General features: G+C 42.8%; 6 protein-coding genes and 1 long non-coding RNA gene across 8 annotated transcripts; 5 read left to right on the top strand and 2 right to left on the bottom strand.

Moving 5' to 3' along the window:
• Positions 1-42,276: 42,276 nt before the first annotated feature.
• LOC120902936 lies at positions 42,277-44,431 on the top strand. Its single transcript, XM_040312033.1, has 3 exons — positions 42,277-42,476; positions 42,545-43,543; positions 43,613-44,431. Exons 1-3 carry the CDS (start codon positions 42,357-42,359, stop codon positions 44,336-44,338), a joined length of 1,845 nt encoding a protein of 614 aa, XP_040167967.1. The 5' UTR covers positions 42,277-42,356; the 3' UTR covers positions 44,339-44,431.
• An 81-nt stretch (positions 44,432-44,512) lies between these two features.
• On the bottom strand, positions 44,513-48,278 carry LOC120902937 (nischarin). Its single transcript, XM_040312034.1, has 4 exons — positions 47,220-48,278; positions 46,968-47,092; positions 46,477-46,879; positions 44,513-45,110 (listed from the first exon to the last, which is right to left on the bottom strand). The coding sequence occupies exons 1-4, from the start codon at positions 47,968-47,970 to the stop codon at positions 44,860-44,862; spliced, it is 1,530 nt and encodes a 509-aa protein (XP_040167968.1). The 5' UTR covers positions 47,971-48,278; the 3' UTR covers positions 44,513-44,859.
• A 1,747-nt stretch (positions 48,279-50,025) lies between these two features.
• On the top strand, positions 50,026-53,164 carry LOC120903093 (integrator complex subunit 7). The gene has a single exon (XM_040312311.1). It carries the CDS (start codon positions 50,113-50,115, stop codon positions 53,077-53,079), a length of 2,967 nt encoding a protein of 988 aa, XP_040168245.1. The 5' UTR covers positions 50,026-50,112; the 3' UTR covers positions 53,080-53,164.
• A 12-nt stretch (positions 53,165-53,176) lies between these two features.
• On the bottom strand, positions 53,177-53,998 carry LOC120903094. Its single transcript, XR_005739534.1, has 2 exons — positions 53,929-53,998; positions 53,177-53,849 (listed from the first exon to the last, which is right to left on the bottom strand). It is a non-coding gene; the product is annotated as an uncharacterized LOC120903094 (long non-coding RNA).
• A 339-nt stretch (positions 53,999-54,337) lies between these two features.
• On the top strand, positions 54,338-104,253 carry LOC120899869 (oxidative stress-induced growth inhibitor 2-like). 2 transcript variants are annotated; one of them, XM_040306157.1, is made up of 6 exons: positions 54,338-54,853; positions 90,312-92,546; positions 96,187-96,392; positions 96,499-96,582; positions 99,971-100,623; positions 100,704-104,253. In XM_040306157.1, exons 2-6 carry the CDS (start codon positions 92,474-92,476, stop codon positions 101,791-101,793), a joined length of 2,106 nt encoding a protein of 701 aa, XP_040162091.1. In that variant the 5' UTR covers positions 54,338-54,853; positions 90,312-92,473; the 3' UTR covers positions 101,794-104,253. The 2 variants fall into 2 exon arrangements, with proteins under 2 accessions (XP_040162091.1, XP_040162092.1); XM_040306158.1 differs by lacking the exon at positions 54,338-54,853 and adding an exon at positions 79,270-79,550.
• Positions 104,254-107,099: 2,846 nt separating this feature from the next.
• Positions 107,100-114,586, top strand: LOC120901199. Its single transcript, XM_040308907.1, has 2 exons — positions 107,100-107,665; positions 107,762-114,586. The coding sequence occupies exon 2, from the start codon at positions 107,771-107,773 to the stop codon at positions 114,584-114,586; it is 6,816 nt and encodes a 2,271-aa protein (XP_040164841.1). The 5' UTR covers positions 107,100-107,665; positions 107,762-107,770.
• Positions 114,587-124,649: 10,063 nt separating this feature from the next.
• Positions 124,650-129,598, top strand: LOC120901198 (oxidative stress-induced growth inhibitor 2-like). The gene is made up of 3 exons (XM_040308906.1): positions 124,650-125,181; positions 126,788-126,857; positions 126,938-129,598. Exons 1-3 carry the CDS (start codon positions 124,650-124,652, stop codon positions 127,998-128,000), a joined length of 1,665 nt encoding a protein of 554 aa, XP_040164840.1. The 3' UTR covers positions 128,001-129,598.
• Positions 129,599-144,179: the final 14,581 nt, after the last annotated feature.

The following is a 144,179-nucleotide window of genomic DNA, read 5'->3' as shown; positions in this document are numbered from 1 at the left end:
ATGATACAGTTGCACTATAAGAATTCCATTCTCTTTCTAACCCTAGCCAAATGTATTCAACTAAAAGCAGCAATCGCCATTCAAGGGTTGAATGTGAACCTTAATAAACACACCACACACGAAACCCTGAAACTTTCGACCAGGTAAGACCGGTAGCTAATGTTGTTTTTTTTGGTGGACGGCAAACGAAAACCGGTAAGTCGAGTGGCTTGGTTTGCAGGACATTAGCACATTCATTACGCAGGGAGTCCGGAGCCCACATGCACGAACGGCAACAACGGATAAAAAAAAACGAGTCAGGGGCAACAGGAGATATAAAAAAATAACAACACATGACCAACCTCCCAGTGCAGCTGATTGCCCGCTGCAACGGCAAACTCCGGTAGCAGTAGACGAAAGAAGACCGAACAGAAGAAAAAAAACCCACCATCACCAACCAGGCAAAACCCTAAGCAAACACCAGCAGCTCCAAGCTATTTCCAGTGGAGTGTTGTTGTTGTTTTTGTTTTCGGTTCGCTTCCCCTGTTCCCCACAACCCCCACCCTGGAAGGATGTTCGTTTTACGAGTGTTTATTTTATTGCACCTGCGGCCACCGGTGAAGGGCCGCACCTAAAGTACCCTTCTGGTTCGTTCTCTGGCTACTGGTTCGTTCGTTGGCGGGCACAATAAATTCATTCCCGCGCTACATTTCGGTCTGGTCTGCAGGTGAGCAGGGTGTTGTAGTTGCGTGCGTGTGTGTGTGTGTGTGTGTGGCAAATAAGGCACACACCACCTAAGAGCACGATCTATAAACTTGCATCTGACATCAGCAGGAATACTAATTTGCGTAGTTGCGGTGTTGAGATGCAGTACCGTTTTTTTTTTTCTTTCGCCTTCACCCAGACCCGGTGCCACATGCAAGTGCAATATAAAAACCACACAAGCAGAGAGCGGTGGGTTGAACGGCGAACGAAAGCGAAAATTGCACTCACTAACGATAATCTGACGGTTATTGATTTGCGGCGAGAGTGAAGCGAAAATTTACGACCCAATCAGTGCACTATCGGGCGAGATAAGATTAGTGTCGGACGTGACGGATATTGAAACACCTGAGTTTTCTAACACCACTGGGTCGGTGCCGCATGCGCACGGTGGTCTTGCTGGGCAACCTTAATGGTTTAACACATAAAACTATGGATATCAGTAAATCAAACGCTTAATAGGAGCACGGGTTAATATGTGAAAGGAGTTGCTAGTATTTGTTTTGGAATTCGTATTTCGAGCGTCTTTGCTTGGTTACAAAAGGCACTTTTATTACAAATTGAGCAGCTTCCTTTACGATACAGACATTGTAGCTAAAATGTAACTTAAAGCTTCAACCGTTTGGCACAGTGCAAATTTGACAAAAGGCATAAAATACTACAATATCTCTTAACAAGATTGGAAATGAACCGCAATCAGAAAAGACGTTAATGATCTTTACATAAGTTAAGGTTCGGTTGGATGACATACCAAAGTATTCTAAGTAAGAGTAAATTTTAAGAATAATATAGTAAAGACCACAATTATCGCTAGATTAGGTTTGGTTTCAGAAAAACCACTTAAAATCTATCATATACTATTATGAATTATTACTAACTTTCTTATCAAGATCTGACGTCAAGATGATTAAAAGGAGCTAGTAGGTGATTTTTAGACGAATAAATGGAGCTAAAGAAATCGAAATACACATTGGATAGGTTGAAACTTAGAGACATGGATAACAGAGGTTTAATAGAGCTATACTATCACCTCCTAAAGTCAAATAATACTATGCTAGTAATCATCCTACTGATATCGCTTGGATTGTCTATCATAATGCTTGTCTTCATTGGCTATTAAAACTTCTTCATCAATTGGAACCTTACCAAATCTCCAGATGCATCTCCAGATAAAGCTCAATAACTAATTTCTGTGCCATGAAAACAAAGCTCTTCAGATGATCTCAGTTGCGGATCAAAAGTAGAAGTCCCCTGATGCATTGGAGACTTCTACATGTTTTAGGAACAATGAAAACAATAGACAAATTGAATACATTGTAGAAAGTTATACATAAAATGTCTGATATAATTATCTATACTAGACAGTCTCACACTTTTTTGTGAATGAGGATCAGTGCCAACATTTCTTTACTGTTAAATGATCATCTATTCTTCTTGCACTAACCCCAAACCAGACGATGAAAGCAATTTGAGTATAAAACATAAAATGTAAATTATGTTCTAATAGTTTGTTAGCATACATACTCGCCAAACCCGAGCCATACCGAAAGCTTAATCCCCTCAAAACCCCATTACCATAAATTGCACCCGCTAAAAAGGCTCGTGAGCGAGGGTAATAAAAACGCAAACCATCACCACGATTCCTCCCGGCACCCTCCCGCCCTGCAAAGCGGCGTCCCGCACTGACACCGTAGCCACACGAAGCATAATAAACTTGTCATCTCGGTACTGTCGGCTTGCGCTTGCCTGTTGGGTCTGTTTTACGCCGGCGCAGCGCTTACTTACGACTGGCATCGCAATCGAACCGGAAAGCAGCAAACGAGCGTACAAGCGCGAAGAAGGAAAGGATGTCGCATCGCCCTACCGCGTCCTGCGTCGCATACCGATACCGATGTATGTTTGCGCTTCCTACGCCACACCATGACCGTGTTTGACTCGTTGACAATCCCCGCGCGAAGCCTTCGAAGCCACAGGACGGGAAGCTTAAAGCGAGCGCTGACAGGGCCGAATGCCTACCGGATTTACGCCGCGACGCTTGCTACCGCGCGCCGGGATTAACTTGCGATATTATGATTGTTTTTGTTTCAAGTGTTTTCCTTTTAGCTTTGCTTCATTAAAAAAAAACTCCCTTCCTTCTGTTGCATGCATCGGGCGGTGACGCCCGTACTTCATCAGCCAGTCCAGTTTCAGCGGATGTTTATGTAAGCGCTTACTTTTTGTTTGGATTTCGGGACCTTTCGGTAGCTTGGGGCCGGTCCAGTACACACAGACCAGTGGAGGAGCGCAACCACCTGGGGAGGATGGGGACCCCACACAAGCATACACACGCACACACCGACTTGTCCACTTTATCCTACTATCTCGACCTTTTGCAAGCTTCTCCAACTACTGAAACGGAGCGAAAGAGCGAGAGAGTGCACGACAAGGCCGATGACTTGGAGTGATCCCGAAGGAGAAAAGACTCAGAAGGTCTACCCGCCGTGCCCACCGGGGAACCCAGACAATAATAATCCCTTTATTTATCGTTTAGATACGCAATTAATTAGTTTACGTTAATTAATATGCACAATTTGCCCACGGACTGACCGGTGGCACGAACCGGTCGACGGAAGGCTACAGTCCGGCCGATTTGCCAAAGTGCTGACAGCGGCTAATAAAGACCGGCGCAGGTTTGCGTTGATCTCGGAAGTTCGTCTCACTTCTGGGACCGCTTCGGGGGGAGTTAGAGACAATCTAAACCATGAGTTCGGTCGTCCCATCCCCCGAATTTTCGCCCAGCCCCATTTGACTTCCGACGAAGAGCTCGGCTCTCCGGCAAAGATCGATCGAGCTGTCATTCCCCTGTTTGCCACTGGGATCGGTAGGAGTTCTTCCAATGCCCGCTGGATGAGATCCTCTAGACGGAAAGGTCCTCTCTCACGGTACGGTTCGTACCGCACTCACATATGTAGGTTATAATTCACCATTCGCCGGGGGGAGCCTTCAACCCGCGGGTAAAAGGGTAAATTGAAGACATCCTGGGGGGGGAGCGCAGGATGATAAAGTAATGCATGCGAACAGATCGCACAAACAGCACCCAATGCGCCATCATCATCGTTGTCCGTATGCGCGCAAAGCTGCACTGCGGTAGGTCGACATGCGCACATCCATTAGGCGTGTTGGGGAGACGCACCAGCCGCGTCTAGACGTGAGGGAGAGCAGCGCAGGGTTGCTTCTTGCCCGAGCAAACAGCGCCCCGGCAGAATCAAACAGGGCAGGAAATTATGATGGCATGCAGATGAGGTTGGCCTGCCCTGGCTGACTGGCTGGCTGGATGAGGCAAATAAATAGACGACGGTAGACGTCGAAGGTCGCCCTTCAGGAAAGCGATCCACGCGGGATTTCACTCCGGGAAGGTCATCCGGGTAGGTTGGTGTGTGGTGGGAGAGACTTCTCCTCTCCGAAGTGATTGATTTTCGCTCGCGGTATGTTTTGGTTTTCATGAAATGCGTTAAGAAACTCGACTTCTACTCGGCTGCGGAAAGATCTCTTTACACCGCTTGGTGCCTAGTTTTAGCTACTCAAACCTTCCCCGAGCCGCCACGGCTTCGAGTGACATTGTAGCGTTCATAAGCCACCGAAACGTCAATCTGTTAAGCGTTTCAGCCTGTCAGGACTGTCTTTCAATCGGCCTAGCCGTTCAACACTTCAGCGCACTTACTTTTCTCGTGCAAATATTTGCCACCACTTTGCCAAACAAACTCGTGGCAGCAACGAATTACCCGACAAGTGGCTGGAGGGAAAAGTTTGTTTGAACGTTTATTTTATTATCTTTCTTTCTCCTGTTTGCCTGTCGTCTACTGTTTGCGTCGTGCAAACGGAGCAGGAACTTTATGAAGTGTGTGTGTGCCGGTAGAGATGATGTGGGAACATATTTCTGGCTATAGATATACTGTTTCCCATTTGGACTAATATTGTAATTCCGTTCCCATCTCGCTTCTTCACCACTATCCACCGCCTGTTCATGTTCGCCCGAATCTTAGCATAATCTAGACGAATGCTCTTAGCTCGATATGCAAATCATCCACTCGCTTGGAAATTGGTCATAAATATCCAGCCGTTCGCATTCCATCAAAAGTGTTCCATCAGCAGCGCGTTCGTTTGCGTAATCTCTCATCGGTGTGGCGATGCGTTTCGCAGCCCACCACCGCAAGGCTTATGGGTTCGACCTTTAAAAAAAAAACATGCGCATTTTATGTCGATACCACCACCAAACCCATGTATCACGATAGTGGACCTTTTTATGGCGTATTATTTTATTTTACCTCACTCTTGTTTCACTTTTTCCTTTTACGGAGTTCTTCCAAAAGCAAGAGTTTAGAGCGTTGGAGTCGGCTTGAGAGACAGTCGGTCAAAAAAGTCGGTGGTCTGATGCACTTAAGCGTCGATTGTGATGACCATTTTATTAGGCCCCAGCACATATCGATGTCTCACGCCGAGTCGTGTTTCATTACTGGTTGGCCAATTAAATGGTGTTTCTTTGAAATGCATTCGCCAGTGATTACCAGTTAGAAGATACAGTTTGAAGAATTAGTGGGGAATAGAAGCAGGCTCACAAAGCAACACCTTGCATCCGGTTCGAAGGACCAAATGTTCATATGTTTAAAAGCGTGGTCGATGTGTATGATTTATATTCTTTTAGAGATATATTACTGTATGGGCCTTACAGAGCATTAAACTGTCTACTTTAACACATAACTCACATAAAAAAATTATCTACTCCATGTTTAGCCAAATTTTCCGAATTGCTAACTAGAGATATGCACACTGAGTTAGAATAAAACAGTGAGTTGAACTCTGGAAGTGAATGTATCGATTCACGAAGAGTTTATGTGAATCACTTAACCATTTATTTACTAGAGACAGATCTAGATTCTAGAATCTGAATTGATCTTCAAAATGAATCAAGGTTTATAAATATTTCTGAATCTCAGCTTATATGTATCGTGAAGCTTCCAATATTCATGGATCTCAAGATATTCAAGGAAAACGCTAAAGATCTTTAGAGAGTTATAACTCTGGATATGACTTTATAAAAATCTTATTTGTCGGTAATTTATCTATCAACGCTTAATGTGTTAAACGTTAAAAATCATGAAGAGTGGACTACAAATAATTTGAACTCGGATGCACGAATTACGTTAGAATGATGTCAGCAATCTTTGATGTAGTTAAAATAGAATTATTTTCCTGTACCACGAGGGCCACGAGGATTTTTTTCTTGACTCTTTCTGTTTTGGAGATTCATACATCTCCCAAGATTCATGTCACATAAGAGATTGATTCGAAAGAGATTCGAAAGAGAAAATAGGAGAAAATTCAAGATTTTAAATCAATTTTCATCTCTGATGACTTTTTGGAATGGTTTTTTATGACTCTATATTATGGATTTTATTGAAACTGATTCAGAGCTTTATTCACAGAGAAAAAAAAAGGAGTTCGGTCACTAGTAGGCCCAGAGAGTTAGTGAGTTGAGTTGGAGATGAGTGGTAGACAGCATAAGTTGAACCCATTTTTTTACGAATCTTAAAAAAGCGAGTTAAATTTTCAAATCCCTATAGCCACTCTGATTCAAACTGAAAAGAGTGAGTGTTCTCCCTCCTCCTAATGCTTACCCCAAACATCCCAAATATCCCAAAAACATAGGATGAATCTTGCGATCGTATTGCCCAATTTTTTGCACCAATTAAATAATTCCCCGCTTCATAAATCATCAGCGTTCCATCCACACATCCATCCCGGCCATAATTATGCCGCCAAACATCGCACTTTCAAATTGAAACATGCCACACACCATCAATGGTTTGCGATTGTGCTGAAAGCGATTAAAATGATCGCCCTTCGACTTTGCAATTCGCCGGCCCAAAACGAATGGATCGATCCATTCCTGTCATGCGCCCCCCCCCCTCCCCCACCATCGATCTATCCGCATGAAACACAACCTTCTCCTTCCACACAAAACCCTTCCGGTTTCCGGCCACAAACCGGGCGTCATTGGCGTGCCAATGCGTGTGGCGCTTTTACGCCATCGCCAAGCGCCTCTAGTAAAACAAAAAAAAACGAACGAAAACCCACCCAGGCCGGCGTCCCGCGGGTGTCCGCGGCGGCAAAGATCAAAGCGTTATCATTACAAAATGGCCGTGTTACCGTGGCACAACCGTGGTTACGACTGGAACGCGTGGACACGGGCGTACTCTCGTGCGTCCGCAGCCTTCAAAGTCCATCTATCAAACCGCGACAATCGCGGCACATCAGCATCATCATCATCGCCCTGATCACCATCTTTGGCTGCGTGTAGATGGACCCCCCGGTCACGGTGTTGCGGTGTGTTGAATGTATGTTTTTATCCCCCAAATACACACACACCTCAGCCTTCCTGCCGACCCTTGCGTGTGTCAGGTGAACGCCATCTTGCCCGCTCCGGCCCGGCACAGTCAGAAGCTGTGCCGCTCAATTGCGATTGCCAATCATTTTCCATTTTTGGACGAAAAGGCCTCCTCCCGGGTGGTTTCGGAATGGGGCTGGGGAGTGTTTTTTTTTTCTTTCACAGAGGTGAGATCGCGCCGGTCTTGCGCTGCTTGGGTAGAACTTAAAAGTGTGAAACACAGCGTTCCGCCACCGCCGAGAAGCATGTAATCAGGCACGATAATAAAAGTCCATCAGTGTTCCACGGGTCGGTGGGGTGTGGGCTTGAGCTGAACAATCAAACCACCACTTTGGGTAAACGTTACTTGGCTGTTGTTTTTTCCCCTCTTTTTTCCACCGTCTTACTGTATTGCCCATTAGCTTCAGCTACCGGTGTTGAGCTTGCTGGTGAAGAGAATGGTAAAGTTTTAACACCAACATGTTAGGTTAATTATTTAATTTTCGTGGCGAAGGTGGCTTGAGGAAGTGTTTTTTTGTTTTGTTTCGATTATAATACCCTTCAAATGCTGAGTCATTTTTAACCGATTCCATTCAAACTGTCTAATGATAAATCATTAAAATAATAAAGCAATTGCTAGCAATCATTCAAAACAACCAGTGATTAATTTCGCATATTATTTGTCCATTTAAAAACAACAACAAAAAAAAACTAAAAATTGCATTTCTTTGAATCTTAAGACTCCATCGTATAAATTTATTCTCTGCCGAACAACGTCAAAAAAAACCGATCACCATCACTGATTAAAATAAAAGGAAATAAAATAAACAACACATCGCTGTCATGTCCAAACCGTACCGAATGTAGCAGACCATCAGACCACCAACGTCGGGCGGCGAACGCGATCGAAGGATTAGAGCGAATCATCATGCATCATCATACCAGCACCAAACAGCACCTAGTGAAGCAAAAAATAAACCCCAACAAAACTCAAAAACATGCATAAAAACTTATTTTCACACAGCGTTTTCGATGTTGGCTTTGGGTGGTTTTATTTGTTGTGTGCCAAACACAAACACACACACACACACACACACACACACACACACACTCGGAACAGCCCACGAACGGCGCGTTATCGACGGACACCCATTCGAAAATGCACCACTCGTCAATCGTTTCGACTTCACTGCAGCATTCGATGCGTTCCATATGCGGCCAGAAGTGTGAAAAGTAATCTGCTAAGAGATGGTCAGAATCTGGTGCGTCTCGAAGGAACGAGAAGAAGAAGAAGAAAAACACACATGGAGTTGATCGAGAAAAAGGGACCGCTGGTCAGGCGGGAAGTGCTGAAGATTGCAATCAGCTTTTCGCTCTGCCCGTAAAACCATCGCAAAAGGGACGTGCTGGGTTTTACATTTGATGGTCGCCATGGTATGCTGGCGATTTCCTTTGGCATTTTTTTCTCTCTCTCTCTGTGTGTGTACTTTTGTAGCCGTTTTCCTTCCACTGACCCGGCATCGCCGTGATCGTGTTTTGCATGAGTGAGCGCAATGATGCAGTGATGCGATAGCTGCTGGAAGGATCTTGGAAGGAATGATTCGGTCGAATGAAGTACTGGCCATCCGGAATGATGATGACGAATGGTGACTAAGCGAGTTCTGTGTGTTCCCACCGGCGAGGAGGCTGTGCCAACACAAAGGACGATACGATGGTGGCAAGGGATTGGAAAAAAGTGACCCAAAGAAAGCTTTTGCAATTGCTGTAGTATCTGATTAAAGAAGGATATTTGGCAACATTAAATAAATCGGCACATTCAGTCAAGAGCTTCATTTGACCACTGAACAGCGGACACTATTACGTCTTCAGTGTGACCGATAATGTAATAAAATATTGTGAAGTTGAGTATTAACCACTTTAAATCCTCAGGAAATTCGGACGCAATACTTTGACGTCTTTTTTTCATTTTGAAGTATTGTTAAATCGCAAATGCCCATTAGATTGAGTACATATGATACAATTTCCTCTGTTTCATATTCAAAGAAAACTTAGTCGTCAATTAGACTGATGGGTTACGCTGATGATCATTGCAGAAGAGTTCTTAATCACAACAATCGATCAAGCTTATAGAAAAGAACAAATCCCATGAAATTATACAATAATGGCGTGTATGATATCCCAGTCTTGGCAGTCTGTTTGAAACTGACACGTCTATGGTTGTCATACAATATTTGATGTGATGCAGTACTTGTGATGATAACTAATGAAATAAATGTGCAGATAGTCCTCTTCAGGCAGATGTACAGTTTGTATGGATTTCGTATTTATTAACTCGCATTCCGTGAGCTTTTAAGCGTTCGTCAATTTCAGAAAAATAAATGATTCATGTTTGTCATACTTATAAGCATTAAATCTATAAAGACAACAGCTATGTCCAATTAATAGACTTAATAAACATTCTAAATGAAGATATTTTACATCATATTTACGAGCAATGTTCTGTGCATAAGATTTTTCCAATCTATTGAGAAGTGACACAAACGAGAACCATCCGTGATTGCTACCTCATATATACCTGGAAGACTGGAAAATATTATTGATAAACGCTGGAGTTAGATATCAGCCTTGGTCATCAGCCCACCTAAATACTAGACTACAACTGACATTTTACCTTGCTTTTGGATTTAAGGATGCAAATTGAAGCTTAACTAACAGCAGGATACTCGCTGACACCGTAAATTAGTTTGAAGATGCTCTCTGAGGAGCATTATCGCAAATACATCAACACATCACACAGGAGGACAGCTATTCGTCATTGAGCGTTTTTAGGATGGGTTTAGAACTTGACTGAATGAAGACCTTAGTCAATTGTCGAATAACTTCACACGTGTTTCAAAGTACTTTAAAAATCCAAATAACTAAAACTACATTCAGCAGGGTTTCTCTAATCAGCTCATCGTCGAAAACTTCCAATTCGTAAAATCCTCTTTTTGTCAATTGTCGACATAGAATATCATTGTGAATGGTCGTAATCACATGTTGGACTTTTTGTTGATACTGGATACTGTATCAGATGTATTTCACGTGTTGGAAGAGTTTTCTTATCGTTTTGAACAACCTATCTGCCTGCCAGATATCTTTCGCTGTAGTTCTGTAGAACGAACTAATTTAGTAATAAAAAAAGATTTATTTTTAATTCAAAATGATCTCCGTTCGTAACATCCGAAAACATCTTCACAGACAATTTCATCGCATCGAATGGGTTAAAGTTGAGCCCCAAAGCTGTGCTGCCTGATTGATACGTCGTAAAGGCAAAACATGTTAAACACATTTACTTGATTTCATCGATTAAAAAAAAAACACACACACACAGACATAGGGAAAGAAACGTTCGATTCTCCATCCGGTGGCACGAATCGCTTGATCGTTAATGTGCGTATCGACTAATGAATGCGTCTGTTCGTCTGTTTTGTACCGGGCGGGATCTTCTATCCCCGTGGTTCCACGGTCCCGCCCGACCGCGCATCCCCAACATCCAGCACATAATGATTCCGTCCGGGTGGTCCACGCGGTTTGAAATGTAACCGTCGGTCGCCGTCGTTTTACGTGTCCATCAACCATCCCGCGGGCCGGCTAGATCGGGCCGCGAGTGCACGAAGCTCGGAGGTCGGTCTGGATCGAACACGTAACGTAATCTTACCCAGCCCCGGTCGTTCGTGTGCGTTCTTCACGTGGCGTTTTAATTTCTCTCCTTTTATTACGCTCTAGGACTAATGACCACTCGGTTCGCTCGAAAAAGGGCTACGGAGGAGAGGCCACCCTATCTCTTTAAAAATGGAGGGTGGTCCCGCGATATCGACACCGATTAAGATACCCGAACCTGGACAACGACCAAGAGGACGACGACGACATTCAACATGGTCGTGTTTTATGTCTTCTTTACCTTTACGACAAAACAACGAACAGATTTACAGCTAATCGAGCGGATGGATGGAGATGGTGTTCTCTGATTTCTCAATTTCCTCCCTCGCTCCCCCCTCCCACCGACCGTTCAACCGAAGATGATGTTGTAAATGACAATCCGAATGTCGTTGAATTATATTTTATTACAGCTCGCCGTGTGGTTTTGTGCGTCTCGAGCCTGGCCCGCTGTGGATGGACAATAAAAGCCCAAACCTAATCCCAAATGGAAAGTGTGTCGCCGCACTGGGACGATTTGCAGTGTTTGGCCAAAACTTATGGTCAAATTAGATGATGAACCCACCCGGCTGTGGCCGTTTCGCACAGGATGTTGCGTAATGGATGGACCGTCCACCACTGTGCGCTCCATCATTTTCACCAATCATTAGAAAGCCGTTAAATGATTCGTCTTTTGCTGCATCCGTTTAGACGCGGGCCAGTGCCGTACCGGTGGGGTTTTATGAATGATAACTTTCGAAAGTCGTCATCATTAAGTGCTTCCTTTTTTCACAAAATATGCAACCGCTGGAACAAGCTTTCGCTAATTTTGCATAGGGATGTTTGATTGAATTGCTTGCCTAAACGTTTGAGAAAATGATGAGTAAAAGCTAATAGAAAAAACATCAGTAGTCCCATTTTTAACAACAAAATATCAATTTTTTTTCCAATAGAACTAAAAACTATCATGAATATTCAAAGCAGAAACATCCAATGAATCCAATCTGTCCAATGACAGAAAGAAAGCTTTAAAAATCCGTTTAAACTGATATGATACCAATTTGATTCGATTATCTTTCTTGGTCGATCATGAAGCTGTTAAGTTGACAACAACTACCGTGGTATTTGAAAAGATACCTACAAGACTTGCAATATAGCCATCATTGTAGTCAGCAATTCGCACAGGAAACCAAACTGAAATGAAGTGAAACTGCAATCGATAGAAAGTCGCTGAATTATATGGAATAGTTAAATCATATGGATCATATGAAAGTGGCCTGAATCCTAATGAAGACTGGATCGCGGATAATCCTAAGGGGAAATAAGAGCAGAATTACCTGGTTGGAGACTTCAGATCTCTAGATTTGTTCAAAGGAAAGACTAAAGTGAACACAATCACAGAAACTATTACTTGGATGAATACTCTGGATGAAGGCCGTGAACTTATGCAAAGAATTGAATTTTACAAATACGACAGATCCCGATAGCGGGATAGGAATTCCAATTCGAGAGATATCGAAATTAGGGCCAAGAACCAAATCTATTGAAGTACAAAGATAAATTACACACAACATTGAACCATGAGTATACTTTCTAGGTGCGGTTGGAAGCATCCTAGCTTACAACGGGCATGTTATTAAGTCGTACAAGTTGATGACTGTACCACGGGACCGCCCCGTGACTCAGACCACTAACATGTGATTTAAACTATTGTAGCAGTATGTCTGCTTCTTAATTTCTTGCAATAATAACAATACTTACTATGCATTAATCTGGCAGTGGAAACGCCCCAAATAACGTTCGTGGAAGGTTGCAAAAAAGAGAACACATCGTCCGCTCATCGCAACAGAAAGATTGCCGCAAATACACAGCCCACACCGGCACACTTAAATAGACTTGTCAGAAACAATCACTGGAATAAATTACCGAACATCAATCGAGAACAATAATTATCACCAGGTACGACTCCAACCGCTTCCGACTGATTTACGGCCGAGGGTTCGAGCTGACTTTACTGACGACCTAAGTAAAAGACATTGGTTTCCGATCGTCTCAAAAGAGCCCGTGCGTGTGTGTTCCATCCTTTGTCGGAACTGGATCAAAGCCCGATCAAATACCGTCCATTCGAGCTGAGCTGATTGAAATGTATCTTTTCTTCTGTCGAAGAAAAAAAGGACACTATGCCGCAAAAAGGGAAGAAAGTTTGCGTAAAGCCAAAAAGGGAGAGTAACGCACAGGGAGGGTGGTGTAGAGAAATCCTATCACAACATTGGTAACTTTTTACGCACATCTTCACCGGATCGCTCGGTGACGGGTAATTAGGTTGTTGAAGTGAAAGACCCGAACCTTCCCATCGATTATCGGCTTGGGAAAAATTGGTCATTGTGGTGTTCCTTTTTTTCGGGATGCTGCGCAATGGCTCTATTAGTTGGTGCGGTTGGCACATTCGTTCTCTTTGCAGAAAATTCTAGACACAGTTTTACGAAGCGATGACGACCATTTGCAACAAAGATGTCACATCAGGTGGGCTCTGACAGTGCGTGAAATGATCTACTTCAAAGCAACATGTCTTTGAACCTTTGCGATGCGTTACGCTTGTCCAATTTTATGTTGGGAATCCTAAAAGCAAGAAATAAAAGGAATCCACATTCTTTCTTTTTTTGTTATCCACCGAGTGAACGAGACAGTTGGCCAATTTGGTGTACAGAGAGCACGACAGCGTATTGCAGCGTACCAAAAATGGAATTCATGACTTCTTGGGTGATGACCCACTGCTGGTTGTCCGACGCTGTGAGATACGGAAAGTGGCTGGAGTTGAATATAGCACGTTACCAGTGATGTTGTTAACGGCAAACAGGAAACAATAATCAATTACAATCGCAGGAAATGTACTCGAGCTCAATTTACGGGCGGACAAGTTTCACCACCCGGTTCGTATTGTTTTGTAATAAATCGAGTAAACGTGCGTCACGTTACTTAATGTTCAATTTAATAAAAAAAGAATGAATAAATACTAATAGCAGTGTCAGCATTAGACAGCTGCTATCTATACAAATTGACTTAAATTTGAATGAATTGAAATAAATTTCAAAGCTAAATTTACAGAAGACTTCAATGCTGGTAAAGCTAGAAACCCCATACAAAGCTACAAAAGACTTAAGCGACGAACCCGGCTTTGATGAGAATAACATTTTATGTATTTCAAACGTACTTATTGTTTAAGCATTGGTTTAGAAATATGAGCCTAACTATTCATATTGCACAAATACAAACTCATTTCAACGTCTAAATGTCTGAAAGATTAACATTTGCCCACTCCTTAAAAAAATGCGCTCGTCTTTACAAACCGCTTCTAGCAAAGTTTAACCTTTCCCGTCTGTCGTCACAATTGGCAAATTGGGAACAGCGCTTGAAACCCCAAACCTTCTTCCCTCTCCGTACGGAAAGTCGTGGGCAGCTTTTGCCAAACCTTCGGTATATTCCGCTGTGTGTGTGTGATCCGGTTGCCCTGATATGATGGTCAATTGCCAATTTGTGCCACCGGAAAGTCCACCTCAGGCTGGACGCGTACGGCTCGGGTAGCAGAAGAAAGGTAAAAATTGAACTGAAAACAGGGGCGCAAACTGCAGAGCAAGTCAAATTTGCATAAATCACCGTTCAAGCGAATGGCATCACGTACGTTTCAGATCGCTTTCGTCAACTGTTGGTTTTGTATTTACTTTTGTTTGTTTTTTTTTTCTTTTATTATTTCCTCCAAATTGGCCTGGTTTCTCCCTGGAGGATTGTGGCGGACAAGTCGAGTCGAGCTGGGAGGTTTACCCTTTTTCGGAGAACTGAAAGTATCCGTCCGAGACCAACGATCCACGTACATTGAATAAAAAATCGATCATATACAGCACTTGAGACTGTTAGCGTTAAATACATACCGTGTCAATCTGAATTAGTTTATATAAAAGCATTTAAAGACATTTAAACAAGCATTTTGAGGAAGTTATAAAACTATAAATTATGGCACCCGCCTTTTTATAGTTAAAATACCACTAAATCAACAAAAAAATCCCCACTGCATCCAAAATCAATCATGCACCGTCTGCCATAGTGGAACGTTTTGACACCGTTTAACCTTCTCTCCGCCACATTTGGCGGTGGTGTGAAGTGGTAAAATTTCAGCACGGTGCATTTCACGATTTCGCACTGCCAATGCTGAATGAAATAAAACAGGGGGAAAAAACACATCGTTCTGCCGAAAAAAGGACAGCCTGGTACTGGTTTTAATTAGCTCGCATACGTCAATCGCCGTATTGAGCAGCCGACAACCGGGTTGGGACCGTTTCAGCGTGAATTCGGTGCAGGGTAATTAATTTGCGGAAATTGCTTTTAAGGTGAAAAATTACGACACGCCACTTCGGAGAATTTTGGCCGTACCGGACTGGGTACGAAGTCTTTTTTTTGCCATCCAGCACCAGCATCATGCGAAATGCGTTTGTGGCGGAAATGTGAAAGATGCTCGTACAGTTCGCAGTAGGCATTTAAATCGAAACGCGTGTTGACGGGAGAAGGAAACTGTAAGAAAATTCTAATTAAAAATGACATTTAGCATTCCTTCTGTTTTGCATAAAACGCAATCGTTTCATAAAATAGGCAATGAAATAATATCAACAAACTTAAAATGATACGGTTGCTAATTACAACTATTTTTATAATTGTTAAAATGATTCAATCAATATGCAAACGGACAGAGAAGCGATAAATATTAATAATTTGCATAAAAAAAAACAAATAAAGTAGACTTAAAATTAACCAACGGAAGAACAAACAAGTAAAATGGCAAGAGAACGTGACTATTTATTTATTAAATAAATAAATCTTTTTTATTTTTTTAACGCGTTTTCAGTTATTTTTGCCTCATTGAAATTTTTCTAAAAGTGTTTTCTTAACAACAGTGTTCATTCATTTTATCAATTTTCACTCGTCTACAGCGACTACCATAGCTATATGAACAGTAGTTTTTCGCATTTTCGGAAAATTCGGAGGAGATAGATAAAACCAGTTATTCTATAAATTGTGCAAAAAACTATGTCACATCTTTGTACATTTTTTTTTCAAATTTTAGGAACATTATTACAAGACTTATTACAAACAAATTTAGATCGTACCATAACTATAAAGACACTTAAAAAATAGGTTTTTTGTACTAACTAATGCATTTAACAATCGCTCAAAAATACAAATGGAAGACCATGTAGTAATAAACATTTCATGACACTATTTAGTGCGGCAATATTTTTAATAGTTGAAAATAAAGATACATTTTTTTTATTTTAGTGCATTAAAACTTGTTTTTAATAATTTTGTTTGTTTATTTCGCTGATTTCGTATTATATTTCGTTAATTGGATTCATACTACTACACATGTCACCAGACATTCTACTATGACATTCCATAACTTCAATAACAAATAAAATTCTAAAAATAATTTAAGAATAATGCTCTGTAACTTTCTTCAAGAAAGCTTAATTAATTTGCTAAATACGATCAGATCACTCTCGTGTTCGAATGATGTACGCTATTTATACTTCACAATTCACCAAAAATAAATTAAATTTAAATCATTCGTAATTCCTTCCCCAAAAAAGCTACATTTCCTCTTGATAATAGCTTTATGATTGAAATCAACATTTTTTGTCCTGCTCCTTCTTATCTCGCATACACATACACACGCACCACCCGAACGAAATGGGTAAACAACGATAACAATCTTGTAGTCGCCAAAATAATCGACCACCACCACCACCACGAAGGAAAACAAAAGAACGAAATCAAACAAACATTGTACAATTATTGCCGCAATTATGTCAATTTCGTTGATTTGATCATGTCTCGCGAACAGTGCGTACATATTTTCATCCCATTACCCATAGTCCCGTTCTTACAGGGACTGCTCCCCATTGCACCCCTGCATCGTTCGTGCGTTCGCGGAGCCGAGTGCAGTTCTTTTCAATAAAGTACAAAACACCAAATGAGCGCCAGCCCCGGCCACCACCTGTGCTAGCGATCAGCACTCCGCACCATCTCCGAAGGACGCACTGGTGGTGGCTGTAAGGACTTGGAAGGAGTAGAAGAAAGAGCAAACATAACAAACAAAAAAAAACTGTAACAAATTATTCGTTTCATGGCCGGCGGGTGAATGTGGCTGGAGCCTGATCTCTTGTCAGAAGGAAAGCAAATTAAGCAACAAGAACAACAACCAAACAACACACACACACCAAACCAAACTGCGAGAGTACAGACGATCGAGAAAAATCCCGAAAGCACGAGAGCTCGCGAAAACTCCACATCCCGCTAATGGACAGGCACAGGCACGGGGAAGGAAGCAAAGCTTCTTGGCTCTCTTGGCCCTGCTTCAAAAGCTCACGATTTGGGCCAGTATGTCTTTCCTGCTCGGGTTGTGTTATGTTTCTCCTCCCCGCGCACACGAACCATTCTTAATTTGCTGACCTGGCTGGGAGATTTTATTCTTAAACATTTTGTACCGTTTTTTTTGCTTTATTTTCCTTTTTTCAATTTTGAAGGATTTTTGGATTGTCTTTGCTTATGGGTGTGCTTTTGTGCTGCTGGAGTGCCTACCGTGTGCACTTTGAATTCTGTGTTCAACGCTCTGCACATCGGTTCCGCTGCCGGGCACGCAGAAAGGGTTGGGCTCGGCTCGGTCCGTTACAGCTTGCACAACTAATTGCTGAGACGCCACGGTTCCGCCGCGTTTCAGCTCTTGCACCAGTGAAACATTGTATCCTGCGAGCTGGTGGTTTGTATTTTGGTTCGTTCTTTAATTGTAATATTTATTGCCCGTGCAATGAAAGCGAAAAAGCTGCGTAATTTGTTTCACAATTATCCTTTTAAACCATCATAAACGTGTAGAGACGAATTAATTGTTATGTTAAAATGAAGCTAAATCGGCATTTGAAAGCTACTGTTTAGCTTTTGTTGAATTGACTTTTTCTTTAAAATATTCTTTTCAAATGTTAAGCTCTCGTTTTGAAATTAAAGTGATTAGTGATGGTCGCACAGTGAAACAGTCGCTTGCTTACAACCGTTCCCGGGTCTGCCGGCAGGAGCAGGCACAGCAAACTTGACAACAGATGACGGCAAGAGGCTGGCCACGGGCGATGGGACGGAAACGTCCTCACCGCACAGGCACACAAACACACCCAGCATTGCCCTGGGATAATAATATGCAGCATAATGCCGTGCGCTTTTATAATAAAAGTCAAAAAATCATCCTGGGTGGTCTCCGATGGATGCGAAGGAAATAAACAACAACAACAATAAAATAACAACATAGCAACGAACAAAAAAAACAACCATACGTACATATTCGAAGGCCACAGCGTGCGACAGAGTGGGAAAGGAGGAGAGAAGGGCCCCGGAATCGTGGAACGGAGCAATCGGCGGTTGCCATGCATCTCACACCGATTGACTCAACGTGTCCGGAGGGAAGCTGCCTGCTTTGTTTTGGTTTTTTTTTTATATTTTTGGTCCGTCTCGCTGTCGCTGTGGCAGCAGCATCGGCAGCAGCACTACCGATAAGCTGCCATGTCGAAAGGGGGGAAAAATCATTAAAAACCTCTGGCAGACACGTGCAGATCACGCTAGAAAAGGCTGCCCCGCACCTACAAATCCAACCAAGAAACGCTTCAGCTGGATACGCGCACTGGGGCAATTGTTTATCATGCGCCCGGGCTGATAAAGCCCGTCGATAGAGAGACGACAAGCGCGACATGCTTAATTCAGTCCGGTCTTAAAAGCGGGGTGGGGATTGTTTTTATTGCACAGTGTTGGTGAAAACATTTTTATTAGGCCATATAGGAGAAGCTGCTCCGCAACGAAGTGCGTATAAATTTGGGCCCGTAGCTTCTTCCCGTAGCACTGTTGGTACTGCCGCGCCTGGCCGATGTGTTTGTGACAAGGTGTGCACGTTAAGCGAACAGATTTATGAAAAAACGGAGAAGAGCTTTTTGTCGCTTTTTGGTATTTTTTTTTTCATTTGAATTTGAAATGAACTAGTTAAAACGGCCCGGTTACAGGGCTACGCAACGTTCATCGGAGGGCATATAAGAATTGCACTTCAATTATCCATTTTGTTTTTGGATCCTTTGCGAAAGATTTTTTCTGTGTGCTTATATTATTTATAATATGTATTGCAATATGTTTATTTATTTCTTAATTTTCTTTTATTTAATCAGATGTTAATATAAAGTCCCGTGGCATCTTGGCATATGCCTTACCAAACCCCGGAAATGTCTTATGCCGTATGTCGTATAACTCTCGCCGATGCTGAAAAGAAATTCTACGAACTCTTTCCGTTCTGCAGCATATCGAACAGTCTAGGCTGTCTTCACACGCATGTTTTCCCGCAAATGCAATACCCTAAATTTGCCACAAATCATTATCCGCCGAATACACTGCTACAGACCTTTACTGTACACGGATATTATAGGAACTGTGAGCGTCCAGGATGAGCGATAGCTTGAATGTAGAGTGTAGCGTGCTTTCCATGGTCAGCAGCAGAGTAGCAATTCCACTCCAAGCCACTGCGATTGTAATTTTCGATAAAATGCAAGAATAGTTTCGAGCATTAACGGATTTCCGATGCCACCAGGTCAATCAAGGAAAAAACCTGTCCATTGTGTGTCTCCTCTCCGCTGGATTGTTCTGTCAAATCGTAGCTGTCCACTGCTGCGGTAATTTCATCGCACACCGTTCATTGTTCGTTGTTGAATTGGTTCACGTTTACTAATATGTTGTCCAGCTCACCGATAGCATAAGAGTGTTGCGCATCCACCAGGAAAAATATTGCGGATAAGGCGCATTGTAGAAAGTCTGGCAGTATCTGCACAAAGTCGTCTAAATGCAGCATGGTCAGAAATATCGTTAGCGCCTTCCGCGGCGTCATTTCGCACGGATACTAATTAATGATTCGCAGCGCTTTGAGGTTCTCGAAAGCTCGCAGTATCTGATTCTGTTCGGAGTCTTCGACGGTGTAATGATTTTGATTTTGCGAGTGTAAATCTTCACAAAAGTGGTTCACGTTTGCGTTCTGCAATAAGAGAGGATAATGCGACATTTCCTCCACCAATATAAGGGCAAATAGGTGACGCAGATGATTGAACAATTGAAATGAGACTGCTGCAGCAATCCAGACATCAACAGTACACCATGCGGCCAATAACGATCAGTCAACCAGTCTGGCGATGGCCCGCGATCCACTGGTTACCCGTACCAACATACCATGGAAGCTGCTGCAATTAATTTTAAGCTTAACTGTACTTTTTGAATCTTTATGCTGTTTAGATCGCTTCATAAATATTACACAATTTCACATACGTTAGGGCGATATTCGTCTGTTCGTTTGACGAAAACATCCTTGTTGTCTTTCGTCCAACGCCTACATCGATGAATCGCTATGTCTGTGCAAAGTATGCAAGAAAACCAACACGGTACAAAAATCATCCAAGCTATCCGCACCTAACATCAACTCACTAACCAATTTCGTCTCACTATAGAGTGAAAAAGTAACGCTCTATAGTGAGAGATTGAAAATGAGAACCTTTTTGTAAAATTTGTTATAGGAAATTTGAATTTAAAAGATATACTTTGTTTCATTTTTTCTAAAATTTTACTACGATTTTTACATGAATTAGGGACACAAAACATAAACTTGTACTACTTTTTATATTAGTTAATATTATAGCTTTCCATTTCATTTGTAATTGTTTTGCCAAATACCACTTTTATTATGTGTTATTTTACACTTTTATGGTGTTGTGTGCAATTAGCTTTATTTTTCTAGTTTTTTATTCTTGATTTATTCTCTTTTTTTTACTTAATGTATTAAGCTTTCTGAATGTGCTCGTTTTATAGTTTAATTTATTACATTCCAAGTGTTTTATTTTTTTAACATGTTTAGTTTCATTATTAATTGTTTTTATTTTTTTCAAGTTTTTATATTACTTCAGATTTGATCCTAAGAAAACTAAACATATTTCGGTGTTTTTTGTAAATAGCATCAGCATAAATAAGAACCAAGATGACACCTGCTGCTGCATTTATCCGGTTTTATCTGTTTGCTACTTCATGATTTTTTTAGTTTTCTCTCATTTGCTTTTGTGGAGTTTTCAGTTACTGTTTCGTTATGCTTTTCTTGATAGTTTATTTAGCTTTAAGGCTATCTTTTTATATTTTTTTGTTTAACTTTATCATTTATTAATTTCTTTTTATTTAAAAATCTTACATGTATGAAATAAATTGTTCACTTCCTTCATTAAATTATTCCAGCATGAGCTGATTTTATTCTGTTTTACAAACATACACCAGTATCCTTTCCCATAAGTCAGGGCATACCTTGAAGATCAGGCGTCTTCAATCTTTACCATTGCGAGAGTCTCTGCTTGCTTCGCTTCAAAGACTACTGCAAACTCGTCCTTATCCTTTCACCTTTGGCCATCTAAATGGAAATGGCGAAACTCCTTTGGCTCACTGATACATCTGATACATCCACGCAACAAGCAGCACGCAACAAACGAAAACAAAAACTTCTCTTCCAGCCCCCAACTCACCCTCCTCAACCGTGCCTCTGCAGACAGACGGTACAGAAATTCGTAGACGGATTAAGCGGCGGCAGATGAACTCATCCATAATATTTAGGCAATTTGCTGTGCTGTGTGGTCTTTAGCGATTATTTACCATTTCGGTACGATCGGTCGACGATCGACGATTCGTTCCACCGTCTTTGCACCGCCCGGGCGGCACTTTGTTCCTCCCCCCCCCCCCCCCTTCGACAAAAGCAGCTAAGGATCGCCGGCAAAAAAAAGTGGTTTTAGTTATTATCAACATCGATTTTGGGTATTCGTACGCATTCAGCGAACGTTTTAAGCGCAGTGTGCTGTTTGTGTGCGTTGGTCGTTTTCGGGGTTTTCTTTTTCCACCAGCCACCATATCCAAGCGGAACCGAACCGAGCGCGTTCGATGCTTTTGCTTGGGAAGGATTAGGGTAAATCGGCTAATTAATTAGCATTAGATTAGCAATACAGGTTTATTAGACGCCAGTTCTGCCGCTACCGTCCTGGCCTTCCCGTGCACTACCGCCACACTGAGACATTCCAGCTAAAGAGGAAAATAACCAAAACCACAAAAAAAACGGGGGGAACCACACATATAGCTCCAAAAAAGTCCGATTTATTGGTTTCATAAATTAGCAACTCTTCGCGCATCGACTGCCACGGCAACAGCGGCCCAAGAAGCGCTCAATGCGAACATGAAGAAATCTCCAAAAACGTCTACCTTCCCGAACCGAAATACAGACATCCGCTGTCGGGCAACAGACAACATGCAAGAGCGGTAAAAAATTGTGCAATTTATGGGTGGATTATTATTGCTGCTTACCGATGAAATCTCACCCACTGCACTTTATATTCTTCCCGCTTCCTTAATTGCCAGCTTCACCCTTCCATCCAACGCCCTGCTCGGCCCGTTGAGCAATCAATATTCTCTAAATGGTGTACCGTGGAGCGCGCGCTTTTTGCTTGCGGTTGTTGCTGTTGCCGTGGTCAGTCTATACAGACATTTGCCCATATGCCACCTACGTCGAATAATTGATCAGCCCCCGATATTCGTTGGCAACGAAGAGAATCAACCCGTATGCAAAATACATTTCCTCCGTAAGTGGCGTCCGTTGCCGATCGATCAACGGGGGCCCATTCACTGTCGGATGGGTAAAGGTAGGCTGGCTGGTGGGCGACGGGACGACCGTTCAGTTCCAGTAGCCGATTGGATGCGACAACGTCTAATGACATACCATTTGTCACATTTCGGACGCCCAGGTGAGGAGCGGGGTAAAAGTGGACGCAGTTGGAAACACACTCGTACACCGAACGTTGATGTTTCGTCGTGTGGATAACGATCGCTTGGGTGAGGGTTTTTCGGGGGAAATATGCTGATGACGTAGTAGTTTTGTGGATTGTTTTCGAAAAACTGCTTACTAAACAGGCATATTATATTCTTGCAACTTCGCTGATAGGGTTACTAATTTTTGACGTAAATTTCCTTTTGGAGTTCATTTTCTTGAACTCCAATAAATGAAAATTAGCATAGAATGTTCTACCTGACATCTATGTTTACGGTTTCGATTGATTTTTATACCCCTTTTTCGTAGTCCAAATTTCGGAGAATATCCTTCTAGTATCATGTCGTAAGCCTGCCATATTGCTCTTAATAACAAGAATACTCTAAGGTCTCGTCTGGTATCTTTTTAGGTCCTCGCAAATGTCCCAATTTGTACTCAGGATTTTGAAACTTGTATTTCGTTCTAGCCTCAGTCCTGTACTGTATCGCTTCAGTATCTCAGTTCTTGTCTATGAGTTTATATCTGCATCGGCTCTACATGAAATTATTACAAATATTGTATTCTTTGGAATAACTTGAAAACCAAACTCAGCTCAAAATAGCACAATAATGTTTTGACCACAGCAACAAAGACATATTTAAATATTTAAGAACAACATGCAAGGTTTTGTAATTCCCAACAGAGGGCTAAACCGCAAGAGTTCAGATTAGACAACGTCCAACACTGTGTTAGTTTGGGGATAGGAAAGAGAGAGAGAGAGAGAGGAAAGAGGTTCTCCTGTTTCACGTAAGTCTGAGATAAAATATTTGGGTTCAATAGCTTATAGTTAAAGTTTGAGAAACTCGAATGAAAAAAGGAACTACTTGTTTAAGAATGACAACTTCTTGATCACCAAAATAGATAGATATGCGTACTATAAGTAAGTATGAATGAACGTTTTGAATCCTGCAAGATGGTGTCTTTTATGTCAGTTAGTCGCTAACTTTCACGACTCTCAAATGAGTTCAGGATCTACAATGCTGCGCAGGATTTGTAGAGTTCAGTTTTACTGAAGAATATTAAACGCGAGTGTTACAAATTACCGAGTCTGAAGACACACACCCTGAAGACAAAAATGCTTGCATTTTTCATAAAAAAGCCATCTGCCAAACATAACAGAAACTATTACAATATGAGTCTCACAAGAAGCCGCATAAAACGAACGATTTGTTAAATTTCAAAACATTCAAACACTTCAAGCGGCGTATTCTCATGAAGCAATAAGAGAGAACAATGTATGGGAAACATCTGTCAATTAATCAGTACATACTAATACCTAAGTATCCAAAACATTGAATTGAATATTTCCAACCACCGGTATCGATCACAAACTGAATGAAAGAATTTGATCTTTTCCCATGCTCAAATGTTTGCTCCTTTTCATTGAGTTGAGCTTTAAAGTAAATAATGAACAAAACTCAAAACCCAAAACTCAAAACCAAAAAACCTGATATCTCATCACTCTTCATCAATTGTATCATGTCGATGTCTGTTATGAAAAACTGTCACGTTTTGACAAATATACGCGCAACGATCGTACGATCTTACACCGAACCCGCCGTGTGGAGTATTACACACAAATATTGCCTTTGAAAAGCGACTTATCCTTCTCGTTCCGTACGAGACTTTGCTGGATATGATCGTTCAAAAGACAGTGGCAGCGCAAACAGCTTCGTCCTCTTTGCCAAGCCAAAAAGGTAAAAAAGGTGCCAAAAGCCAACACATTCTATGCTGCGCTCGTACGGCTTCAATTCTCGTTCACTTCGACACTCACACGTAGATGTACACATTCTTCTTCCCTCGTTTTATGACTCGTCCAGAGCATCCTACTGCGAAGAAGTCCTCTTTTCGCCGAAGAAAAAACGACTGGTACCTCAGCTCCTCAGCAGGGTTTTTGTTGTCGAGCGGGCTTTGTTGTTTTGGCACAAACACAAATATTTACTCGCTTCTCGCTTTTGTGCGTGTCTAGCCGTGTTTTCCCTGCGGGCAGCCCACAGGGATAACGATTGTGTGTTCGGCTGCAAGAAGGACTGTGTAGAAAAATTGCGCTTTCGAAGGAGTCTCTGGAAATCTGCGTACCGTGTGCACATGTTGACGTTGCTCGGCATGAACGCAGAACCGGGATAAGGATAAGAGGCTTGCAGCAGCTTGGAAGTTGGTAGTTCTTGTTTTGTTTTGCTCAACAATCGTGCCCTTGACGTACCTCGGGAGGATTAAGTACAGGACAGAGAAAAAAAAAACTGCATACACCCGGTAGGGTGCAGTGTTTATTGCGGTTTTGACATTACTGGAGCATTCGCACAAGGACCTTCCAAGGACTTTTCAGGGTTGCTTGCGAAACTGTGCCACGTAGCATGTGTGTGGTCTGGAGTTCCGTTCATTTAAGCTATGCCTGTCGTAACTCACTGCGCAACTGGCTGCCACATGTTGATCGTATGTTTTTTTATGGTATTAGACCATACGTTTAACAAATGTTTTTGAATTGGGTTAAACATTTTACAGTCTCTATTTCCTGTTCCATAAAATAACCAAAGGTATGTCCGGCAAAACTACCCGCATTTTTCCCATGCTCAACAAAATTTCAAATGAACTGCCTCAAGTCGTTAAGCCGCTCAAATTCAACCTCCTCCCACACAATAATAATCATAATAAAAAGGCAGTCTAATCCCTACACCATCACTGTACGCGTTCAACACTCAATAAATATAGCCATCAATCGTCCACCGGTTGAAGCATTTTTTTATGTGTCTACCACAACCGAACACGGTCGATTAACATAAGAGCACATTTCTCGGAATGAAAGGTTCGTTCGGGGACCGCGACCGATTCCAATGCCCATGCCAACCCAGGCCCATATATCCTTCGGAGCATATGCGTGATCAAAACCGAAACACGCCGAGCGCTTCCTTTTCCCGCGCGGCACAGTGAGATCACCACCACCGATTGGCGACCACGAATTGGCAGTCAAAACTCATCAGTAAACGACGATAACTGTCAATCACCGATAAATAAAACCACACCCTGCCTCTCCGGCAACCCACTACTACTCCTTGCGGCACTATTTGATCCGAGGCCGAGGCCGCGGAATGGATGAAAATTATGGAGAAAAGGAAATTGCTAATTTTAAACATCGTAAAATTGCGTCCGATAACCGGAGTTGGACCCACGGGGGGACACAGGGTGTAGACAGTATTAAATTCGCATTCATGTTTACCATTAATGCTAAAGTCTCATTTATTTAGGTGGGTTTTTATCTTTTTTTTACACGCAGGGGATTTGCGGTGCGAAGAGGCGGCAGGGGGAGTGCTATAAATCATCCGATGGGAAGCTTTTCTGCTGCGGGCTCATAAATTGTCTATCTTGCTAATGTTCACCTATTATCGGTTTATATCATTATTATAATGATTTTACCTAAATTCGGGAGAATGATTTCGAAAAGCAGTAGTATTTTTGTTCTGAGAAAGGATAATCTTCTTCAAAAATTGTGCCTTAATAATTAAAATGAAAGTTTATAAGATGTCTTTAAGAAATTCCGGGATAGACACCATGCATTAACGGTTAAGTTGGGTATATTCAACGCAATAATGATAACAGTAATAATGATTATTTCCTCAAAAATATTATTCAAAACAAATAAAATGAAAGGAAGTTATTTATATGTAATTCAATTGAATTCAGAATTCAATTACATTGAATTTATGCTTCTTCTTCGTATTATATGCATCAACCTTAGATGGTCTAGGCCTGCCTTAGACCTTTCAAGATATCTTCTTCTGCTTCTTTGGCTCAACAACCGCTGTCGGTCAAGATCTTGCCTGTACCACTGGTGGGCTTGGCTTTCAGTGAGTTATTGATTTCCCCCCATAGCAGGATAGTCAGTCCTATGTATGGTGGCACAGTCCATTCGGGGCTTGAACCCAAGACGGGCATGTTGTTAAGTCGTACAAGTTGACGGCTGTACCACGAGACCGCCTTAAGACCGGCGGCCTCCAAAGATATGCGGTCGTGGCCTGCCTCAGGATTGTCCGATAACGCTCACGGTCTCGCGCCTTCGTCTGCCAGTCCGTTATCCCGGCCTTAATGGCGGACGCCTCCACGCCATCTTACCACCTCAATTTGGGCCTACCACGCCTCCTCTGTCCTTGTGGACGGCCTAAAACGAATTTAGACTCAGAGGCGTATGTGAGTACTGGTACTATATAAGTACTATATAGTCCCAGCTTCGTCCGTCGCGACAGGTTCTTTGATGTGAACTGCTTTTTCAGGCTGTAGAATGACCGGTTGGCAGCCAGCATCCTTGCGCGCAACTCAGCTTCCATGCTATTGTCGTGGCTGACCTTTGACCCCAGATAGGTGAATTCTGGGACGACTTCAAACGTGCGTTAACCTATCTGTACATCACGCCTACGTAGATTCTGATTATTTATTGGTAGGCCCGCTGATGTTGCCACCATCAGTTTGATCTTTGCCTCGTTTATCTGCAATCCGAGGTTCTCTGCCGCCTGCTCGATCCCTTGGTAGGCTTCTGCTACATAGGAGAGCCGCAGACCAATGATGTCTATATCATCAGTGTATGCCAGGATCTGGGTTGACTTATAGAAGATAGTTCCCGTAGTCTCCACCGTCGAGTCGCGGTTGGCTCTCTCTAGTGCCAGGTTAAATAGGAGACAGGCAAGCCCGTTCCCCTGGCGCAGACCTTTGGTGGTAGCAAAAGGTCCTGAGAGTTTTCCATCCACCCTCAACTGGCATGTGACGTTGGTCATAGTCATTCTAACTAGCCTTATCAGTTTGGCCGGGATTCTAAATGAGCTCATAGCGTCGTACAGTTTTACCCTGGCTATGCTATCATATGCGGCTTTGAAGTCAATGAAGAGATGGTATGAATCTAAAGATGTAGCCTGTGAAAAATTGAAGTTCCCCTATCAAGATAATTGTAGTCCTGCATGTGGTAAACTCAGGCCACAGCGTACAAAAACCCACAACGGGATTGTTTTAAGGTTGCAAAACTCCAGCATAGCCGCCGTAGAAAACTGAATAACTGATTTTTGTTTGTTTGATAAACGGTAATCTTCATTCAAATCCAGCAATTGAATTGTAACGTTCAAATTCCTATCGTTATTGAAATAGAATTTGGAATACCAATTCCCATATTATACCTTATGTCTTGAATAAACTCTTCAATGTCCATCTTTTATGCTGCTCATAGTTTACCGTGATCAGTGGGATCAAATTTTACTGCTGCTAGGTGTATTGCACGTTTTCCTCAATATCAGAATACATTCCAGACAAATAAAACATTTATTCAGTTGTGCAAAAGTGTATATTTGAGACATATTTCATGGGCCTATTGGACTATTGGAACCTATTGGACTGCAATACTCCAATTTTTGACTTCACATTTCCCAAAAGATCTGTTTTAGAAGCACAAAAGTCACACAACAGAATCGTTTCCTTTTTCCGTTGAGCATCTATTGTTGGCTATTTTTTGTATACTGCTTTAATCAAAAAATTATAAATATCATGTATGTAGCTAAATAAAGAAAGAGAATGGAGTACTTCAAGGTTAAACAAAAAGGAGAGGAAAAGAAAGTTATCGAGCGAATTGTTACAATATGTTTATACATGTTCCAGCCATGCTGCTGGTCTCAAAAAATAAAAACAGTAAGATAAATAAAAAATATGATGTTTTAACTAGTTCTTGACCATACTTTATCCTGAAACAACTTCTGCGCTATTTTTTATACCTAATCGCATCTATTCATCACTTCCCCGATTGTGCTTATAAATTATCATTATTAATTTTCTATTAATGATCAATACACACGCCCTCAAACAATACAGCGCGTCCGCTGCCCTCTTTCAATAAACGCCACACTTTATCAAACGATTTATGGTGGCTCACTGCCCTTAAACAGCAAACACGATTAAAGTGCAAGCGATCGACGGCCACAATATTGCCGACGACCAACCAACCGCTCCCGGGACTCGAAAATGAATCACAATCGTTACCGTTCTACAACGTTCGCAAAAGATGCACGTGACGTGAGTCGCGTCGTTTGCCTTTCTTTTGCACTTTTACCCGTCGGTCCCGGTCCCGATAGCCGCCCGGCTGCTGTATAGGAATCGCGCGTAAAGATCGCGAGTAGCCCACGGTAGCCCGGGCGCCGGGGCCTGTGTGCGCCGTTGTTTTTCTTTCTGTTGTGCCCTGTCCGTTCTTCCGCGCATTTGGCTAATTACCCTTCATTTGTTACGGGAAACTTCGACTCCACCTTCCGCGCGCGCACCCAGCGAACCGCGCCGCGCACGATCCTCACCACCGTGCACCGGGTGCTGCTTTCTTGGGCCACCCAAGCGCGTTCGATACCCACCACCACCGCCGCTCCCAAGAAACGTTCGCTCGCTCTCGCAGTCGGGCGAACGGCTGGCCCGGTGGCGCTACGAACTCGACCGCGGTCGAGTGGGATTGGTTTTCGGCCGCAGGGTTTTGTCGGGCAATTATTTGCGATTATGAAAAGCCGGCCCCACCCTGCTCGAAACTCCCGAATCGATCACGGATTCGCGCTGGAATGGGTGGTGGCTTCCTCCCTTCCATTCTCCCATTTTGTGTCCGGCGGTGGTGGTGGTCGCTCGGTTTGTTTGACCACCGGCGTAGAGTTGGGCCGGCCGTGTACGTGATCGGGAAGCTCTGTTGATCTATTTCATTTCGCGTGGTTGGATTTAATCTGTTGTTTACCTTCTTTTTGGGATCTGAAGGTTTGCTGATTTGACTTTAATTTGTTGTTGGTTTACAGTTCAACAGATTGCTTTCAAGCACATGTGTAAACATAGTTTGCTTAATATTTGTTTTAACGTTTTCTTCGTTCATTAGATATTGAATTAATTATTGAATCAGCTAAAACATGAACTTTGCAATTATTACCTTTGGTATTTAAAACAATTTTAAACATATCTTTTTTTGCATTAAAAACACAAAAAAAACTTTGTTCTTTTCCAAGCATTATGCAATCAGAAAACAAACGTTTAAAAAATAATAACAAAGAAAAAAGACGAAATTTAAAAGAGTACAAATTGCTCATAATAAAAAAGGGATAAAATGCTGCATTTCAAAAATAAATATTCTGCTTGTGATGCGTTTCAAGCACCAAAAAACAGTCGTTGTATTTTTTTTTTAATTTAAAGTCAATTAATTTTTTAAAAATTTAACCTAATTTCTGGAGCCAAAATGTATATTATGAAATTATTGAAGGATTTGAAACATTACAATTGTTATGATAATTTTGGAAGTTTTAATGAAGTGAAAAAGTTGATGTTGGCATGTATTATTTTCAGGTGTGAACAATGTATTGGGATTTTATTAACTTAAATAAATGTTTTCACAAAAAAAATAATGGCTTTCGTAGTGTTTTGTAATGTTAAATCAAAGTTGTCTTACATCTGCCAAAATTATTTGTAAAATTATCATGAATTCTTGAAGAGTGAAAAGTTACTGGCTTATAGACAAAACATAGATGCCTTAGAGGCAAAATATGGCGGCAACGACTGTAAGACGTAACAAATAAATAAAAAAAGAAACATGAAACCGCCGAATATCTCAATCAAAACGTAATGAAAAGGGTTAATAAAAGAGTTAAAGATAATTTTCAAATAAACGTATACAAAACATACATTAAATAAAAGAAATTATTGAAACATGTACATACATAAACATTCAAAGACATAAAAAGATCACAAGTGAAAAAAGTGAAAGAAAAATCTCGAATCAAAGAACAGTGAAATACAATGTAATGCGTATTTACCAAGCGGACCAAAGAAACCCAAGCAAGATTGTAAGTGACATGAAAGCTAACATGCCAACATAAAGTATCGAATCAAATGGCAATAAAATATCGAACGGAAAGCAGCTTCAAACATACGAAATCACAAAAACCGTTTAAACTCTCATCCAAAAGGGTGAACGAAAGCTGTTAATCCCGACCGGATCGCCCCATCCAAAAGCGGAAGTAACATTTCCGGTTACTTTCCATTAAACCCAGCCCAATCCCCCGCCATGTGCCCCATGAGCGGGTTGAAGTGGGATTTTCTTAATCCAATGGGACATAAGCAAGATTAGCATATGGTGTGAGCGATCGCGGACGCGCGCCCGCCTGTGTGTCAACCTCCTTCACGCACTCAGCCCGCGCAACCATTTTCTCCGCTGCGGAAAACGTAACCGGCCGACAGTTGGTACAAATTTATGTCCACCCGGCCGGCAGAACGGTCGGACTGCCGACCCAAAACCGGCCCACAAACGCATGGGATTGGAAGAACGCCAACCGGACGAGAGCGCGGGAAACGGTTTGTGTCGCAATCGGGGCACTCGGGGCGCAGTGAAAGAACTGTCCCTTCCCACCCTCCAAAAAAGTGGCCAAGCTGTCCACAAAGAAATACGGAGCACTCACCGAATCACCCGTTGCTTTGGGTGGGAGATCAAGAAGCGAGTTTTCGACACCACAACTCATTCCGACTTCGACTCGTGCGATGGTCGGAAAACGGAAATGTCGAAGTCAAAAGCTTTTTTCTATACACATTTTCTGCTTTGCACTCTTACCGGGGACTTCGCTTCGATCTGTGGACACCCAGAATTCGCTTTAGTTCCGGAAAAGGCACCGAAAAACAAATAAACCCACAAGAGACGACTGCGCAAAAGGGGTATATGTGTCTACCAGCCGTGGTCCAAAACATCAGAAGGGCGCATGCATTACAAGCGACGTTCATTAGGCACGAACTGGTGGTGGAACGACACGGCAGCAACGCCGTGGAAGTAGGTGGAAAGCAGAAGAAACAAAAAAAGGAGTCGTGCAGGAATCGAAAGCGCGAGACCACCAACGACGTTCGGATGGGTTTGAAATTGAAATTAAATTTGTCATGTTTGAAACGGTTTAGATATTAATATTATTATTCTTGGCGACGACTGACCTGGCAGTGGAGTGGTGTGTGGTGGGCGTACAGCCACACACAGACACACACACGAGACAAAGCAACGAAAAGTGACCAAAGGGTTAAGAATGGGGCCCAAGCACCGGAAAGGAAAAACGGGTTGAGAGCCGGCCCAGGGCTTGCGTTCGCTCTTGACGCGCAGGGGGAAAATCTTAAGAAAAAAAGCAAACGAAACACGCTCGAGAGAACGAACAGCGCGACCTCCGGCGATGAGGAAAAATGATGAATGAATGAAAGTCTCGTGCTACAGGGGGGCGCGATTTGGGGGTGGTAGTGGAGAGGAGTTTGAAGGGTTGTAGTGCGCCCGGTTTCGCGCGGTTTCGTTCTGGCCTCCGATTATGTGAGTTGAATTGATTATTTTGCCGCTTTTGGAGCGCCTGGTTTGGTTGCGTCCCATCAACATACTTTGTTTATCTCACACGGATACAATGTTTGCGTAATAATTGCGCAAATGAGTTGCACTATCAAATAGACACGGTTAAGAAGTACTCATTGGGAGTGTGAACATACAATTTGACGTCGTTTAAATTGCCAGATCAATAAAAGTCCCACTTTTGACGTGGTTTTATAACTTAAATTAATTGATTTCTAGAATTTGTGTACTTTCTCCATAATATGTGACGAGATGTACGTGATGACCTCTGCGTTTTCAATTGCTTTGGATCATTGGAGCTCGAACAAGTATACTAACGACTTCAAATATACGGTTTCGCTTACCAACAAAAATTAAAAAAAAAATGGTCTCCGGATTACCCTGACAAGGGGCCATCCATGAATCACGTAACACGCGTAGTATCACCACCGATTATCACCATTGATTATCACAATTGAGTACGTAGCGCTGACATGGAATTTGTTGCAGTCAGATTTTTTATGACATTTACAGTGACATTTTGCAGCCCTGATTATTACTATCAAAAAAGGGAAAAAATTATCGATATTCGTTAAAAACAAAAAACATAGAATGATTTGACCACTATGGAAGTGTTTACGAAGAGCAAAGGTTAAAATCAATTTTCATTATAAAATATTATCGAAGTAAAACGAATGTGGAGGGGCAGGGTGTTTACAATACTAGCAGGCCTTTTTATACGGATTTTTAAAGTTGGCGGCTGAAATAATTTAATCATTTAATATAAAACCTCATGCACAACAAAATTATTATTATTTCAGTTTGAAAAAAAACTGACGCATACATATTTTGTTGTGAAAGATTATAAACTTTCATAACATTTACATTTTAAAGTTTCATAAATCTATTAAAGCGCATTAAAAAAAAACTAAACAATTTTAAATTGCATATTTTTTTTAACAAAAATGGTGCAATCCAATATGGCGGAACGTAATTGTTAAATGCATACAACTCGGATGCTGACCATTGTTCCACTGACAGGCTGAAAATGTGAGCCCATTGGCTACAGACAGAAAAAGCCCGATTTTTGGCGTGTCGTGATTTTTGGATGACCCTAAAGTTACTATTTAATATTTTAAAAGCTCATTTCAATGCCAATAAATTTTAATACCATGTTAATATTACATATTTATACTGCTGCTGCTACTACTATGATAAAAGAAAGAACAACATCATACAAATTTATTACAGATTGTCTCAATGTCAACAATAATGTATCAATTTAATTAAAAACTGCAAAAGGGTAGTATTCATTCAATGGAAATTCAAAAGTATGATATTCAAAACTGTTTTTTATTCAAAAAAGTCTTGTCAAGCATGTGATAAATTTTTGACCTTTTTCGTAGCTGGAAAATGACAGCTTTTTAACACGAAACTTATATATAATGCATTATGTAGTAAACGTATTCGCCCATCTTAATTACAACCACTCCACAACTACATTCTTTACAATCTGATCCGAACACAAAACCTTCCACCAAGATGTTTGAAAAATGACATCTCATTTTAAATTTAACATTTCATTCCTGGTGGTATAAACCATCGAACCGTGTAGCTACTGCAATACGCAATGACTAACGCTACGCAACGGATCTCTCCTACCGTAGGCGTAGGATTATCTAATGCCCAATTCAAAGAATGCTACCCCGGGCACAGAACAAAAACGATTTAAAATACAATTAAATTAAACCACACAATTCGAACCACGGGTTTCCCATCCTCGCCGGCCGGTTCGTGTCTAGCCACCCACACAGAACACCAAACTAGGAGTCCTCCCTCCGCAAACAGATTAATGTCTTAAACGAAACCACCAAAATCCCCTCTTTCGATATGATCGCACAAAAAGCCTCCCGGGCTGGGTTCGCTGCTAGGGTTTAGCGGCTTGTCCTTCCCCGGTCCGATCACCGGTTGAACTGTCTCGCTCGTGCCCGCGTCAGCCCGAAATGGGGTTGCCGAAAATTATTGGACCACACACGCTGCCAGAGCAGCGCACAGGCCGCACAGGAAGGCCGGCCGCACACAACGGGCCGCAGCTAATCATACGGTAGCGCGTGTTCGTGTGCGGTGTGGCCTTAATAAAGTAAAGGGGGAATGGTACAACAGAAACAGAAGAAAAAAAACGCAGCCCCTTCTACGATTCGCTGCCTCTCCGGTACTAGTAGCTAGATCAAAATGTGTGTCTCAAGCGAAGAGGACAAGAGCAGCAAGAGACAGGAGTACAAAACCAAAAAAAAAACACACACAGGGAAAAGGGAAAGATAGCAACGACCGCAACAAAAACAACAAAAAATGTAGGCGTACGGGGGCCACAGCGCGGCTGATGAAAAGGGCAAGGCATTGGGGGTTTTAGAAATTTGAAGAATAAGATGCAATGCTTTGCAGTCCCGTGTCCTGCTGCTGTTTTGCTGCTACTGCTGCTTTGGTGGGCTCTAATGAAGTGGTTGATAAATTGACCCGATAGTGCCCGCGGTGCGGCTAGCAATGGGTACGGAATGTCACGAGGTAACACGGAAGCCACAGGACTACCTATTAATGTGGAGGTCTTTTTTGTTTGTTTCTCCTGATTTTTTAAACCTTTTTTTCATTTAATCGGATTATCTATGGAAGAGAATTCAGTGAATTCTAGGCTATCTTATCTTTGCGTAGATAAAATAAAGGATTTTTTAAATCTTACAATCCTAGCCATTGACAAGAAATCACTATAAATTAAGAATTTTATTACTCAATTTTCAGTTTATTGACTCGTTTTTGTGATCAAAATCCTGAAATTTGTTATTTTTGGCCAGCAACAAAGGTTCAAGATACTGTCCATTGAATTTATTGTATTTAATTTCATTACCTTTTTTGTCATCTATTTTGGGCATTGATGCGTTGATCGTTTTTTTTACTTATTTTTCAAATTTTACTACTTTCTACCCGAGAAGTTAGTTCTTTTCTTTGGTGGTTTGCAATCTTACTAGTTTTTCCTTCATTTTAATTTCCTTGCTATGAAACACAAAACGCTTAATCTTTTTCTTCCAAGATTTTATGCTAATCCTTTAAACGTTTAACCAGCTTTTATCCCCTTGCTAGCTCCATTTTTTCCCTTATTATCTTTTCAATTATTTGGTTTTGACTAAATTATTGTATTCGTACTTATCGCATTCCTATCGTAATACACAGGAAATATATTTTTCAATCGATTATCACTATTTGTTGCTTTGTTTCTCATATTTCTGCTTTAACACTATCTACTATGATTTTGTTCATTAGCTTGAAATGTCAAGTCCAACATTTATGATTATATTTACTTCTTTCACTAAAATTTCACAGTAGATTTAAATATTAAATTAAGTTACTATAAAATCCTAAATGTTTTAAAATCTTTGAACATATTTTTCATTCCATTTCAACATTTGTCAACTTTAAAAGCTAATTCATCGAAAAATTTGAATTTTATTTACATTCTAAATTATTTGCCATGATATTTTAATGCACTTTTTTGGTGCAGAACATGAAAATGTTGACCTCTTTGTCTCTATTTTGTCATTATAAATCCATTTTATCTATTTTCCTTCAAGAAGCAGCAACTTTCCGCCAATACGCACACAGCAGTACGCAAGTCATAAACTAACCAAACAAATAGCGTTCATTATTTCCAAGAAATAAAGAAATGTAATAGCATTTCTTTAAAAAAAAACGACAACAACAAACGCACCATTACCCCGATCGTTTGCCATTTCCATTACCGAAGCGGGCGGGCGCGCGCGCGCGCGAGCATTACCACGCGCGCAGTGCGATAATTTTCAATAAACCATCTCCAGAGACGTCTAATTAGCTGATTTGTGCCTTGCAGCGGGAATAGATGCAACCGGTTTGCCGGTTTGCCCATACCCCGGTACGGTACGGGTCCCTAGCTAGGTGCTCTTTGCCGTCGTCGTCGTCGTCGTCGTCGTCGTCGACGTCTTCAGTCAACAGGTTTCTCAGACGCTTCTTCAGACGCCACACCAAACCACCTGTCGTCGCACTGCAAAACGTGGCTGTTTGTCGGGCGTTAGCAGGGGAGCGGGGAGAACAGTTTGGAGTTTGATGTCCTTCGATCGGCGATAACGATCCACGGTCATGATTATACCGATGTGTGGTGTGTGTGTGTGTGTGTGTGTGGCTAATCTTATAATTATCAACCATCAACAGGATCGTAACCAGGGTCGTAGCTTTTACACATTAGCGTTGAAAACGATTCGAGCTCGAGGTTAGGTGCTCGCCAATACAACTGTGCAAGATCATGTGTGGTCAACCGTGGAGATTATGTTTGGTTGGAGTTGATTTTATACCCCGATGTTTGGTTGGACTCGAAAAACATATACCCCGTATACGCAACAGTGTAGAGAGCAGATTTCCCAGTTGAACAGACTTCAGACTATTAATTAAATGTTTCCCATTTGCAGAGAGTTATAGCTAAAATCTCGTTTGTCGCATACCTCACGTAACGCCACGCTCTTGCAATAGAGCAACGAATGTCAACGAACCTAAACCCGGGCCCCGTACCTAAACCATCAAAATAGACCTCAGTACCAGTTCCTTCGTTTGGGCTAATACGTTCTTGCGTCCTGCACAAAACAGCTGAAGCTGACTTGCCGAAAACGTACGATGGCATTGGAATATCTTCATTTTCCGCCCGTGTCCTAGGTCGTCCCTTGATGCCCATGCTCTCACCATCCCCTCACCCGAATGGACGAAAAAAAAATCCCAATTCCCGTAAAAAGAGAGCAATCGTTGGTAGTTGGTCCAACGGAGAGTGCGAGGAGCGAAGGAGAGCCGCGAGCCCTCGGAATCAGCAGGGCATCACCGAAAGGAAACGGAGAATAACTGAGAGAGAGAGAGAGAGAGAAAAAGAGCACAAAAAAAGGACCACACACAATGCACACCACTGACAGCGTGCCGGAGCAGCCGAAGCAGCAGTGTGGCCGCCGGGGCCTGGAGAGAAGAGACCGAACAACGGCCCAAGCAGAAACAGCCAAGCCGAACCGATCCGCTTCGTCGGACCACCCAGCGCGGTCGCTCCGGGGACCACACAAGACGAAAAACGCACATTTTGATCGCAACACTTACCCGGCGATGCTTCCCGGGGGCCCTTCCCCTCAGGGCCTTTCCACATCCCGATCATCCCGACCTTCTACTGCCATCGTGTCGTGTCATCATCGGCGAGATGAGGCGCGTTCGCGCAACCGAAGACGACGACGACGACGATGGTTCCGCCTGGCACGACGGGTGAACGATGGATGGATGGACAGCTTCGGCACAATCAGAAAACTGATCTACTGAACCCAACCCTCTTCTTTGCTTCTAGCTGCCAGGACGGGCAACCCCCTCCCAACCGTTCCCGCAAACAAGGGAGTACGGTGTGTATGTGTGTTCAACTTTTTGGGTTTTGGCATCGATGCGTGAAGTGTGCAACTCACTGTTGCAAATTTCCACTCAACTCTACCGTGCCAGCGCAGGCGTGGATGGGTAAGGGTTGGTTTTGCAGTTGGTCTTGGCGGCGAACGGTGCATGGCGGCGACTAATGTCACCTGTGCGTACGGTAAGCACGGTACGGTTTAGGGAACTGGATGCTTCCACCGAGGGATTTTAAGTGGTTGTGGTGTTGTTGGTGGTGGTGGTGGTTTTGTGCTTGCAGACAAATGAAGCATCACCGCGGATCGAGCGGGGAAGCACTGTCACGCGCCTAGTAAGGAAGGGTGCAATCTGCTCTAAAAATCTTTAGCTTCAATTTTTTTGAAGTTGGAGGATTCTATCTGCTAGCAGTAAATTAACAAATGTCATGAGAGATACTGACATTTTTTAAGAGTTTAAACAATGTAAAGTCTTTCCTCGAGTTACGCAAAATTTCATTTTTGACAGTTCATATGTCAAATCAGTACAATTATCTCCATCAGTTGCCAAATGAAAAATAATTGGCAAATTTTCAAAAAAAATATATCCCCAAACAGACAGAAATAACCTCATTTTCTACAGGGATATTGCATTAAGTAAGTAATAAATTACATAAATAAATTAATACTATAACAACTCATTATTGTTTAAGCATATTTTGGCTGTAAAACGTGATATTCCACTTAAGCGAATGTCTCCGGAACGCATTATTCGCGTAACTCGGGGAAAGACTTACACAGTGCGCTCTTCTTCTTCTTCTTTTTGGCTCAACAACCGTTGTCGGTCAAGGCCTGCCTGTACCACTTGTGGGCTTGGCTTTCAGTGACTTATGGATTACCCCCCATAGCAGGATAGTTAGTCCTACGTATGGTGGCACAGTCCATTCGGGTGGCTACAACCCATGACGGGCATGTAGTTAAGTCGTAGTTGACGACTGTATCACGAGACCGGCCTATGCGGTGCGCTCTACTCATCCATAAATTACGTAACACTTCTGCAGAGAATGATATTATAGGAAGACAAACATTTTTGATACGTAATATATAGATAGCCCCTTTAGAAAAAGAAAAGTATCGCACTTGCGACTAAGCGATCTTTTTTGTTTTTTTTTTGTTTTTTTGTTTTTTGTTGACTGGGAGTTTGACTACCTTACTTCGACCTGATCCTGATGTAATGTGTTCTGAAACATTTAATAAAATTCACCTTCATGAAAATGATTAATAAGTAATACAGTTGTCAACAACTTGATAAACTTTATCTTGAAATGTTCGTCTCAGAGCTGTTGTAGGAGAATAAAAGGTAGTTCGTTTTACGATACTCAATCTTCTTGTTTGGCGCAACGCCTAACGTCCTACTACTAACGGACTTGGCTCTCAATGACTTATTGACTACCCACAGCAGAATAGGCAATCCTACGTATGAGGAGTAAGCTCCATACTGCAATAAAACCCAAAACGGTCATTTCATTGGTTAAGTATTGCGAGTTGACAACTGTATCACGGGGTTCGATATTCAATGCGTGGCTCAAAATTGAATTCAAACACGCATGGAGAAATTGAAACAAAACATTTTAAAAAAATATATAATCTCGAATCGAAGTTTAACTAGCTACCTGAAACTGTGATCTGATTTTTCATGATGATCTTAAAAAATGGGAATATAGAAGATTGTAAAGAGTCTAATAAGGTATAATTCAATATGGTATAACAAGGTATTTTCAATAATTTCCTAAACAAAACACAAAATAACAGTAGAACACTCCCTAGCACTTGGATCGTTAGCGTTACAGAGCCATATATTTCACCCTTTGGCTCTGATTTGCGACATTCGTCGGTTCAACAGTGCCGACGAGCGGAGGGGCAAAGATCGCACAAGAATCCTAATTACCGCATGTCTGCACCAGAACACCCCAGAACGCCGATCTAGGAAATTAGCCGGCGCGTACGGCGATAGATGCAATAGATGAAATGAGGTCCAAAGGCCGAGTGTCATAAAACGTTAGTGTTTGGATACCGTGCCGTCACACGGGCCCCCGCGACCCTTCTCCGCGTATCTGACGGTCCCAGCTACCCACTGACATCTTCTTCAGGCACTCTAGCGGCGGGTGGTGTTAGCACAAGAGGTAGAAACCCTTAACACCACCCTCCTCTTATCGTTCGCCTGGTCACAATCCTTCCCTTACGACTGTCTCTTGATTCCTCTCCATTTCATCTTGCGTTCGCTGCCATCCGCGACCCTCACATCCATGCGCCATCGGTCTAATTCTCCTCCAACGTGCCATGGTACCGGGATATCGGACGCGACGATCGTCCCAGCGAGCTGGGGAGGTCCGCGGTGAAACGGGATAGTAGTGCAAGATTTATGGCCGTGCTTAGAGGGTGGTCTCGTTGTAAAGACGATTACGAATCCCGATAGGGGCACGCAAGATCCGGGCGGGTGAAGATTAATTGTTACCGTCCGCCCCACACGCCCCACTGATCGCGCACGGTGGAGAGAATATCCCGTCGCTTGCCGATGTCAATCATAAACTGTCAACGGGAAGCTAATGAAATTGTTGTCCCTTGGGTGGCTTTCCGAGGTTCCTCTAAGCTAGGCCCGTGGGTATGACACGTCTGCAGCCGGGATAAAGTTTCCAGAGCATCTGTTACATGCACGGTGAGACGGGTGAAAAGCAATACAATTTTGTTACAAAGATACTATTATTTTGCTCTTTTCTCGGAAATACAGCGGATACAGCGACTAATCAAGTGATCATTAAGGGCCACAAAATTGACAAATCCCTAGATGTATTACGCCACAGACTGTGAGATTGATCGTCACCTAGAACAGGCCGAGGATAGGAAGGAGCGATCATACGATGCGTATAAAATTTGAACATTGCGTAAATATACGATGCGTACGAGAACTAAATATGTCTATAAGCTTCTTCTTCTTCTCCTTTTTGGCGTAACCCGAGGTCATGACAACCTATACAAACCTACGAGTGATATTCAGCGTCAGAGTTAGAGAGATTAGTCAGTCCGTCGTTACTGGAGACGATCCGAACGAGGCTTAAATCCACGACGGACACGTTGTTAAGCCGTGCGAGTTGACGACTAAGTCAATAAGTACTAGCGTTTGGTTTCATGAATCTTTCGTTGAGATTCATTCATATGAATTTTCAGCGATTAGTGATTCGAATCTCGAATCAAATCTCCAAAGACTCACTAATCTCGGAAGATTCATGAATCCATAAAAAGTCATAAATCTTCAGAGAGTCTTGAATCATTGAACACATATTATTTCCAAGATAGTCTTATCAGTCTTATCGAAGATCAGTCTTAAGATCTTGGGCCGGTCTGGTGGTAGGGTCGTCAACTCATACAACGCAACAACATGCCCGTCATGGGTTCAAGTCCCGAATAGACCGTGCCCCCATACGTAGGACTGACTATTCTGCTATGGTAACAATAAGTCACTGAAAGCCAAGCTCACTTCACTAGTGGGTACAAGCAGGCCTTGACCGACAGCGGTTGTTGTACCAAAGAAGAAGAAGAAGAAGTCTTATTAACATGCCCGTCGAGGGTTCAAGCATTGCATGGACCGTCTCTCCATAGCAAGGGCAGACAATATCCAGTTGTGTGGCAATTGCGAAGAAGTCTCAAAAGCCTTTATAGGCTGTCATTTCCAGTAAGGTTCTTACGCCAAAAAGAAGAATAATAAGAAGCTTAAGCTCTATGAATCTTTGGAAATGTATAGACCTTAAACTTCATGAATCCCTAAAGATTCGTTAATGTTTCGAGATATAAGAATCTTTTGAAGTTAGTAATTCTTTTGAGATATGAAAATCTTTTGAGAAACCAGTCATTTCAAGATTCATTAATATTTGAGATTCTTGAATCTGCTGCCCAATGGGGATTAGGATTCATTTCAAAGATTCATTCAAATTATTAGTGCTATGCTATGGTAATCAATAAGTCACTGAAAGCCGAGCCCACTAGTGGTACAGGCAGGCCTTGACCGACAATGGTTGTTGTGCCATAGAAGAAGAAGAAGAAGAAGAAGAAGAAGAAGAAGAAGAAGAAGAAGAAGAAGAAATCATAATACATATTTTTCTTAGGTCCTTGCTGTTTAGCGTTGTTACAACATTCCAAGATTTTTAGGAAAGATGTGTTTCTTGCCTGTGTATTAATGCTAAACTAAAAGGTGTCAATTTTGCCCCGCATGCCCATTTTGTCCCTGTCCCTACAAGAAAACTAAAGTCTCTTCTTCAAAGTAAGGTTTGATTTTTAAGCTTTACTATAACTATTGTCAACTAAACATTCCCATACTTTGGAAAAATAAACTCTTTTTCCGTTTTAAATTGAAAATAGTTGGAATAAAGCTTCGAACTAAAATGTAAAATCAAATAACGAAAACATGGATAAAATTCAAACCAAACACTGTTTTCCCGCCACACGCACAACTGTCTATGTAACGCTTTGTAACGCTTCGATGTAACAGGACAGTGGGCGAGATAGTACCATTAATTTTCCCCTGAATGTCGTGTAAACTGTCTGAAATATTGTAAATATACACATAATTTAAATAGAAATAAGTTAATAATAATAAGTTAATAAGACCTATCCCATAACCAATCATGTAACGTGCGAAATAATTATTTTTTTGTCCTATTTTATCCCAACCCTGTTCTTTCCACAACTGTCAAGCTGCTTTACCGTCCACGAACCATAGTCTTTTGTTTACTGTGTGTGTTGTTTTGGTTAGCATCGAACCGGCAGAAGCAATAGCGTCGAACACAATCTCACAAAATGGAACAAAATACAGCTGATTGTAGTGAACCATCAAGCAAAAAGCGTAGAAAAGATGATTCGGATACGCTCAACCAGACAGAGTGCGGAATCGATCACATAAACCGTTTGCCATACGAGGTAAACAAATGCAAGGTGCAAAAGGATCCTCAAGCCACCGACAGGTTAATATTTTCCGCCCATTTTAGATATTTTGTAAAATCTTTCAACACCTCTACCTGGAAGACCAGCTCCCGTGTGCGCTGGTCTGCAAACGCTGGTATGCGATTTTGCGCTCCGAACCGTTCCAGGAGCGCATGAGCTTCAACTTTAGCCACTGCTTCGGGCTGCCGATCGCGAGCCATCACCTACAGTACATGGCCAGTGCGTTCCACTGCGTGTTCGACGACTGTGGCTCCGACCCGGTCCCTGCCAATCAGGCAAAGGTGCTCGAAATGGTACGGAAGGCAACCGCTGCCAACGATGAGCCGGGCCCATCGACCAGACCGACGCCGGCGAGCGCTGCCGGTTTACTCACACCCGAGCAGCTACTGTTCTCCGGCGAGCTGCCACTGAAGAGCCTCCACATCAAAGCATCGTTCGATCGGATGCGCCGCTTTCTAGCCGATCGGTTAAAGAACATGCAAAACCTGCAGCACCTCACGCTTACCGTCTTGGCCGAGGTGGCGGGAGACGAGCTGCCGGAAAAGGCACCGCGCTGGGTAATCGAGCACGGTACGCTCCCGAGCCTCACCTGGCAGCTGTTCGCCAACACGAACGGGTACGAGCTAAAGCTGCCGGCGCTCGAGCGCTACACGGTGGACGTTGCGAACGATTTCGACCTGCACTATCTGATGGAGTACAGCGAGCAGCTGGTCGAGCTGACCGTGTGGTTTTACTTCGAGCGCGCGATGGAGCAAACACTTACCCGGCCGTTCCCGCGCCTAAGGAAGCTGCTGATGAAGCGGTTCGACAAGGGTCCCCTCTCGCCCGAACCAAACACGCGCGGGGACGATCTGGCCGCGGACCGGTTCGCGCAAAGTGCACCGCTGCTCGAGGACCTTACCATCGATTCGTCCACGGTTGCGTACCGGATCTTTCGTGCGGTGTGTCTCCACAATGCCGGCACGCTGACACGGCTCACGCTAAGCGATGTCATCTTTCCGCGCGCCCTGTTTGTGCTCATCCTCGAGCTGAAGAATCTGGAGGTGAGTGTTTTCGTGAAAGACAAGGAATTTAATTGTATAAATAATGATTTACCTTTTTTGCGCCCACAGTTCCTGCGCCTCGATGAGTGCATCCTTGAGGAAGGAAGTCGGCTACGGCACGTCGACCTGCCGAAGCTCCAGCAGCTCGAGCTCATCAACAGCGGCACCTGCTTCCGGCTCGATGGTGGCTTTGCGCACGTGCGCCGGCTACAGTACAGCATGGATTCGCAGCTGTCGCGCCTCTGCCGCCACCTGACCATGCTGGAGGAGTTGGAGATAGTGCTGCGTACCGGGGCGCCCGTTGCGGAAGCGATACGCGAACACTTCCGTTCCCTCGCACTGCTGCCGTGCCTGCGCACGTTAACCATCAACGGGATGAAAACGAACACCCGCCCCTGGGACCACTGCCAACCGATGCCAAACGTGGAGCAGCTAACACTGCGCCGGTGCTATCTGTTGCGCGGTAACTTTGCCCTGCTGCCGAAACTGTTTCCCGGGCTGAAAGTGCTTATGCTAGAAGGCACGATGATTGCGTACCGGCGGCTGCCGGACGGTGTGCAGCCGGTCGCTTTCTTGCAGCGCCGATTAAAAGGCTACCTGCCGCGCTGCTCCGTGACGTTGCGTCACTGTGACGCCGAACCGGTCAGCACGGTGCTCAAGATGGAGGACGAGGTACGGTGGCGGATGCAGCTGTTCGAGCAGGGCCACATGAAGCAAATACCCTACGGGCAGACGGAGGGGAAGAAAGAAAAGAAACGGCGTAAGAAGATCTGGAATGAATCGATGTGTGGTTGAACGGACCTTACCGAAGCTTTGTTACCTTTGTTATCACGATCCTATCAGTTCCCTCGGATGTTTAATAATTGAGAATGAATTATTTTTAAATAAGCTTTCTGCAGCTGCCAATTTTCAGTGATATATCACGATCCGGAACATGATGAAAAAGCGCCCAGTAGGTACGTGGAGAGCTTCTGTTACAGATACATATATATATATATATATTGCATCAGACCCTTTTCGCCCTACCAAGAGCATGTCACGAAGGGGGCGGTTTTGGCTTATAAAGATTTCAGTATAAAATAATAGTAATAATAATAATAATTTTCCCGAACGTTTCTATCCGTTCCGGTCAACTGTGTTGGGTGTTAAAATATCTCTTCCATTCTCCCCACACGCTCTCTCCCTGGTATGCTTGGCCTCGTCCAGCTTTGCTGTACTAGTTACGTTCAATAAAAACCCGCTCCATGCAAACACCCTTCATCGTTTCTCGCAGGCTGCCAATGGTCCGCTCGGCCTGCTTGGAATGTAGCATCGTTTCAACTGCCCGCTCCTCCACTCGGTCCGGCACGTTCGGTATCGTTCTTCTGCTTCTCCTGCTGCTCTTCGGCGGGCGTACTACCGCCCGGTTCGAGCAGGCTGTGCAGCTTGCGGTGCGATTTCTGGGCCGATATGCGCAGCGCAGATAGCACCAGCGCCATATCGTACTCCGTCTGGTTGCCCTTCTCATTGTCCAGATAGATCTCCTGCAACCGTTCGCCGAATCGCGAAAGCACCCGGGCACGGTAGTCTAAAAGTGGTGAAGGTGACGGTCATTAGTGTATGAAAATGAAAGAAGCAACGTGTGCTGCAGTGGTGCAAAATGTCATGAGCATCACGAGATGTTTACCAACGAAAACAATGAACATATTCGTGGTAGGTTGATGCTCATTGCTGATACTCAATGAAAGTGCGCCATGACATGCTGAACGCGATATGCGAGTGATTGAGTCAAATGCGAAACTCTAACTGACATGCTGAGCTTAATGTTGGCGCAAGCATAATCATGTTTTTTTCTGACTGTGGACAGTGCTGATAATACTCATGACTGAAACGAAGCTCAAATCAGCTCACATAAAGCACTGAGATAATCAGAAGTGAAACTCAAACAGTTGGTTGACCAATCACATACTTAATGACATTTTGTTTAGCACCCAACACTTGGTCATTCACTTGGTCATGACATTTTCTGTTGGTGATTATCACTTCTTTCTTGGAATATACTTGGCGTGACGTCCCAAGCAACAAAATGAGCATTCTTTCTCACACTCTCTGCTTTAATTGTCTTTCGGGACACAGAGCGAAAAATCACGCTCATTTTGTTTGTTGGGACCTCTCGCAAGCACCGCATATCTTCCATGACAATCGTGATGATCACTGACACAAAATGTCGCGATCAAATGACTGACCAAGAGTTGGTCGTACAAAATGTCACCAAGCATGTGATGGTCGCAGCAACTGTTTGAGTCTCACCTCTGATCATCACAGTACTGCTCTTGACGCTGACATGGATTTTGTTTCGGCTGGAATTTGTCATGACTATGCCGGTGACATTTTGCAGAACTGATCACAGTAAAAAAAAGTCATGACATAGTGACTCATGACCAAGCTTTGGTCGCAAAAACGTCACGAAGCATTAATTAGTCATACCAATAGTTTTGAGTATCACCTATGACCATCAATATGGCGTCATCCATGAATGATGCAACGATGATAGGGGTTGTGGGGGGGGGGATTGTCAAACGTTACGATTTGTTAGATAGGGGAGAGGGGGAGTTAACTTTTGTTACGTCACGCAAAATAAAATGTAATAAAATATACCAGCATAAAGTAACTCTGCATAAGCATAAAAAATCTGATTTTGTTCAATAAATTAAGCTATTTGAGGAGGGTGGGGTCTATCTGTTACGTAATTTGTGGAAGGGAGGGTTTTTTCCATCGTTACAGTTTGTTACACTACGGGGGAAGGGCGTCGAAAATTTGCATTTTTTGCGTTACGTTTTTGATGGATGACGCGTATTGAGTACGTGACAATGACATTTTTGTTTCAAGTCAGATTTTTTTTTTATGACAATCACAATGACATTTTGCGGCACCGCATACCGACCACAACTTACCGACACCACCGGCGACCGGATTCCCCATGAGGCGCAGATTCTCCAGCAGCGGTAAATTACCGATGTAATCAATTTCATTAATATCGTCAATTAAATTGCAGCTCAAATCCAAGTTCACCAGCGAGTACAGCTTGCCCAGCCCTTCGAGCAGGCGTATCCGGTTCTGGGACAGGTTCAGCGTGACCAGATTGCCGAGCTGGACGTGCCAGTTCGCGCACTGCGCTATCCGGTTGCAGCGCAGGCTGAGTATCTGCAGGTTGTTCAGGTGGCTAAGATGGGCGATGCTTTCCAGCTTGTTCTTGTCCAGCACCAGATCCTTGACGGTGGGAAACAGCCGGATCGTTCGATCGATCACCGTCAGCTGGTTTTCCTTAAACACCGCGTGGCGAAGGTTTTTCCACTGCTGCAAAGAAGGGAAAAGTGAGGTAAATTAATTAAAATTGGAATTTTAAAAATGTCTTTTGGATTTGCTTTTCTTCACTTCAACTTACCTTCGACTTGTCCAGCTCGTCCTCGGCCGCATCCTTGTGGACATTATCACACAGCGCAATTTGGCAGATTTGCTTCGTTTCGCTCTTGTACACCTCTATCCTTGAGAGCGTTTCACGCAAGGCACCTAAAACACGTGGCACCGAAACAAGTGAAGCAAGGGTAAGTACAATCTCCACCACCACCACCCATACAAAACATAACACCATCAACCCTCCCCCCCCCTCTCCTATCAGCGCGAAAACGGTACTGACCTACATTTTGAATGTTTTCCGTCGGCACGCCGTAAATGATGAGATTACGCAACACTTTGAACACGCTCAGCTCGTACCGCAGCTGCACCGGGATGAGATTGCTACTACCGATCGGTTTGTGGAGCGCGTGCGGGATGTACTTATCCGTATCGTCGTCGTACAGGATCGTGGGCAGACTGTTCTTGGTCGGCAGCACGATGATCGTCTCGAGCTGGGCGCAAAAGTCCAGTATGTGGGAGAAGTTGTAGTTGCTGCAGGCCGCCTCGGTCGGCGGGCAAGGGATCTGCATCCGCTCGCTGATCGCGTGCAGCTCCAGCACCGAGAAGCCGTACTTTTTCGACTTGGCCAGAAAGGCGTCCCCGCGCAGAAACAGCGAGCTGGCCAGGTGCTGCACCAGAAAGATGATATCGTACCGGTGGAAGTCGAGAAACTCGACAAACTCCCGCGGCATCGTTACCTTCAGAAAGATTAGCATCTCCCTCAGGTACTGCTCGAGTGCTTCCTGGCGTTTCTTCAGGAAGGTGGGGCTCTTGTTGCCGAGCACCTTCTTCGGCGGCAGCTTGTCCTTCGAGACGCCCCGTTCCGACACGAGCTGGTCGTGCAGCTCGGCAAAGTCGCGATACCGATGGTTGACCGTCCACATGACCTGGCCACATTTCACCAGTATCTCGTAGTAGTTCACACTGTCCACCGTGATGATGCGCGGGATCGAGATGGTCGTTTCGTTGGCGTGCAGTTGATAGTTAGACATGGTGCCTGGTCGTTTCTGTCGCTCTAGCTCCCCGGATTAGTTCACCATCAACGCTCTTATCAACGGGTGGCCCACACCCCTCGGACTACGGACTGCGATGCACCAGCACGTGTTAGGCGCACTCTGGGCGAGGCGTTTCTTGGGCGGGAGCACGGTCACGTTTTCATAGCCGTATCTGCGCGACTCATTTATCAATTGAAGCGAATAAAAGCCACTTTATCATCGAACAAACAGGGGAAAAAACATACAGCGCGCGGTGCACAAACAAAATAAAAACATTTATTACTCATTCGGGAGAAATTTTCTACCCCCAGTGACAGCTCCGGCCCAGCGCCCAAGTAGCAAATTCAAAAGGCCTTTTCAGGGTCGGTGCTATCATGAGCTGCTACAGTGCTTGCTGGATGTGTAAGTGTATGGTTTGTTGGATCAATTTAATGGTCAATTTAAAAAAAAAGTTAAAAAGTTTATTTTTTTAACAAATAACACTTAATTAAACTTCAAATTCATATAAAATTCGTGGGAAACTTTTATACCCAAAATATGTTATTTGTCGGTTTATGCGGTTTTACAAATATCAAAGTTTATGGTCAATTGGTACTATTATCTCCAGGAATCATTAACAAAACGCTATTATGCTCATAATTTAAAATTGCTTAAAAACCAGAAAAAATTGATTTTCTGAATAAGTGCTAAACTCAACCAAAATTTCCTTTAATTGAATGAATTTTGGCTAAAAAATGCGATTTTCAAATTACACGGATATTCTATCTACGCGATTGCCTTGGGAACCCATACATCGCGTATCTCGGGAGCAGACTGTAGCTAAACCCGGTCCAAGCGCCTTAGATTATGTTTAAACGATCGCAAAAATCAAATATCCATATGAAAAAAACGAAAGCTCCACAGCTTCACTGGTTTACTGGTTTGTGTTTCGTCTAACTTCATTTAATCATGGCTTTTATGCCCTTCAAACATTTCGAGCAAAAATCTATTAAAATGGTCGAGTGGTTAGATGCGTGGGTATCAACACTATCGACCATTATTCAAATCTCACTTCTTCATTCAATTCTTATAGATCAAGTTAGAGTTTAGTATTTAAGCAATCGTATCGCCATTCTAGTTCTAGCAATGCATAACTTTAATGCAAAACCATACAACACTACAGACGAAAACATGTTGCGGAAATATTTGTGGTCAAATCGTATGGTCGTACTGTCATAATCATGTTGCGGGAACATTTTTGTTGTAACATAAACAAATCGATTTGTTTCACGTTTATTTGTTGCAGGAACAGTTTTCAACCATAGCAAAACGGAAACAAAATCATTTTAACTTAGAAATAGGTGAAAAATAGGAGGAGAAAATAGGTGTACAATGTCTGGAATAAATTGAAAAATCCTTAAATATTTCCATTGAACCAATTTTTCCGCAACATGTCCAGAGACCTAAATCTTACAAAATTTTAAACTGCAATGAATGTAAACGCCATTTCAAATTTGGATAACAGCGGTGGTTGCAAACGTAATCCACTGTTTTTGGTCATTTTAATCATTTTGATTTTTGTGTTGCCAGCATCCCTTGTGACTTTTCATACAAATTAGCTTTTGAAATGGAACAAACCAAATAACGGTCACATTTGAATTTCCGCATGCTTTTCAAACTGCTACAGGCAGTCCCCGAGATACACGGTACCTCTTATACGCGGATTCGGAGATACACGGTTTTCTAAATTTGACAGTTCTTTGAGCAAATTGTACTGATTTGACACATCAATTCTAAATTGCCAAATAATTTCCCGTTCGATCGAATGTTAAAATCTATTTCAAAAGGTTTTGAACTGTTATATTCAGTAGAAACATATCAAATAATGAATTTGGTGGTTAAAATCATCCTCTACTTGCAAAATTGCACGAAAATTAGAGATATTTTAGCGAGATTCGACTTACGCGGAAATCCGAGATACGCGGTATTTTGCGGCCGTTTTCGGTCCCCATAAACCGTGTATCTCGGGGACCGCCTGTACTTGAGAACGGTCCCGCACACGATGACACTTTAACCATTTGTTTACAAAATCACCAAACACCGCCCCAACGCCGGACGGCAACTGCGTGCGTGCGAGAAAAGAATACAGCAAAACTCACAATGATCAGCGTGCGAGTGAACAATTTCAACGAAAACTTCCTCAACGAAACCGATGGCGACTCGAACTCGGTCCTCATCGAGCTGGACAAGGGCCTGCGGTCGAGCAAGATCGGCGACCAGTGCGAGGCAATCATCCGCTTCCCCAAGCTGTTCGAACGCTATCCCTTCCCCATCCTGATCAACTCGTCCTTCCTGAAGCTGGCCGAGTTCTTTCGCATCGGCTCGAACCTGTCCCGGCTGTGGATACTGCGCGTTTGCCAGCAGAGCGAAAAGCACCTGGAAAAGATCATCAACATCGACGAGTTTCTGAAGCGCATCTTTATGGTGATCCACTCGAACGATCCGGTGGCGCGGGCCCTCACGCTCCGCACGCTCGGCGCAGTGGCGTTCGTCATTCCGGAGAAGCAGCACGTCCACCATGCGATTCGCATGGCGCTGGACAGTCACGATACGGTCGAGGTGGAGGCGGCCATCTTCGCCAGCGTACAGTTCGCGGCCCAGTCGAAAACGTTCGCTGTCGGCATGTGCTCCAAGGTAGCGTCGATGATCGAGAGCCTGCAGACGCCGGTCAACATGAAGCTGCACCTGATACCGGTGCTGCGGCACATGCACCACGACGCCAGTACGGCCGCACTGGTGCGCGCGCTCTGCCGTGATCTGCTGCCGAAGTATCCGTCCGAGCAGTTTGTGGTGGAAATCATACGCTCCCTGTCGCAGCTGTCCTGTGCCACGCTGGTGGACATACCGGATCAGGTCGATTTGCTGCTGGTGTACCTGCAGGACCCGCGCAAGCGGGTACAGTCTACGGTGCTGCTGTCGCTGAAGAAGCTGGCGGAGAAGGGCGCGTATCTGTGGCCCAAGACGGCGATCAGCCGGCTGCTGCAGCTTACCGTGCAGTGCAGCAACCAGAACATGGCGCTGGACGTGATACTGACGCTCACCAAGTGTCCCCACACCTGCCACACGATGCTGAACGAGGAGCAGCAGCAGATACTGGACGTGTGCAAGAACTGCCTGCTGATGGAGAACGACAGCGGTGGCCGCGCGATGACGATCCTCACCAGCCTGATCACGTACTGCCACACGGAGAACATCCCTCCGCCGGTGCACGTGCTCGAGTATCTGGACATGCATCTGGAGTTTCTCATTCAGGCATCGCTGCAGAACAGGGCCTCGCTGAAGGACTTCCGCCTGTATCTGAAGTGTGGCGTGCAGCTGTCCAAGACGAGCCGTGAGTTTGGGGAAAGCTTCGCGGAAATGATTGCGGAGCTGCTGAGCGAGGAGCACTCCACGTCTACCGCCGGCCACTCGAAGCTGATCTGCGAGGCGCTCGGTGCGATCTGCTCGAACGTGATCGTGTCGTGCGAGTTTTACGAAACTCAACTACCCGGCACGAGCCCCTTCAGTGGCGTGATGCAGCATTTGCTGCGCAAGCTGGAAGCGCTGGCCCGGTCGAGCGGCGGGTCGGAGTCGCTGGACAAGGAGAGGACGAACATCGTGGAGCTGCTCGCCGCGATTTGCATGCAGGCCATGCTGGGATCCTTCATGCCGGACAACGTGATCGGCATCTTTGTGCAGCTGCTGCAGACGACGAACCCGTGGACGCAGTACCGGATCGCCCGCTCGGCCTCCCGCTACGGGCAGCACTTTCTTGCCGCGCTCATCTACGAGAAGCTGTCGCGGAACATTTCGCTGGAAAACTTGCACTTCTATCTGGTGGCACTGGGCCAGATCTCAAAGGCGGAGTGCATCCTTAACCACGGCCAGGAGTATGAGGCGCTTGCCCAGAGGCACGTCAAGCGGGAACCGGGTGCGGCGGTGCCGGGTGCGACCGGTTCCCTCTCGCTCATCGATCGGCTCGAGAAGGCAATTAATCTGTACTGCATCGCGCTGTCCACGCTGAAGGCCAGCTCGTCGCCCCAGCACCCGCTGGCGTTCCAGTCGGAGCTGATCCGCCTGCGGTGCACGTTTCTCGAGGTGCTGCACAGTGTGGTGATCACGCGGAACACGCTCTGCATCACGCCGCCGTCGGAAATTTCGCAAACGCTGGCGCAAAACTGCCGCGATCCGCTGCAAAAGTACGGCCACATCACGAACCAGCTGCGCAAGCACGTGAAGCTGCTGAAAAACTGCGAAGATGCGTACGGCCGGCTGTACAAAAGCTCGTTCGATGCCGATCCCGGCACGCTGGAGCACCTGGAAGCGGTACAGCACCTCTGTGCCACGCTGCAGCTTTCCATCGAGACGATTTCGTTCATCAACCCGTCGGAAACGCCGAAGGTGGCACCGCAATCGAGCCATCCCGAGACGCGCTACCTGCTTTCCGTGTGCCGGACGGTGCTGAAACATCTGCAGCTGATACCGGCCGAGGTTCCCGGCGGCACCAAAACGCTCACCCACGAGCACACGGACATGATGATGAAGCAGATTGAAACGGTGGTCCGTTCGTCCCACTGTACGCCGCGCTTCTTCTTCCAGGTGCTGCAGAACACGTCCGTGAAGCTAGCGCTCACACCGCAGCCCCGCGCCACCGGTGAACCGGTGTTCGTGCAGCCGAACAGCCATCTGGTGGTGAAGGTGGAAGGTGTCATCCAGCACTACGGCCGTACGCCGTCGCTGTTCCGGGCGATCAACAGCATCCAGCTGACGCTAAACTCCACCCTGATGACGTCCCGGCCGAACGATGTGAAGCTGCTGTCGGACAGTCTCACACTGACGCAGGTGGTGAAACCGCACCGGGACTTTCTGAGCGGCAGCTTCCTGATTGCGCTGAACAACACGGCGCACACGTTCAACGGTGGGCCGGTCAGCTTGGGTGGCCAGTGGCAGCTGAATCTGGAGACGTGCATCATCGACGACAATGGGGTGATGTGGCAGACCGGGCCGAAGAGTACGCTGCTCGTGCGCATACCGGAGGATAATCACAAACAGTCGCTTGGAATGCAGTCGACCGTGAGGAGGTTTTAAAGTGCAAAGTAATTGGAAGGGCTTTATATTTTGTACGATTTTTTTCTAACAATAAAGTGTATTATGAAACATTTTCGAATTGGAACAACGCTTCAGGTCTAGTTTTGTATATTGAACTTTTTTTTTATTTCCAAACACAATAATTCCACTCTACATTGATCGGACAATTCAGGTTATTTCAACCATTTCTTCATTTCAGCAAATTTCTCGAGTGTTTACGTAATACGCTGGTGCGAGGCCTTGAGCCTTACAAATCTCCGAATTAAATAGAGCTTTGCGTGTCTCGCCGTAAGATCGGTTATTGTCAATCTTCCGGATATTGTGCGTGTCCTTGCAGCAAGGATCAGCAATGTACTGTTTATACCACGGCTTACAGTGTAGCTGGATGTGGCCTGTGGTAGTGAGCTTCTAACGATAGCGATCGTTAGATAAGTATTGGTGCTGTGTCATCGAACACAGCATCCGAGAGTGCGATGAGCACAGAATAAAGAGAGCACTTGATAGTTATCAACCGAGCAAACCACACGTGTTATTATTGAGTACCACATGGCCAAAACAGCCACACTTGTACCATTGGACGAAACGTCCAGCAGGAAGTTAGCTCAAGACGTGTGTCGTCGAATTAACGTTGCTCTCTATTTTCCGACCGAATTGAATATGGCCACTTCCAACAGCATCCTTGTTAGAGGGATTTCCTACTAAAACGACGTCTAAAGCGGCTCCAGGATACGTTCGTAGCAACGGATCGAGCTTGTTTTAGCACCTGATTGCTGTAAACACATGAGACGTGAATTTCATTATTTTATTTTCGGTAAAATATGTTCCGAAGACTCACAATAAATTACTCACTTGATGTCCTAGAAGAAAAAATGAACGACCAATTGCTTCGTTCGCATAACATTTTTTTTCTTTTTTTTTTTTGCTCTAATTCAGTTTTGTTTACAAACAAACTCCCGGTGACATGTTGGCGCGCTTTGACAGGATATCCAAATAAACGCGTTATTCGGGGATCGCGTGGATGACAAAACAACAGTAATTCCCTCTAAACAATAAAATAACTTCTATACTTATTCCCTTTGATAAATCTTAATATATTAATTTAAATAACATAGTTTTTTCGCTTTAGGTTACCTTTTTTACCAGAATTACGGCAAAAAATTCAAAATTCCACCATTCCCCCTACGTTGGCAGTTGACGTTCAAACTTTGACGGTGCATTGTTGTGGTTTTCTTTTCTTTTTTTGGGAAAAACAACACCGAGCCCGATTTGTGTGCGTGCCACTGCGTTTTCCCATCGCATGCTCGCTAAATGTGTTGTGAATTTTGTGCTTTTTCGTGTGTGAAGTTTTGTACTTGACTGAACTGAAGCGTACAGTTGAACAATTAAGCGTAAGGAGTTGCAGGGGAACAGTAGAATGAGTGTGTAATTCATAATGATCGGTGTAACACAGCGATGCAAAGTGTCCATCGTCGGTGCATACGCGATGCAACGCGGTCTGATCGGAATCGAAGGCATCCGGCTACTGCATCCGGCTGCCGCATGTTTCGGACAAACTGTGTATGGAAAGAAGCGTCACTAAAGTGTGCCCAGTGGGTCGTCGGTGTTTGAAAAGCTTGCCCGTACAATTTGCCTCATTAGGGATCATGAAAATGCAGCGGCAGAGCTGGGAAAACTGCTAGAAGCGAGCGTCTATCCGGTACCCCGAATCGAAACATTGACGACGTGAGGGAAGCAAACAATTGCTTCTCGATTCTACGATAACGCTACGTAAATGGTAAGATTTTCCGGAACATAACACATTCTTCCTGCTTCGGTTTTCCCCCATCTTTCTATCATCTATTTCCAGTTAATGTCATATAATGGATTAAAATTATTTCCCATGCTGCAATACGCTCGCCATGTTACGCTTACAAGTAGACAGCGTTAGCTTATTTTTAGCATACCCCATTACACTATCCTCAAAAAAAAAAAACCTAAATAAAACAACACTTCCGGCATCGTCCCTGGGCACACCGTCACCCATCGACGGATTGAAATAATAATCTCATTAGACTTGCTTGTCAGTGCGGAGAAAGTATTTGGCGAAGTAGCTGTGCGACCAATTACACAATACCGGCCGTGCGACCTTTCTAGATTTTTGGACCATAACGACCGCCAGCGTCCTCCTCTGGCTGGCCCATTACCCCTGCTTTTACACCCAAGGCAGCACACCAAATCTTCCAAAACGAGCGGAAGAAACCACGGCTTACAAACAGTACCGAAACAAAACACGCTATACCGGCTGGCCATGCGCAGTTGCGCCCGGTTGTACGATTCAGAACCACCGCCCCAACGCGGTCCAACCCACCCACCCACACACACACACACACACACCTCTGTCCGTAATGGACCGTGAACCGCTCCGGTCCCTGGTGGCGGCACGCGTACGCCCACGTCCCGGACCGATTTTCCGAGCTTTCCTTTGAAGCTCTCGCGCAATGTTTGCCAACCCAACCCATGCCATGCCTGAATTCACGTGCTTTTCCCTTTACCTACCGAGCCGAGACCACCGGGAATGTTGCGCAAAAGTGCGAAATAACCCTCCCGCCTCACACACACATGCACACACTCAATCCTTGGAAAGCTTTACGTCGTGTGTGTATGTGTGGGGAAATGAAGGGGAGTTGGTTTTAAGGGTAGATCCTTTGCGTTTTTCTTTTCTCCCTCTGTCCCCACGCGGGGATTTGATGTTTACCTTGCGTATTTCTAGATTCATGTTACCCGAGGGAGTTAAATACCTTACCAGATAGGCGTCGGGTTTCCGTTTGCCCCGAAAAAAATATTGCGTTGCGTGTCCCATGCCGGGAGGTGTTGCTTTTAATTAAAAGTTGATTTCACTTAACGGGCGTGAATATTTGATGCGAATTGTCTGAGGTTTGGACTGGAAGTTTTTTGGACAGCACAATCGAAGCAAGCATTGCACAGCTCACTCTTCCTCACTCCGTGGCAACCTGTTGCTGGTGGGACTTGCGTGGAAAAGAAGAATGACCCTGATGAAATTGTCCTTCGCACACCGGCTGGCTGGTTAATCTGGAATGCTTGGTCGGGACAGTAGGTAAGCCACAAGGACGCACTTTTATCGATTACAAGAGCCACCCATCGGGCATCGACGAATAAACGACAAGCGCTTTGCCGACATGCTTTCCATGCTTTGTCCCCGGTTGATAAGCACCGTTGCCTTTCGTCTGGCTTATCCATTTAAATCAATGACCAGCGCATAACAGTGGACGTCGATAGTCCTTGCGGCTACCTATACCGTGGGGAGCCTCACCCACAAGCTGGTCCGCTGGGTTCGTATGAAAATCAATAAAACTCCCTCGGCTGCAATTGAAACGAAAGTGGACGAGCGCTCAAGTGTCCGGGAAAATGGTGGTGGGGTACAGGAGAGGCCAGGCTCGGACGCCCAGGTTGACATTTGCCAATTCCTTGGCGTAGGGATTTGTTTTTCAGTTTATTTTCTATTATTTCTTTTAGGAGAAGCTGGTTTTTTTTTGTTTTTATTTCTGGCCACCTGAATAATGCATCTCTCCGAATCGAGTAGTGAACGGGTGAAGCTCGATGCGATGTGAATGGAATGAATTTTTACCCCCCGAAACGGAACGACTTTGCTTATGTTCAGGCGAAGGCAAGGTTTTGCTCCTGCTACTGGACTTGCTGTGCTATTTTCCATCCAACCTTTGACCTACTGGAGCGGCCGGGTTGGAGCTGACCGGCCTGTTCCACTTTGCCTGTGACGATGCGGATGATGATGATCTTGCTGCTGGACGGGATTGTCCAAATTCTTAGTGATGAATATTAAAATGTTTCGGGCGAGGGTGGGTAAAAGTTGTCATGACGTTGTTGAAGATTGGGGTTTAATCTAGATGTGCTTGTTGGGATGTAATCATAAAAAAATAGCACATAGAAAGAGAACGCCTAGTAATTGTGATTCAAGCGAAACTACAAGATTATTGGATTGTTGAATTTGCTTCAGAAGAACTTGTTTCCTGTGGCTTTTCCTATTTTGGCAAGATAAAATGGGTCACTTAATTTACAACGTCTCGTAATCATTTTGTGCTCGTTAGTGGAAGGTTCAGAATCGCTTTTAACTAACGTCCTGTGGTGCTCTCGGGTTGTGATTTAGGACGTAGCCACAGTCCCTTGCGATGTGTTTTGATGTATTTAACCTTCAAAAGTTTAAAAAATATTGAGTTTTTTAAGGCTCATTTCCAATGTAAAACCGCATGTAAATGGGGCTCATCGTTCCATAAAATACGATGCTGATCCATAAAATACGTAACGTACCATGTCATGTTTGAAATTTTACCTCCTCTTTTGAAATAGGTCACGAAGGCTTGTATATACAGGATTGCATGTATACACGCCTTATACAAGTACTTTGAAATAATTAAACACAATATATCACTAATGTAATGGTTCGAAAACATACAAATTTGGTTTGAAATTAACTTTTTTTGTGAACTTGCTGGACATGCGGTTCACGTTCGTATTTGTATTAGAGGAAATAAACGACCTGGCTTACAAGAACGTTCCTTATTTCGATCCGTCGTTCGAAATCTGACGTTCGTTTTATAAGCAACTTAGTTCATTATGATTTATAAAGAACAGATGAATGTTGATTAGATGAGGATCGAAGGTCGTTATTTTCTTTTAATTTAATAAATGAACCGAGAAGTTATTCTGGATCTTTTCGCAAAGTTTTTTACATTGCTTTTTAGTGGTCTCATACCTTTGGAGCCTGACAAATTTTATCGCTGGTCTAGAAACGCTTCAAGCACAGCTTGGCCGTCCATCGAGTTTTCGAGACATGTTATTTGAAGCTAATGCATTAAATATATCGTTAGCAATTAGATTTGTTTTTTTACCTGCTAATATCGAACATACTGTCGTTCCGCATAAGTTTTCAAATAATAAAATAAACGTTATTCAGCTTGTAAAGAATAAATTATCATTTAATCGTTTTATAATTAGTAATATAATAGGGAGTGACTTCTCCACTCTATGACCGCTGTCAGACACACCTAAAAACCACCGCTACGAAATTGACAGATGAAAAGTAACGCATTGTAACGCTCCTTTTTTGGTACACCGATTTCGTTGGCGAGCGAAATCCTAACGAAAAATGCTGTTAGCATGCTCCTGCAGTGCCAAATATCAATTTAATACAAATTAAACTTTAATATTCCTGTTATTCTCGTTAAAATTGAGGAAAACAAAACTCACTTTTTGTTTGTTTACAGTAACAAGTAACTACAGTAACTTTTCGGTTGTTAAGCATTCTCGTTACGGTGGTTTTTCGGTATGTCTTGCAGCGCCCTATAACGCACAAATCTTATTGCTTGAGGCCGCTTCCAGACACTCCGAAAAAAAAAAAACTACAGTAACTAAAAAAAAAATGGTACATGAAAAGTAACGCATTGTAACGCTTCTGTTTTTGGTAAACCGATTTCGTTCGACCACCTGTCGGCAGGCGAAGTACTAACGAAATTGCTGTTAGTATCGGCAGTGCAAACTACCAACAAAGTTGAGGGATACAAACCTCCGTTCTTATTGTTTACAATAACATGCGTTATTGTTCGGTTGACAAAATTCATCGTTACGGTGGTGTTTTTCTTTTTTTGCCTGGAAGCGGCCTGAAAGTATACGCAACCGTAACGTAACTTATGGATGGACCCTTATCCTTATACGCCAGTGTAAAGGCCGATTTTTACATTCGTATCGAATGGCACATGGTCAGCATGGCGGCTCAGAATACTTATATCACGGAAAAGAAAAACAAACAGAATTTTGTTTTCCAAGCAAACATAAAAAAAATTAAGTAAACATATTATTGTCTTCTATTCGTTTTCAATGAAATAATCTGCCTCAAATATTTATTTTCGTATTTTAAAGCTATTTTTAAACATGGGTGCAACGTTTATCTTGTAGTTGTCGTTCAATAATTCCGCTCACTCGATCATTTGGAGTCCTCAATTCAAGAACTTTACCAAGCTTTAACCTAGTTTTGCTGCTAGTTTTCACCTCCATTCGTTTGGTTTGGCGTGCAATAAAAATCAGCTTAAGTTTAAGCGTACGCAATCAGCTCATCCCTTACAACTGCAAACATGGGTAAAGCCGTGCGCTTCCGTCACGGCACATCACACGTATTGCACAATCGGCGACAATCATCGCCATCATCCCCATCATCTGCAGCAGATTGAAGAAGGCTCGTCAGCTCCTCGGCTCGCTTTTTAGCTTATTTTGTTCTCTCTATTGGCCGTAAATTTCCTCCTTTCTCCGTTCCATTGCGCCGGTGTGGCGATCATCGGGTGATAATAATACTCGTCTCGTGCGGAACCGTTTCACCCTCGGGCGGGCGTGAGTGTCTTCCGAGGTGGGAAGATGATTCTTTCCTTCAACGCGCGCCCTGCCCTGCGTTACTGAAAACACGCGACACGAGACATTCCAAGCGCGGGCGCGCGCTACCACAAGCCGCGTATATTCAATTTAATCCCTCCCGCTTCGCGCGAGGGTGAATCGAAAAGGGTTGTTGTGTACCGCCGGTCGGTGTGGTAAAATGTCAAAGCTACGTAAATAGTTTGCTTTCACGCTCGTTAACTGATTGTTTTATCTAACTCAAACATACAGAAGCTCAAAAAGACTGAGGGAAAGAGAGTGAGTTGGATAATTAATGGCAAGTATACGCCTTTTGGCAACGAAATGACAGGCGCACGTGATTGAGAGTTTGTAAACTGCTGCCTGCCTGCTTGGCTTTTTGCACTGTGATAAGAACAAGCTTATCTATTTCTTGTTTTCATAAATCGCCTCCAGCACCCACCGGTTGCGTAGGGAAGGCGAGGAAGTATCATAAAACTTGCAGAAAAGGTTGTTCGTCGGAAGCGCAAAATAAAAAACGGCTCGTTATGCCTTATTATGTTTTATCCTTGCTCCATAGATTGGGCCACTTTGCAGTTTTTTTTTTCTAGCCTGTTTCTTATCTCCACCACACCCGAGGGGCAGCATTTCGTGTGTCTGTGTGTGTGTGCGTGCCTGTGTCACTGTTGCTAAATGTGAAGGTTTTGCTTTTCCGTTTTCGTCTAAAAATACTACGCCATCTCTCTCACATTGGCTGATTTTCTTTTCCCCGTGTTTTTACTCAGCAACAGAGGGGTTTTTTTCCCTTCTTTCGTGTGATATATTTTCACCCGATTTTTACTTTTTTTGCCGCTAGTAAATAACCGTGCCTCTCTAAGGTTGGCATTTGTCGGAAGAGGAAAAAGATGGAAGAAGGCATTTCTCCCGAGGGACGACACAGAGCGGTCCGCACGGTGACACAGGCTCACGGTATTGTGCACGGGTTTGTGCCCGTTCCTCCCCTTGCACTGTGATAAACAACTCGAGTCTCGAGATCTTTCCGCGATCATCGGGCGCAACGTTTGGAGTGACAAGCGTGACGGTGAATCGTGACGCTTATCAGCTTATCATCGTCCCGTTTTGTGGGTAAACACTTTCAGCAACGCATGTTTTATGATAATGGTATTAGTTTTGTAAATGAAAGAAAAACAGAAGCTTGTAATGGAATTTGCTTTCACTTTTTTTTTTTACTTCCCAAAGGACAGTTTGTTGATTGCGGTTTATTCAAATTTGATTTCAAACCCAAAGAAAAGGAACATTTGTATGCATTCATTACAGCAGTTTTAGCATCGTTCACTGGTGACATTTTACAAATTGTATTTGTAGCTTCAAACACACCTGTCCAGTGCTGCAAAATGTCATGAGCATCGCGAGATTTTCACCAACGAAAACAATGAACATATCCATGGTAGCATAATGCTCATTGCTGATAATCAATGAAAGTGAGTCATGACATGCGCAAAACGACAAGTGAGTGCTTGAGTCAAACGGAAACTCTGACTGACAAGCTTAGCTGTGAACAGTGCTGCCAAATGCCACTGTTTCAATCACCAACACTTTGAATTCTGACTGAAACGAAGCCCAAATCAGCTCACGTACACAACTGAGATGATCAGTGACGATACTCAAACAGTTGGCGAATCAATCACATGCTTGGTGACATTTAGTTTAGCACCCAACTTTTGGTCACTCACTTGGTCATGACATTTTCTGTCGGTAATAATCACGTCATTATTGGAATATACTTGGCGCGTGGGCTCTAGCAACAAAATGAGCATGCTTTCTCCCTCTGTTCTCGATTATCTGTCGGGTCAAATAGAGCGAGAAAATATGCTCATTTTGTTTCTTGGAACCACTCCGCATGTCTCCGCATATCACCCATGACCATCGCGATGATCACCGATTGAAAATGTCGCGACCAAGTGATTGACCAAGAGTTGGTTGCACACAATGTCACCAAGCATGTGATGGTCGCACCAACTGTTTGAGGCTCACCTCTGATCATCACAGTAGAGCTAGTGACGCTGACATTGTTTTGTTTCAGCCGGAATTTGTTATGACTATGTCAGTGACATTTTGCAAAACTGATCACAGCAAAAAAAAAAAGTCGTGACATAGTCACTGACCAAGCGATGGTCGCAAACATGCCATGAGCATGTATTAGTCACACCAACCGTTCTGAGTATCACCTCTGATTATCACAATTGAGTACGTGACGCTGATATGGATTTTGTTTCAGTCAGATTTTTTTTTATGACATCGACAGTGACATTTTGCAGCACTGCTCCTGTCCTTCTGCACATTGCAACAAACCATCATCAGATTAAAAGTGTGGCTTGTAATCAAATCCTGGTGTCTCCTGGTGCACCTGCATTCGCATCGGCTGCAGCACATACGTGTATCGCTTTTGCGCTTCCAAACTTAATTAAGCCCCCCACTCTAGCGCAAGCTTAATTCAGTTAACAACGCTACGTTTGCCGCTTCCTCCCGCCGTAACTGTAGTTTAAATACTCCGCAGAAGCAAACAGCGAGTGACAGCAATTTCCCAAACAGGCGTCGGTATGTGCAATATTCACTGTACCAGAGAGGAGGGCAATTATTTCAATTTAAAGCCCACTTGCGGGTGGATTATTCGGCATTCGGCAGTAGTGTGTGGGGAGCATATTAAGTGTAATAATTTGTGTGCGCGTTTTCCTTGCAGCCAAAGCCAAAAAATGCTACTCTCATCCTTCTCCTGTAGCAGCGCATTTTTTTGTTTGTGCCTTAAGGTATGCCGCATAGACAAATAGACAAAACGTCTTCATGCCCTGGCCTTTGCAAGGTTGGTACAATATTTCACTCTGCGTTGTGGATTGTGCATTAGGCGCTCGGACAGCACTACAGTTTGTGTTTCTGTAGCACGTTCATTAAAGGGGTGTTTTGGTTTGCGAACCGTGGAGCTCCCGCTGGCTGGCAGATCGTGTGCAGCCCCTGGTTGATGGTCATTTGCATAATGCAGCCGGTAAATCATGCAGCCGAAAGGGTGAGGAAGGGGTGGCGGAGAAATTAAATGCTACAACTAGAGCGTACAGGTGAAACGCTCGCTGAAATGCTCGCGGTGCTGCGTCGGGTATTGTTTTTGAATAATCTATCATGGCCGGTCGGTTTATTTAGATGAAAGCGTTTTTGTAGCAAATTATCTGCCTGCGGGGCATGGTCTGGCCCGGCTGTGATTGTATGAAAATTGTTGCCTGGTTGTTCAAAACGGCGTGCGTTAGGTAACAAGCTTGGAATGCGAATGTGAGAGGCTATTAATTTTCTTAGATAAAGTGTAAAATCCTACTTAACTTCACCATTACACGATAACACGTGTAAATAATTTAAGAACAGGATTTTGCTCCTACAGTGCGTAACGTAAATATGTAAATGTTTCATTAATTATTCTCAAAACACCATGTTCCATTGCAATAATGGGTTTCCGGGTCAATTTCCAATGTCAACAGCATTTTTCATTGATTGTGAGATGTTTTTCAACAGCTTTCAAATGTGTTATTTGTATCACAATTTTTTTTATCAATTCATCCACATGATTTTCAGCACGCCTTGAGCTTAATTGATGTGTTGAAAATCAAGCGAAAAGGCTGAAATTGTATTGTGAAGTCAATACAATATGTGATAGCTGTTGAAGAGCATCGTGCAGGCAATAAATACATGGTTTTCCAAGTCGAATTCCAATTTGCACATAGTTATTCACCGCATCCAAGATGTTTTTCAACAGATGTCAAATGGTTTATTTGTTTCAAAATGAAACTTCAGTATCATCACATGATTTTCAGCACACCACAAAGAACTGTCAAACTTAATCCAGCTTGAAACGTGTTGAAAATCATGTGGAAGAACTGAAATAGTAATTTGACCCAAATGCAACATTTAACAGTCGTTGAAAAACATCTCACAACAGTTAATTAACAATTTTAACTCATTAACTCTGCAAATCCAGTTTTCGCCACCTTCGAGATGATTTTCAACAGCTGTCGAATGGTATATTTGATTCATAATAAATATTCAATACTTACACATGATTTTCAACAAATCACAAAGAATTGTCAAACTCAATTCAGCTTGAGTCATGTTGAAAATCATGCTGAAGAATTTACAAATGATTGTGTTGGAAATAAAATGTCAGATTGGTGTGTATTAACATCTTGCAGATCAGATGATATCCAATAATATTTTGACCAGTAATATCACTGCGCCGCATAGAAAAAGAATTGAGAAATTTCTCCTTCAAGGCGATTTTATAAACCTTTGTTCCATTTAATCACCTGGATGATGTTGGAATTTAGCATACGTGGGTCTTGCAGGGTTTTACAAGTCACTTTCGAATGTCCGCATCCCACATTCATCTCCTCCTAGATGTTTTTCAACACCTATCAAAATGGTGTATTTGCATGAAAATAAAATTTCCGTTCTTACACTTGATTTTCAACACATCATAAAGATCGGTCAAGTTCAATCCGGCTTGCAAAATGTTGAAAATCATGTAGAAGAACTGAAACATTATTTTGATGCAATTACAACATTTGACAGCTATTGAAAAACATCTCACAGTCAATAAAACTTGTTGTACACATTGGAAATTGACTAGGAAAACCCTGTAATGTGTACATAAACAATCTGTAGCTGCTAACCACTCAAATCTGTACGCTAATTATTCTTTCGATTTTGAAAGGCTTTCAGTTTTCCCAAAACATCTTCATAGCGGAAAAGCTCTCTAAAAAACATCCAAACCCAAACAGATGGTCTTTGAACGAATCCTCCACACATTAATACCTTAATCATAACGAAAGATACATTTAAAAAAATATACATTCCACTGTAATAGCACTTCATTTTTTCTCGCCCATGTACATGTGTACCTCAAAAACCTACTGTGTCGAGCGGGTTATTGCGCGCGCGTGTAAAACCGGGCACGTGTACCGTGTGCCGAACGCGTGCTGTTTTGATTAATCTCGCTGCATCATCGTCGCTGCTGGTGCGCCAGCTTCAGAAGATTTGGCACATACGCAATTACTTCGCTGTATTCCAGTATTTTCACACCCAGGTCGGGGGTCGGGCATCGCAACTGAACAGAGTATATTAAATTCATATCGGAATGTTCATTTGTGGCGCACTACTACCACCAATAAAAGAAAGGTGCGAACCAACGATGACACATTGAGGGAAGGTAGGCGTGAATATAGTAGGTCGTGGTGGGTTTGTTCGCTGGCTGGAATGAAGATGCCGGTGTAGTTTTTGGCGAACCGCAAACTTAAAATGATTAATTGGCGGCTCGTCGATCAGCTTCGTGTGGTCGTAAATTTGTGTTTTTATTTTAGCCGTCCCCCCCGGTACCGAGCTGCTGCCCCGGGCGGGTATAGAATGCCGGGTGTAGAAGCTGTGGCGAAGACACGCTGCCAAATGATGCGCGTTGAGTGTGCAGGGTCGTCATGCTTTCATGCCGGTCCGTCCCACTGCCGGCTATTAAACCACCTGATTTATGGTGCCCGACAAACGGTGCGCGATTGTGGAGAATAAGAAGCAGCAATAAAAGCCGGAATTGAAAAAACATTCCCCCGGCCCGGACCGGAATGCGCAATGGAGGCGCAAGGTACTTTACGCCACCGGCCAATATTGGGAAGAAGAAGGTGTAAAAATCTCGTAAAACAGTTGGATTGGCATTTTTTTTCCCTCTGGAATCGTTTGTTTTAGTTATGTTTTTGTTTTTTCTCCTTTTTATTTATAACAAATGGAAGCGATATGGTGGCGGTGGAGTAAAAATTCCATTTTATTTTCGTTGTAAAAAAAAAATACTCTATTTCGTTTGATGTTGGGTTGGTGGTGGTGTGATGCTTGCTGATAATCATCTAACCGGTGGGGGAATGTAAAGTGAAAACCTTTTTCAAGTTCAAATTTCCGACTGGACATTATATTAGCTATAAAGACGGTCTCGTAAATGTTACGTGTTCGCCTTTGGATTTTGCCTACAATTAAGAGAAAGAAAAGAGAAGAAAAAAGAAACACACACACAAACGTTTCGCAAATGCATTTTGCCTCGCTGCTTTGCGGCATTCACAAATTAATAATAAATTTCAACAGCCCGGGGCCCTACCCCGAAGGTCAGCATTAGCACCTGTTAATATTTCATCAGGGGGGGGTGGCGGTATCTTGCGCAACGGACGGGGGATGCACGGGAACGTCGCCGTACGCTCAATAATAGAGTCAGCAGCAATGATTGTTCTTGTGACACGTCGCCAAGACCTGCACTACTGTTCCCCGTTCCTCTCCATCCACCATCCGGCCATCACTATGGTATGGTGTGGTGGTGCACGTTTTGCGTCACGTCGTTTGCGATGCAATGCGCTCGAAACTATCGGTATCGCTGGCCGCGCATGGACAATGGGTGAGAAAGGGTGCATTTTCTTGCAACTATCAACGAATGGGATCAAGGTTTAAGTGTTGAATTAGTAGGCTCGGTGCCAGTTTTTTTTTCTTTTTTTTTTCGTAGTAGAGATAGGATTGTGTTGATCTTGAGGTTATTTTTTCAGTTCTTTTGCGCATAAAAAGAAAGAAGACTTTCGGCATGTTTATTCTTTTCGCTTGAAATATTTTGCCAACATTTTGCAATCTTTGTTCCACGTAAACATGTGTTTTGCAAAATTATAATTTATTTTAACGTTTATATTAGTATACAGTAGCATTTCACGTGCTACGACATTAAAGAGCAATATCCTGGTCACGGCACCATACTGCAATGCTACTAGCTAACGTTTACTTCTAAGGTTTTCATAAAAAATGACCAAAAATTTTCGATTTTTAATGTGTTTATCTTCATCCACACTAACGAAACGTTAATTGCACTTTCAATAATAGTATCTCATGAGCATGTAGACAAAATTTAACACCTCCATTTGACGAACTATAAGCGTGATGGCTCCAAAAAGTGAAGCAACTTCGATTATAAGTGGGCGTGCTCAAAGAACGACACCTTGTAGTGTTTAAAACAGACTTGGTGCGGTAGTTTGTGGTCGTCGTATAAGCCTGTTCCGTCATCTACAATATGCTGCCACTGTTAGACAACAATCTGAGCACTGAAAAACAGCCCAGTTCCGAATGGTCGACGTTTCTGAGCGACTTGAGGCTCCAAAGAAAGCTGAAGGTGAAGAAGTCGCTACATCCCTGCGTTCGCTTGACCGGGAGGTCGATGCAACCGGCCAAACAGTGAAATAGTATCTATAAATCATTAAAAAAACATATCAGAAAGCAGAAATTGCGTGCACTCCCTAGTATGACTCCCTAGTAAGCGATCCTCTCCCACATCTCCCAGCTGTCGACATTTTCTGGACAAACATGATCCAAAAGCTTTTGATTTTGTCACGAACATTTCAAAGGAAATGATAAAAATCGAAGGTAAACCTTTAAACATGCCTGCACTGGCCTTGTCTTCGTCCGCATTGGCAAACATTTCTGATATCTTCCGGAAGGCTGCTCGTAAGGTGTTAGATTTAGTTGTGCAAGTGAGTTTAAATAATTACCTTTCCAAGCATATTCATGGAAAAAAACATTATCTTGCTTAGTTTTTTTTGTACAGCCAACCGAAAAGAATCCATTTTTAAATGCAAACGTTAAAAATAAGGTGCTTTTCGTTCTTTGTTAGCCATTTTCTTGCCTATTGTTATTGTGATCCTTCTGTCCTTCTGTATTGTGAATCCTTCTGTCATAACCGCAACCCTATTCATTTCGAATTTTCGCTATCCAATTCTGTGCTGTCTCGAACCTCCCTTATACGTGATCTCGGCGTCCTTTGGGATGATAAATTATCACTTAACGAACATTTAGAGTTGGTTGTCGCAAGTGCTTCTAGAACGCTGAGGCTTATATATAGACTCACAGAGATTTTCGTGATTCACTTTGCCTCAAGTCACTTTATTGTTGTTTAGTTAGATCAACATTGGCATACGCTTCTGTGGTCGTTGGTCCAGTCCGTTCTGGATGGATCTTAAGATTTGAAAAGGTCCAAAAGCGTTTCATTAGGAACGCTTTTCGACGAATGGCTGGCCCCAATGCCGCTATGCCCAGCTACGAATCTCGCTGCAATTTTCTAGGTCTGGAATCCCTGTAAGTAAGACGCTCCCAAGCGCGCGTCCTATTCATCGGACGCATGCATTTAAGGGCACGTAGCGCACTAAACAAGGTTTCTCGTCACACATTTGGTTCCAACTAGCCTCTTCTCCTGTGTGTTCGCGCTTTTAATACTAGCTCAGATCCTCCCCAACCCCGTTTATAATCCTTTATAATCCTTTTCCCTGATACTCTTCCCTATCCTCTTTATTTTCTCATCCTTTTTTTCCGACTATCATATCTAATCTTATTTACTCTTCTGTTCTTATGTTTGTATTTTAATCTAATATCTGTTTTCATGTGCTCAAAAGTTCGCTTTAGTATTAGAAATTAAGATAGGTTAAGTTAGGAATTAGTTAGATTTAGGAATTGTTAAACCATCAGGCTGACAATTTGAATATACTTGAAAATGAAATGAAATGAAAAATGAAATAAAATGAAATGATTCTTTCAGCTGCTTTGTCAGACCTTTTTCCCATTCACTTAAAAAAATCCTTTTTATTACAGTTATTCGATCAATAGATAGTTGAGTTTTTTCTTAGCTTTGTAAGAAGATTATCTCGAACTTGATTTTTAAATGATTATTCACAATTCTGTAAACTTGCAATGCAAACGTCGTACGAGAAACCAAGATAACCAAGATGGTAAAACAAATGCTCTAAATGATTCTTACGATTTTCGAAATAATTATATCCATTACATTGAAATTTCACAGTTTAATTGCCGAACGGCTACCGTAACGTAGCTAAAATTAGTATTGTTGGCAAGTTAGTCTTACTTAAATCCTAAATCTAACAAATTTTATATAGCTGCAACCTGTCTGTGTTATATTTATATTGTTTTTTCTGGATTATAAAATGAACTACAACGTTTTATCTTCAGTGTGAGTCGGTTTCGAACTAATGGAATAATTGACACAAAATTTTAACTTTTATTTATTTTTGCGCTTCACCAATCCAGGAGCTCCGAGCGAGCTCACTGTGCGCCGACATTTCGTTGGCCTATTGCACATCATCGACTTTGGCCCCCGGGGCGTTTGAACGGTTGCCAAAAAAGTGGATCAGCAGGAACAGTTGCACCCGCATGTTATAAGCTCTCTACGGGGTATCGTTGAGAACCTGCTTGGGATAGACTATTTTTTATCGCTCACTCCCCCCCCCCCATCGGCTGCTGCATACTGCAGTTGCACTGCAAACGCAATCGGTAGGAAGATGTGAGGATCCCTTCCAACTGCAGGCAATCTCCGTTCTCCTGTCCCTTCGGCTGTGAGTTTCGGTTGCTGTTGAAATTTGTCCGTCTTTTGTTTTTAAATATTGTTCTTGTGCTATCATTGTCAACCGAACCGGTCGAATTGCATCTGTTTGCTGTTGTTTTGCGGGGTGTGTTAGAACATTTTTTGAAGGTGCAGATGGATTGCAAAAAAGCACCATTTGCGCCATTTCGTTCCCTTTGCTTGCTATACCCAAGTCTTGTGACATTGGCCGTGCACACTTGGGTTGTTGTGTAGTGTAGTTTTCGGTCGGCAGAACCTAATAATAGTAAAAAAACGATGGCTGCATTGTTTATTCAAATCACGGTCAAGCGGCCAGTAGTGTGCTGCAACGGGCACATAAATCAACCCATCGTGCGTAGTTGGTTTGCCATCTTCCATCTGTGTCAACCATCAACCCGCGCACACACACACACACTACTCCGCGCCTACACCCGGAAGCGGTTGGTTTCTGGGAAATCGTTTGCACAGGAGGACGATGGTGAAAAATGAGAACAGTGGTAGTTCTGTGGACCGTAGCCGCTGGCACTGGTTCGTAGCGAAATGTTGAGCCAGCTAACATACGCTTACGCTGGTGGCTGCATTGTGTGTGTGTGTCTGTTTTTTTTTAATCCTATCCCTTCTGCATTCTGCTCAGCAGCCGCCCAAGCTTTACCGTTTGACGCAATTCGTTTGCGTTCGCTTTGCAGAAAATGACTGGTGACAGCAATGGATGCAATTTTGACTTTGATTAACACTGACGGAGTGACGGGCGCGAGGCGCAAGCAAATTTGTTCTAGTGCACTCAGAATTGTACCTCCCTTCCCTTTCTGCTCTCTCCCCCCGCCCTCGGAGAGCTTCATGCCGCACGCAAACGGAACGAGGAGAACGTATTTTAATAGTTTGGATTTTAGCTGTTGTGACATTTTTGGTGGCATTTTGCGGATGATTTGTGGAATGTGTTTCATCGCGCAGACATTTCGTACATTCTGCGGTGCGGACGGGCACGCCTATTGTTTTTGTCTTTCGGTGACAAATAATAGTTGTTTGTCGGGGTAGGAAAATATCAGTAGCATTTTGGTGTTCGCTATCTATTTCTCCGTTGTTGTAAAGCTTTTATTTTAGCTTTAGGAAGAGCAATGTAAGTAGTTGAACCAATGACGGGCATATTATTGAGTCCAAGTTTACTAATATGGGATGGATAGCCTTTTAAAAATCCTTAATACTTGACATCATGTAAAAAACATTTTATATCTAATATTTAATATCTAATATCTAATTCGATATCTTTTTGAAGTTTCTTCTAATTTCATGTTTTTAAAATTGTTGTATTCTCTATAACAGATTTTAGTTTTCATGTTACCGTTTTTGCGAAGCTAGAACAAGGATTTTTGATCGACTATAGGACTATTATCGTATTGTGTGTAAGTTCGGGAACTTGTCATGACTAATGGGGCGCCTCCATCTTCAAACGTAACGGAACGATATGAATGGAAAAAAAATGAGCTCAAGAATTTTGAAGCGATTTTGTACATCTGAAACATTGTTTTGTACTTCTTTTTCTTCTTCTCGGTCTCAAAAACTGTTGACTTACAAGGCCTGCTTGTACTACTAGTAGAGTGTTGGGTAAATTTGTTTCAGATTCATGAATCAGAATGAGTCTTTGAATTTATTCAATGAATCTGAATTTCGGTTACAAAAATTAATGAATCTCAAAAAATCATGAAAATCGAAAGATTCATATATCTCGAAGGATTCAAAAATCTCTAGGGATTCATAAATCTCCAAAGAATCATAGATCATGAGCTTCTTATTATACTACTTCTTGGCGCAACAACCTACGTGGTCATGCTTTCGAGACTTCTTGGCATCTACAACCTATCCAAGTTCATGAATCGTAAGAGATTCGTGCATTTTTGGAGAATCGATTCGATATTCGAAGATTCATCGGTGAAGATTCATATGAATGAATCACAGCGAGAGATTCATTAAAACTAACACTGGGGTCCTTTCCGTTTTATGATCGTAGGCTGAAATTTCAGGCTGTTAGCTGTTTGCATTGTATAGCAGTTTTCGTGCAGCTATCTAAGTGAGTATAATATACAGGTGGGCTTATCCTAAGGTGTATGAATGTAGAAGGCTGATTTTTATCACTTCTGTTTTTGAATGAAGATTTTAAGAGTGTTTTGAGTATTCGTCAAGCCTCCAGAAAGCTCGTTGGAGCAAAAGTTTTCACTCGTTCTGTCAAAAAGTGATGCTCAAAATTGGTTATGAAAAAATGCTATGAGACCACCTGGACTACATACACTTTGATTCTGGATTCACCAGATCTCTTTACAGGGTTTACCTAGCCAATCTGGCATCGTCAAAGCGTTATCGGTCGCCGTAAATACTTTTTCGGGCGACGTAAACCCTCAATTGGGCACTGTCATTTCTATTCGGGCCTTGTGAAGTATGAATCGGGCATAGTACAGAATGAAAGCGTCCTACTCTTGAAGGTGTCAAATCGGTAGCATCGGTGTGTTTGATCAATCAAGTTGTTTAAAAATAAGTATTTTGCATGTTGTTTAACTTATTATGTATTATTTTAAAATGTTCACTTAATTAAATCACCAAACATATTATTTTTTTTTTAAATATAAAACCTAATTGCATTGTACGGGTTTGAATTAAATTTTTTTAAAAAGGAATTTGAATAATTTTTTATGTGATTAAACTTATAAATAGTGAATATTCTTACATATCAGTTCAACTACTATCAAAAAAGTATTGTTTTGCAGCTAGAAAGCAACAAAATATAAAGTAGGCCCAATTCATTCTGTACTTTGCCCGATTCATACTTCACAAGCCCCGAATAGAAATGACAGTGCCCAATTGAGGGTTTACGACGCCCGAAAAAGTATGTACGGCGACCGATAACGTTTTAACGACGCCCGATTGGCTAGGTAAACCCTGTAATGCACCTTGGGATAAATGTAAACACCATCTTGTTTTGCCATTTTTTCGATCAGGTACTCGAATCTAGTTCATGCTTTGAGGCTAAAATAATCTAGACTGAAAATTGCAGCTTAGTTTTGTGTGTGGTTTTGTATGGAGTGTTTACATGATTTCAGCCTCCAACTGTCAAACTTCATACAAAAAGCTGACTAGAATCGTGAAGGGCCCCACTAGTGGACTTGGCTTTCATAGACTTTTTTATTTCCCGTAGCAGGCATATTGTTAAGTCGTACGAGGTGGGATTCTGACTAGCAGGCATATTGTTAAGCCGCACGAGGTGGAATTCTGACTACTACTACATAGACTACTAATGATTATGAAGCTTATCCAAGCGACAAAATCGACATGCTTTCTCGCTCTCTCACGTTTACTGATCTATTGGGTAGAATGAGAAAGCATGTCGATTTTGTTAGTTGGGTAGCTTAATGCTTTGTAAGCAATTAAAAAAGTTTGTTTTTAAATTGAATTGGTTAGTTGGTCGATACACGCAACGCTTTTCTTTGATGTCCTTTAAATCTAAGGGGCTTATAAAGAGAAACTAATTCTGATCCATTACAGGAATTGGAATACTGAACTCATACTGATTCTGAAACTGAATCCTTTACTCATACTGGTCCTAGAGCGGATACAGTATTCATAACTTTTCATAAACATGAACTGAGTCCTGTGTAGGTTCAATACTGGTATGAGTTCATACCAAGAGTTGAACTAAAACAGGACTCATACCACTCTTGGAACTCATAACTCTTACATTAGCTGCTGGTTCCCTACCGATTCAGGAAATTTGCCGAATCCATATTGGTTCTGAACCTTATCTTAAACCCATACCGGTCCTGAAATTGGTCCTGTTGCATGTGCCTATCCGGTACATGATTCTGTTACCATACTGTTCGCTGATCTATCCCCGACAATAAATGAGCAGTGCAGAAATTAGAATTTCAGTTGTAGAAATCATATAATGTAAATTATTAATTATTATTTTTTAGTTAAAAGGAACTAAAATTGAGACGTATTAAAGAGTGTTATAGAACATTGAAATATACCAATAATTTCATTAAAATCAATTGACAACATTGTATTTCGCTATTGTTATCTGTGACTACCTGAGTCGGATTTAGAGACCTAGTAGCAAAGCCCTTGTTCAGTCTAGACTCAAAATAATCTCCAATAATTTAAAGCAAAAGACATTTTAACATGATTCATTCCCCTGCGCTGACAGCTAAGCCACTTGCCGTGTGCCGTCGTCCATTAAGAGCCTTACCGTATTTTTCTCACCGTCAACACACCTGCCACGGTGCTGTAATTTATGCCTGCATAGCTTCCCGTGCGCGATAGCATAAATACTAACCTAACCTTGACAATCACGGCACCAACCGCTTCGTGTTGATGGTTGGAGCATGTTTTGGCTCTCGCCTAGCACAGGAGCTCCATTAAAATGATTTACACGACCGTATTCAATCGGTACGTAATTGATTGTGTTTGGAGTTTCTGGCTCTTTTTGTCTGCGGTTCCGCGATCCTGATCACCTTTGATTCGACGCAAATCACACTCTCTCGGCTGGACCTTTGATCCTCGGCTAGAAAAAAAAAAATCTAACACACACGCGACTGTTCTAATTTTTGCCCAACTCAAGCGTTATTAATCATGCGCCCTGTTTGTGTGCGAATAAACGGCACACCCTGAGCGCAAAGGGACGCGAGTTTTATTTTTTTTGGTTTGTTTTGACGATGAAAAGCAGCACTCATGTGTGTGTCTTGGAAAAGTGGGAGGAAACTGATCCTGTTTGTTCGGTTTTTATTAATATATTCCACATTTGCTAGCAGCAAACCGGGAGCAAAGCGATCCTTTTTTTTATTAATATACTTCCCGTCGCTGTACTTTGTTGTCCAAAAATAAACACTCTCCATGAAACGTGCAGCTGGTTCGTATTTTAGTCATTAGTTTTTTCCTCATCTTGTTTGCCAGATTGGGTGTGCGAAAAAGCAAAACAATCGTCACTTGGGGGAAAAAAAATAAAAGGTAAACCGACAAGGTACAACAAACATATTTTTGGACGATATTAGCATAAGCTTCCCCCGGCAATGGGAAACAGATGCACAGAACATTTTCCAGTGACAAGGTAGGGTATGTCATGAGGGTGGTCTCCCGCCCTTGATCTCGAAACCCTCGCGTCCAATTCGCGCGTTTGATCCCTCAAAAGATGGCATATGAATTATGTACTGATGTTTCTCGCTCGCACGTCACATCGGCCGGGTATTAATTCATGTCGACCCACTCTGTCCGAATGATGATGATGATACTGAATCGCATCTTCGCTTTCCTACGACACTTTCATTCTGCCTACTGTCACGACTGAAGATCCAACTCTCCCCACATCGTAGTTTATTTTCGGTGCCCGAAACGCACTTCCAAAGCTGCGAAACACCTTTAGTCGCTGGCTTTGTTTGTTGGGCCACCCCCCTGCCCCGGCTCTGTGTGCTCGCCACTAAACTCGCCCACACGCGCCAGCCGCGCTCAACCGTTGGCGGCTCTCCAAGGAGCGTGGCCCGGATGTGTCCTTTCCCATTTGGGAGGGGTTCCCTTTTTGCTCTGCCCAGCAGGAGGCAGGTTTGGCGTGGCGGTGCCATAAATCAGGTGTTGACTAAATTTTTCCGACGGCACGGCGACAACTTGCAAGCTGATCAACGCTGCCTGCAAACCCCACGTTTTGTGCCCCGATGGATGTTTTACTTTTCGGGGCAATTCCTCCCTATTGGCTTCGATTGTAAGTTGCTGAGCATCATAGTGCCGATTCAGCTAAGACCTACCGGAAGCTTATCAATACGCTTCGCGCAGTTGGGGGTATACCGATTCGAAGACGACTGTAGACAGTTTGGCCATCTTCCAACTGCAACTGTCATGTGGAAAAATTAGCCCATCAAACGTTTCGAAAAAAAGAGTGTATTTGTGTGTGTGTTTTATGGCACAGTTTTTGGACAGCATTGGACAAGTGGGCCTGTTCTACGTCAATGAGATTTAATGGGTCTTTGAAGATGGTACGGGACATCGTTCGGTTTCAAGGTTTTCTCTCTACGAAATAGTACCATTAGTCATCGGTCGTGATTTTGTCAATGAATTTGTTTACTTTTTTTTCGCCAGCAATGTTTATACACTGGCTAGAACATCCACTGTTTGTGACGTACGAGGTTCAGTTCGTTCAACTGCACCTAAGCTGCGTGTTGGGTAAAAGTGACCGATTCAACTAAGACTGCATCTCTCTGAGTGTGTAAAATATAAAGCTGCTGGATAGGAATTGATGGTCTTTGGATTTAGCTCGCACTATTGAAGAAGTTTGGGCTAAGCTAAAGTATACACTCGAAAAGAGCTATCTTAGTAAGCAAAAATATTGAATCCAGAACATTGCTAGAACAAAATGAATATTTTTGGTATTAATTTGAAAACGTTAGAAATTAAATATTTCATCAAAGCTTTCGTGTTTGTGACAGAATATACTATTAATTTATTAATTCGGTATTTTAATTACCAATTTCTACAGTTTTTGTGACAAATATTTTTAAAATACATCTTTTTTGGTAATGGTTCTCATTATCAATTCTATATAAAAAAATGATTTAAATAATATTTTGAAGAACGCACATTGTGTAGCTTGTTATATAAGATTTTGCTGGTTATGATTTTTTTTCTGAAGTATGATCATTTACTAGTTTTTGGTAGTTGTTAGCTCAACATCGTTCTTTAGTGAATTTCTTTGATCTTTAAAATTAATTATTCTGCTTCCTTGACTCTAATGTTGACGCCTTCAGTACTGCGTTTTTTGAATGTTCTGGAAACATAATACAACGTATACAGTAAAATGTTTTTGAGGATAAATGATGTTTCGGACATTGATTTTTAGCCATACTTTTACTGCCTACTGCCTCTGATCATGAAGCTTGATTCTCGGTACTACTCCTCATTCACCTCTATGATATGAAGTCAACTCTGTCTAGAGTAGTGATGTGCTGTATGGAGCGCACCCACGACTCCGATCCGACTCCGACTATTGTTAGTTCGATTCCGACTCCGGTAAAATGGAACCACTAGATCCGTCCGGAGTCGGAGTCGTCCGGAGTCGTTCGGAGTCGTTCGGAGTCGGAGCTGTTCGGAGTCATTCCGAGTCGTTCAGAGTCGTTCTACTCCGGACGACTCCGGACAACTCCGGATGACTCTGAACGACTCTGATGACTCCGAACGACTCTGACGACTCCAAACGACTCCGACTTCGGGCGACTCCGGGCGATTCTGGACGATTCCGGACGATTCCGAACGACTCCGGATATTGCAGCGCGGACTTACCTTGCGGAGTCGATTCCGGATGTATCAGAGTCGGATCGTAGTCGACTCTGGATTTTTGCCAACTTTACCCATCATTTGTCTAGAGGTTGCAGAATTGTTTGAAGAAATTATAGATTTTTCAATTCTTTTATAGTAGCTTTGTTTTGTGTTTGATACGGACATGATGAGACTTAATCATGTGTAACTGTAAAATGTAGAGCCTTTTGTAGCTTACTATGGACTGAGTTTATTTGATTTTATATGCTCTAAAGCCACTACAAGTGATCCATTGATACTTTTTGCAAAAATGATTATGTCTCGCAGTTCCTTTCATCACCGTCGCATTAGTTCGTGCTCTAAGTTTAGTTACAATAGCAGATTCTATCTAGCCTTCTCAGATTACTATTATAAAAACTAGATTGGATGCTCTCGAATCTAAACAAATAAAAATAAAACCTAATCTGATTCTTTACTTTAAGAGATCCTTGTGTTATTCTACAAGCTTGTAAATTCTTCAGTTTCTTCAGTAATTTCTTCAGTTCAAAATCTTCAGTTTTCTTGTGAAATCACCATGAATTATGATCCTTATACGACTAACTCCGACGACCGTAACACCGATCATCCGTTCGAATGCGATTATGGGAAACCGCCAAATGACTCTGTTCGGAAGTGCCTCTTCTTAGCGGTGGTAGCACACGCTCTCGGGGGAATATATGCATAAAACATCTATAATCTCTGCGACAAAGCACCACACACGTGGGGTGCTCCCCGCGTTACATAACGCCAAGCTGAGCAATTTGCAACCGGAGCGTAATGGTATAAATGCGCCCTAAATGCGCCGCTAGAACAACACGAACGGTACGAAATGCGCTCAACCTTAGGTTCCCCTTAACCAGCTTACACCTTTGCAGCCATTTAACCGTGTCCGGGCTTATGGAAGGGCTTCACTCATGGTGGGAGTTTACTGGAGAGCAACACAGTGTGCTTGACACACGCTTCCTGAACACGGTTAACATAATGCTGTCAATTTCTTATGCTGAAAATCCGCTACGCAATCACCACCATCACCGTGGTGAGGGAGGGTGGATGACTCCCGGAGGAAGTCGGCTTGCCGAAATATTCCAGCACAAACTGTGTTGCGTTCGGTTTGCTCGAAGGTCATCCAGGCCAACCCAAACCGGGAAGAGCGGTTTGTTGAGTCGCCGGTGCTTTACGTGTTTACCAGCACGCGCCCAAACTATCGATCACAGACTGTGTCCCCTCCACCCCGTGTTTTTGTGGATTTATTTGACTCTGGTCTGGTTGGGCGTTTAGGTGCCGAAACTATAGGCTATGAGGCAGTGCGGGAGGCTACTGATAACACACTACAAACATGCCACACTAACGCTACCGGGCAGTTATTATACTGGTGCGATGTGGTAACGCGGGACGGAAGCGTTCCCTTTTTGAAGGTCACGATGCGAATGTACCGTAAACATTCGTGCCATCTTCCGCATCTCTATCCGAAAAGGGTAGAGTTTTTTTCTTGTGCTTACGGTTTGTATGAGAAGAACACACACACTGGTCACAACTGGTTTGTTGCCGTCTGATCTTTTACCAGTAACGAAACGCAAACCGTGCCAGGAAGTGTGTGGATGAGTTTACGAGGTTCAGGGAAAAACAATACCCTAATAGAGCTGTTGTACTTTTTGGTACAGCATCGTTCGCTCTTGTGCAGCAAAATTGTTTAAGGAAGCGGTGGACGAAACCAATACTTCGCCCATCCCTGAACTTTATGCCGTACATTCCACCAGAATAGTCACGTTCTGGCTTCGTGTTGCGTGGAAATTTTACAATCAATAACGAGAAGCTACGCACATAACGACCAGAAAGGACACAACAGCCGGTGTACGTTCTACAGGGGGCAATCTTTCATCACTACCCCGGGTACGACCCTCCCTGGATAGCTCCCCCGCACCGCTAACTCTCTGTTTGTGTTTACGCGGTACAATTTGTTGAACGAAGTGAGTCAAAATTCGATCCGTTAACCACCCCCCGGTGGGTAAACAGCTCTCATGCGTAACCTTTGCAAAGATTCATGCGCTTCCCATTGGTTGGTCCCAGCTGGAGGAGTGGTGACCTTTTGCTTCGCATGTTGTGGCGTAGCGCACCAGAATCGATGGTTTATTGGCGCACGCGGGTCAAGAGCATTCTGCCGCACCGGGGATAGGAAATCCTTACGAAATTTCCCATTGACCCAGTTACGGGAGTGCGCGCGGATCGACAATGTTGCCTAACTGCTGCACCTTCATCCCGAACCGTAAGCAGAATCTCGGAGCTACTGCGCTACAGCACACTGCTAGAGCAGACACAGCTTTTGCCGATAGTTGGCTAATGTTGATGCAATAAATTTCATACCACGTACGCGCTTTCGCAAGAGAAGGTGCTCCAGTTTGGCAGTTGCCTGTGCCACAGTATGGCGTGACATTGTGCGGTTCTGGAGTTTAGTGGTCACGTTTGAAGTACGCTTTGGAGAGATATTGGAGTGCGCATTAGTCGCTAATGGATGGCGGGGATTTAGCGGGAAAACTGTTTGCTGACCTGCTTAAGTGTCCCAGTGACACAGAATCATTGGTACCAGTTTGTTTCCTATCAGCTTCTAATACGATGGCGCTTCAGCTATATCGAGATATTCCGTTTGGATCTCAATTTCCCCTCACTTCCTTATATTGAGCAATGTTTTCGATCACATCGTTGTTTACATTTACTCTGCAATACATTCTCACACCCCATCCAAACCGGTACGAATGGTCCGTGGTCGGACCACAACATCGACGAAGAGGAGTGCTGTTAATTTACAAATGTCTTTTTGTGAACGATGATGACACGAAACGGACCGCCTTTTTCTGCCACCGTAAGCGCTCCCATGGTTGAGGAGCAACAACAACAAAAAAAAACCTGGGAAAACATGAAAAACTTGGACACCCTTGGACGGTGTTCGGCCAACGGTACCGCTGAACCCCGGTTACGGTAGTCATTTGTCGAACGTCGTCTTCGGCAGACGTTTGGCTGTAGTAAGTGCAGTGTGTCAGCAGAACGGTAGTCGCGCTCGGAAGCGAAAATTGTATTTCATTTTGTTTGTTTTGAGCCAGTGGAACGCAGAGAAGAGTGATAGCTGGTGTTGTGTTTTGCTTCAGACAATTAATGTATCGATAATTTCAACACGTGAGTCGTGACCACTTCCGTTCAGGAAGTTGGAGGTGTTAAAGACATTAAGTATTAATATAAGATCAGTGCCATGCAGTGTGTATCATTAATTCTTCGCAGTTCGAAGAAACTCTAATACAAGCTGACACCCAATGTGAGTAACTGGTGTGCATTAAAAAAAAAACACACACATACACAATCCATGAAACAGCCGACTCTGCACCGTTTAAGAAACAACCTACACGCTCCATCCACGAAAAGGTCGCCCCGAAAGGTTGTCCACAAAGAGTGCTGAGGTCTGCACAGTGTTTTTGAAAATATTTTTAAATAGCAACAGCCATAAAGGAAGGCGGTGAACAGGCGCGGCAGTTTTTGCTTTCCCCTCGGCGCACTTTTCCCCCCGGCGGACGGGTATGTTTTCTCACTTTCCCCTAGAGGGGCAGCGCTAGAGTGAATACGTGCCATACGTCGGCTACTAGTGTGTCCGACACGATGTTCTGTTCTGCGTTCTTCGCTTGCGGTGAGGGTGACTTACCTTAAGACCCCCAAGAGTAAACCGCTTTACCTTGCGAGACAAACCGGCGTTGGGGACCTGTTTATCAACACACGACACGGGACACGGGTGGTCAACGTTATGAACCATCTTCCCTAGTATTCGAAGTAATGTGACAGTATCCCCCGCACGCGCTCTCTCTCTCTCTCTCTCTCTCTCTCTCTCTCTCTCTCTCTCTTTTCTGCACCATAACCGCACACAGATATCTTCATCATGCGCATCTAGCGGGAACACGCAGCAATCCCAATCACGTACCCCCAGTATCATCCTTTCCCGAGCCGTTGATAGGTGTTGTAGAAGCCGGTTCGCTTGTTGTCCTCGGGGGCGAAAGTATTTCTGGAAATTCAACAAGTGTGAACGGCACGAGACTACGCTCCGCGCTTGTGTGTTCAGTTTTTTCGTCATGTTGAGTTTATTTTTGAACGCGTATGGTGGTGGACAAGTAGGGGCAAGAAGAGCTGCAATGACTCACGTACCATCACTTTTAGCGCCACCACACTCGTCCGCATGGTGGGACAAGGTTTTAGGATGTGTTCTGAACATTCTGTAGAGGTGATTTTTGTCGGTCACAAGGAAATTAGATCGCTCTTTATTGTTGGCTTGGGTTATCATTATTGCGACAACTCTTAGAGGTCATTGAGTAGTCATTTTGAATGAGATCTGAAGTAGGCGATGGTACTATTGCGAGATAAACTGTGTTGAAGGACAAACAATATTTGTCCTCATGGGTTATTGTACCCAACCTTGGTAGACAGACAATGAGTATTATTAGAGATATTGTCTTTATAATCTTGAAGACATTGGAGGTACATTAGAAAATTGGTACAAATAACCTTGTTGTTATTTATTAAATTGCCAAATGATTTGAAGAATAATTAATACTTCGTTTCCTATTATTGCTTCAATTGCGCTATTATCCTAAGTTCTTCTTCTACTTGGCGTAACATCCTATGTGGACATACCGGCCTATTCAGGCTTTCGAGACTTATTCAGGAACAAGCAGTCGGATAGTTATTCCCTGCTACGAGAGACGGTCTATTCTAGACTTGAACACAACACGGGCACGTTTTTAAGTCGCACGAGTTGATGACTATAGGACCTGTCCCTTGGTTATTCTTTGAAAAGATGTAGAATACCTTGAGAGAGAGAGATCGCAGGTCATTGATTCGACCAGCGTTTCTAATGTCAGCTAATAAAACTTATCGATAGGAAACGTACCGACATAACTTACCTCGCTCGGTATCATTCATCAAACCCACGGTGGTAATATATAACAACCATCATGTCCATATTGAATCGATTATTATTGATCGTCTGGAAGAGGAATAAGAAGAAACGTCTTCCTCGAAACGTGTTCACCCCACTCCAGCCACGACCTGGACCACCTCCTGAACAAATCGGTCATTGGAGATCGATAAAAAGAAGAAGTACAGATGAATAATAATCATATGCCTGTGCACCGGCATAAACTACCTTGAGAGGAGATATGCAAAAATAAAAGTCTCACTCACTCATCAAAAACCGGTCCCGGCGTTTTTTTTTCCTTCACCTGGTAATTCCGTACCTGGTTATTCTCAGCCGGCAAAAGCCTCCATCAAAACCCTCCATGATTTCAACCGGTTCACCTTCACGTCTACCCCAGCGGCCCCACCACTTGACCAATTCCATCGTCGGTTAGCGGCAACAAAACGATGAGAAGGCATATTCCTTTGACCGCGTGGATGGGGATCTCCCGCCTGGGGTGGGCGACGTTCGGTCAGGTTTGGGTACTTACTTGCTCCCTCGCCAAAGCCGGGGCCGACCAAGGTCTGTTTCACTTGCTGCAAAAACTTCACTCCACAAGTATTCGCGGTCATGCTAGCGCTACCATGACTCGGCGGAATCTATGCCCCAATCTCTGAAGAGTTCCGTCGGATGTCTTTGGGCGGGGTCCCCAAGAGGAAGGGGAAGCACACTGGAATGGAGCGAAAACCCGTTTCCCGGTCCCTTCTTGCACCAGAAGATCCGAAAGCAGGTTTTAAGGGTTTGTGTTTCTCCAACTTTCTGCTCACGGCGAATCTGCCCTCACCGACCCGGGTAAGTTTAATTTGAATAATTCGATCGGCGAAAGTTTTTTGTTGTTGTCCCCCTTCACGAAATATCCTCCGATATCTCCTCGTTTGGACATAATCCATTCCGCCCGGCTTTATCTCCGGCACAGACATATCCGATAATCTAACTTCAAATCTCGCTCGGTCTTGGGCTTCCTCTGCAGAAGCTTTGGTTCCGATTGGGTCACACCGTGGGTCTTATTTTTTGTGTTTTATGTGTGGTTTTAATGTAGTAAAATTGTATTTCTACCACCTTCTTACCATGGCATCATAAACCGGTTGCATAGAATGAACGGGAAGGTTTTTTTTCTCCGCTAACTTATCATCCCGAAAGGGGCCGGAGAGGGGAACAGACAGGCTTTGAGCCCTGGCAGTACGGGACGAGAATGGAGAAAAACGTGATTTGGCAAGCACGTGGTCGGTGAATGCACGATGATGGCGATGATGATAATGATGATGATGCCAATGTGCTTAAAGTCGGGCCCCAATATGGAGATTGGACGCTGTGCGGCTGATTTGCATGCAAATCGAACCCGTTTCGCAGCTTACGGTGGGAATCATGTAAATGTGTTTTGGGTCGGAACTTTGTTTATCCAAATTTAAAGACGGCGTTTCGTAAGCATTGACTCATCATATTTGATGGTGATAGTTTTGGTCGCTCAATGAGCATTTGGTGACGTATTGGTGACGGTACAGAAGGATATAGTAAATCGTGGGGATAGTTCAATTTCAGCTAAATGTCTTAACTAATAATTCCGTTGCAGCCAGCAAAGAAGTAGATCCCTTGTTGTAGCCTACCAAGTAAAGTCGTTCCCGGTCTCTAAATGTAAATTCTTGAAGATGAAGGTTTTTTTTGGGAATAGGCAATTGATATTCAAGCTTATAAGAGATATAAATTTAATCTCCACTCTACACCTGTTTTTGTCTTAAATCATTGTGTTTTGTTGCTACCGACATCTTCCATTTTCTGCGGACTAAACCGGCAAGTGTGAACCATCTTTCCCTACCACCAAATAAAAGATCCAAACTAATGTTCGCTATTATTGGCCGGCACCACACGGGCCCCATAGTGTTGCGTTTATTTGCCTGTCATCATCCACAGACCTGTATCATCATCCAAACCAAACGCGAGCTGAACGAACCATGGTCCCCGGTCTATGCTCTTCTGTGTCCTTGCCGTCTGCCGGTTGAATCATCTTCACCCATCCACACGTCTAGCAACAACCCGGCGCTCCGCAAAACATGTGCGAAATACTTGAGCGAAGTGCTAGACATTTGAGGTCGAGCCCAGTGCGCGTATGACGTAAAGCGGGTGCACAAGTGCTCTTGATACGTGCGATGATGATGCGATGCAAGATGGCAGGATACAGCAGCGTGCGCTTCTGTTTGGTGTAGTGTATTGGATATGATCGCAAGGGGCCGCGGACAGGGCGTCGGCTTCAAACGATGGATGTGCCAGCAGCGAGCAAGAGTGCTCCTTTGTCCGCCTGACGATTAGATCGACTGTGTTTATGTGCGAGGCGAAAGGATGATCGGTGGGCCAGGGCTGCAGTAGGCTTTCCAATTAAAATCGTAAAACAGTTGCTCTTATGCTAAAATCGTAAACAGCTCCGGAACACCGTGGAAACGAGGAAACTAATTAAATACACAACTGCAACACAGTTATCGGCTTCTCGCGCCTATATTTGCTGCTTGCCATTTCGAGTACAGAAGGACAGAGAGAGTGAGAGAGAGGGGAGTAAGGTTTAGAAGTGAATGCTGACATTAGACGGTCTCGTCCTTGAGGTCAGTTGTCTCGAGACATAATAAGCAGCATTGTTCATTTCCTTGTAGGAATTCTTGAATACATTGCTTTCGATTATTTCTTATGTTTTCTTTGTGTGACGGGCATATTTGTAAGCTTGGGCACAATCAAAGTTAGTAATGTGTTTTTAAATATGTTAGAAAACACGTCATGTTTTTTTTAATTGACAACATGCTTTGTTGCATTACGACCTTTTTGTTCTTTTTTGTATAATGTCATTTGATCGATTAAATTGTGAATGTGTTCAAAAATTAATAATAACAATCAAAATCAATCATAAATACATTTCCCCATTACTAAAATACCGAATGTGCTGCTTATTATTTGTTAAAGAATGCATTCTACGTCATCAGCACCGCGTTTATAGTGTGAAGTCGGTAGCTCTTGTGCGACTCTACAGCACTGTTTATTATTCGAAGGACATTTTATTAACCCCGAAAAAAAAATTGGATAAAGAACTATCCGGGAGGTTAGGTTAGTTATTACCAAACTCTTCTCTCTCACTCAACATCTCGCGAACATCTGCAACAGTTTTTGTTTCGAATTTTTACACCAAATATGAGTAGCGGTCCCGTGGTACATTCGTCAACTCAAACGACTCAATAACACGCCCGTAATGGGTTCAAGCCCGGATTGGACCGTCCCCCCGTAGTAAGGACTTGACTATCCGGCTACGTGGTATTAATAAAGTTTTGAAAGCCTGTATAGGGCCGGCATGTCCTCGTAGGATCAGGTCCCAGTATCACGATGCAACGTGTAGCTACAGTAGATTTGCTAAGGTCAAGAGAAGAGTATAGTGTATTGTTGATACAATAACAAGACCATGTTAAATTGATTGATATCGGTGTGTTAGGAAACTAGAAAAAGATGTTTAAGCGTGATCTGAAGTTGTTAAGCTGCGCTTGCGCTTAAAGTTAAGAACTCATCATCTTTCAATCTGACATTAGGATTAAACTGAAACTTATTAGGATTAAGCTAAATTAGGTTTAACCTCATATTGTATAGGCCTGTGTAGGTAAATTAAAATTTAAATTTACTGATTAAAAACTGCACACATATTAAGCATGTGGAAGCTGATAAGTGATAGTTTTGTGTACAAGAAAGCGACGAATAAAAACAAAGAGTATTTATTGTATAACCCAAACAGACGTCCGTACTTCAACTAGTGCACACAAAAATCTAGCACATTGTTCAAATCACCCTTGAAAACCATCTGAGCCTGAGTGTGTTTGTGTTTTCTTCATACCTCGCCCTTGCCACGTTCTAAGGGCCAAGGGCACAAGCAGCTGTCATTTTGTTTAGTGAAACAATTTTAATCACATTCTGATTTTTCCTGCTACCACCTCCTCCCCTAACCTACCCGTCGCTCGCTACGTACAATTGTACGGGCATTTCCATCTGGGACGCCCATTAGTCACGCCATTGAAGAATGGAGGGGAGCTGGTTGGGACGTGTTTAGTCACGTTCTAGCCATTATTAGTGCATTGACTATTGCACTGTTGCACCATCAAAAGGGGCCGGAAGGGGGATGGTGGAGAGGGGGGAGGACTGCAACCTTCTCCACAGCGGCCAAGCGATCAATTGTCATTTTGCTGATTCTGGCGCTCCCGCCATGTGCCCGCCACGTTGATAAACAGTCGCTAGTTTGCGATATCGGCTATTAAATCTTTCGTGTTTCCGCATGGTTGTGCGCGCGTGGATGGGCTGGGACCGGGTGGGAGAACAACTAGAGGAACACATTAGAGCTGCAACGTGCGCTACGTGGAGCGGATATTTTTGCACCGTTCGATTGTTTCGCTCTTCTCCTTGCGGTTGTTTGATAAATTGCCCTGTTTGCAAACGAAGATTTATGGCAGTGCTAAACAAGCTGATGGAGTAAGAAGGGGAACTAGCAAGCGGCTAGCAAAGAAGAATTGATTTCAAGGGCGAAATAGAAACAAAAAAAAGCCGAGTCGTACAGGGCACTGCACCGTTGCTGATGCTGCCAAGAAGTACGACCGCGCGGGCATGTACGGTGTGCCCCATAGGCTTTTTTCTGTTTCTCTCCCTGCAGATAAAAGCAGAATAAACGTTTTTAATGTGCAATGATGCGCGATGCAAGTGTGAGGGCGGTCGCCCCCATACGCCTGGGGAAAGAGGGGCAAGTTGCGTGCACTCAGAACACGATAGTGGTTGGCTTGTGTTGTAGCAGTTGTGGCTGCCACGAAATTGGCCACTAATGTGTGTAGGTCAAGCACGAATAATGCACCCCGAACGCAGCGGCGGATGCAATTTGGGTCGCTTTGCAGGCGAGAGTCTAGCCCCTCCCCCCCTCCCCCACGGTATCGGAGGCATTTGAAGACGAGTTCAACGTGCAAAATCGAAACACCTTTATCGTGGTGGTGTTGTGTATTGCAACACACAGTGCACGAACGAAGCGCACGGATGTGTTTTGATAGTCAAACATTTTTGTTCCTGTTTGGCGTTACGAAATCACTCAAGTGTGCCCCGGGCGGGATGAGCAATGGTACTTTCCAGAATATGAGCATCCTCGCGCGCCCGCCCTACACTGATAAGGATGACGGGAGGGAGCAGTCAATATTGTTCTTGGCAAGATCAACCGGGAATTTCGCTGAACGGTGAAACATTAGCTCCAATTTTCGTCATACGCTGGTGGAATTGTTTTGTGTTTTTCCATGGCACCGTGCGTTTGGCAGCGAACAACTTGAAGTTTGAGAAATTTTGCAGCGTGATTGCAAATTCTCAACATTCATTCGACCATTATTGATTGTTGTACCATTGCTTTTGCTGTTGTATGTTAAGCCAACAGGAAAGCTATGTTTCAATGGAAAGAATCACTTCAAAATAGGCATAAATTTCCTGCGAGCATTCTAGGAACGTATCTGGATGTAGGAGGTAGTTACTGAATTTGGGGATTTTGTGACCTTGTAGCGTATCAATGAGAACGTTTGCGATTTTTTACCCGTCAAATTTATTCCTGATAACATAACAGTGAACCGTTAACCAACAGAATGGTAAACAACTTTAATTGCACGATCATGCTGCTTATCATCTTTGTAGGGGGTAAACCTGGGATGTGTAGAAGACATTAAGAACCGTAGAAAATTGTTAGTGATTACTGAATTGTTCTGCTTACAATCAAGTTGATGATAGTACAATGGCAGATTTTTATTTGTAAAACCTTACGAGACCTCGACAGCGTTTAATATCAACTATTAGAAAGCGCAAGATCTCAAGTTGACTCCTAATGATTTTGAGAATAATTTCGTTGTTTTGAACCCCCGTTTACGCTTACTATTAAACCCCAATCCAAACCCAATAAAGAGAACGATCAAATATTTCGATACTACCACTCATATTATGAAAATTTTCAAGTGCCTTGAATAAATTAATATCTGTGAAAGATATAAAGAGTGGTGTAATCATAGTGATGGCTTGGTGAAAATAATATTTTCAATGGAAAGGCAGATTATAGATAACAGAAGGATATTGCGTATCACTAAATCTGTTCCAGTTTATTTCACCAATAAAAAAAGCTAGCATTGTCTTCCCAATTAATAAGAAACACAGCGAATATCTAATCTTGACACCCTAAATTTTATGAAGAAACGGCTCAGATAAGATAAAACAAGCTTGCTAGGAATTGGAACTAAACCAAAAAAAGAAAACAAAACTCCAAAATCTAGAAGAACCTGGGAATAGGAAATGTACTCCAAATCTTTGTGCATTCGTTTGTTGCTAACTCACTGTTGATTTGATAGTGGGCATTAAAAAAAAGACATACAAACACATCCAACTTCATCGTCTAACCAAGTCTACAACAATCCCCCCCCCCCCCCCCCCTGGAACTGGAAAGATTAGGAAGTGCCCGCGTCTGGGAGATTAATTGAAGGTACACCCAAAAACCAGTTGCCCGGTACTGGCCGCAAAGCTTTGACCACTCTATGGGGGGGCCTCCCGCTTTGCAGTGCGATAACCACAATCTGCTATTGGCAACACCAAACCACGGGTTTTTGGCACATAACGACGACCACGCTTTTGCAAGAATTCTTTTCAAAGGTCGACCAATTTTTGGGAGGAGATTGCAGAGGCAGAGACGGGGAAGAATGACCTCGACCTAGAGATTGTTTCGTTGGCGGATTCTAACCGTGCACTGGAACAAAAATAAAAGCATGAAAAAAACATTTCAATGGATCGGAATAATTACACTAGATGGTGTGCTTGACTCAGAATACTTCCATAAAAGAAAGTCAGTAAACAGTGGTGAAGTGTTGAAGGCGTTTGTATTGTCCTATACTTTACGGCATTTTATGTTCCATGTTAAGAGCAAAGTGGAGGGTAAATTGAAGGAAAATAACAAAGTACACACCAAATTACTAAACATTGAGGTTATGCCAGGTTATCAAACTGACTGACTGGCATTACTACAGATGTGGACGTCGATAAATTGGGTCTTTCCGCTTGGTATCTCACACCAAGAATGTCTATCATGCATTAGTGCTGATGAGTTCCAATGGATGCTTTATTTTAGTCATCATACTATTAAACCACCCGTAATCGGTATTGGTCGACGTCGACGGTAGTACAATGTTACGATTACTTTCACTGACCGTCACCGGGGTGCCTTCGTCGTTACTGGCTCGTTTACTTTCGTTTTGACGCTTCCACCGGCTATTACTAATCGTCCACGTCCGTCGATACTTGATTGATGTTTGCTTTGTCTTGGCGTCCACTGTAAATGATTAATTTGTGCTACACCCTCAATAAACATCGATCGAGTAGACTAGTTTCGGAACAGTGAGGACAAATACGAAAATGTAGTGTAACCGCCATTTTTACCAGGGATCTTTTTAGATAATATAGACGATCAAGAACGTGTGTGTGTGTGTGCCAGCGAATCTCAGCTGCAATGAGTTGCAGTTTAGCGAGTGCCGTCATCTGCCGCCCATTAGAAATGCAAACGGTATCTGCCATCCATTTATAGCGCTCTCACGACCCACCCACCCTGCCCTAGAACTGGCACAAACGTAACACAGCATCGGTAGTAACGGTCGCACACAAACCCGTTGCATCGCACAAACACACACACACACAACACGTACACATGGCAAGCGATCACTAGAAGGCAATGAACTGGTATTGGCATCGTTCGATGCAACCATCGAAAGCAAAAGAAAAAAGAGGACGATCATCTTGACGTGACTGCGGATCTTATGATTTTAGTGAGTTTCTTTTCGTTTTTTTTCTCTTCCACCCTGCCAAAGGAGGTGATGGTGAGCTCGATACACAACATCGTGTTAATTGATTGGATCGTGCCACGGGGTTAAAACAAAACTGAATCATGTTTAGTAGCAGGGCAGTTACCATGCATTTCGCCCTGTGGGGTTTCATTGGGAGATGTTAATTTACAAATGTATTAGCTTGTGTAAGAGGAGGCAACGTTTTCGGAGCGTAAATAAACAATTTAATATTGAGACTTGACTTGAACAATTTGTATCAAGGTTTGTCAAGCGTCGGTTTAAAGAAGTTGTTATTGAAAAGTGGGATTTATGATAATTCTTTCGTTCTGGATGTCTCTTGAAGTTTGTCAAGAACTCAAATTTATTTGTGAATCTGAACGAGGTCTTCCTGTTACTATTTTTTCTAGTTTAATTGTCAATCGCCAATTTTGGAATAATTGCAATTCTGCAGACATTATGGTAGCTTATAATCATCTTTCGCAATTGATAAAATATCATACAAATTAAGAATATTGCTAGGACACCGCCGCTATCATACGTTTGATCAATATTGGTAGGAGATTCTTATCGTTCGTAGAAGAGAATGCCTTTGAAACGAGATATTGTGGAAGTCCTGTTAGAAGTGTTACTAACATTCTTGAGTTACGCTCGATTCTCCATGCAATTGCAAGTAGATATGGTGCACGTATCTAACTGCTGTTTGATGTTGCCCGAGCCCTCTAGAGTTACCCTCGATTCTCCGATTATCTTTCACTGCAAATTGATATTCAGGAATTTCCAATGGATGATACCTTTGGGACGTAAATAAGTGAAATTGGGACGAACCTCACTCTTCCATTGTGTAACATGATAAATTGTCCGCCCGAGATGTAAAATACCCTTGCGCTAAGAGCTGTTCAGAGTTTTGCGCTTGTATACCTTAAATTTCAATGTCGTTGTTTGTTTTAATGTTATTGCTTCCAAGAAATAAGCCTCTCTTTTATCTACAGCTGTAAGCTGTGAATCATAAATTGTATATCTAAAAAGTTTACAGATCTGTAAGTATCTGCTTGCCGTATATTGCAATAAATGAACAAATCAATCAAAAGCAAATGAGTGTTGAAAGGCAAGATGTAATGAGCAAAACTCTGATTATCTTTTATTTTCCTTTGTTTCTAATGTCCTGCAGCGACATCCAGCTCCTGCCACTCTCAACTAATTAAAACTTTGCTCTTATTTCTCGTTTTAGAACCGAGCGGCAGAAAAAAAAACCAACCGATAGTGATAAACTAGAGCATAATCGGACGATCGAACACCCGAACTCGACCCAGTTCCAGATGGGACACCGTGCGTGCTAATGACGTCATAGCAGGTGCAACTACCAATCCTGCAATGTCCTTACTGACATATCGCTCTGCAATCGAGTTTTGACGCAGCCAACAGGCAGAAAAAAAAGAATTAGGACATCGTGTACGTCATCAAACGAGGTGCACTGCAATTTGCTCTCTAGCCCGGCGAGCGCGTATGCTTTGATGAGGGTGGTGGTGGCTTCCGTAGCAAAGTTTCCTTGAGTACCACCGAACACACTCTTTGGTCAAGTGTGCCAAAAACTACCGAAAGGTAAATCGTGAATGAAAACGCATACACAGTCTGTGTCTCAAGATGTTCACACACATACACACATGCGCGACGGCCGTGTCGGCACAATGTAATGATATTAATTAATCGCTGCGGTTAAAGCCATTACTCCTTCTTGCGGCCTCGTATTTGGTGTTCCCTTGGAGTGCAGACAGAATGATGACCAAGATGATGATGATGGCGCTGATGATGATGATGATGATGATGATGATGATGAACATGTGCTACTGTCTCGCGTACGTACACCGGCCAACTTGGCGCGCTAAATCGTAAACCGAACCACCGAGAAGGCCCCGAGAGCATCGCACCCCAAACTGCTGGCAACGATTTGGATACGTTCGAGAACGCTGTGCTGTACGGGTGAGAGCGTGAGAGAGCCCTTCGGCAAGACGCCTTCGCTTTTGCTCGATGGAGCGCGTAGCGTGACGCTACTAAACATTAGCATCGAACCTCCGCGGGTAAAGAGAGCGAGAGCGCAAGAGTGTGCGACCCAACCACTGGGGAGCCAACTGTCGACGTCACTGCGTTCCGGGGCAGATCCGTCCACCGTCTCGTGCATCGGCCCGGGGTAGGTCCGCATCGGCAGCGCGATAGAGAGAATTGTTTCGTGTGTTTCGCTCACCACTGTCCATCCGAGTCTGTCGTGTTCCGCTCGGCTGTGAATGAAATCGCGGGAAAGGCGAAGCATTAAAGCCAACACTAACACCCCCTGCCTAACACAACACACACAGCATCAACGCCCTACGCATCGGATACAGCGCGGCCGGCGACTAGCGGTGGGCTAGGGTGTTGCACACATCGCGAATAAAATTACCGAACCGCGCGCACTGCTCCATCAGTACGAGCTTGGTCGCGAGTCGGTCCGCAACAGCAGACTACACCATAGACGCGCTACAGACACGCACCCGTCAGTTGGGAGAGGGACTTTCTGTGTGTGTTAACATTCGCTCGCCGCCAGTGAGTAACGAGAACGTTGCGGGTAAAGTTGGCGATACAAACGAGGTTCCACAGTCATTCGCGACCGGGCCACAGCACTGTTCGGGAGCGCATTACCAACAGCAGTGATAGAGAGTTAGGGGAGGAAAAAAACAGGGAGTGCAATCCAGCGTGGTGGACAACAGTGAACTTGGGCGGCCTTTTGGTACGTGAAAGCGAGAAGCAGTCAGGCAGAGGCAGATCAAAAGGGGTGTAGAGCTACACTTATCGGGCCATTTTTCGGGACCGCGTTTCACCGGCAGAACGTGCGGTTTCGGCGGAAGATTGTTCGAGAAGCGCGAATGCGTTCGAGGTTGGGATTATGCCTGTTTGGTTTGGCGTGCTGCCGGTGATTGTTGCTATTGTGCCCGTGAGTAGTGGTGCCCGTATTAAGGCGATCCGTTTAGCTGGCGCAATAGTTGCCACAATTAGAGTGCAATTAGTGTAAGCTCGTGAAGTTCGTGGCTGCCGTGGCGGTTGTGATCTGTCGTAGAGGAGTAGCTGCCAGCAGAGCGGTTGCGCGTGGCTGAAGTCGTGTTTTTTTTTTGTTTGATACCACGCGGTGATTAGTAATCGTGCACGCACGTGCTTTGCTCGATCGAAGCAATCCAATTGGAAAGTGTGTACCGCAACACGGTGCGTGTGTGTGTGTCGAGAGTTGTCTCGGTTTGTATCAAAGTTGGCTAAAAAAAATTGTTCGGCACAAAAACACCAAACTGTGACGCTCGACTGTAGCAGCGATAAACAGTGGTAACGTTCGCGTTTTAGTGGACCGTGAAATACACACAAAATCACAAAATGAAGGATCTCTACAGCAAGGGAAATCTGCTACTGCACAAGGACACCATCTACAAGGATGTGGTCATTATCGGTAAGTTGCGCACGACGGTATGTAGAGCAAAAGAGTGTAGTGTCGTAAAACCGTAAACGACCGGATGTCAAATTATCTCGCCGATCATGCCGGAAACGATCGAGAGAGAGAGAGAGAGAGAGAGCGTGTACGATCGGTTGGAAATCACCTTCCGTACCGCTTGCGATATGATGATCCACCGTGACCATTACCAAGTGTGACGAAATACGACAAACGGCTTGTCTGTATGGGGTTCGCACTGTATATTATGGCCCCAATTACTATTGAACAGACAATTGTGGCCCGTTTATCACGTCCTGTTCGATCAATATTGGCTCATTAATTATTTCCCGCCCATCGAATGGTTTTGTGTGCGTGTTTGTGAGGACTATGCAGGTGACTGTGCAGGAAGCAAGACCTAGCAAGGAGAGAGTCGAAATAAAAATGCGTTGAAAGATAAGTAGCTATCGGCTCAATTATTCATAGTGTCGTAAATTGCTGGACAGTAACAGTTTTCAAAAGTAATTTGGAGTTTGAAATAATTACGAAGCAATTCAAAACAATGTACCTAAGATAAGGTTTTGCGTGTTGTTGTAGGCATTTCGCTCTGGATGTCACTTGATCTACCCGCTACGCGGAACTACAAAGCGTTTAAAGCGGAAACTTTTTAGACTGATAAGAACGGAGAAGAGCACAATCTTCTCGGGAAACCTTAACCACAAGCAACCCTGAACCCTGTTGGACTTTAAAGCACACAACTTTTAAACCACAAAGAATATCATCCGCGGCCAATAGGTGGTTTGAAGGAAAGGGGAGCGATCGTGTTATGTTGTGATCTCCCAACAAAGTCCCTAGGGGGTCGATACGGCACTATGTGTTTTTTTTACCAAACAGTGTAACTTCTAATCAGCTCCCGGTAGAGGACGATCGGGATCTTTAATCGGAGCCCGTAGTACAAAGTGTAGTGGGCAATTGCGCAATAAAATAGTTAAACGGTTTTTTTTCCTTTTCTTGCTACAACTCACCCACCAGTCTCATGAAGTACCTGGAAGGTTCAATGGAATGGATGGGATTGGCGTCAGTATCAAGATTTGAGCGCTGCTAAACCTATTGCACACACAAACACCCACACTCACAGTGCAGTTGCTTTGAGTGGCCATAAATCTGCTAGCCTTATCGCACCGCATTGTTGTATGTTGATAGTAAAGACATCGCTCAGCGCGCTATGTTTAGTAAATTCACTCATTTGTATTACTTCTGCCTTCGTTCGGGTGAGATCTGCTTGCTCTAAGGGTGGAACTATTTTAGCGCCTCACGTGTTGTAGCCAGTGCTGCAAAATGTTATGAGCAACATGAGAATTTCACCAACGAAAACAATGAACATATCCTTGGTGGCTTGATGCTCATTGCTGATACTCAATGAACATGCATCATGGCATGTGAGTGCTTGAATCAAACGCGAAACTCGTGGTCACTCACTTGGTCATGACATTTTATGTTGGTGATAATCACGCCATTCTTGGAATATACTTGGCGTGTGGTACCAAGCCACAAAATGAGCATGCTTTCTTGCTCTGCCTGGTCTGTCGGGTCAAACAGCGCGAGAAAATAGGTTCATTATGCTTCTTGGAACCACTCCGCGAGCACCGCATATCATCTCCCATGGCTATCGTGATGATCACCGACACAAAATGTTCCGACCAAGTGACTGACCAAGAATTGGTCGCACAAAATGTCACAAAGCATGTGATGGTCGCATCAACTGTTTGAGTCTCGCCTCTGATCATCACAGTAGAGCTGACATGATTTTGTTTCAGCGAGAATTTGTCATGACTATGTCAGTGACATTTTGCAGAACTGATCACAGTAAAAAAAAGTCATAGACATAGTGACTGATCAAGCGATGATCGCAAAAATGTCATGAAGCATATATTGGATGTTATAACAGTGACAGTGACATTTTGCAGCACTGGTTGTAGGAACTAATTTTTGTATTGTTTGAACTAGCGTCGCAACGTGCCCAGATCAATCATCGGTCGGCAGACGGTGCCAGGTGCGAGATCGATAAGATTGTGCCGGAATCTGTTTTTGTGTCGAACCTCAAAACCCAATTAGATCATCCATCAGGCGGATACCGTAATCAGCGCTGTCGGGTTGTACTTGGTTCTGAACTTCTCTGATTCTCGCACTGGTTCCACTGATTTTGCAAACTCATTCGCGATCCTGATAAGAAGCATGTTTTTCATTTTGCTGCCGACAACGGCACAGGAGATGGATGGGTGAGGAGCGATATAACGATTGTGGGAACTGCGGACCACCCCTCTGCGCTGTGCCCACTTATTGCGTTCCAGATGTGTTAAAATGTCCCACGATACTGCGTGTGTGCGTGATGCGTCATGCGACAACCTTGAGCACGTGAGCCGGTGGTGGGCAAGATAGTATGCAAAACTGTTTATCACTATCATGTGGTAGCGGCGTGTCATCCACGCCATCAAGACGCGTCCGAATAGGCCAAGTAATCTGCATCCCGTTCTCTGTTACGATCTAAATAAAGCGCGCGTCCCCCTGGTAGCTACCTGCTAGAACACGACCCCGGTCGGCGCAAACACGAGAGGACAACTCGACGGACGCGTCCGGCTCGCACCGGTATATATATGTGCGCCGTGCGCGCTGATAAATGTGCTCGCGTGCGCCTGTCAAACGCTTGCGCACGACCAAAAACGTGCGCCTGACGGACACAATTGGAACGCAGCGTCTTATCGCCGCGTCGGCGCGTCTATTTCCGTACACCAACCACCAATCAGCTGTGTTTGCGGGAGGCTCGTTGTGCTGAACTGTGCGCACAAACCTGACGTGTGTGTGCGCGCACATCTCTGTTGCTGCGATGACTAACACGCGCGCGCCCGCGCACAGTTATCTGATAGTCGCGTAGACGTGTTCGAGCGCACATAAACCCCAATGCCGGACCTTGTTAGAAGTGGTTCGGTTGATAAGATTACGCGCTTTCTCTTGTGGCGGGATTAAAAGAGCATCCATTTTTTTTTGTTGCGAGCTGTTAGTGCATGACCTCATGACGTCAGATGATCGTGCAGAAGCTTGGGTTTTGGAGAGTCATGAATTGCATAATGAAATGCGGCCGGTTCCGGTCTCCAATGTCCAAGAATGTTCGCGCACAGCTGATGAAGTACAGATTACAGCCGGCACTATTTGCAAAACCTTGACAGTGATCTTTGGACAGCTGGACATCTTGTCGGAGATGGCGAGCCTGCGCTGCCAACAATAAATTACCGATCGGCACGCTGAACTCGACTCCCGATCGGTCGGTTACGCAGTCGGACTCAGTCAGCTCCGGCAGGCCAGTAATTAATATTAATCAAGCACCCTCCGGCCAAGGCAGTGTGTTATCGGGACACTTGGTCGCGAATGTGGGAAGTGCATTGCCTAACCTTTCGACCCTGTCCGCGGGCGTTTGATTGTTCGGCGCTCGCGCCCGGATTGCTACCCATTGGCAACAAGCGGCCACCGAACGGGCCCAGTGTGTGGTACAAAACCGTGGAATATTCATGTCGATTCAATAGCAAACAAACCAAAAACAGAAGTCATTCCTCCTGTTTCTTACATTTTCTCTTTCTCTCTCTCTCTGTCTGTCCCTCCCAAACAGGCAATGGGCCGAGCGGTATATCACTGTCGTACATGCTGGCGGGCCACTGGCCCTACTGGTCGCCGGAGAAGGCCCAGAAGCATCCGGACGAGCTGCTGCGGGCACGGCTGAACTACTACGACGCACAGAAGAGCCTGGTCGAGCACGATCTGTTCAGCCTGGCCGACGGGCTGGAGGGACGGAGCACCAATCCCGTCTCGCTGCTGGTAAGTACCGACCGTGCGTCTGGCCTGGACTTGCTGGAGTGGAATAATGATTTGCTAACGTCGCTCGTTGGCGTCCTTCTCCCATTTTTGTTCCCCCCATTTCCAGCTGGACAGTTTGCAGCATCCGTGTGCCGATTTGGGCATGGATCTGCCCCCGATGGTCGAGTATCGGCATCATCCGGAGAAGGAGGTAAGCAGTCGAATTCCCACCGGTGACGTTACAGCGGCGCCTTATCTGCGTGTGTCCTGGTTGTCTGGGTCTTGTCGAAAGGGGGGCATTGATTTTCTATCGCTCTAATCGCTACAGCACATGACTGCGATTGTTGCGCGTTGCTTTGCGTTAGATACGGGCTGGAATGGAGGCGCGGTGCGAGGATTGCTATCATAAATTCGCGCTTGTCGTTGTTGATGATGATGCTTCTATTTCTCCCTTCGTCACGCATCGACCGTCCCCGGGAGGGCGGCAAAGGTGGATAAATATTTACCTATTGTGGTGTTGTTTTTTTTCTTCTCCGTTGTGCTGATGAGTAGCGGAAAAATAAAAGGCTCCTCCCCTTCCCTCACATTCGCTATCAGTGGCGTAATTGAAATCGAAACCAACGCGGGGGATTTTCCACCCCCGGTTGAGTGTTGACAAGACTGATGACGTTTTGCCACTAGCTGACACCGAATTTGTAATCACTATTTCAATATTTGCTTGGTTAGTTGTGCTTTTGCTGTGTACGGTGATAAAACGTCGTCGCGCACATTAAACAATGTCTTCTTCCCGAATGTGTGTGCGTTTGTCACCGCGCAGAGTGGGCAAGTGCGATAGTGGGAGCGCAAGTGGCGGTGGGGGTGAATCACTTTTTGATTGGATAGGATGATATGATTTTGCGTGAAATAAAATGCACTTGCAATTTACAACATCGACATAATGTTGGGGCGGTTCGTGAGTCATTTGCTGTGCTGCTGCCGTAGAGATGTGATTTTTTTTTTCTTGTTACAGCGCTTTCCAGTAGTTCTCATAGCTGTGGGACACTTTATTTACTGTTTCGTAAGTGAAATGAACACATCCAATAGGAATTTCCATGGAGCCTGCCTAAAAAGGGTACCACAGAGTCCATTTTCCATCATATGAAGTTCACTTCCCATAGGAAATAGTCAATAATCCTGTATTGTTCAAAATGATCAGTTATGCTATCGAAAGCTGGTAACTAGCCATACAAAAAGTTTTTTTATTTTTATTTGTGAAACTGGTCAAATCTAGGTTTCAGACCAGTTCTCTAGAGCTCCAAATTGTTTTTAATTGGGAATCATATGTTAGTAAATAATAATAATAATAATAATAATAATAATAATAATGATAATAATAATAATAATAATAATAATAATAATAATAATAATAATAATAATAATAAAAATAATATAATAATAATAATAATAATAATAATAATAATAATAATAATAATAATAATAATTTTCGTTTTTCTCTAACTTTTCATTTTTGTCAATTTTTTTTGGCACTGCACATTCATCCATAATTAGAAAAAATGTTTTTAAGAGAAAATACGAAAAAACAAAAAAAAATCTAAAATTGTAAATAGTCGGCACATTATCTTGCCGGTCACTGCATAGCAGGTATGTCAAACCCAGGCCCCTGAGTATGCGGCTCGCGACAGTATGATGATATGATTAATATTGAACATATTTGAACAGCAACACCTTTTACATCAACATGCGACTTTAAGTTGCAGTCCACCGGAAAAAATGAGTTTGACACACCTGCTGTACAGGGTGCCCCAGAAAGTGTAAGCACAATTTTGATGTTTCATGACATGATGATCATATTGTATATTGTTTACATTTCGATATTTTATTCTGTGTGTTCAAAGCACTTGATGTAAGATGTACTTAATTTTCCCCAAGATGCAAAGTTTTTTATCCGTAAAACGTTAGACAAGATCGTGCACGATTTCCGGAATTAAATTGTGTCAGCTTAGCAGTTTACCGTATTGCTACTTTCAAATCGTACTTAAACCTACTGCGGGTCACACTACACATTTTTATCAACTTCCTTTACCCTTTTATTTCATCTCTCTTTGAAGAAGATTTGCAACGAGTTAGTTAAATTTTTAATTTGAGTCGTTCAATTCGATCTATATTTTTGAGGTAAAGATCTATTTTTTTTTAGCCAATTAGTCAAATGTCTTAGAATATAAAAAATGGTAAAAAATATAGAACAGTGTTTTTTTTATTAGTTTTTCTTTGTTTCCCTGTATCAATAAAAAATCAAAATAAGCAATACATGGATTTCCAAGTCACTTTCGAATGTGCACATCATTATTCATCACCGCCAAGATGTTTTTCAACAGCTGTCAAATAGTGTATATGTATCATAATATAAATTTCATTTCTTCCACACGATTTTCAACGAATCACAAAAAACTCAACTCAGCTTGACATGTGTTGAAAATCATGTGGAAGAACAGAACCATTACTGTCATCCAAATACAATATTTGTCAGTTGTTGAAAACATCTCGCAATCAATGAAACATGTTGTACACATTGGAAATTGACTCGGAAAACCCTGTATGGCCTTTTTGGACCGTTTCTCCTACATTGAAAAAAAAAAAAAACAATATTATACGGAATTTGATACATATAATTAATTAGCAATTGATTTTGATTAATAAAACATCTTTAAACACATATCGTAGCGTGAATACTGGCAATTGTATCAACAGCTACGTAAATCTTGCGAGCACTTGGACAATACATACAATTTTGGGGAAAAACATTATTTGACCAACTTTGACAACAAACCCTGCCAATATTCCACACTGCACACATGCAATAGCTCATCCTTATTTCCTGCGCACAGATCGGTGCCATCAGTAGCGCTTTTCCTACCCAGCCCTTATTAAAAACAAACGTTAAGGCACGTTCGCTTTGGCGGCGCTGCATCTCGCTCGTCTCGCTTCCTCCCACGCTTGCAAGTAACAGTTTGCCGCCGAGCTGAGCGTGTGCCCCCATATCACGCTGTACGCGCCACCGCACAATGTTTATGCTCGATTTGATATGCAAACGCTGCCGGGGGGCCGCTGCGAATCGATAGTGAACCGGGAGCCGCACACAACCACCCCGTGTGCTGTGCCGCTTGATTGCACGCGTGCAATAATCCACCAACTGCTGCCACTGCTGGTGACAATTGTATCCGCGAGGCAATTTTAAGAGTACATTAATTGTGTCTCTCTGTGCGTGTGTGTGATGTTCTGTTATTGTATTATTTTTTTTTTTGTTCATTAGGCGCTAGTAAGTAACACGTGCCACTCACCCCACCGGGCACTGGGGTGGACCAAGCGTGCGGGGATCTTTCATTTCGTGCAAACGGTGCATAAAAATGGTTTTCAGCAAATAATGGATACACTCACACGTTTGCTCCAAATAGTGTTTCTGCTGCGTAGCCATTACGTAAACACCGATTGACGTTTGATTTATCTCCAATTTCATTTCGCCCACCTGTGTGTGTCTGTAAACAAACAGAAGCTAATCGTTTTTCTCTCGATTTGTTTTTTTTCCTCTCTCCCTCTGACAGATTGACCATCTTGTGCTGGGACGCGGACCGCCGGGCGGCTCCTGGCATCGGATGGATCCGAACCTGCGCACCCTGTCCCTTGCCGCCTGGATGTCACTGCCCGGCTTACCATTCGCGGACTGGGAATCGCGCCATCCACCGGTGGAAGCGGCTGGCGGTGACGAACCCGTAACGTCCGAACCGATGCCGTCGGTTTGCGCCCGCTGCAACAGCGAGCAGACGAAGCGTGCCAAACGCACCGGACAGAAAGTGGCCTTAAGCAGCAGCAGCAAGTGTAGCAAATGTCATCGCAGCGGCACGGACGGTAACAACAACACGAGCGGGGCAGGAAATAATGGCATGACGTGGCAGCAGCAGCACGGTGACGGTGGGAGCGTGGTGGCAATGCTGGACGAGCGCACCGGCAAGGTGAACGTCCAGCTGCTTTGCCCCCCGCGCCGCAACCTTTCGCTCAAGCGGCAGGTGTCGAAGGAGGTGGAAACGCGCGCACTGATTTCGCGCGTTGCCCAGTACTACGCGAGCTACGTCGCGGAGATGGGGCTGGAGCGGTACTTCATGAACGAAACGATCGTGACGACGGTGGTGCCGCTGGACGGGAAGTGCGAGACGGTGCTGCCGGAGCGTTTCCGCCACGGCCGGTGGATCGTAGCGGGGTGAGTCCTGTCGGGCAAGGGCCTGGGCGTGAACTTGCTGTACTAAACCCCATTCGCTTCTTTCCCTCTCCACCCGTTAGATTCAACCGAATGACGAACAAACGGTTCGCGATCGTGTGCCAAAACCTCGTCCTCGCAAACGGTGCCTCCGATCTGGCGAACCGGCTCGGCGTGAAGGGCGAGGGGCTGGAGATGCCGTGGGTGAAGTACGAGCTGCCCCATCTCGAGCGGGCGCTGGAGCAGTACGACGAGCCGGGCCGCTCCCAGCTCAAGCCGGTGCTGATCGTGGGGGCGGGGCTGAGTGCGGCCGACGCCGTCACGATCTGCCGCTCGTCCGGCATCCCGGTGGTGCACGTGTACCGCAACCGGACGGCCGGGCTGGACAAGATGCTGCCGGGCAACGTGTACCCGGAGTACCACGAGGTGCACAAGATGATGAAGGACGCGAACCGCAAGCACGACCTGTACACCCCGCTGCCCGAGCACACGCTAGTGGATCTGGCGGGGGCCGGCCGCGTCACCGTCCAGCACCTGAAGACGGGCGAGCGGCGCGTGCTGGACGTGTCGTACTGTGCGATACTGATCGGGTCCCGGCCCGACCTTCGCTTCATCGCCACGCTGACGAAGCCGGCGGCGGGCGGGGACGGCAACGCCTGCCCCGACTCGGAAACGGAGGACGACCAGGTGGCTCCAGACCGGTGCTTCGGCCGGCCCCCGGTTCAGCCGCTCACGATGTGGACGTTTACCGAGCAGCTGCTGAACTCCTGCCTCGGCCGGAAGCTGTACTGGCTGAAGCACATCTGTGCCAAATGCAAACACATCAACCTCACCGATAAACCGCGCCACCAACATCACAAGCAGCTGCAGCAGCAGCAGCAGCACTACAACGCACCGGCGCTCAGTGCGGGCGGCGGTCACTGCCAGCATCAGCTAGGGGCGTCCAATCTAAGCGCCGCCTCGGGGCTGGGCCTCGGCGAAGATCCGACCAAACCGATCGACTGCAAAAACAACCCAATCGAGGTGGATAAGTACACGAACGCGGTACTGCGCACGGCCCATCCCGGCCTGTACGCGATGGGACCGCTGGTGGGCGACAACTTTGTGCGCTTCATACCCGGCGGTGCGCTCTGCATTACCGCCGCCCTGCACAAGCACACGGAAAACGATTGATGGGCGCGGGGCATCTGCTAGAACCGGCCCCGACGACTGGACGTGGGTTTCATTCAATTTGTGTGTGTTTTTTTTGGCTCCCGCTGATCGAATCGGGCCCCTCGCGAGTGGGTTTTTCGATCGTTATGGGTTATGGGTTCGCTCCCGCAAAGTGTCTGCAGTGCGTGGCGAAATGCGTCCATTGTGGCCGTGGGAGATGAACGCGGATCCAGCACAAAAACGAAGAAGAAGAAAATGCTAACCGATAAATTGTGTTATTATCATCGTTATATCGGCACCAGCGTCACCTTCTGCCACACGGGAATGAGGGTTTTCGTTGGACGAATAACGACCCGACTGGTTACGATGGGTGAGGGAGCGTTAAACACGTTGATTGATGATTGGGACGGCGTGGATGATCAGTTCACCGAATACGTCAATTGAAGCTGCCGCTGTTAGTAGCTTATCGTGTGTGTATGTATATATTTTTTAAATCTAACCGACCGAAGTTCTAATCGCACGTAATGCTAATACTCATGTTTAACGGAGCGGTTAAAGTATTTGAAGATGGGTTGGCTGCTGTTGCACCGTCGTACGGCACGGCAGCAAGTGTAGTTCAATTTGTTTGTATCAATCAAAGGAAGATTGTAGCTCGTTTCGGGTGCAGCAAACCCGACTAGGGGAAGAGGCAGTCGAAGAGAGTAGTTTTCACGTAGATAAATTGTTTATATTATTTTAAATTAACGTTTTTTCTCCCCCCCAATGTCCTTCAATCCATACCTAGACGCACTTGGTTTTTGCACCCGGGAAGAGGGAAAACCCCCCACAACAAATCCACCTTGCATGCTCCAAAAACATTCCCAGCGCGCAATCTACGCCCCACAAATACTCTACTACGGATAGCACTAAGCTTCCGGGCTCCGGACGAGAAACGGCGAAACTGTTAGAGCCGACCGAAGGGCCGACACAATATCCGCCTTGCGCGGTGTTCCGCTTTAATGGTAGCTTCGGTCTAGAGTTTTTCTTTGCCTCTTTCAAAGCTTCACTTCGGTTTGGAGTACACTTATTGCCCGTCTGTGATTTAGTTTCGGCTTTACTTATGTAGAGCATTTTGCGTTAGAGATAATTTATTATTCACCAAAAAACAGGAAGCAATCCACGCTCGCACACACTACACATCCAGGATCGGTGGTACACGCGATCGAAATGCTTTTGTTTTACATTCAACACGGTTGAGTGTAGTGCGGTGGGCCTCCTTATTGTGTCCGTAGTGTCCTACTGCCATCGTTGTAAAATCCCATTTTGAAGCAAGCGAACACCAGCCACCTGCCTTGGCCGCTTGGTACGAGTCCCATCCAACCATCCGATTGCAGTTGCTAGAGACGACTCTCATCATACTTTCCTGTTGATTTGACAGAAACACAAGGACAGGCAGTTATATTAAGGATGCGGGATGTAACCATATACCCGGTTCTATATACATACATTTACTTCCTGCTACCGTGCAGGCGACGTACCTCGGTAGTGTAGGAAACGGACCCAACCTGTAATTACCAACGTGTGTAACATTTTGTGCAGATGTGGATGTATGCAAATGTTGGAAATAATGTGTAAGAAAATTCCAACCAACCAACCAACCGCTCTTCAATTTATATCTCTCATGTATCGTTCCCGTGCCGCTGAATGCGGTTGTCTGTTGTACACCCGTTTTCTTACGAATGTAACCGAATTCTAAAGTAATTACGTTCATCCTAGGTAATGCACACCCGATTGCAGGTGGATGAGGTGTAAGAGCCGTTAGTGGAGAGTCGAGTAGGAAACCTATATGAACAAACCTAGTAGCAAGAGGCGACAACCTAGAGACTGATCTTTGTACGTTTTAGAACTAGTCCACGAGTACGTTCGGGTGCGATCGAGAGCGATCCGTGGTAATGCGCTCGAACGAACCCGGCATATGTTGTACTTTCCAATCGTTTTCCACCGTCGTGTAAGCGTTGCACTATTTCTTTTTCATTGATTATCCAACCGCTTCGTTTCCATACATCTACAGTTGGAGGAGTGAAATTAAAATTGTCTTTTATTCAATTCAAAGCAGGGTAGACTCAAAGCCAAACGCCGACATTTACAATGCACCCAAACATACACAATTTTACTGATCTACTCTTCCGAAGCACCTGTCGTTTCACAAGTTGTACATATAAACTGTTACTTAAATTGTATCATCACGATATCATCGTCGTCAATCGTGTTTGTGTGTGTGCATGTGTTGGTTGGAAGGTTTGGAGAATGGAGAGTGTTTTGCTTTTGTTAGCCATCAATAACCCTTTCTTATCGTAGAGAGAAGATTATAGAACTTGTGAGAAATTATAACACATTCTCCCTGCTTGCCATGCACTCACCAACGCGCAATCGACACTATGGAAAACAGTTGGAAAACAAACAAACAAACACCCCGCAAATCAAACGTTGCGAATCAAAACATTACGTCTTTAGCGTAAGCTGTTACGTTTTGCTCTTCATTTATGGAAAGTTGAAAATATAATACAGAAAAAAAGAAACTCAAATAATCATTAGCTGGTGCTGGTGGTTTTCCACTTAAATATAATTTAAATGTCCGAAACCCTGTTTGTTTTGATATTATTTCACAAAGGCATGAGAGATGCTTCTGGGCAATTAGGAGGCTACATGTGGTGAATTCCGCTCTAATGCGGCTTGGCATATGGTACCCGAATGGTAAGGTACCGTGGTTTGCTGCCATACGTACGGTCTACCATTGGGCAGTTTTGTAATTCAAAGCTTTACTAGAGCCTATGGATGTGTTGGGTAGCTAATGGCATTAAATTTGAGCTCCTAAAAATCGTAAAAATACAAAATCTTGTGGATTTCTATAGATGGTGAAGCCCATAGTATGCAAGATTCCCCGCATAATATATCCTCAGATTTCGTTGCTGATGACGTTGTCTGCAGTGCAAAATGCAAAATGTTACTGTCAATGTCATACAAATTTCTGACTAAAACAAAATCCCTGACAGCGTCATGTACTCATGCAATTTTGATAATCAGTATCAAAAATCCTGACTGAAACGAAATCCTGTCAGCGTCACGAGCTCTACTATGATGAGCAGAAGTGAGACTAAAACAGTTGTTGCGACCATCACACGCTTGATGACATTTTGTGCAACCAGTCATGGAAGATAAGCCGTGCGTTCGTGTGGTCCCAAGCAACATAATGAGCATGCGTTTTTGCACAAATGTTTTATCATTCTACCCCCAACAGATCATCAAAACACACAGAGCGAGCAATCATGCTCATTTTGTTGCTTGGAAGCACTCGCCAAGAATGTTCCAAGAATGTCGTGATTATCATAAAGAAAAAATGTCATCAAGCATGTGATTGGCCTCAACAACTGTTTGCTTCTCACCTCTGATCATCACAGTTGAGAACATGACGCTGACATTCACTTTGCTTCAGTCGAGATTTTTTATAATTAGTTTAATGACATTTTCGGCACTGGTTTAAGCTATTTTGAGATGCGACTAAGAAATAGTCAGGAAAGTATCGCCATATCATGAGTACCCCTGATAAACTCAGGGATGCATGCAATGGGAAGTTTTTTTGCGATCATTTAAATGACAGGATGCATAATAACTTAACTGTACATGAAATCTCATGACTATCCAATCTCATCCAATTATGTGTTGAGTCAGATCTAGTTAACTGACTGTAGCTATATGTAGCATGTACGTGTTTCAATGGTACAACGATAATGGAATCAAACTTTGACCAGTTATGTTACGCTAGTTACGAAGCTTATTTTATGCGTGCTCGTCACTGTGTGATCAGAGGTTCGAGCGTAATCGCTGTTATCATTTAATTAGTTTTATAAATTCGCTCGGGTGGGATTATTAGTATTCCATGGTGCAAACACCAGATAACGATATTCTACGAATTTTAGATACATTTTGTAACCTAATCAGCCAAAGACGGTCGAAAGAAGCGTTAAGTTTCATACCAACCGTTGAAGTGTACTCACCTAGTTTGTGAACGTGAATGAGCAATTGCTATTCAAGTGTTACTAAGGACTGAATTCTTGAAATGATTGTCAATTTCTCAATTTTTCGTGTGCAAGTAAAACTGTAGTTCTGTGTAAACATGGAAAAACAATGCGTGATATGAATGATTGACGAATGAACCAGAATTGATGTGTGAAGAGTGAGTTCTTATTTGTGAGTGAAGTTTTCCTAGATTTTTGATTCGATAACGTTGATAAAACCATCCCAAACAGCACTGTGTAAGTAAATGGCTGTGGGATTGAAATTGAGCGTTGAACCACGAGTTTTTCGATGTGAAGTGTTTTTAGATGTGACTTTTTAAGCTCGTGTAGTCACTCACCATCAACAGAACACATCGAAAGCTCTTTTGAGACATTACTTCTCTATCCAATTTGAAAAACACCTGTAGTAGGTGAAGTTTTCAAAGATGAATTGCAGTTCTGGGAACTGTACTCAAACATATTTGAATAAATGGCTATGATCGGGACACCCGTGACGCTTGTATTACCTAACATGACCAGCAGGGGAGGAACGGTTGAGGAAAACGACGAGTTCTTTTGTGATGGTTTTTCATTGAAATGGCCTGCGAAACGCTTCACAATAATTTCTTGTCCAAATTTCGTGTATGAAGGATGATTATTATGAGAAGGTATGAGAAGATTGAGATATTGAAAGTAGAATAACATGAGATCATTTTATTCGACATTGCTGCATCACCAAAGGCTGAATGCGCCATTCTCAACAACCGGAAGAAGAAAATTAGTTTCACAAACAAAAATTGTGCGAATTCTTTGGGCAAAACATGTGGTTCTCGCAAAGAACTAGAAATTGTAGTAGCTAAAACATACGGATGAATATTTTAACGGATGAAACTTGACTGGATGATCAAAAACACATACAGCCTAAAGTCGGACACCTCATATTTTCACCTATTATCTGACTTTGCGGCACCTTGGACAGATATCTTTTAAAATCTCGGAACACCATGCATAAATGTGATAAAAGGCATGAAATGTACGCGGTCCATTGAAAAGCGGATGTCATTTTAAAGCAAAATGACCACGTAACTTGCCAATATTAGCTTATATGAAGCTAAAATCATTTGATACAAGATATTATTGGCCCATCGACTATTTTGGGTGGTTATCTGCGTATTACATAACCTAGGCCAAGCGCTCTACGGTCCGGATTAACCTATTCAAATATCAGAATAATTTTGCAGAGAGTGTATTGGTTTCTCATAATTTTATAGTAATTGAGACATACATAAAATATGCAAAATCATAGAGGGCAAGAGCTTTTCAATCTGTCCCAGGCTTGTTTAGCTAACATCAGACGAAAGCAACGGAACTTTATGAACAAAAGTACGTGTTTCGTAATTATGTACTACTCCACCACTACAGCAACAGGATGAGCATGTGTACAGCAATAGAATTATGAACTACTTTCAATCATTCATCTCATCGTGAGTCGTCCTCTCAAGTTAGGAGTTATTCAAGGAACCTACGGGGCTTGAACCCATGGCGGGTACGGTATTAAGTTCTACGAGTAGACGATTGTGCGACGGGATTAATTAATGTATTATTCATGATAATAATTAGTATCTCAATTATAATCATAGCTTTTATAGGTTTGTGTTTGAATGTTAATTAAGTGTAATAAGTTTTTCACATAACTTATCATATTTTATATTATCAAATATCGTAGGATACAGTACAAAACGATCCAATGGAAACATGAGTCAGCTTTCATCACGTTTTTTTAAGGACCAAGTTCTCGCGGAAATCTTACCGAGTCTAACATCTTGATTGTTTTAGGAAGCTACTCATCTTTATCAAAGGTAAAAATACGTTTCCACATAAAACGAAATTAACAGATCTTTTATCATTCAACCTTAAGCTGCAGCCGTAATATGTTTATTTTACATTGCTTTCAGCAACGAAATATGGCCCCTACCAATAACAAAAGATCCCCCTTACAAGGCGCCGTTTACCACATTCGATTGACGATGATCATTCTTTTCCGGGCATTCGCATTGCACCGCCAAGGAAAGTTGCCCCAATTTGAGTTGAAGATGGAGGTTCCAGATGCAGGAAAGTTCGACGACCTGGTGTTTCGCTACACATCGCCAACGATACCGGAAGGTACTGTCTACATACAAGCTAAACATAAATATCCATCCGAAAAGCCAACGAAATCGAAAAAAATACATCCAAACCATCCGTACACACCAACGCGAAAAGAGCGACCAGCCATTACGGAAGGAACGCTGCTCACGAAATGGAACTCCAATGGGCCATTTTCAATTTCAAAGTACTTCATTTCGTACCTGGAAGGATATGAAAGATCGACCACAGGTTCGCATACATACTTGCTGTGCACTAATGCAACGATTGACAACAAATTGAAACCAAAATTAACATTACGGCCACAGGACAGCAGCGAGATACTTTCCTTTTGCGACGCCATAGGAGCAACGTGTTACAGCTTCAGCCCTGAGGAACAATTTCATGCTCTGACTGATGCATTACGGCAAGCAAGTCTAGAAAAGCTAGGACAGATGCTCGTACTACATGTTCGTTACGACAAAGAAATCAAATCGAATTATTCTTCGTTAAACGTATTCGTCGATCTGATTTCTGTGTGTGTCGAGGAACTAGAAGGAGGCACAGGGAAGTTTAAACTAAGCCAACGATTACTAACTGCATGTGAGTCATCACTCTTGGGGAAGTTGCGAGCTGTTCTTAAGAGTCAATATGATAGGCTTATAAGAGCGAAGCAGTGTGACGATAGTTGTGTTAGCTGGGAAGAGATGCAATTCATGATCGATAAGTCCTTCTTTCAAACCAAGGGTCCTCCGACTTCCACGCACGACGAATCATTTTTCTACGATCAGGTGAATCGGGTTATACAGAAATTTTACAAAGAGTTTATGCTTGTTTGTGGATCCTTGAACGGGGACCAGCTACACAACAGTGTTCTAGAAATAATGCCACACTGGGTCGACGATAGAAAGACAGCGCATAACATTATGTTCATGCGACTGTTTGATTCGATGAGCTTGTCCCAGCCTATTTCTATGGATTTAAACTATTTGAAACAACAGTTTATCAGTATGAAAGTGAATTATAACTTTTCTAGATTCCAAATTGAATCACAGTGTGACCTTAGTCGATGGCAATATATGTATCGATACATTGTGGTTCGATCAGATCGACTTCAACACACTGAACTGTACGAGTTTCTCAGCGATGAGTCCGCTTATGAACGTTACCAATATTATACCACATTGGATATCGTAGTGTATTCCCTTGTTGCATCCCAGACTGTTGCATTGCTTCAATGCAATGCATTATTCATACACTATGCAGCGAGTGATTTTGAGGAAGATATACGTGATGTACTCCGTGGATTATTTGAGTTCTTTGCAGAAGTAGATCCAATCTCTTACACCATTATAATGACCATTGAGCAGTCGAAGAAATCGATATTGCCAGAAATTCAAAGATATGCCAAAGAATATAAGATAAAGTTTATAGTAATCGAAGAAGTACTTAAAGCACGCCCGAATGAAGAATGTTTCTTCGTACGTGATCTAACCGAAAAGGCAAGACAAAAGCTGTACGCAAAATATTGCACAACAACATTAAATCTTTTCGGAACCACGATATCGCTGAGTGGTATTGTAAATAATGATGATGGCTTAAGCTTCGTGTGTAAGTTCTTGGACAATTATTATGAACTAGATCACATTAAATATATTGAATCGAAGGAACAGAACTTTGAAGCAATCAAGCCAAGGTATATTTCGCGCACCGTTGTTCCATATGTTGGAGAAAATGAAAAAGATTCAGAAGTAGAGGAGAATAATTTTTATTTCACTTATTGGGTCGAATTTCAAAAAATATTCCTTGACAATATCCGGTTCAGGAGCTATAAGTTTTCTCAAATGGTCGCATCGGTTTCATCCGCAAATGATGATGTACAATATGCCATTCCAGATGTTTTCAAGCAGCACGATGAAACGAAAGTACATTTGTTACTTGATGAAGCTGGAGCAGGAAAGTCAACATATTTCACATGGCTTACACATGCTTTATCGATCGATGACCCTACACAGTATGTTATTCAAATGAATGCTTCACAGTATTGCACCGATTACAAACGATGGCAAAAATCTGACATTAAGCTGCTTGATGATATCGCCATCGTTCGATTTCTTTACCGTTTGATCCATCTTACCCATTTTGTTCCAAACGTTTATAGCTTTTCGATTGAATCAACGGATGTGTTCCGCGACCAAGCTGATCATGCTGCAGAGCTATTGACGTTAGTCAGCGGAACACTTTATGTCAACACATGTAAAACAAAAACGTTAGAATTAACATTCGCACAGTTGATCGAGCTGAAGGTTTTCCAGCAGAAGTTCAACCAAAAACAACTGATTATCTTATTCGATGGGCTTGACGAGACTGCTCCTTTCTATAAAGAGTTCGTAGTGCATTTCTTTGGAAGACTTGCATGTTTGGATGGTATTCGAGCTCTGTTCATCTCAACTAGACCTTACGATTACATGGAACAGTTAAAAAGTACATTTTCTAACTGCAGAATGCATTATCTCAAGCTTTTATCACAGAACGATCAGCTGCAGTTTGTTCACAATTATTTGATGCACGAACTAGAAGGTTATAAACAATGCGACGCGAGTAAGCGGGATAAGGTTTTAGGTTACCTTTATTACGTGATAGTACAATATTTAGGAAAATTAAAGCGTATACCTTTATTTCTTAACATGGCATGCATTATAAATCTACCAATAGTACAAAAAAACATGAACTTAACGCGCCGTACTATTCCAGTAGCGATGTTTTATAAAACAAAAGTAGATCTTTTATCACTTATCGAAAATTTCATCAATCAAAAACTGAAAATTTTATGCAGTCACAAAAATGGACTACCAGAATACATCTTAGACTACCCTCACCAAAAGGCAATAAACGATAAGTTTTGGGATCAAATTAAAAAACGACACATTTTATTAGCCATGGTGGTAATATTTGACCAAAAGCAAAGAAAGGTACTTTTGACATCAAATGACGTTATTAAATTAAACAGCTTGATGCAAGAAGTGCGTGATGGAATTGAAAAAACAGGAATCATCACACAAATTCATGATGAAACTCCTCAATTTACTCATCGAATATTTGCTGAATACTTTGCAGCTTGTTGGATGAACGATAACAAGAACCGCATGAAAAACGAGAGTTTCTTCCATTCGTGGGCATATTGGAATGGTGAATTGTATCCAATGCGTGACTTGTTCAATCGAATCGTTCTTAAAGAAAGCAAAGAAAATGATCTTCATATGGCTGTTGTAAATCAATCATCAACTCAAGTTCGCAAGATACTGATAAATAATCCATTAGCTGCATTGGTGAAAGATGCTGTTGGCCGATTGCCTCTTCACTTGGCAGTTACGTACAGATCATTGAAAATAGTAAACTTGTTGCTCGATAAGATGTCTATTAAGTCCATTAACACAACAGACCATCTGTTTGGATGGAGTGCCTTGGATTACGCATTCGCCGCACGATTGAGTAGTAAAGTCCTAAGAGTATTATCAGCTGGAGCGACAGTCAACGAACAGATACTTCTTCAACAGATACTTTCTAACGTCTTGGGTCATTTGTTGATTTTGTTACATTATTATGGAGGATGGCTTCAGTCAAATGAAAGCTCCAAACCAATTTCAAATCGTCTTTACATTCGAGTTGTCGATTATTTACTCAACGAACAGCACATTGACATCTTTTCTCGTCACGAAGAATTAGATTCTACAACAGTGCTTGAGTTTTGCATAACTAAAGATTTGCTGGAAGTATTCAAACAGTTTGTATTGCAAATCAACGATCTTTCTAGGATTTCTGAGCAAGAGTTTAATCGCTTCTTTGAGCTAGCATTCGAAAACAATGCTCACAAAATAATAGTTCATTTTATCGAAGATCGTGACATTCCTCCACCTCAAATCAACAACATCGCTGGGCTTATTTCTGCTCTCAAATACACCATACAAAACAACAAGCTTACCTCATTCAAAGCCATCTTTCAGCAACTCTGTATCCAAAATAACATTTCTGTGAACGAGGAAACTTATATTCCCGAGGACTATTGTGTTCCAATCATTCCACCACTTGACGAGGATCTATCTCCTGAGGTATGTTGTGTACTCTCTTCTAGCAACGTTCGATTACCGTTGCCTGAATATGATGCAAAAGATATCCTGCATGATGGATACGTTCTCGAAGCTCTTCTGGCTTATTCAGTTCACGAAGGAAACGTCTTCATGCTCAGATACATTCATCTCAAGACAAATATGACCATCACCAACAGACTCATCGCAATGATCATGAGATTACTTCCGAAAGGTACAAACGTTTGCCACAAGAAATCGATGCCTGCATTCATGTATCTTCTAGACCATACAACAGATCTGGACAGTGTGGATGATGAGGGTCGAAATCTGCTCCACATGGCTGCTCAAAATGGTTGCTTCTTCATGATGCATTGTTTGACTTCTAAGGGATTTGACTCGGCTACAGTAAACGCATCAAATGACTGGAATGTGTTTCATTACATTGTTTTGAATGAGGAAGAGAATCGCTCTGGTAAAATCATGGAGTATTTGTTGAAACATTGCAAAATGGTTTGGTTTGATTTGTTGGATAACATGCTACACAGGAACGACCGTGAGATGACTGAGAAATACTCCAATCATATTGCTGGAGCTCAAGACACAACAAATACGATCAGGCTCACCAAAAATCTGTACGGCTTGCTGGCATGGATGTTTTTGCTTTACAAACAGGATATAGCGAAGGTGTTGAATGACCTAGACAACCGGGAAGCTTTGGAATGTATGAAACTCATGGTTGAGGGCAATGAAAAGACTATGTTCATCAAAGAAGTTCGAAATGACATTCCTCAGTTTACTCATCGAATACTTGCTGAGTACTTTGCAGCTTGCTGGATGAATGAGAACAAGAACCGCATGAAAAACGAGAGTTTCTTCCATTCGTGGGCATATTGGAAAGGTGAATTGTATCCAATGCGTGACTTGTTCAATCGAATCGTTCTTAAAGAAAGCAAAGAAAATGATCTTCATATGGCTGTTGTAAATCAATCATCAACTCAAGTTCGCAAGATACTGATAAATAATCCATTAGCTGCATTGGTGAAAGATGCTGTTGGCCGATTGCCTCTTCACTTGGCAGTTACGTACAGATCATTGAAAATAGTAAACTTGTTGCTCGATAAGATGTCTATTAAGTCCATTAACACAACAGACCATCTGTTTGGATGGAGTGCCTTGGATTACGCATTCGCCGCACGATTGAGTAGTAAAGTCCTAAGAGTATTATCAGCTGGAGCGACAGTCAACGAACAGATACTTCTTCAACAGATACTTTCTAACGTCTTGGGTCATTTGTTGATTTTGTTACATTATTATGGAGGATGGCTTCAGTCAAATGAAAGCTCCAAACCAATTTCAAATCGTCTTTACATTCGAGTTGTCGATTATTTACTCAACGAACAGCACATTGACATCTTTTCTCGTCACGAAGAATTAGATTCTACAACAGTGCTTGAGTTTTGCATAACTAAAGATTTGCTGGAAGTATTCAAACAGTTTGTATTGCAAATCAACGATCTTTCTAGGATTTCTGAGCAAGAGTTTAATCGCTTCTTTGAGCTAGCATTCGAAAACAATGCTCACAAAATAATAGTTCATTTTATCGAAGATCGTGACATTCCTCCACCTCAAATCAACAACATCGCTGGGCTTATTTCTGCTCTCAAATACACCATACAAAACAACAAGCTTACCTCATTCAAAGCCATCTTTCAGCAACTCTGTATCCAAAATAACATTTCTGTGAACGAGGAAACTTATATTCCCGAGGACTATTGTGTTCCAATCATTCCACCACTTGACGAGGATCTATCTCCTGAGGTATGTTGTGTACTCTCTTCTAGCAACGTTCGATTACCGTTGCCTGAATATGATGCAAAAGATATCCTGCATGATGGATACGTTCTCGAAGCTCTTCTGGCTTATTCAGTTCACGAAGGAAACGTCTTCATGCTCAGATACATTCATCTCAAGACAAATATGACCATCACCAACAGACTCATCGCAATGATCATGAGATTACTTCCGAAAGGTACAAACGTTTGTCACAAGAAATCGATGCCTGCATTCATGTATCTTCTCGACCATACAATAGATCCGGGCAGTGTGGATGATGAGGGTCGAAATCTGCTCCACATGACTGCTCAAAATGGTTGTTTCTTCATGATCCATTGTTTGATTTCTAAGGGATTTGACCCGGCTAATGTAAACGCATCAAATGGCTGGAATGTGTTTCATTACATTGTTTTGAATGAGGAAGAGAATCGTTCGAGTAAAACCTTGGAGTATTTGTTGAAACATTGCAATATGGTTTGGTTTGATTTGTTGGATAACATGCTACACAGAAACGACCGTGAGATGACTGAGAACTACTCCATTCAAATTGCTGGAGCTCAAGACACAACAAATGCGATCAGGCTAACCAAAAACCAATACGGCTTGCTCGCATGGATGTTTTTGCTTGACAAACAGAATGCAGCCAAGGTGTTGAATGACCATGAAAAACAGGAAGCGTTTGAATGCATGAAACTCATTGTTACATTATTATGGAGGATGGCTTCAGTCAAATGAAAGCTCCAAACCAATTTCAAATCGTCTTTACATTCGAGTTGTCGATTATTTACTCAACGAACAGCACATTGACATCTTTTCTCGTCACGAAGAATTAGATTCTACAACAGTGCTTGAGTTTTGCATAACTAAAGATTTGCTGGAAGTATTCAAACAGTTTGTATTGCAAATCAACGATCTTTCTAGGATTTCTGAGCAAGAGTTTAATCGCTTCTTTGAGCTAGCATTCGAAAACAATGCTCACAAAATAATAGTTCATTTTATCGAACATCTCGACATTCCTCTACATCAAATGAACAACATCGCTGGGCTTATTTCTGCTTTCAAATATACCATGCAAAACAACAAGCTTACCTCATTCAAAGCCATCTTTCAACAACTCTGTATCCAAACAAACATTGCTATGAACGAGGAAACTGATATTCCCGAGGACTATTGTGTTCCAAGCATACCACCACTGGACGAGGATCTTTCTCCCGAGGTATGTTGTGTACTCTCATCTAGCAACGTTCGATTACCGTTGCCAGAATATGATGCAAAAGATATCCTGCATGATGGATACGTTCTCGAAGCTCTTCTGGCTTATTCAGTTCACGAAGGAAACGTCTCTATGCTCAGATACATTCATCTTAAGGCCAACATGACCATCACCAACAGACTCATCGCAATGATCATGAGATTACTTCCGAAAGGTACAAACGTTTGTCACAAGAAATCGATGCCTGCATTCATGTATCTTCTCGACCATACAATAGATCCGGGCAGTGTGGATGATGAGGGTCGAAATCTGCTCCACATGACTGCTCAAAATGGTTGTTTCTTCATGATCCATTGTTTGATTTCTAAGGGATTTGACCCGGCTAATGTAAACGCATCAAATGGCTGGAATGTGTTTCATTACATTGTTTTGAATGAGGAAGAGAATCGTTCGAGTAAAACCTTGGAGTATTTGTTGAAACATTGCAATATGGTTTGGTTTGATTTGTTGGATAACATGCTACACAGAAACGACCGTGAGATGACTGAGAACTACTCCATTCAAATTGCTGGAGCTCAAGACACAACAAATGCGATCAGGCTAACCAAAAACCAATACGGCTTGCTCGCATGGATGTTTTTGCTTGACAAACAGAATGCAGCCAAGGTGTTGAATGACCATGAAAAACAGGAAGCGTTTGAATGCATGAAACTCATAGTTGAGAGGAATGAAAAGACTATGTTCATCAAAGAAGTTCGAAATGACATTCCTCAGTTTACTCATCGAATACTTGCTGAGTACTTTGCAGCTTGTTGGATGAATGAGAACAAGAACCGCATGAGAAACGAGAGTTTCTTCCATTCGTGGGCATATTGGAATGGTAAATTGTATAAAATGCGTGACTTGTTCAATCGAATCATTCTAAGAGAAAGCAAAGAAAATGATCTTTACATGGCTGTTGTAAATCAACCAGATGATCTAGTAGACGAAATACTGACAAATAATCCATCAGCTACATTGGTGAAAGATGCAGTTGGTCGATTGCCGCTTCATTTGGCAGTTACGTACCCATCATTGGAAATAGTAAACTTGTTGCTCGATACGATGTCTATTAAGTCCATTAACACAACAGATGATCTGTTTGGATGGAGTGCCTTGGATTACGCATTCGCCGCACGATATAGAAGTAAAGTTCCAAGAGTATTATCAGCTGGAGCGACAGTCAACGAACAGATACTTCTTCAACAGATACTTTCCAACAACTTGTATCAATTTTTGTATATGCTACATTATTATGGAGAATGGCTTCAGTCAAACGAAAGCTCCAAACCAATTGCAAATCGTCTTAACATTCGTGTTGTCGATTATTTACTCAACGAACAGCGTGTTGACATCTTCTCTCGTCTCGAAGAGTTAGATTCTAAAACAGTGCTTGAGTTTTGCATCGCCGAAGATTTACTGGAAGTATTCAAACAATTTGTATTGCAAATCAACGATCCTTCTAGGATTTCTGAGCAAGAGTTTATTCGCTTCTTCAAGCTAGCATTCGAAAACAATGCTCACAAAATAATAGTTCATTTTATCGAACATCTCGACATTCCTCTACATCAAATGAACAACATCGCTGGGCTTATTTCTGCTTTCAAATATACCATGCAAAACAACAAGCTTACCTCATTCAAAGCCATCTTTCAACAACTCTGTATCCAAACAAACATTGCTATGAACGAGGAAACTGATATTCCCGAGGACTATTGTGTTCCAAGCATACCACCACTGGACGAGGATCTTTCTCCCGAGGTATGTTGTGTACTCTCATCTAGCAACGTTCGATTACCGTTGCCAGAATATGATGCAAAAGATATCCTGCATGATGGATACGTTCTCGAAGCTCTTCTGGCTTATTCAGTTCACGAAGGAAACGTCTTCATGCTCAGATACATTCATCTCAAGACAAATATGACCATCACCAACAGACTCATCGCAATGATCATGAGATTACTTCCGAAAGGTACAAACGTTTGCCACAAGAAATCGATGCCTGCATTCATGTATCTTCTAGACCATACAACAGATCTGGACAGTGTGGATGATGAGGGTCGAAATCTGCTCCACATGGCTGCTCAAAATGGTTGCTTCTTCATGATGCATTGTTTGACTTCTAAGGGATTTGACTCGGCTACAGTAAACGCATCAAATGACTGGAATGTGTTTCATTACATTGTTTTGAATGAGGAAGAGAATCGCTCTGGTAAAATCATGGAGTATTTGTTGAAACATTGCAAAATGGTTTGGTTTGATTTGTTGGATAACATGCTACACAGGAACGACCGTGAGATGACTGAGAAATACTCCAATCATATTGCTGGAGCTCAAGACACAACAAATACGATCAGGCTCACCAAAAATCTGTACGGCTTGCTGGCATGGATGTTTTTGCTTTACAAACAGGATATAGCGAAGGTGTTGAATGACCTAGACAACCGGGAAGCTTTGGAATGTATGAAACTCATGGTTGAGGGCAATGAAAAGACTATGTTCATCAAAGAAGTTCGAAATGACATTCCTCAGTTTACTCATCGAATACTTGCTGAGTACTTTGCAGCTTGTTGGATGAATGAGAACAAGAACCGCATGAGAAACGAGAGTTTCTTCCATTCGTGGGCATATTGGAATGGTAAATTGTATAAAATGCGTGACTTGTTCAATCGAATCATTCTAAGAGAAAGCAAAGAAAATGATCTTTACATGGCTGTTGTAAATCAACCAGATGATCTAGTAGACGAAATACTGACAAATAATCCATCAGCTACATTGGTGAAAGATGCAGTTGGTCGATTGCCGCTTCATTTGGCAGTTACGTACCCATCATTGGAAATAGTAAACTTGTTGCTCGATACGATGTCTATTAAGTCCATTAACACAACAGATGATCTGTTTGGATGGAGTGCCTTGGATTACGCATTCGCCGCACGATATAGAAGTAAAGTTCCAAGAGTATTATCAGCTGGAGCGACAGTCAACGAACAGATACTTCTTCAACAGATACTTTCCAACAACTTGTATCAATTTTTGTATATGCTACATTATTATGGAGAATGGCTTCAGTCAAACGAAAGCTCCAAACCAATTGCAAATCGTCTTAACATTCGTGTTGTCGATTATTTACTCAACGAACAGCGTGTTGACATCTTCTCTCGTCTCGAAGAGTTAGATTCTAAAACAGTGCTTGAGTTTTGCATCGCCGAAGATTTACTGGAAGTATTCAAACAATTTGTATTGCAAATCAACGATCCTTCTAGGATTTCTGAGCAAGAGTTTATTCGCTTCTTCAAGCTAGCATTCGAAAACAATGCTCACAAAATAATAGTTCATTTTATCGAACATCTCGACATTCCTCTACCTCAAATGAACAACATCGCTGGGCTTATTTCTGCTCTCAAATACACCATACAAAACAACAAGCTTACCACATTCAAAGCCATCTTTCAACAACTTTGTATTCAACAAAACATTGCTATGAACGAGGAAACTGATATTCCTGACGATTATTGTGTTCCAATCATTCCCCCACTGGACGAAAATCTTTCTCCTGAGGTATGTTGTGTACTCTCATCTAGCAACGTTCAATTACCGTTGCCAGAATATGATGCAAAAGATATCCTGCATGATGGATACGTTCTCGAAGCTCTTCTGGCTTATTCAGTTCACGAAGGAAACATGCCTATGCTCCGGTACATTCATCACAAGACCAATATGACCATTACTAACAGACTCATCGCAATGATCATGGGATTACTTCCAAAAGATGAAGATGTTTGCCACAAGAAATCGATGCCTGCATTCATGTATCTTCTCGACCATACAACAGATCTGGACAGTGTGGATGATGAGGGTCGAAATCTGCTCCACATGACTGTTCAAAATGGTTGTTTCTTCATGATGCATTGTTTGACTTCTAAGGGATTTTATATTGGGTCTTTGAACATCCGCCATGACCGCCATTAAGGATAGTTTGCCTGAGAATCAATCGGACGAGTAAAGCGATTGCTAATGAGTTTGGCGAATTCTGAAATGGTATTTTGGGTTTTTAAAAACAGGAAAATTTTATTTTATTCATTGAATTTGTTTTACGTTTTACCACCATATAACGGTCTTTTAAATTGCGTCTTATGTACCCAGCTTGCGTCATAAGAACGTGTCAAGCAGCTTGCAATTCTTTTGGTGTCGTAGAGAATTGAGTTCTCAATCATCAACTGATGATCTTTATCGACGTTTTTGTGTTAGTAGTCCGCTTGTATTATATCATTTAATTTAAACACGAAACAAATGCATTCGAATGGACGTTTATTGTAACCAAATGTATTGCCGTTCTTGATGACATTTTGCTTACTACCAGCACTTAATTGGTAATAATTTCTTACACTTGATGGTGAACATAGACCACGAAAGCCCTTAGCTTAACAAAAATAGCTAAAGAATATGTAAAACCAGGTACATATGCCGTACTTATACAGAGTATGTGTACAACTTTTCAAATGCAAGGCTATGCAATTTATGCAGATTGTAATGTTGATGGTCGGTCCCGTGGTACAGTCGTCAATTCGAACGATGCAATAACGTACCCGTCATAGGTTCAACCCTATTATGAAGCGTTTCTCCGCAGCAAGGAGTGACTATCCGGCGAAAATGAGTTATTGATCAAGGAGGTCCGTCAAAATTGTATCTGATGCGATAAAAAGATCGAAAGAGATCAAAATGCATAGTTTTAAGTAGATTATTAGAAATACCATACCTAACCTGTTGTTGGGATAAATTTTCGTTAACCGCCTTTGACACGGTTCTGAAACTATATTTCAAATATTTTATAACATACACGATCACATTTCAATTCACTTTTCACTTACTTTTCTCGTCCCTTCACTACTCTGAATATTTACGCTTACTTATTAGTCTTCGTTACTCTTACGGCTTTGTATCTGCTCCTTACTCCTCGCTGATTGGATTGCTTCTACCGTTTCGCTGCGATTCTCTTGACGTTTGCCCTGTATGACTTTCGTCTCGTCAGGGGTATTCAAACGCCAAGGGTGTCGAACGGTTTCGTCGCAACACCAGTAGTGCATGAAACGAAAGCATAAATAAACAAATAATAATGGTATTCTTCAACAAAGAGAGAAGTCAAACGCAGAGTAAGGGTATCGAAGTAAAAGTTTGAAAATACTTTTTTATTGCAATAAACACAAAAAGTATGCCCTAGAAACGTGTGGTTTGTTTCAATGCTCCATTCATTCAAATTTCATTTCGAATGCATCTTGCAAGACAATGCATCTTTTGTTTTTCATGCATTATTAAACGTGTTTTAACACTTTCTTTTATTTTATTTGTTTCGTATTTTCTATCTAATTTCGTTTGATATGTATTTCATTAATCAGACGTTATCTTACTACACGTATCACCAAACATTGAACCGTTTATATACAACTTTACACTTATGGTTTCCTAAGCATGATTACTTGGATCATTTTTAGTGCATTACGCTAGCAACATTTTCACCTTAGCACCGAATCGAAACAGGCGAGAGCACAATATAGAGCATAAGGTGCCTGTTAGGATTCATTCATAATTTAAATTAACGGAATGAGGAACTACCGTTGTGCGGGTTTTGTTAGTTAGGAACGGATAGGATTGTGTCCGTCAGGAACGGCAGGCTCTAGAGAAGGGTATATAAGAAGTCTGAATTTTGTATCGTTCTCTTTTTGCACTGCAATTTCAATCAATAAAACACAAAGTAGAAAAAAGCAGAAAACAGATCCAATCTTTTGGTCCCAACAGTGCCTTTGAGAGACTTGACGAAAATAATGCTCGCAAAATACGACGATGTGACGAAGATTACATTTCCATAGCCAAATGTAAACGACTTCAATAAAAACGTGTAATATCACTAACTAAGCAATAAGAAACAGCTATGAATAGAACTATTACTTTGTCAATAAAACATCCCGAAATATATTCCGAAAGTAAAACCTATCTATTAACGTATTGTCCAATCACGTGTTAATAAGGTGTGGATGCTCCTCTTTTCTTGGGTGTCCCGGGCTCTTTCTCTCGTGTTGACAGTGCGACGTTTTCGACATTGCACTATGCGCATTTGACGGCTGGAAAAAAACAACAGATAACTAAAGATTCAATTTTAGTGAGAAATCGTTATCTGATATAAGTTCGATGGATTGTGGAAGTTTTTACACTAGCTAAACGGGGTTCAAATGGCATTTTGTCTGGCGGTGAAGATCGCGATGGCCATGACATGCTTGCTAGTCGTCCCATGCAACGAAATCAGCATGAGCCTCGGTGTGTCTGCTTTGTTGGGCAAAACGAGAGAGCATGTTTCTGTTGTTAGTTTGAATAGTCCCAAGCCCTCTGGAGTTGTCGGGACAGTCGGCTGGTAACAAAATTGGCTGGATCCACCAGCATTATGTACGATTTCTCGATCTCGATTCACTTATCAAATTTCATCCCGGTCCAACCATCTGTTATCGAGATATTCAAACCGCAAATTCCTTAGTCGAAAATTTATCAATTTTTTTGGTAAATTCCTTCATAGTTGAATTACTCAACCATTACCGACCGATTTGAAGTCCGTCCCCTCAAATGACAGATCATGGGGCCACGGATATTATATATTAATATTTAGATACTATTTAGATACACACAACTGTACTATTTTAGTGTTTTATCAGAATATACGTAATTTTCGTATTTTTTATCGTATTTTACACATTATTGGGGCCCTTTCCGTTTGAAGCTCGTAGGCTGAAATTTCAGCCTATCAGCTGTTTGCATTGTATAGCAGTTTTCGTGCAGCTATCTAAGTGAGTATAATATACAGGTGGGCTTATCCCAAGGTGTATGAATTTAGAAGGCTGATTTTTAACGCTTCTGCTTCTGAATGAAGATTGTAAGAGTGTTTTGAGTATTCGTCAAGCCTCCAGAAAGCTCGTTGGAGCAAAAGTTTTCTCTCGTTCTGTCAAAAAGTGATATTCAAATTTGGTTATAAAAAATGCTATGAGACCACCTGGACTACATACACTTTGATTCCAGATTCGATCACCTGATTTCTTTAATGCACCTTGGGATAAATGTAAACAAACCCGTGTTTTCGAGCAGGTACTCGAATCTAATTCTAGCTTTTAGGCTAAAATTTTCTAGACTGGAAATCGCAGGCTAGTTTTGTGTGGGGTTTTGTATGGATTGTTTACATGATTTCAGCCTCCAACTGTCAAACTCCATACAAAAAACTAACTAGAATCGTGAAGGCCCCCATTGTTGGATTTTGAGTAGGAGAACTAACTTTAACTTTGCCCATTTTTATTCGCACATAGAACAAAAGATAAAAACACTTAAACACATATTATATGGCTGCAATTTCAATCGCCAGACACTATAGTTCTCGTTTGTAAAAGTACAGTGGTGGATATTCAAAATCGGACACTATTTAAGGAATGTTTCCTGTTGATAAGAAAGCTGATAGAAGCGATGTTACAAACTAACGAGAAATCTTCATGCTAAGTGCTTGCAGCAAAATTAGAGAGAAATTAACAATGCTTTAGTTCAATGATTGTCGAGCTGCCTCATCAACAGAACTATGCAGGTTTAAAATAAACTGCTCGTTTTCGGCGCCTTTCATTAATGCTTCGGGAGTACCACAAGGGAGCATTTTTGGACCACTGGATCGTCTACGCGCTTCCAAACTGCCAGAAATTACTTCATGGCAACGATTCCAAGAGTTTCACGCCTGTTTCTGATACTGACGACTGCTTGAGACTTCAGTACTGTCTGCATAGCTTCACTTCTTGGTGCAAACTAAATCGTTTGAGTGTCCTCGTCAACAAATGCTCAGTGATTATGTTTTCGAGAAAAATATTTCCGATACAGTACGACTGTAAAGTCGCAGCCAAACTAGTTCCTAGACCTAACTCTGTGACAGCAGATTAACGTTTCAAGATTATTACGAGCTCTGCATTTCTAAAGCGATTAGCTTATTGGGTTTCTTTTTGTGGGCTGGTAAAGATTTCAAAGTTTTTTTGGACTCGTACACAGCAGTACATTATAGCTAGAATAGAAACAATTCAAAGAAGGTTTTTACGCGCATTGTTCTATTGGTTTGCCTTGGTCCCGCGATTGTACTTATCCCAGTTACCGCACTAGGTGCCTCCTTTTCAGACTGGAGTCCCTCCAATATAGACGAATTGTGGCACAGTGTGTATTTCTACATAAACTACTTTGCGGTTCTATTGATGCTCCGTCCATTCTTGAACACGTTGACATACGTGCACCTAGTCGAATCCTTCAAGGTCAAGACCACTATTTTGTACTAATTTTATATCGACAGAGTTTGTCTCAATGTCTTTTGTTTTACCACTTAGTTGTATTGTAACGTATAGAAATAAGTTGTGTAGGCCTATAGTGGCTCGATGACAGAAACAAATAAATTAAATTAAGGAACCACATCAAAACCTGGTTGCTCTTTCTGCATTGCTACGCCTATATCAAATTCCTTAATTAATAAAATGTCATAAAAATTAAGCGGTAAGTTTCTTCGATCTCCCTTATTTGTCTACCTTTGTATCTCATTTCGCTCTCTCTTGTTGGCCTGCTCACGATAAAACACGTTGACGTGACATGACCCGGTAAACAATCATTCTGCAGGATGGTCCGTCCCTAGCTGCAGCCTCCCATCCATGTGGACACCCGATTTCCGACAGATCTCGCTTCACCTGGTCCAGCCATCGAGTTCGCTGTGCTCCCCTGCGCCTTATGCCGAACTGGGGATCGCTGTCGAACACCTTCTTGTTGGGCATCCTCATAACATGCCCCAGCCATCGTATCCTGCCAGCCTTTGCCACCGTCAGGATCAAGATCTTTGAAAGAGAACATGTCCATGCGTTTAGAGTAAATTGACACAAACCCATGGGACAGAAAGCCATGGGAAAGCACAGTGGGACATGTACGGTGCCGTTTTAAGACTAATAAGCTTTTGTTTCCTCCGGAAAGACGGTGGTGCAAACGGTGGTGATTCGTGATTACAGAATGGCAAACAATGAAAAAGTCTATCAATGTTTCTGAATACAAAGTGGACTCAAATTACTTCTTCATATGTCTCCATGAGTGTTTGGCCGCAGCAAATTGAATTTTTGGAATATTCTTTATACAAAATTCGTTCGTCTATTACCCGTTTTTTGTAAACACTGCTCGAGGAAGGAAGCTCGCGCCGAGCTAGAAGGGAGTTAGTTGTTGTATGAGTTAAAATCACGCAGTCCAGTCCGCCGCGCAAAAATAAGTTCGCAAATCAGTAGAAGCCAACCACGCTGTTAAGTATAAGTAAAGTGGCAAAATAAAAGTGAGTTTGTACAAAAGTGCAAATACAACCCGTCTTAAGTCAGGAACGGCACTAAGTAATGACAAGTTCACTACAAAACTGTCAAAAACGAGCTGAAAATGACAACCTAGCAACGGGCTTTACATGGACCTGTTCTCTTGCAAATACCTTGGTCAGGATGCACGGTTCGCCGGATAGCTCAGCAAGCAATGGATCCGAACCTGCGCACCCTGTCGCTGGCCGCCTGGATGTCACTGCCCGGCTTACCGTTCGCGGACTGGGAATCGCGCCATCCACCGGTGGCAGCGGCTGACGGTGACGAACCCGTAACGTCCGAACCGGTGCCGTCGGTTTGCGCCCGCTGCAACAGCGAGCAGACGAAGCGTGCCAAACGCACCGGACAGAAAGTGGCCTTAAGCAGCAGCAGCAAGTGTAGCAAATGTCATCGCAGCGGCAAGGACGGTAACAACAACACGAGCGGGGCAGGAAATAATGGCATGACGGGGCAGCAGCAGCACGGTGACGGTGGGAGCGTGGTGGCAATGCTGGACGAGCGCACCGGCAAGGTGAACGTCCGGCTGCTTTGCCCCCCGCGCCGCAACCTTTCGCTCAAGCGGCAGGTGTCGAAGGAGGTGGAAACGCGCGCACTGATTTCGCGCGTCGCCCAGTACTACGCGAGCTACGTCGCGGAGATGGGGCTGGAGCGGTACTTCATGAACGAAACGATCGTGACGACGGTGCACATTGGGCAAACGCCTGTATAAAAATCGAAAAACCAACTTCATCGCAGGTTAACACCATAATCATTTTCTTAAAATAGATACTTAAACTTAGTTGAAACCAAAATATTTCACGTTTTTATCTTAAACTTACTGAGATATAGGCCATCAAAGTGTAAACTTTGTGTTTTTTGTCCCAAATTTGAGCTATTTTTTGACCGAACATAAACCATCATATTTTAGTATATGATGGTTAGATTTTGATAATTTATGTGTCATTGGAAAGGTTTTTTGTCATACTTTGATGTTATGTCTGAATATTTTGCAAAAACTTGTTTTTAAAGTTCAATAATGATTGAAAACCAAACGTCACTGCCGAATTTTTGGATATTTTCATTTTGGAGAGTGATTTTTTTTATGATTCGACTCGATTTCACTCGTGAGTCGTACATAATAGGAAAGGTCAACATTTTTCCTACGTTTTGACGTTGAAATTAGCTGCGACCATCCGCGACCCCGAAAATTTTTGAGCATTTTCTTGAAAATAGCGCGAGCGATTTTGACGTGTTGTTGTATGAGCCCAAGGTGGATTTAAAAATATCAGGTGGTGGACTCTGGTGCATTTTGACAATTCGTCACTTGACGTAAGGTCCCCAGGATTCAAACTTTGTTTACATTAATTAAATTTGTTCATATAATTTATCTACCCCATTTTTTCGAATAAATATTCTTTAAAAATATATTTTGGACTTTGTGAGTTCTTATTTAACATTGAAACGTACATTAAAGTGTGTTATTTTGTGTTATTCTGTGAATTTATTCTAGAATTCTTTGTGTTTTCGACATTTTTGATGATAAAAATTAAGAAATCATTTTTTTTTTTCGATTTTTACATTAATTCCTCATTATCTACGAGCCGCATGGCCGCAATTTACTTGAGATTAGAACTCATGCTAGCATGATTTTAAATTTCGTGCATAAACAAATGATCAAATCTTTTGTTAATATATTACGTTTTTTCGATAAAATCAATAGACACACTAAAATGCACATAATAACAAAGAAATCTGTTATATTTGCTAAGCTTTGTGTGCGGAAACCAATGGTCAACGGTTCTAAAATGACGTAAAGTCCCTCAACTATGGCGACCCCCCAAAGGCCCTAATCCACCACCTGATATTTTTAATCCACCTTGTATGAGCCATACACCACAAGTATCGAACTACCAGTCATAAACGGGCATTTGAAACAAAGAGGCATAATAAACAAAGCTGAACCGAGAAAAACAGTTTGAAAAAGATCGTAAGATAGGAATCAGCTCTTTTCAAAACTAACCATGAAAAACTCGGCTTTTTTAGCGCGTAATACTTAAAATATCGTTTTTAGTAAGGAACTTATTCCGCCCTTGTTTAAATTCGTAACAATAATTGTTGATGTTGTTAAGGACTACACAATAATGTAGTGTTGTGAGCGATACTTATGAAGGTTTTTTTTGCTCTCTTGACGATTTTAGTGTAGGACTGCCCTGTATAGTAAGAGCAATGGTATTGAATGAAGAAAAACTGCAATAGCACGAGGAATTGATTTTCATCCCGGCGTTTGTATGGCCGTTGCCCACTGTGCGGTGGTGCCGCTGGACGGGAAGTGCGAGACGGTGCTGCCGGAGCGTTTCCGCAACGGCCGGTGGATCGTAGCGGGGTGAGTCCTGTCGGGCAAGGGCCTGGGCGTGAACTTGCTGTACTAAACCCCATTCGCTTCTTTCCCTCTCCACCCGTTAGATTCAACCGAATGACGAACAAACGGTTCGCGATCGTGTGCCAAAACCTCGTCCTGGCAAACGGTGCCTCCGATCTGGCGAACCGGCTCGGCGTGAAGGGCGAGGGGCTGGAGATGCCGTGGGTGAAGTACGAGCTGCCCCATCTCGAGCGGGCGCTGGAGCAGTACGACGAGCCGGGCCGCTCCCAGCTCAAGCCGGTGCTGATCGTGGGGGCGGGACTGAGTGCGGCCGACGCCGTCACGATCTGCCGCTCGTCCGGCATCCCGGTGGTGCACGTGTACCGCAACCGGACGGCCGGGCTGGACAAGATGCTGCCGGGCAACGTGTACCCGGAGTACCACGAGGTGCACAAGATGATGAAGGACGCGAACCGCAAGCACGACCTGTACACCCCGTTGCCCGAGCACACGCTAGTGGATCTGGCGGGGGCCGGCCGCGTCACCGTCCAGCACCTGAAGACGGGCGAGCGGCGCGTGCTGGACGTGTCGTACTGTGCGATACTGATCGGGTCCCGGCCCGACCTTCGCTTCATCGCCACGCTGACGAAGCCGGCGGCGGGCGGGGACGGCAACGCCTGCCCCGACTCGGAAACGGAGGACGACTTCGGGCGACCCCCGGTCCAGCCGCTCACGATGTGGACGTTTACCGAGCAGCTGCTGACCTCCTGCCTCGGCCGGAAGCTGTACTGGCTGAAGCACATGTGTGCCAAATGCAAACACATCAACCTCACCGATAAACCGCGCCACCAACATCACAAGCAGCAGCAGCAGCAGCACTACAACGCACCGGCGCTCAGTGCGGGCGGCGGTCACTGCCAGCATCAGCTGGGGGCGTCCAATCTAAGCGCCGCCTCGGGGCTGGGCCTCGGCGAAGATCCGACCAAACCGATCGACTGCAAAAACAATCCAATCGAGGTGGATAAGTACACGAACGCGGTACTGCGCACGGCCCATCCCGGCCTGTACGCGATGGGACCGCTGGTGGGCGACAACTTTGTGCGCTTCATACCCGGCGGTGCGCTCTGCATTACCGCCGCCCTGCACAAGCACACGGAAAACGATTGATGGGCGCGGGGCATCTGCTAGAACCGACCCCGACGACTGGACGTGGGTTTCATTCAATTTGTGTGTGTGTTTTTTTGGCTCCCGCTGATCGAATCGGGCCCCTCGCGAGTGGGTTTTTCGATCGTTATGGGTATGTGTTCGCTCCCGCAACGTGTCTGCAATGCGTGGCGAAATGCGTCCATTGTTGTCGTGGGAGATGAACGCGGATCCTGCGCAAAAACGAAGAAGAAGACAATGCTGACCGATAAATTGTATTATTAGCATCATTATATCGGCACCAGCGTCACCTTCTGCCGCACGGCAATGAGGGTTTTCGTTGGACGAATAACGACCCGACTGGTTACGATGGGTGAGGGAGCGTTAAACACGTTGATTGATGATTGGGACGGCGTGGATGATCAGTTCACCGAATACGTCAATTGAAGCTGCCGCTGTTAGTAGCTTATCGTGTGTGTATATATACATTTTTTAAATCTAACCGACCGAAGTTCTAATCGCGCGTAATGCTAATACTCATGTTTAACGGAGCGGTTCTGTTGCACCGTCGTACAGGACGGCAGCAAGTGTAGTTCAATTTGTTTGTATCAATCAAAGGAAGATTGTTGCTCGTTTCGGGTGCAGCAAAACCGACTAGGGGAAGAGGCAGTCGAAGAGATTAGTTTTCACGTAGATAAATTGTTTATATTATTTTAAACTTGACTTCCCCCCCAATGTCCTTCAATCCATACCTAGATGCACTTGGTTTTCGCACCCGGGAAGAGGGAAAAACCCCGCACAACAAATCCACCTTGCTTGCCCCAAAAACATTCCCAGCGCGCAATCTACGCCCCACAAATACTCTACTACGGATAGCACTAAGCTTCCGGGCTCCGGACGAGAAACGGCGAAACTGTTAGAGCCGACCGAAGGGCCGACCAATATCTGCCTTGCGCGGTGTTCCGCTTTAATGGTAGCTTCGGTCTAGAGTTTTTCTTTGCCTCTTTCAAAGCTTCACTTCGGTTTGGAGTACACTTATTGCCCGTCTGTGATTTAGTTTCGGCTTTACTTATGTAGAGCATTTTACGTTAGAGATAATTTATTTTTCAGGAAGCAATCCACGCTTGCACACACTACACATCGACCCGGTCTAGTGAGACAGGATCGGTGGTACACGCGATCGAAATGCTTTTGTTTTACATTCAACACGGTTGAGTGTAGTGCGGTGGGCCTCCTTATTTCGTCCGTAGTGTCCTACTGCCATCGATGTAAAACCCCATTTTGAAGCAAGCGAACACTAGCGCGGAACCTAAACCTGCCTTGGCCGCTTGGTACGAGTCCCATCCAACCATCCGATTCCAGTTGCTAGAGACGACTCTCATCATACTTTCCTGTTGATTTGACAGAAACACAAGGACAGGCAGTTAGATTAAGGATGCGGGTTGTAAGCATATACCCGGTTCTATATACATACATTTACTTCCTGCTACCGTGCAGGCGACGTACCTCGGTAGTGTAGGAAACGGACCCAACCTGTAATTACCAACGTGTGTAACATTTTGTGCAGATGTGGATGTATGCAAATGTTGGAAATAATGTGTAAGAAAATTCAAACAAACCAACCAACCAACCGCTCTTCAATTTATATCTCTCATGTATCGTTCCCGTGCCGCTGAATGCGGTTGCCCGTTGTGCGATTATTGTACACCCGTTTTCTTAGGAATATAACCGAATTCTAAAGTAATTACGTTCATCCTAGGTAATGCACACCCGATTGCAGGGGGATGAGGTGTAAGAGCCGTTAGTGGAGATCGAGTAGGAAACCTATATGAACAAACCTAGTAGCAAGAGGCGACAACCTAGAGACTGATCTTTGTACGTTTTAGAACTAGTCCACGAGTACGTTCGGGTGCGATCGAAAGCGATCCGTGGTAATGCGCTCGAACGAACCCGGCATATGTTGTACTTTCCAATCGTTTTCCACCGTCGTATTTCTTTTTCATTGATTATCCAACCGCTTCGTTTCCATACATCTACAGTCAGAGTAGTGAAATTAAAATTGTCTTTTATTCAATTCAAAACAGGGTAGACTCAAAGCCAAACGCCAACATATACAATGCACCCAAACATACACACTTTTACTGATCTTCTCTACTACAGCACCTGTCGTTTCACAAGTTGCACATATAAACTGTTACTTAAATTGTATTGTCACGATATCATCGTCGTCAATCGTGTTTGTGTGTGTGCATGTGTTGGTTGAAAGGTTTGGAGAATGGAGCGTGTTTTGTTTTATTATTAGCCATTAATATCTCTTATTGTAGAGAGAAGATTATAGAACTTGTGAGAAAATATAACACATTCTCCCTGCTTGCCATGCCATCACCAACGCGCAACCGACACTATGGAAAACAGTTGGAAAACAAACAAACAAACACCCCGCAAATCAAACGTTGCGAAACAAAACATCACGTCTTTAGCGTAAGCTGTTACGTTTTGCTCTTCTTTTATGGAAAGTTGAAAATATAATACAGAAAAAAAGAAACTCAAATAATCATTCCAGCTAATGGTGGTTTTCCACTTAAATATAATTTAAATATCCGAAACCCTGTTTGTTTTGATATTATTTCTCAAAGGCATGAGAGATGCTTCTGGGCAGTAAGGAGGCTACATGTGGTGAATTCCGCTCTAATGCGGCTTGGCATTTGGTACCCGAATGGTAAGGTACCGTGGTTTGCTGCCATACGTACGGTCTACCATTGGGCAGTTTTGTAATTCAGAGCTTTACTAGAGCCTATGGATGTGTTGGGTAGCTAATGGCATTAAATTTGAGTTCCTAAAAATCGTAAAAATAATAAATCTTGTGGATTTCTATAGATGGTGAAGCCCACAGAGCAAGCAAGATTCCACGCATATTATATACTCAGATTTCGCTGCTGATGTCGTTGTCCGCAGTGCTGCAAAATGTCACTGTCAATGTCATACAAAGTTCTGACTGAAACAAAATCATGAGCAAATCATGCTCATTTTGTTGCATGGAACCACTCGCCAAGAATGTTCCAAGAATGTCGTGATTATCATAGAGAGAAAATGTCATGACCAAGTGAGGGACCAACAGTTGAATGCTACAACAATTGTCACCAAGCATGTGATTGGCCGCACCAACTGGTTGAGTCTCACCTCTGATCATCAGAGTTGAGAACGTGACGCTGACATTCAGTTTGCTTCAGTCTAGATTTTTTATAATTAGTTTAATGATATTTTGCGGCACTGGTGGAAGCTATTTTGAGTTGGGACTAAGCAAGAGTCAGGAAAGTATCGCCATATTAAGAGTACCCCTCACACAAAACCAACAAACCCAATCATGCAACAAGGAATCTACTCATGTCAAAGGAGAAGTGTTTTGCGATCATTTAAATGACAGGATGCATAATAACTTAACTGTACATGAAATCTCATATCTATCCAATCTCATCCAATCATGTTTTGAGTCAGTTCTAGGCAGCTGACTGTAGCTATATGTAGCATGTACGTGTTTCAATGGTATATAGATAATGGAGTCAAACTTTGACCAGTTATGTTACGCTAGTTACGAAGCTTTGTAATGGGTTGGGCGATAGCTATGGTCGCCATGTAATGAGTTCGGAAGATAGCTACGGTCGCCATATGATGAGCGTACAGCTGTACCTCAAGTACCATGGAATAACACTTTGTTCGAAGCGGACTTTTCAACACTTGATCGTTCAGGCGATCATAGAAACCTTTAGGAGGTTTCCCTTACTGGAAACGTTGGAGTTTAGAAGCCTTACCTTGGGTAGGGGGACATAACTAAACTCTTGAAATAAGTTGGAAGGCGTAGTATTAGGAAGCGTAACGTCCTATCTTGGCAGTCCAAATGAATCTGACTTGCCACGGTCGGAATTGATTTTATTTATACTCAATGAGTTTCGTACATTTGGTTTTGCAATGTGTTTTTGTCCTAATTCAAGGTTATTGATATGAGGTGCAATTTATACTTCGTATCGTAGTGTCTGTCATTATGCCTATGCCTGCACTTTTAGTGTTTTACGAAGGTTCTGGAAAGTATGAACTGTTCTAGCTAAAGAACGGGTGCGTTCTTCGATTTTTGTCTATACTGCGCTTTTAGCAATAAGTTGCTATGCGTTCTCTGTTTGCCCACTTTGCTGCAGTAACGCTTAAATTGCTTATGTTGCGCGTTTCGGTTGTTTTCGATAAATGTGTCTCAATGGTTTTTTTCTATGGACGGTATGGTCTGGGTGTGTTGTTATGGTGTGGATTGATTTGCTGATGTGTTATAATGAATGTGTTGCAATGGTGTGATTTGGCTTTCCGAAGTGTGTTACAATGTGTCTATAGCTGATAGTGTGTATTATAATATGTTCTGTATAGCAGATATGCTACAGCTTATTTTATGCGTGCTCGTCACTGCATGATCAGAGGTTCGAGCGTTATCGCTGTTATCCTTTAATCTAGTTTTATAAATTCGCTCGGGTGGGATTATCAGTAATCTATGGTGCTAACACTAGATAACGATATTCTACGAATTTTAGATAAATTTTGTTACCTAAGCAGCCAAAGACGGTCGAAAGAAGCGCAAATAGCGATAAGTGTCCTACCAACCGTTGAAGTGTACGCACCCAGTTTGTGAATGTGAATGAGCAATTGTTTTTCAAGTGTTACTAAGGACTGAATTCTTGAAATGATTGTCAATTTCTCAATTTTTCGTGTGCAAGTAAAACTGTAGTTCTGTGTAAACATGGAAAAACAATGCGTGATATGAATGATTGACGAATGAGCCAGAATTGATCTGTGAAGAGTGAGTTCTTATTTGTGAGTGAACTTTTCAGAGGTTTTTGATTCGATAACGTTGATAGAACCATCCCAAACAGTGCTGTGTAAGTAAATGGCTGTGGGATTGAAATCGAGCGTTGAACCACGAGCTTTTCGATGTGAAGTGCTTTTAGATGTGTCTTTTTAAACTCGTGTAGTCACTCACCATCAACAGCACACATCGAAAGCTCTTTTGAGACATTACTTCTCTATTCAATTTGAAAAACACCTGTTGCAGGCGAAGTTTTCAAAGATGAATTACAGTTCTGGGAACTGTACTCAAACATATTTGAATAAATGACTATGATCGGGACACCCGTGACGCTTTTATTACCTAACATGACCAGCAAGGGAGGAACGGTTGAGGAAAACGACGAGTTGTTTGTGATGGTTTTTCATTGAAATGGCCTGTGAAACGCTTCACAATAATTTTTTGTCCAAATGTCGCTCAAATGAGGGAGAATTGGTATAAATAGGAATGAGGAGATTGAGATATTGAAAGTAGAATAACATTTGATAATTGTATTCGATATTGCTGCATCATCAAAAGCTATCTGCGCCATTCCCATTTCGTTTCACAGTTTCACAAACAAAAATTGTGCGAGTTCTTTGGGCCACACATGTGGTTCTCGCAAAGAACTAGAAATTGTAGTTGCTAAAACATACGGATGAATATTTTAACGGATGAAACTTGACTGGATGATCAAGAACACATACAGTAGCGGCAACCTAGTGTCGGACACCTCATATTTTCACCTATTATCTGACTTTGCGGCACCTTGGACAGATATCTTTTAAAATCTCGGAACACCATGCATAAATGTGATAAAAGGTATGAAATGTATGCGGTCCATTGAAAAGCGGATGTCAATTTAAAGCAAGATGGCCACGTAGCTTGCCAATATTAGCTTATATGAAGCTAAAATCATTTAATACAAGATATTATTGGCCCATCGACTATTTTGGGTGGTCATCTGCGTATTACATAACCTAGGCCAAGCGCTCTACGGTCCGGATCAACCTTTTCAAATATCAGAATAATTTTGCAGAGAGTATTATTGGTTTCTCATAATTTTATAGTAATTGAGACATACATAAAATATGCAACATCATAGAGGGCAAGAGCTTTTCAATCTGTCCCAGGCTTGTTTAGCTAACATCAGACGAAAGCAACGGAACTTTATGAACAAAAGTACGTGTTTCGTAATTATGTGCTACTCCACCACTAGAACAACTGCATGAGCATGTGTATAGCAATAGAACTATGAACTACTTTCAATCATTCATCTCATCGTGAGTCGTCCTCTCAAGTTAGGAGTTATTCAAGGAGCCTACGGGGCTTGAACCCATGGCGGGTACGGTATTAAGTTCTACGAGTAGACGATTGTGCGACGGGATTAATTAATGTATTATTCATGATAATAATTAGTATCTCAATTATAATCATAGCTTTTATAGGTTCAGGATTATCTTTCAACCCGAAGTGTGTTTGAATGTTAATTAAGTGAAAAACGTTTTTCACATAACTTATCATATTTTATTTTATCAAATATCGTAGGATACAGTACAAAACGATCCAATGGAAACATGAGTCAGCTTTCATCACGTTTTTTGAGGACCAAGTTCTTGCGGAAATCTTACCGAGTCTAACATCTTGATTGTTTTAGGAAGCAACTCATCTTTATCAAAGGTAAAAATACGTTTCCACATAAAACGAAATTAATAGATCTTATATCATTCAACCTTAAGCTGCAGCCGTAATATGTTTATTTTACATTGCTTTCAGCAACGAAATATGGCCCCTACCAATAACAAAAGATCCCCCTTACAAGGCGCCGCTTACCACATTCGATTGACGATGATCATTCTTTTCCGGGCATTCGCATTGCACCGCCAAGGAAAGTTGCCCCAATTTGAGTTGAAGATGGAGGTTCCAGATGCAGGAAAGTTCGACGACCTGGTGTTTCGCTACACATCGCCATCGATACCGGAAGGTACTGTCTACATACAAGCTAAACATAAATATCCATCCGAAAAGCCAAGGAAATCGAAAAAAATACATCCAAACCATCCGTACACACCAACGCGAAAAGAGCGACCAGCCATTACGGAAGGAACGCTGCTCACGAAATGGAACTCCAATGGGCCATTTTCAATTTCAAAGTACTTCATTTCGTACCTGGAAGGATATGAAAGATCGACCACAGGTTCGCATACATACTTGCTGTGCACTAATGCAACGATTGACAACAAATTGAAACAAAAATTAACATTACGGCCACAGGACAGCAGCGAGATACTTTCCTTTTGCGACGCCATAGGAGCAACGTGTTACAGCTTCAGCCCTGAGGAACAATTTCATGCTCTGACTGATGCATTACGGCAAGCAAGTATAGAAAAGCTAGGACAGATGCTCGTACTACATGTTCGTTACAACACAGAAATTAAATCCAATTATTCTTCGTTAAACGTATTCGTCGATCTGATTTCTGTGTGTGTCGAGGAACTAGAAGAAGGCAAAGGGAAGTTTAAACTAAGCCAACGATTACTAACTGCATATGAGTCATCAATCTTGGGGAAGTTGCGAGCTGTTCTTAAGAGTGAATATGATAGGCTTATAAGAGCGAAGCAGTGTGACAATAGTTGCGTTAGCTGGGAAGAGATGCAATTCATGATCGATAAGTCCTTCTTTCAAACCAAGGGTCCTCCGACTTCCACGCACGACGAATCATTTTTCTACGATCAGGTGAATCGGGTTATACAGAAATTTTACAAAGAGTTTATGCTTGTTTGTGGATCCTTGAACGGGAACCAGCTACACAACAGTGTTCTAGAAATAATGCCACACTGGGTCGACGATAGAAAGACAGCGCATAACATTATGTTCATGCGACTGTTTGATTCGATGAGCTTGTCCCAGCCTATTTCTATGGATTTGAACTATTTGAAACAACAATTTATCAGTATGAAAGTGAATTATAACTTTTCTAGATTCCAAATTGAATCACAGTGTGACCTTAGTCAATGGCAATATATGTATCGATACATTGTGGTTCGACCAGATCGACTTCAACACACTGAACTGTACAAGTTTCTCAGCGATGAGTCCGCTTATGAACGTTACCAATATTATACCACATTGGATATCGTAGTGTATTCCCTTATTGCATCTCAGACCGTTGCATTGCTTCAATGCAATGCACTATTCATACACTATGCAGCGAGTGATTTTGAGGAATATATACGTGATGTACTCCGTGGATTATTTGAGTTCTTTGCAGAAGTAGATAAAATCTCTTACACCATTATAATGACTATTGATCGGTCGAAGAAATCGATATTGCCAGAAGTTCAAAGATATGCCAAAGAATATAAGATAAAGTTTATAGTAATCGAAGAAGTACTAAAAGCACGCCCGGATGAAGAATGTTTTTTCGTACGTGATCTAACCGAAAAGGCAAGACAAAAGCTGTACGCAAAATATTGCAAAACAACATTAAATCTTTTTGGAACCACGATATCACTGAGTGGAATTGTAAATGATGATGATGGCTTAAGCTTCGTGTGTAAGTTCTTGTACAATTATTATGAACTAGATCACATTGAATATATCGAATCGAAGGAACAGAACTTTGTAGCAATCAAGCCAAGGTATATTTCACGAACCATAGTTCCATATGTTGGAGAAAATGCAAAAGATTCAGAAGTAGAGGAGAATAATTTGTATTTCACTTATTCGGTCGAATATCAAACAATATTCCTTGACAATATCCGGTTCAGGAGCTATAAGTTTTCTCAAATGATCGCATCGGTTTCATCCGCAAATGATGATGTACAATATGCCATTCCTGATGTTTTCAAGCAGCACGATGAAACGAAAGTACATTTGTTACTTGATGAAGCAGGTGCAGGAAAGTCAACATATTTCACATGGCTTACACATGCTTTATCGATCGATGATCCTTCACTGTATGTTATTCGAATGAATGCTTCACAGTATTGCACCGATTACAAACGATGGCAAAAATCTGACATTAAGCTGCTTGATGATATCGCCATCGTTCGATTTATTTACCGTTTGATCCACCTTACCCATTTTGTTCCTAACGTTTATAGCTTTTCGATTGAATCAACGGATGTGTTCCGCGACCAAGCTGATCATGCTGCAGAGCTATTGACGATAGTCAACGGAAAACTTTATGTCAACACATGTAAAACAAAAACGTTAGAATTAACATTTGCACAGTTGATCGAGCTGAAGGTTTTCCAGCAGAAGTTCAACCAAAAACAACTGATTATCTTATTCGATGGGCTTGACGAGACTGCTCCTTTCTATAAAGAGTTCGTAGTGCAATTCTTTGGAAGGCTAGCAAGATTGGAAGGTATTCGAACTCTGTTCATCTCAACTAGACCCTATGATTACATGGAACAGTTAAAAAGAACATTTTCTAACTGCAGAATGCATTATCTCAAGCTTTTATCACAGCACGATCAGCTGCAATTTGTTCACAATTATTTGATGCACAAACTAGAAGGTTATAAACAATGCGACGTGAGTAAGCGGGATAAGGTTTTAGGTTATCTTTATTACGTGATAGTAGAATATTTAGGAAATTTGAAGCGTATACCTTTATTTCTTAATATGGCATGCATTATAAATCTACCAATAGCACAAAAAAACATGGACTTAAGGCGCCGTACTATTCCAAAAGCGATGTTTTATAAAGCAAATGTAGATCTTTCAACACTAATCGAAAATTTCATCAATCAAAAACTAAAAATTTTATGCAGTCACAAAAATGGATTACCGGAATTCATCTTAGACAACCCTCACCAAAAGGCAATAAACGATAAGTTTTGGGATAAAATTAAAAAACGACACATTTTATTAGCAATGGTGGTAATGTTTGACCAAAAGCAAAGAGGGGTACTTTTGACATCAAATGAAACCATCAACATGAATAACTTCATAAAAGAAGTACGTGAGGGCATTGAAAAAACAGGAATCATTACACAAATTCATGATGAAATTCCTCAGTTTACTCATCGAATATTTGCTGAATACTTTGCAGCTTGTTGGATGAACGATAACAAGAACCGCATGAGAAACGAGAGTTTCTTCCATTCGTGGTCATATTGGAATCCTCAACTGCATCAAATGCGTGACTTGTTCAACCGAATCATTCTAAGAGTAAGCAAAGATAATTATCTTCACATGGCTGTTGTAAATCAATCCTTTGGTCTAGTTCGCGAGATACTGACAAATAATCCATCAACTGCATTGGTGAAAGATGCTGTGGGTCGATTGCCTCTACACTTGGCAGTTACGTACCCATCATTGGAAATAGTAAACTTGTTGCTCGATAAGATGTCTATTAAGTCCATTAACACAACAGACCATCTGTTTGGATGGAGTGCCTTGGATTACGCATTCGCCAAACTATACGAAACACATGTAACAAGAGTATTATCAACTGGAGCGACAGTCAACGAACAGATACTTCTTAAACTGATACTTTCTAACAACTTGTATCAATTGTTGTATTGGCTACATCATTATGGAGAATGGCTTCAGTCAAATGAAAGTTCCAAACCAATTGCAAATCGTCTTTACATTCGTGTTGTCGATTACTTACTCAACGAACAGCGTATTGACATCTTTTCTCGTCTCGAAGAACTATATTCTAAAACAGTGCTTGAGTTTTGCATCGCCAAAGAATTCCTGGAAGTATTCAAACAATTTGTATTGCAAATCAACGATCCTGCTAAGATTTCTGAGCAAGAGTTTACTCGCTTCTTCAAGCTAGCATTCGAAAACAATGCTCACAAAATAATAGTTCATTTTATCGAAAATCGTGACATTCCTCTACCTCAAAGGAACAACATCGCTGGGCTTATTTCTGCTCTCAAATATACCATACAAAACAACAAGCTTACCTCATTCAAAGCTATCTTTCAACAACTCTGTATTCAACAAAACATTCCTATGAACGAGGAAAAATATATTCCTGACTACTATTTTGCTCCAATCATTCCACCACTGAACGACAATCTTTCTCCTGAGGTATGTTGTGTACTCTCATCTAGCAACGTTCGATTACCGTTGCCTGAATATGATGCAAAAGATATCCTGCATGATGGATACGTTCTCGAAGCTCTTCTGGCTTATTCAGTCCACGAGGGAAACATGCCTATGCTCCGATACATTCATCTCAAGACCAATATGACCATCACGAACAGACTCATCGCAATGATCATGAGATTACTTCCGAAAGGTACAAACGTTTGTCACAAGAAATCGATGCCTGCATTCAAGTATCTTTTAGATCATACAACAGATCTCGAGAGTGTGGATGATGAGGGTCGAAATCTGATCCACATGACTGCTCAAAATGGTTGTTTCTTCATGATGCATTGTTTGATTTCTAAGGGATTCAACTTGGCTAATGTAAACGCATCAAATGGCTGGAATGTGTTTCATTACATTGTTTTGTATGACAAACAGAATCGTTCGAGTAAAACCTTGAAGTATTTGTTGAAACATTGCAACATGGTTTGGTTCGATTTGTTGGATAACATGCTACACAGGAACGACCGTGAGATGACTGAGAACTACTCCATTCAAATTGCTGGAGCTCAATACACAACAAATACGATCCGGTTAACCAAAAACCAATACGGCTTGCTGACATGGATGTTTTTGACTGACAAACATTATGCAGCCAAGGTGTTGAATGACCATGAAAATCAGGAAGCTTTGAAATGTATGAAACTCATATTTGAGAGCAATGAAAAGACTATGTTCATCAAAGAAGTTCGAAATAATATTCCTCAGTTTACTCATCGAATACTTGCTGAGTACTTTGCAGCTTGTTGGATGAATGAGAACAAGAACCGCATGAGAAACGAGAGTTTCTTCCATTCGTGGGCATATTGGAATGATAAATTGTATCCAATGCGTGACTTGTTCAATCGAATCATTCTAAGAGAAAGCAAAGAAAATGATCTTCACATGGCTGTTGTGAATCAATCACTTGTTCGAGTTCGCGAGCTACTAATAAGTAATCCATCAGCTGCATTGGTGAAAGATGCTGTTGGTCGATTGCCTCTTCATTTGGCAGTTACGTACACATCATTGAAAATAGTAAACTTGTTGCTCGATACGATGTCTATTAAGGCCATTAACACAACAGACCATCTGTTTGGATGGAGTGCCTTGGATTACGCATTCGCCAAACGATACAGAAGTAGAGTCCCAAGAGTATTATCAGCTGGAGCGACAGTTAACGAACAGATACTTCTTCAACAGATTCTTTCTAACAACTTGTATCAATTGTTGTATTGGCTACATCATTATGGAAAATGGCTTCAGTCAAATGAAAGTTCCAAACCAATTGCAAATCGTCTCAACATTCGAGTTGTCGATTATTTACTTAACGAACAGCACATTGACATCTTCTCTCGTCTCGAAGAACTAGATTCTAAAACAGTGCTTGAGTTTTGCATAACTGAAGATTTCCTGGAAGTATTCAAACAATTTGTATTGCAAATCAACGATCCTGCTAAGATTTCTGAGCAAGAGTTTACTCGCTTCTTCAAGCTAGCAATTAAAAACAATGCTCACAAAATAATAGTTCATTTTATCGAAGATTGTGACATTCCTCTACCACAAAGGAACAACATCGCTGGGCTTATTTCTGCTCTCAAATATACCATACAAAACAACAAGCTTACCTCATTCAAAGCTATCTTTCAACAACTCTGTATTCAACAAAACATTCCTATGAACGAGGAAACTGATATTCCCGAGGACTATTGTGTTCCAATCATTCCACCACTGGACGAGGATCTTTCTCCTGAGGTATGTTGTGTACTCTCCTCTAGCAACGTTCGATTACCGTTGCCTGAATATGATACAAAAGATATCCTGCATGATGGATACGTTCTCGAAGCTGCTCTGGCTTATTCAGTTCACGAAGGAAACGTCTCCACGCTCAGATACATTCATCTCAAGACCAATATGACCATCACCAACAGACTCATTGCAATGATCATGAGATTACTTCCGAAAGGTAAAAACGTTTGCCACAAGAAATCGATGCCTGCATTCATGTATCTTCTCGACCATACAACAGATCTGGACAGTATGGATGATGAGGGTCGAAATCTGCTTCACATGACTACTCAAAATGGTTGTTTCTTCATGATCCATTGTTTGACTTCTAAGGGATTTTATATTGGGTCTTCGACCATCCGAATGACCGCCATTAAAGATAATATGCCTGAGAATCAATCTGACGAGTAAAGCGATTACTTATGAGTTTGGCAAATTCGGTACTGGTATTTTGGGTTTTCAAAAACTGGAAAAATATATTTTATTAATTGAATATTTTTTACGTTTTGCCACCACAGAACGGTCTTTTAAATTGCGTCTTATGTTTCCAGCTTGCGTCATAAGAACGTGTCAAGTAGCTTGCAATTCTTTTGGTGTCGTAGAAAATTGGGTTCTCAATCATAAACTGGTGATCTTTATCCACGGTTTTGTATCAAGGATCCGCATGTTTTATATCCATTAATTTAAACACGAAACAAATGCATTCGAATGGACGTTTTATAATTGTTACCAAATGTATTGCCGTTCTTAAAAATGACATTTTGCTTACTACCAGCAGTTAATTGGTAATATGTTCTTACACTTGATAGTGAACATAGACCACGAAAGCCCTTAACTTAACAAAAATAGCTAAAAAATATGTAAAACCAGGTGCCGTACTTATATGTGTACAACTTTTCAAATGCAAGGCTATGCAATGTATGCAGATTGTAATGTTGATGGCCGGTCTCGTGGTACAGTCGTCAATTTGAACTACTCAATAACGTGTCCGCCATAAGTTGAAACCTATAATGAAGAGTTCCTGTGCAGTAAGAACTGACTATCCGGCTACGAGGTACTGAATAAGTCTCGAATTCCTGTACCGGTCTGCATGTCCACGTAATACGTTATGCCAAATAGAAGAAGAAGAAGAAGAATACTGATGCGGTTGGCATAATTGATAATTCGTATAAAAGCAGCATTGAAGACTGAACGAAGCAATGATATGAATTTTACTGTGTCATGAATTAAAAAAAACCACCAATTTTGTGAAATAAAAAAAACTTCTAAAGCCTCAACTAAAAAAATAATATGAAATATGTATCAATGCAATATGCATCAATTTTTTTCTGATGCGATGAAAACATCAAAACAGATCAGAATGCATAGTTTAAAGTAGATTTTTTGAAATACCATTTCACTTAACCTGTAGTGCATGGAACGAAAGCCTAAATAAACAAATGGTAATCTATTGAACCGTTTATTTTTAACTCTACACTTATGATTTCCCTTACATGGTTACTTGGATCATGCATTGCGCCAACTCCAAAGTTGAGAGAGAAAGATAAACAGTAATAGAGAAAGTAGGCAAAATTCCCTTTAGCAGCGAATAGAAACAGGGTAGAGAGTGTAATTTTAATTTTCTGGCGGCGGCTGGTGGAGGTTTTTTTGGTCATTGAGGGAATGGTAGTGGTGGATCTCAAATTGAAGTAGTTTTTTCACCGTTTTTCGATGCGAAAATGGATTCAATGCGTGCAGAACTTGTGTATCTACATCTTTAATACATCTTTTATCGTCCGTTTAAAGTAAAAAACATGGAAAAATAACATGTTTTCTGAGACGGCTGCAATTTGTTAGGAAAAATGCTTCGGTTAGCTGCTGCCAAGTACGCTAGTGAAAATCGAAACTACACCAGCGAGCATGATCAATGTAGCCTGGCCTTAAGGTGCATTTGAGAAAGTTAATGAGAATAATACCCTCAAAATACAGCGATGTGACGAGCATTACATGTCCACAGCCAAAAAAGTACGTGATTTAAACAAAAAATGTGTAAAAATAATTATAATATAACCAACCAAGCAATAAGAAACAGTTTGCTATGAATAGAATTTATACTGTGTCAATAAAACATTCCGAAATATATTCCGAAAGTAAAGTCACTGAGTTGCTGCCGCTGCGTTCGCCGGTGAGGGGTTGAGATGCCATTCCTCACTGCAGCCGTCGTAGACCTGTGAGAGGGGGTGAGGTCTAATCCCAAGGAACATTTTAAATTTTATCTTAAATAGTTTTAACTGTGTTGCTATGGTTATTCCATTAAGTCTTCCTTTTTTCATTTAAATGTCATGTATGACCTTATAAGGCTGGAAATAGACGAACCGAGATCATCGCGGTACCGCGAAAATCGCGTATGACTTGAGCTGTCAATTGTGTTATGTTATAATCACACCATCCATTCACTTGCAAGGCTCAACGAGAAGTGCCGGGTTTTATTCCTCATTTCTCTCCGTACAGTTACATGCTATAATATGCTATAATCTAGTCTAATCTAATCTAATCTATAATCTAATCTTAAATCTACAATAATGGATATAACAACTCTCCTCCCCTAAGGAAATTATAGATTTAGCCTTTGAGGCGCTTTCCTTAATCTTGTTGATGTACGTAAATATTCTGTGCTATCTGTTGGAGTCTCGTTTAGGGGTGTGTCTCTTGTTCGTTGGTTCGTTGTGCTGATGTTTTGGGGTATATTGTTTTCTGTTATTGGAGGGTACATATCGAAAGGTATTCTTTGCTGTGAGTCAAGATTACTCTCCTCCCACAGCATTCCTGGTCCGGGGCTCAACTGATCTATATGTCGTTTCCATACCCTTCCGTCGTCTAATTGTACTTTGTAATGGAGTGTGCCTATTTTCTCTAATATTTTTCCAAACCTCCACTTCTCATTATTGGACATAAAATCACGGGCTGATACCCTATCACCCACATCAAATGATCTAACTGTTCTTTCTCTCTCTTTATCTGATGTATGTTGTTCGGATCCGGGAATCATTGGGTCCAATTTTGATTTTAATTGCCTTCCAAAAACGGCCATAGCAGGGCTTTTCCCAGTACTGGGATGTGCCGTCCTACGATACAGGGTTTCCCACGATATATTGGTTGGTTCCCATCAATTTTTGGTGGATTCCCATATTTTTTTGGTGCGTTCCCACGATTTTTTGGTCGTTTCCCAGAATTTTTTGGTCTAATTGTATTGATATCCAATCGGAAAATACCAATAAATTATAGGATCGAACCAAAAATCTATGGGATACAACCAAAAAATCGTGGGAACGCACCAAAAAATCATGGGAACTGACCAATAAATCGTGGGAAACCCTGTATGCCCATAAAATATTTTGTAAATGTAGGTGTACATCGGGTCTAGAGCATGATAGCGCTTTCAACTTCTGTTTAAATGTTTGAACAAACCTCTCTGCCTG

This window comes from Anopheles arabiensis, chromosome 3 (genome assembly GCF_016920715.1).
Source record: "Anopheles arabiensis isolate DONGOLA chromosome 3, AaraD3, whole genome shotgun sequence".
In the NCBI taxonomy this organism is placed as follows: domain Eukaryota; kingdom Metazoa; phylum Arthropoda; class Insecta; order Diptera; family Culicidae; genus Anopheles; species Anopheles arabiensis.
The sequence above is the reverse complement of the archived record's forward strand: the minus strand, read 5'-3'. Positions and strand labels throughout refer to the sequence as shown.

Excerpts from the sequence above, each read along its gene's own strand:
- LOC120902936 (XM_040312033.1), top strand. The coding sequence starts at position 42,357 with ATGGAACAAAATACAGCTGATTGTAGTGAACCATCAAGCAAAAAGCGT. Across the intron at positions 42,477-42,544 it reads TAAACCGTTTGCCATACGAG|ATATTTTGTAAAATCTTTCA; the intron begins GTAAACAAATGC and ends CGCCCATTTTAG. Across the intron at positions 43,544-43,612 it reads TCGAGCTGAAGAATCTGGAG|TTCCTGCGCCTCGATGAGTG; the intron begins GTGAGTGTTTTC and ends TTGCGCCCACAG.
- LOC120902937 (XM_040312034.1), bottom strand. The coding sequence starts at position 47,970 with ATGTCTAACTATCAACTGCACGCCAACGAAACGACCATCTCGATCCCG. Across the intron at positions 47,093-47,219 it reads GGAAAACATTCAAAATGTAG|GTGCCTTGCGTGAAACGCTC; the intron begins GTCAGTACCGTT and ends CACGTGTTTTAG. Across the intron at positions 46,880-46,967 it reads ACGAGCTGGACAAGTCGAAG|CAGTGGAAAAACCTTCGCCA; the intron begins GTAAGTTGAAGT and ends CCTTCTTTGCAG.
- LOC120903093 (XM_040312311.1), top strand. The coding sequence starts at position 50,113 with ATGATCAGCGTGCGAGTGAACAATTTCAACGAAAACTTCCTCAACGAA.
- LOC120899869 (XM_040306157.1), top strand. The coding sequence starts at position 92,474 with ATGAAGGATCTCTACAGCAAGGGAAATCTGCTACTGCACAAGGACACC. Across the intron at positions 96,393-96,498 it reads CCAATCCCGTCTCGCTGCTG|CTGGACAGTTTGCAGCATCC; the intron begins GTAAGTACCGAC and ends CCCCATTTCCAG. Across the intron at positions 100,624-100,703 it reads GGCCGGTGGATCGTAGCGGG|ATTCAACCGAATGACGAACA; the intron begins GTGAGTCCTGTC and ends TCCACCCGTTAG.
- LOC120901199 (XM_040308907.1), top strand. The coding sequence starts at position 107,771 with ATGGCCCCTACCAATAACAAAAGATCCCCCTTACAAGGCGCCGTTTAC.
- LOC120901198 (XM_040308906.1), top strand. The coding sequence starts at position 124,650 with ATGGATCCGAACCTGCGCACCCTGTCGCTGGCCGCCTGGATGTCACTG. Across the intron at positions 125,182-126,787 it reads AACGATCGTGACGACGGTGC|TGCCGCTGGACGGGAAGTGC; the intron begins ACATTGGGCAAA and ends ACTGTGCGGTGG. Across the intron at positions 126,858-126,937 it reads GGCCGGTGGATCGTAGCGGG|ATTCAACCGAATGACGAACA; the intron begins GTGAGTCCTGTC and ends TCCACCCGTTAG.